This window comes from Eublepharis macularius, chromosome 9, assembly GCF_028583425.1.
Source record: "Eublepharis macularius isolate TG4126 chromosome 9, MPM_Emac_v1.0, whole genome shotgun sequence".
NCBI classification, from domain to species: Eukaryota; Metazoa; Chordata; class Lepidosauria; order Squamata; family Eublepharidae; genus Eublepharis; species Eublepharis macularius.
The window spans coordinates 69,503,502-69,617,541 of NC_072798.1; the positions used below are offsets into that span (position 1 = coordinate 69,503,502).

The window sequence follows — 114,040 nt, forward strand, 5'->3', positions numbered from 1 at the left end:
CTAAAAAAAGGAATGGCTTGACAGGATCTCATTGATGAAAATTCTGGTGTTTGTGAGGTGCTTGATTATTTGGTTTTTAGAGGGGCAAGTGGCAACCTTGAAGTAATAAGGAGAATGCATGAAGTTTGTACGAATGTTTAATTGTGAATGGATTAAAAAGCAGTAAAGGATGTTTTCCAGTTAGTGTACTGGTACATCATCTTACATTCAAAGTATATAAAGAGTCTTTAGAGTGATTTGGTCTGACAATAGCCAGCTGTCATTTCTCCTGAGCAGAGTATCTTATCAATCATCCTTTCACAATTCAGAATTTATGGAGCAATTTTTGTTTTATTTTTGTCTGAAACCTCTTCATAAGAAAACCTTTAAATATGGTTAAATAAGCCTGCAGTTCTGTGAATGTTTACCTGAACGTGAACGCCAAAATAGAAAGTGGAAATACTTCTAAGTAGACATATTATCCAGGAGTGAGCTCTATATGGAAAATGTTTAGTTTCTGCTTCTTGATCGTGGCAGTACTAATCGGTATTTTCAGCACTTCTTCAGCTATAAAGTCTATTTTACTTGAAAATTTACCATTCTAAAGCTTCTGCTTTACCATTCTAAATTTACCATTCTAAAACTTCTGCTTTAGTTTCAAGATTTTGGAACCAATGACGTCCACAGAGAGAAATTAAAAGGTTGGGTTAAATTTGTGCAAATGGAAAGTTGTTACCTCAGAAAGGATGTTCCAGTTACATTCCCAGTGAAGTAGTTACTATGGTAGTGGAATCTGATACAGTTGCTTCTGCAGGGAATAGTAACTTTGAACGCAGCATGTGAAGAAGTAAAGCATAAAAAGTACTGGGACAATATAAAGGCAAACATATTGGGACCTCTGGCCTCACAGGCAGAAGGTCTCTGATTATCAAGTGCTGAGACGAGGACAACAGGAGAGAGCTATTGTTTGCGAGCTCTCCTGTGGCATTACACTTATCATTGCTGGAAACAAGACGCTTAGCTTGACACCAGTCTGTTTCAGTGTGACTCCTTTTTTTAGTAATAATTATATACTATTCTCAATTAAGTTTTAAGGAATCTGACATATTTTTCAATGGGGGGGCAGGTTGAAGGAAAACCCTGCTTTTTTATGTGAGGAGAAAATACCTCAAATTCAGAACAACATAAATTCCTCTCAATTAGAAGAAAATATGATACTTGAGTGTTTTATATGATTTGGAATATTTTAATTTAGAGATTATGCTGAAGCGGTATCTGTATTTTCCATCTGTAAGTGCGCTATGCCATCACTCTATAAATGAGTAACACATATTCATGGCATAAGTCAGGATAACCAATCTTCCTCTTGATGATTTTATATCATGTGATAATGCTAACACAATCATCGGGTTTAATTAGAAAACAGAACTGTTTTCTAAACACAGAATGATCAAGAGCTCTGCTTATTTGTATAATGTTGAAACTCAATACATCACAGAACTGTCACTGACTATTAGAAGCGCATTAGCAACCACAATGGTACCCCAATACGAGCATGAATACACCAACTGCACAGTCCAATGAAATATTGTTTAAAATGAGCATTTGAGTTATTGACAGACTGAAGAACTCTGTATAGGATGGCACTCTTCTTCAAATATATACTTGCCATAGTGAAACACAGCCACTATACTTACTGGCCCCGATCTGTCAGATCCAGAGTAGAAAAATATAAAATAGTGGCTTATTAATTCTTCCAAATATTGACAGGTGTCAGTGTAGCTTGTTGTACAGCAATTATCTATCATATGCTGTACAGCAATTATCTACCATATGTTATGTTACAGATTGTGGGAACAGTCCTAAACATGTCTACTTGGAAGTAAGTCCCCCATTTTATTCAACCGGGCTTATTTCCAGAAAAGTAACTTCCACTGCATTTTTTCAATGAAGGCAAATGCCACTGATATCAGCATTGCTTTATATGTTGTTATCCAGCAATTCAGATTAGCTCTTTTCCTTGTTCATTGGTTTGTAATGAAATTAGTAATCACATGTCACCTGTGGATTTCATTAAACTGTTTTATTATACAACCTAAAAATCAAGACCTCTTATGAGCTGGTATTCGAGAATACTTAGATGATGTATTCAGAGATAATCTTCCACTAACCAGGTTAGACAAGAACCATATATATTAATAGTTTAAATGACTACAGAACTTTGTTGGGTTAAAAATGCTTTTTCAATTGATCTCGTATTCTAACCTATTCCGATTCTTCAGAGGGCACACTAGCACAAAGCCCCAGTGAACCACCCACCACGTTAGCCACTGAACCACGGGACCTCTCCACCTGCGCTATCAATTGGATTAAAAAACACACACAAGGAACGTCGATTACAACCGTGGGAGTATCAATGGAATCTCCTCCCAACAAAGCTGCGTCAAGCGAGGCTCAGCGCTGTTCTTTGCCCAGGCGCTCAGGAATCGCCTCGTGATCTCCTTTTGTGCGGGAAGGGGGAGGTTCCAGAGCGGAACGGTGTCACTGTGGCATTCTACAGGGGAGGAGCCGTCGGACGCGAGCCCGGGGCGGAGCCAGGCCGCGGTGTTGGTATACAAAGAAAAGCTGCTGCACGTTGCCGAGTGGAAGCCGCGCCCTTCCTTCTCTGCCCCGCCTCCTCCGACGTCACAGCATTCCACCCTCAAAAGCAGAGGCGGCGCGAGTCGTTCTCCAGACCTGTCCGCCACGTTCTTCGAGTGTATATTTCTGCTGTGTGTCTTTCAAAGCTAGCCAGGCATCAAAGACACGTACCTCACCCGAGATTTTTTTTTTGGCTTGTTTATTTAATAAGAGAACGATAAATTATTGTTTTATATCGGGTTTTTTTTGTTTAAAAATTGGACTTTTACATTTATTTATTTGTCCACGGAGGCCTTTTTCATTGTTAAACGTCCAAGGAATTTTCGTTGCTGTTTTCTTTCTCTTCGGAGACGCAGTTTAATTACGGTCTTATCAAAGATTCCGAAAGAAGCTCCCGCACGTCTAGATTACGCGCTTCGTTGATTAAGGTAAACATCAGCGGTTGGAATGTTTCTCTGGTTTGGGGAGTAGCTAGGAAGGATTTTCAGGAGGATGGAATTGTTTAAATGTATACGGTTTTGTTATGTAAGATTGTGGAGATTAATGTGTGTGTGGGGGGGGGGGGGGCGGCCAGTTCTGCTGCATCCTAGCAGTGGTTTAAAAAAGACCCACATTGCAGCTGCTGGTGCAGTCCTGTCTTGTGACTGATTTGCATTTTTTGCCATTTCACATTCAGGGATCTGGTTTTGGGAGTGGGAGACAGCAAGGAGTGATGAGGAAAAACTAGAGGAAACAGCAGAGGCTAACCTAAAGACAGGGAATGTGCAACCCTCAACTGGGTTGCATCATATTGAGAATCCGGCAGGGGTGGAGTTGGTGCGTTTTCGAGGTTTCAGGCAGAATAGCCGTGTGTACATACGCAATCTACGTTTCCGTGCAAATTGATTTTCATTACTTCATTTCATTTTCACGCTTTGTGAAGTCAACATCTCCGGTCGGAATTGGTTATCTCTAAAAATGCTAAACGGGCACATGTCTGGATTAGGGGAGGGGGGAAGCCAGGTGATGGTTTTGTGAGGTTGGCTAAAATCCGTTTGGGCAAGTAATGTGGCTTTTGCGGGCTCCGGCCCTTCCCAGGCCGATCTTCGCCTCCCCGGCGGCGTGGGCTCCGGCGCTGTAGCCAGAGCTTATCTTTGTTCTGCTGTCTTGTACTTTTCCTTCCTCCCCCTCCCGCGTCTCCCGCCCTTCGCTGCTAGTACTTTTCCACTCGCCTGGCTGCCGATGAATCAGCCGCCGGTGAACAGCAGCAATAGCAGCGGCGGCGGAGGCTCACGTGATCCCGTTGGGGAGACCACTGCAGTATTGACGCTTCCCTTTTACCTTCGCAGACGAGGCAAGTCAAGCAGCCAAGGACAAAAGATCAAGAGGCAGCCGGGCGCTTCCACAACCCCCGTTAATTGACTTGCCTGTTTGACCTGGTATCAAAGGGGGCATCCTGGATCCCGTCATGACCAAAGCTGAGATGGGCAAGCTCAATACTTCCCCTGATGAAGACAGCAGCAGCTACAGCTCCAACAGCAATGACTTCAACTACCCCTACCCATCCAAACCAGATCCTAAGAGGTCAGAGAGCTTCCCCAGTTTCTTTTGGTTCTAAGTTGCAGTCCACCTCTCCTGCAGACCTCTCAATTCTTTAATCAGAAGTGTATTTCAGCTTTGATTTCTGGCTTTTTAAAGTCTATTTTTAATGTTTACATGCACCATAAACATCAGAAATCGTTTTCAAATCTTTTTATGGCCACACAAATCCTGCAGTTATTCAAAAAAAATATAATCGTTGAATTCATTAGAAGCTGCAACTGAGATAGTGAAAACCAAAATAATTGATATTTTAAAAGTGGAAAACTTGATTATACTTAACCCCCCCCCCCCCCCCCCCCGCTTCTTCTCACAGCCATTATCTAGACATGGATCCAGAGAACCAAAACTTTTTACTTGAATCCAATCCTGGGAAGAAGAAATATGAAACTGAATATGTAAGTATGCATCAGTTTTTTTTAATATAATCACATTTTGCCCCAACTACTTACATGTGACTAAATCAAAGTATTCTTTGTACAAAGGAAAGTGTTTCTCAAATACTCTCTCTCTCCCCCATCCTTTTTCACAGCATCCAGGTACTACTTCCTTTGGAATGTCAGTATTTAACCTCAGCAATGCTATTGTGGGTAGTGGCATCTTGGGGCTGTCCTACGCCATGGCAAACACAGGAATTGCTCTTTTTGTGTAAGTATTACCTATGAAAATTCAAGTATTATGTTGCTGGTATTTGTGCAAGTTAATTCTGAAACCAGTTGCTCTTCTAAAGTAGCATCAAGCCTAAATGATCATTTGGGGAGAGAAAAAAGTAGCTGCAGTTAAAGAAAAAAAACCAAACTTTTTTGAGAACTTGAATACAAACTGGTAATCCCACTGAGATAGAGGGGACTACGGCTTTAATCCTGTACACATTAACTGGAAATAAACTTATCACATTCAGTGGAAATTGTAGCCAGCTCCCATTCATGATTAATCAGAAATAAGTCAATTTTAAACATAAGACATAATTCAGCCAAATTGAAGGGGAGGTTGGCCATGTTTACACTTCTCCCATTGAAATAATGGGGTTCAAATTGTTTAACTTTGGCTGAAACATTCTGCATGAACCTGTTCACATGCAGACTGAATAACTTAAAAATATTATTTGTTCCACTTTCATGTGATCAGAAGCCCAACTCACATACATAGTTATCAGTTGGGAATCATTGTAAATCTTTCAGCATTATAAGTTATGTTTTCCCATTTTAGGAGTGCAGTTCTATGCAATGTTACTGCAGTGGAAATTCACTGATCTCAGTTGGCTTATACTGAAGTAAAACTGCATAAGATTGCACTTTAAATGAAGGAATGTTAACCTGCAGTCATTTTTAAATACCTGCTTTATGCATAGTGTTTGAAAACTACGCATTTAGCATGAAAGTGGTTTTTAAATGTGCCTTTCTGTCTTCTCAGGTCCCTCAGAACGGCTCACTGATGGTCCGTCTGAGATGTCCAACATGCAATATGCTGGTAATGTTACTGCTGCCCCAGAAACAAACTGAAGTGTGAAAGCACATTTTGGTGTATGGCATTTATTCACTTTTTTCAAATAACTTTATATCCATATAAAATATAAATTTTAAAAAAGTAAAAATGTGCCATACAGTTTGAGAGAGGAGAAAATTATTTGGCTTTGTTATGTGCCAGTTCATGCTCCAGGAAAGTTTTGCAGTGGTTACAACATCATCAGCACAATGCATGTTAGCAGTTCTTTAGGAAGGGTGGCACCTGATCCAAAACCCATTTCAGAAAATTGCGGGGTTCCCATTGATTTCAATGTGTTTTACATCTGGCTATTAGTACTGTACTTCACAGAGCTCAGTTGCCTTTCTTTCCTGCAGAAATGCTTCCTATCTGTAATCTGACATATACCTGGGAGAATCTACTTGAACAATGTGAGATTTATATCTCAGTAAAAGTGCATAGGATTAGGATGTTGGGACTCAACATGGCTAAATCTGGTCTAGAGATGATTGTTTAATAATCAGGACTACACAACCTGATGAAGTAAAAGGTTTGAGAGCAGGTTGTTTATGATAAATGCTCACATGCCTTTTAATTTTATAGACCTCCTCCTGTAGCTAGAAATTGGACGTGAATTTCCAATTAAGGCACCAATTCAAGTTAGCTATATACAGGTTGCAAAAAGAGAAGCAACCTTTTATTTGAGTTGGCATAAAATGGCCTAGTTTACTTTCTTAGGTTAGATAGATGATGAAAGAATACTGAAGAATTTAAACTACTGATAGCAATAAACTGCTATCAGTGCAATTCCTATACAGATTTACTCCACTCTAAGCCCGTGGAAATCAGGGGGTTTATACTGGAGTAACTCTGCATAGGATTGTACTGTATGTAAGTGCCATCCCTAACAAATGGCTTCTTCATTAGAACTAGTTTTCCTATTAATTGCAGTCATAAGCCCAAAAAGTAAATGGGTCAGTGTGATCTGATGCACAAACATAATCAACATAATGTTATTCAAACTACTTTACACCTCAGACTTAACGATACTTAGGAATCTCAAATACATATTCCTTCAGTAAGAATTGAGCCAGTTTAATAATTTAAGATTGAAATAAATATTGGATGCAATCCAGCAATCAGTTCTTTATATTTAAATTCCATTTAAATGAGCAAGATTTAAGTTCAGTTTAAATTAGCAAGATTAATGCAATTCAATAACTTTATTATTAAATTGCATTAATGTGGCAGGAAGCCCAATTAATATTCTTCAACTTATCAGCATCAGATGTATTTTATTGGAAGTGTTATCTTCAAACAGTGTGGTGTTCATGTATTTTGGACTGCCAATATTTTGTGGATTATAGCTATAGAGTAACTGTCTATTTCATTCCAAAATATTATAATTCTTATGCCAGCATTGAATCTTTAGAACTGTAGCCATGTTTATATTATTATATTTTAATTTAATATTTAATTTGGGCAAGTTAGCACTGATTTCTGTGGAAAAGCTGATAACATGATTAAACCATTGTTTAAACAAAAAAGAATTAAAAGTGTTTCACTTTGGCAGAATTGAGTCCTGAATGCTAGGTAGTCTTGATGCACTTTATATCTGCATTTATTTCATTTCAATCAAAGTTAAATTTGTAATTTTAATTTTTTTTTTTAGAATTCTTCTAGTCTTTGTGTCAATATTCTCTTTGTATTCCGTTCACCTCCTTTTGAAGACTGCTAACGAAGGAGGTATGATGATACTGCAATTTATAGACCAGATTTTTTTTTCTCTGTCTAACTTCCAAGCTTACCACTATCCTGTTTTCTGGGGTTACAGGATCTCTGTTATATGAACAGTTAGGAATGAAGGCATTTGGCATGGCCGGGAAACTCGCAGCATCTGGCTCAATCACAATGCAGAACATTGGAGGTGAGGGCTTTTGAATGCTGTGTCCTTCTAAAAATTGTTACGAAACCCATTTTTCTCTGTTGTAATGAAACAATGTTGTCACATCAAATGCTTCAATTAATGACGAAATGGTATTAATGAAGCATGTTTTGTGACTCTTCAGCATATATCATATTCTAAATTTATAATGATCTACAATATTATTCACCTGCAGCTATGTCAAGCTACCTCTACATAGTGAAATATGAGTTACCATTGGTCATCAAGGCATTTATGAACATCGAAGAAAACACAGGGTAGGTCTTAGCAGAGAAACTGTTAGTAGAACCAGAAATGGGCATTGTAAATACTGTCTCTGGGGTCCTCTGTTGCAAGTGTAACTTCTTACCGAGAGGAGGAGATCACCAGTAAGCCCCTGTTACACCAGCCAACTTCTTAAGTACTTTATTTGTCCTATGAGCTAGCCTTTACTAGAAAAGGGGTTCGGAAAAAGTCTTTTGCTTTGACAAAATAATGATCAATAGCAAACTGGATAAGTGTTTTTTTCTTTATCAAATCCTACTTTGTTTTGAAAGTTTACTTATGATACACTTCTGTACTCTGGGGTTTGTGTGGTTGTTGGAAGCCAGTACTCATAACATTTTTGCAGATTACCTGTATGCAAAATGTCACTGTAGAAGTAATGATACAACTGTGAATGTGATTCTTGCATCAGACGCTGATATTTGTATTCATGAGTGAACTATATCCTGAATTCTGAAATCATACAGTTGCATAGCATATTAGGACTTGCTCTGTGTGTTACCTTAAGTTTGGTCAGATTTCCACATAGTTCTAGCAATCCAAAGAAAGCAGAACTATGTTGGAACACACTAACTGGAAATAAACTTATCACATTCAGTGGAAATTGTAGCCAGCTCCCATTCATGATTAATCAGAAATAAGTCAATTTTAAACATAAAAGACATAATCCAGCCAAATTGAAGGAGAGGTTGGCCATCAACACCATTGATTTTATTAGTATTTTGAAGACACTTTTCTAGTTTTGCATAACTTTATCAGGATTGTGCTTAGTGAGTTTCATCCAAGAATAAAAATGAGTAGGATTTTTTGATACAGTGGTCCAAATTTCGTAGGAAATGATCATTCCATGTGTGGGATGTATCACCCACATATGATAAGAGTGTCGTCAGGCATTACAGAGTCTTGATTTTCTTACTCCTTCTGTGTGTGGCATGAATACACACACAGGTACTAAATAAGGCATTAATGCAAGTAAGAGGTTGGTGCCTGCTTCCCTTGTACCCATCCATCCCTCCCATCTCTGCTCAGTCCAGGAATGTTAGCTTGCATTGCTTGATTAAACTGAGACGGAGGGCTTAACAGCCTCCTTGTGTGTTTGAGCAATGGGACTGTGCTTCCGGTAGTGTTCAAAGATTGTCCCAGTGCATATGTCCAGTAATTCCTATTAAATGTGACACCAGCTGTAACCCTAAAAACAGTTTCCTGGAAATTTATTATTTATTTATGTCATTTATAGTCCGCCTTTCTCACTTAGACTCAAGGCGGATTACATAGTGTGAGATGTAGCAAGGACAAGGGCAGGCATTTCCATATGGTGTCAAGGACATTTCAATAAACAATGTCATAGGGTAAATGAATACAAGTTTACAAAGACATAGCATTAGCAAGAATCCAATACGGTATTGAAGAATTGCTGAAACAGAACATAATCAATTCTAGAACTGACATTAGACAACATGAAGTACAAGTAGTATATAGGAGTACATATCTAAAGCAACAGATAATATATAAGGCAACATAATGGTGAAGTCTGTGGTTCCTAACTCATTAGCAACACATCTGGGACCCCCTGTTGAATGACATGGGATTTACTTCTGAGTAGACAGGCTTGTTCCCAATGCCTCTTGGCATTGTGTAAATGTATTCTATAGTAGAAAGATTTTTCCCTGATCCCCAAGACCAAAGATTCAATAATTTACTAGCACTGTGATCCTATGCTAGCACTTTGCTCTAAATTCCTTTGAAGTACTTTTAAAATGACTGAAAGAATAGGATTGTTTTGAATTATAAATCCACACCACCTGACCAGAATATTTTTAAGAAACCAGTGATGTGACATGAAACTGCCCCACATTCTTCTTCTGCCTTAGCGTTCTGTAAGTACTAAGGTTGTTCCATATTTCCATATTAGAATATATTAAAACGGCATTTAGGCCATCATCCACAATACAGTTGATATGTTTTTTGGATCCTTCAGTTATGTTGAAAGTGAGTAGTCCTGGCTTCAGCGAAATTTGCTTCCACGACTGTGCATGATTGTATGGACATTAGTTCTGTTTTCTTTAGTGGGGCTTATTTCTCATTAGACTGTGTGCAGGATTACAGCTCTAGGACTGTGGCCTTAAAAATGCAAATGGTGTTCAAAGCCATGTCAAGGATTCTGTTTCAGACAGTCTTTGCATGACCTTTGTATAGTTAATGCCACTTCTACACTTGCTTCCATGCTGGTCCCAGTATAGATGAAGTACAATTGATAGCTTGGCTAGCAGTCTTCCAAGAGCTGGACACTGCTTGCACTATTACTAACCATGAAAGCAGCGGCATTTGACATGGATGGGCAGTGAGAGTAAATGCAGTAGTGGCAACCAGATTGTCGGTTGTGCTGAATGGCCCTTGGCTTTTGACCAAATGCCAAAAAAAATCAATTTAGGGCAAAATGCTGGCTAGAAAGGAAGCTCTATTAAATTCAGTATCACTGCTTTTTGAGTAAATGTGCTTAAGACCTAAAGTGTTACGTCTTCTTTATTGAGAACAACAGAAATGGGCATTGTATGAAATGGGTTTTGAAGAGTGTTAAATAGGAACAAGAACGCTTGTGCATGCAGCACCCCTGAAATTGTTGTGCTAGTCCGGAATACTAGTATGTGATCGCCGTGCAGTGCTTTAACTGTAACTTGTATTTCTTTTCTTACAGACAATGGTATCTGAATGGTGACTACTTGGTCCTGTTGGTATCCTTGGTGCTTATTCTTCCTTTGTCCCTGTTGAAAAATTTAGGTAAGTAGGTATTAATTTTCATGTAAGCTTAACGTTGAGTGAGAATAGTAATCCTCTTTAGTATTCACATGAGATGCCTTTCAAGTAGACGCCATTTCTGCTCCATTGTTTCACCCATGCTGATGTAAACACACAAGTAGTTTTCTGAAGCTCCAATTTGTGTATACCAAAAATGTGTAGTATTCTATTTAAAGTGTTGTTTGGCTACATTGTGAAAGCACAGGATGGAGGGATTTGCACCATGCCCAGCCTAACCAACTATTAAGTCATACCTGTTTCTGTAAATCCAGTTGACTTAACCCACTCTGGTAGTTTTGCAAGCTAGACACCGGAAATGTGATTATTCAAAAGAGCTGTAGGATTCAATCCATTTTGGATTCCTTTCAATGAACAAGCCTCTTATAGTCTTATCTGTTATACAGGAAATAAGTTTAAGTTAAACACAACAGCCTAAAACGTTTTATTGTTATAGGTTATCTGGGTTACACAAGTGGATTTTCCTTACTGTGCATGGTCTTCTTTCTGATCGTTGTAAGTATTGGAGATTTTTATTTTATATTTGTAAAATATTAATGAAATTGAGAATGCAGGACTTCTAAAACCAATTATCCCATGAAAGTAACAGGGTTGTTCTTGCTTGTTCTTTGCTAGGTCATTTGCAAGAAATTTCAGATTGATGTTTGTGGACTGGATTACAGTATGGTTAATGAAACTCTGAATGCCACCTTAGAACATCTTTCAACTGCGGCAAGTTTTCATGGAACAACACACAATATAACTGATGATGACATGTGCACACCAAAATATTTCATCTTCAATTCACAGGTAAGGTTAAGGAACAGCAAAAAATCTGTATGTGCTGATTAGAAGTTTGATCATTTATTTTTCAAAGCCTCATTGAGCATAGGAGTTCTTATACTTTTAGAGGGTTTTTTTTTTACAAGAGCACTGTTCACACTTGAGTCAAAATGTGTTTAAAGCTGACCTTGTTAAATGGGAGCCGATAAAGTCTCATTCTGAGCAGAGTTAAACCCCTCTGAAGCTGTTGCGGTCAGTGTTTACAATGACATTGTTAGACAAGTGAAAGCACTCTTTGAGAGCAGACAGCCTTGGCCAACAGGGCAGCCAATCACTCACAGTGTAGTCCTAAGCAGGGTTACACCCTTCAGTATCAGTTGACGTCAGCAGAGTTAGAGAAGGGTGCGATTCTTCTTAGGATTGTTCTGTGAAGCACGTAGTGGATGTTGCTCATTTTGTTGTTAACTGTTCAGCAAATCACACTTTAAATTTCACTACATCAAACCATGTCGAATAAGCATCATATATGCTTCTGGTTAGGAAATGGATGTTTGAGTAAACTTCATACAAGTACACAGTTGATCATCGGACACAATCCATATCTACTTAGTTATCTGGTCGAGGACTGTAAATAAAATGAATTGAATATCCACTTAGTTTAGTAACAAAGCATTCATTGATTTAAATGAACTATGATTATTTTTCTGACCAGTGACTGAGTAAAGTAGGTCTCCATGGATAGCTAGTTTAATGAAGAGACTGATTTAATTTTTTTAAAGATGCACATTTTGCGTATTATGAAGGTATTCATTAATGCATCTGTTATGTTTTCCAGACTGTCTACGCTGTACCGATCTTAACTTTTTCCTTTGTCTGCCATCCTGCTATTCTTCCCATTTATGAAGAACTGAAAAGGTAAGTTTTACACATTTCACAAGGCATATTTCATAGAAAACAAAAAAGATGTGGCAGCGCATACTTCAGAAATAATAGCATAAATAATAAGTAATGCTTTTATTTCCTTTCAAATACAGCCGAAGCCGTAGAAGAATGATGAAAGTGTCCAACGTTTCATTCTTTGCCATGTTCCTCATGTACCTTTTGGCTGCTCTCTTCGGCTACTTGACATTTTATGGTAAATAGCCTGCTTCTGCATGTTTGTGTTCTTGTAGGCATTTTGGGCATGGCCCAGCTAAAAAAAAAACCTTCTTAATAAAATGTTGATTTCAATTAAATAAATGTGAGATTAATAGTCCCATTAAAAGCAATGAGTCTTAAAAGTGTGTAAAAGTATTAATCGTGTTTCCAGGGAGTTGTGTGACCCACAGCTTGAGAGTAATTTTCATTCTGTGCGGAGTTCTTCTGTAGCAATGCAGGTGTCAGCAGAATTTAGCCCCTGGTTTTTATGTTTAATAAATCCATGTAAAGAAAATTGCATGTTTCCTTTCTTTTGCCTTTTTGATTTTCCTAGACGGGTGGCAGGACAAGAGGGATATAACTTACTAGTGAGAGGAGGCTTTCTGCTGGGCAGCCTCCACTCTGACTTAAGAGCAAGCATCTGTCTCCATTTCTCTTTGAGCAATTGCAAGAGATGTGTAGGGGAAAGATACAAGAGGGTAGACGGCAGTCTTTAGTAGGCTAGTATCATATCAATAGGCTTGTCCTCAAGCACAAACCACTTTAAATTGTATTTATTGAAACCCCAATATGACCATCCAGCTTTCAGTGAGGGCTGAGAGGCGTACATTGTCATGTACCTTCCATATTTAATACTTCACCCGCACAGGATAATGACAAAAGTTACAAAAGTAAAAAATTCCTTCGTAAAACAAAAGTGCTTATCAATATGATTCAGAATGTAGAATTTTGTCTACTTTGGACACTATTAAACAAAATTGAAAAGACTAGAATATGTATAAACTCATTTTTCTAGATTTACAGTGCCATGTTGCAATTTACAATTCTGTTTGGGAAGTAATTGGCATCCATTTAAGTAATTGTGCAGGGATTTTACCAATGTGTTCTTCTCTACTAATGCTGACTACTGTTCACTTAAAATGCAGGGAGTGTTGAGCCGGAGCTACTTCATACATACTCTAAATTGCTGGGATCTGATATTCTTCTCCTTATTGTCCGTTTGGCTGTCCTGATGGCCGTCACCCTTACAGTGCCAGTTGTCATTTTTCCAGTAAGTGGCTTTACTTGGGGAGGGGTGGGGCTTTCCCTGGGGGTTTTTTTTTTGCTTTTTGAGAAAAATCCTACTGTTCAACCTACCATTAAATTATTTTTGTGTTAATCAAAAATACTGTATTCCCTATTAAATTGAAGTATTATTACATTCCAGTTGCTGTTAATTTCTCTTTGAACTGAAGTTACTTCTGAAATCTAGCAGATGGAGTGCTTGTGCGCCAAATACCCTACTTGTTTAAACAGAAAAAAATAAATTTGCATATGTAAAAATAAACATAATTTTTGTGCTCCATTGTAATTAAGAAGCATGAAATTCATTACTTTGGAATATAAGGAGGGGCTGTGGCTCAGTGAAAGAGCCTCTGCATTGAATGCAGAATGTCCAGGTCGAATCCAGCATCTCCCGTTCAAAGGACCAGGTGGAAGATGTTGTAAAAAATCTCTGCCTGAGACCCTAGAGAGCTACTGCCAGTCCGTTCAGGCTGTATTGACCTTGATGGACTGATTCAGACTTGACAGTCTGATTCAATATAAGGCAGTTTCAGATGTGTTCAAACAAATAACACTGACTGTACTATATAACTTTTTCCTCTCTTCTAAGAGAGATATAAAAGTAACCCCCCGGTACACACACGCACAAACATGCACCATTCTGTTTTCTTTCTGCTGTCTCCAATTTATGAATTTTTTTCTTAGATATTTTTATTTAAATGCCCCTTTATGAATGTGTCGTGACTAAATAAAACTTCATGTTTTACAGATCCGCAGCTCCATCACTCAGTTGTTGTGCGCAGGGAAGGAATTCAGTTGGTTGCGACACTGCGCTATCACAGTGGCTCTCTTGATATTTACCAACGTTCTTGTAATCTTCGTTCCCACCATTCGAGATATATTTGGGTTCATTGGTGAGAGTTCTTTTGTTACTAATGTTCTTTATTAAAGCTTTACAAAATAACTGAATAATAAACAAAGGAATGGAATATTTTGATAAAATTCCATTTTTTTTAATACAGGTGCATCTGCTGCTGCCATGCTGATCTTTATCCTGCCATCAGCTTTCTACATTAAACTTGTGAAGAAGGAACCTATGAAATCAGTACAGAAGATTGGGGTAAGCACAGAGGAATGCTCACAGTAATTGACCATCAAGACCATTGCTTCCTAGAAGCACTGCTGACACACACACACCCCTCCCAGACCATCTCCCTTATGATCTCATTTTCCAATGCTGCCTGTGATCATTTGGACAGCTGTTTTTCTGCTTTGATTCCCACTATTAATTTGCTTTATAAGTAATTGGGTATCTGAAATTGCATCTTGCAATCACAGAGCTCTTGATATTAAATTACACTACTATCTTGAATTGCAAACAGGTGCATTTGGAATAGAAGTATGCATGATCACAGACACTTTAATGAATTGTGCTTAACTTCTTTATTTAACTAATAGTTCAACAATGAGGGATGCTTAGCTTCATGCAATCTCTCTAGTGCTTCTGCAGATCTACATACTATGATTGCCTTTACTGTACTGAGCTGTCTGGAATGCTGGAGCAAAGCTCAAACTTTGATCTTCTATGGGTCTGTCCAGTTAGCTTCACTGCAGCCGTCCTTTGTGATTAAGTATTTGTCCTTCATTTGTATTGTCATCAGTCTAACATGGAACTGTATCAAATATATTGTTTCAAAAGTAAGTTCCATGCAAAGGAATGAATTGAAAACAGATCTCAGCTTAACATCCTGATCCATAACATATTACATGGAAGCAATAGCTGTTAAACATCAATGAGATTTATGTCTATGTATTTAGAATGAGGGTTCCAGTTAGTTTAATATCTGATACTCCAGGTTGTCAAGATTGAACCAAAAAACTATGAAAATAATTTTAGGATTCAGTAACCAATCTGAGCTTTGAAGACAGACACCCAAGTATGGCTTCAGTACGAAGGACTTGTTTACTCACAGACACACAAAGCCAGAGTTTTCTTGTATCATTGCACTTCGTGCCCGTTGAAGCAAGATGCCTTGAACTGCAGCAAGGAACATACGAATAACACCCAGCTTTCTGACCATTGCTTAATTTATTTGCATAACAGCCTGCTTCTTCCTAGTGAAAGAATACTTTTGTGTTTTGTCTTTGTAGGCTCTTCTTTTCCTGCTCAGTGGCATGTTTGTGATGACCGGAAGTATGACTTTGATCATTCTGGATTGGACCCACAATGCTTCTTCCAATGGCCATTAACTGTCCCCTTCAGACTCCAGTGCTCATTCAACCATCTCCTGATAGAGAGAACTTCTTACCTTGTTTGTAGTTCTGCTTCCTTTGAAATGCAGATTCTTTGATGCTGGTTCTTCTGACTGCAGAATAGATGGACTTTTCCAGGGGGAAAAAGGAGCTATTCTGTGCAATGGGAATGGACAGTAACATCAAACCACTGAATCTTTGGCTGAGGGAAGTGACTATTTATTCCATTCCAGAGAATGGACAGCTGTCTCTGTAAAATTTTATCAAGCCAGATATTTGGCTTTTGTCATTGTTACTTGGATATTTTATTATTTACTTGAATGTGCCTAATGGAAACAATTGATGTGAGAAATCAGTTAGTTTACAGCAGAGAAGGGCGTAAGCTAACGAATGAAAGTAACAGAGAAAAAAACATAATTATTTTTGTACCAAAAATTTTATGGACCTCAAAAGCACTATTTTGACTTTAAGAAAACGTTTTGTAAGTTGATGATCCAAATAAGGGTAGAAAGAAACCTATAAACTGTCTAATCAGTGTTCTAAATTCAACAAGTGTGCCTTTCTATAAAGGCATAACTTTAAAAAGTATATTTTGGGCCATGAGAAATTATTTTTTAAATCTATTATGCTAAAGGTCACCTAATGTGGAAGTCTTAAAATTGTGACTGAGTTCTGTATGTGACTTGGTTATCCTAAAACTAAAACCAAACAAAAACCCCAATGTTAATTTAGCTAATTCAACCAACATAAACCTTCATATTTTCTTGAAAGGAGATGTTTACTCAAATTACCATGTTGTGAAAGATTTCATACCATCAAAATGGGTTATGTAGCAAACACAGCATCCAGTCAAGGGAGTGCTACAAACAAGCCTTTGAAATTCATGTAAGCTACAGAGGACCAGTATTTGGCAAGTAGCATAATAGGGGAATAGAACAGTAATTAGCATTTCTCCTCTTGAGGTACTCAATAGTGCAATTAGATAAAATGGAAAAATTTTCATTCAGTTGCAGTTATCTACCAAATAATTTGTCATTAGCTGCTATATGAAGTCTCCATCTTCATTGATGGGGAATTCTTATTGGCAGTGCACAATCCAGTAACAATGTTACATATTTTTGCTTTTTTATTTGTTTTGAGGTTATTTGTAACAAGTAAATGTGAGGTCCTGTTATCGTTTACTAGCAGTACAGTATTCTCGAACTGTACAATCTTTTTTTAGCATCAAGTTTTCATCCATTATTGAATTTTAAATTATTTTATTCTGTGCTCCTCTGAACATGTAATATATATATTTTACATTTTACACCAGGCTTTGGTGTAGGCAGCAGAAGTTCTCTTCATACGGCAACTGGGATCCCTAACATGACTGATATTGTACAGTAGCCTTTTTTTAACAGGAAAAAAGATCGTGTCAGACAAGATAGTCATCTCAAGTTTATTTGTTTCTGAAGTAGATGAATGCTGTTGAGACTTAACTAGTTTTCTAAAGAAGCAGGTGCTGTGCAGTGTGTATTAAAAGCACGCTCTTTCCCTGCACATTGATAGATTCCTGCAGGACAAAACAGAACTCTGCTTTCCCCCATCCTTCCTCTGCTCAATGTGCTTGTCCATTATCATTCAGGGGAGATCTGTGCACATCTCCCATATCCCCTCTGATTGGTCAAAGAATGGCCAGTGGAGGGGGTAGACATGATAGAGACACACGCAGACCTTTCAGTCACTGGACTGCACACCATTATGCAGCCTGAGTGCATGTCTCATGATTTTGTGCTGCGGAGAGGGAAAGGAGGACTCTGTTATGTTGCAATGGGATCCTTTTGTGCATAAGCATTGCACACGTGGGGCTCAAGTCTTAAAACGTTTATTGCTACAGCATGTTTGTTGCATCATTTCAGTCTCAGGCTGAAGATAGACGGTACTTGCCTAAGAGCACATTTGACATTGCTTGTTATACACAGATGCTACTGTAAGAATCAAGACAGGCAAGAATTTAAACATGTAGTATTCTGTGGACTGCTTTCATCTATGTTCCTCAGCCATAATAGTTAAGAAACCTAACTGCAGTAGTTGTTGGGTTAGAGGGAGCAAAATATGGCATGTAATTAGCTAATGCATTTTTTAACTGTAGGCCCATTTATAATATTTGGCAGATATCTACCATTGTCTAGATTTTAAAATCTAATAATGCAGATGTTTTGTTTGTATTTCTGCATGGCAACTGCTAGCCTCTAAAGCTGCTGTCCTGATTCCACTGAGATCAGTATCAATAGAAACCTGCCTTACTGAACAGTGACTGTAATTTTTCCTTAACTATTGTGAGTGGCTTGTAGTTTGACTTAAAGCCATCATCCTTGGCTGCACTGTAGTTGATTACCAGCCTGACCTGACCCATCATCTTTATTCTCAGAACCAGGGATCCATCTTCCATGGCTGTACATTTAATAACTTAAAACTTAATTTTGTTCCAAATACCCAAAACAACATTACACGGTTTCAAAGATGACAGGTTCATAAAGCAATTGGTTGGCCATTTTTATTTGTTCTGTGTCTTGGAACTATGATTGGCTTTGATGGGTCAGAATTCTATTATACATACCGAAGAAAATTAATGCTTATCTTTTTCTGCATATTTGACTAGTATAATGGTACTCAACCTTAATGCAGCAGATACTTTTTCCAGCAATGGACTTCATCACATTGCTGGAAGCATGTGTCAAAGTCTCCATTCAAATGGTATCTTTTCTTCCCTACCCATTACTGTGGCATTTTTTTAAAAAAAAAACCTAGCATGCTCAGAATCTTCAAGGAATCATTATGAGGTAGAAAACAAAGGGGCCCCAATTTCAGTATCTGCAAGGGAGCAAATAGCCTTTGAAAATTGCTTTATTGGGTGCTCTCAGCAGCTGGAAGAGTAATAAGTGAAAAATTACATTGTAGTATTTTGTGTCAATACATGAAACTTGGTCATTACTGGGGAAGTGATATCTGGAATGTATACTGTGAAACACAACTTTCTATAATATTTTGTGACTACAAAGTTCCCCAGCTGCTACAACTGAGTACCACTAGGCTAGATGGGCTTCTAGAGTCTGAACCTGTTGCTAATTGAACAGTTTGAAGGTTTCAGAGAATCACCTGAGCTAGCAGTTTCAGTATTATTTAAACCACTGTTTTGTCACCTCATTTTAAAATGACGGTCTTCCATGTTGTTTCATTGATAAAATGTAACATGTTATTTATAGAACAGTAACCTGTTGAAGTTAAAACCTATTTTTCAGTATTTATGGGTAGCCTCTGTACATAAATTATGTCTGTGTGTATATATTGTAAGTATATTGTATATAATGTAGGTTTGGGATTTTGTGTTCCTGTATATAATCTTTCATTATACTTGACAGCTAATGTGTTATGCCTGTGATTCATTCATGTTATACATCCAGGAAAGAGTCCTTAGATGGAAGTTTCCAGAGAAATGGTACTGGTGCATCAATTGAAATTCTGGGTACTCGAGTCGCATAAAGACTGTAACATTAAGATGGTGACAGGTACCCATAAGAACTACTTCAGGCACACCTGATAGTATTTGTAGCCCAAGGAGATTTTTTAAAACTGCATATCCCACATCATATCACAAAATTGCTTATGTAACTTCCCTGTGTTTCAAACGCAGTTTGCCATGTGTCATGAAGGCAGATGCTGCTGTTTGAAGAAAACAAGTTGAAAGTCATTTATTGGTTCACGGAACTAGTTTCATAGTTCTTTGAAGCCGGGCCATTGATTACAAGGGCTGTAATGTATACAGAGCTCCGTGAGCACTTGGGGTTTGCCACGGGGACGTCTTCCCCTTCGTAGGGGATGGCAAGCCTAACTGTGTGGAGCTTCTGATTGTGCCCTCTATTTATTACCAATGTGTACATTGCAATAAACATGTGAATCTTTGGAGTCTATGACGTTCAGGTTTTCAGAGTACAATTTGCCATAGATGATTTCAGTGACTGATTTTAATCTTATATATCAGGCCTTCGTGTACAGGTATAATTCTACTTTGTATATAGTGTGTATGTGTGTGTGTATATATATAAATATAGAAACACTGTATTGTTAGGTCAACAATTTAACCACAATTGTTGAAAGAAAGTGCTACACAGTTTCAATGAAACACTGTATGTTTTAACTAAAATAAAGATTATAATCTTAGATTGTGTGATGTGAACATTATTTCCTTACAGAAAATATATCATGTAGGATGGTGTACTTGAGTGGCTTTAGGATTCCAAAACAAAAATAATCATATAGCATCTTTATAAAGATTTAATATATTTACTGTGGCATAAGCCCTTGTGCAAGTTTATGCTGTGTTTAAGTTAAATTGGCTAGTATTGGGTAAAACCATGTGGGTGGATCAAAGAAGAATGTATTCCATAAGCAGAAATCTATAACTTCAGTTCCAATCCCATAGTTTGATTCAACACTTAAGTCTTCAAGGTGTCACCATGTTCCCTTTTGGTTTAGCAGAAAAGCCACAATCTTTGCCTACGAATAAATCCTTGTAATCCAGTGGGATTTATTCCTGAGTAGATCTGCTTGAGCTAGCTCCCTATGAGTAGTCACAGAGTTACTCCAGTCTAAGGCCACTGACTACAGTGGCACTGCATAGAATTGCACTATAACCTGACTGCTGAAGCATCCAACCCTATTTATAATGGTGGTTGTATTATGAAATACAGCCTTCAAAACCGCTTGTTTGTCATGCAGTAAATTTGTTCATGCTTAATATGGCATCGGCTCCCCATTCCACGTGTGCCATGGAACTATTTTCCAGGGGTGGATCTGGCATGTGTCAATGGATTTTGGTGGGGTTGCTCCAGTGATGGAATTTTGCTGGGATTGTTCACACAAAGAAGTGTGAGGAGAAGGAAAAGTTAACCCTCTGCTATTTAAGAATACTTGGGCTATGATAGCTGAAGAAGTATACCCCCCACCAGCATGTGTGCCTCTAACTCTTCTATCTATTGAAAAAACTCAGCCAATTGCAAGTTTTAAACCACAACCCAGATTGTGACTACTTTCTGATTCTTGAGAGAAACTAGGAAAGATCATCAAGAACTGTATTCAGATAAAATGTCTGTACTAAGTAGATTGCCAGGTACAGGCCTTTCTTTAATACCCTACGTTACTCCCCAATAGAGCCCCAAAGTAGCTAACACTTTATCTTCACAATAAGCCTGTAAGGTAGTTTGTGGTGAGAGGGTGCAACTGGCCCAAGTCACTCAGCAAGCTTGCATGGCAAAGTGGGAATTTGAACTTGAGTGTCCCAGATCCTAGTCTGATGTTCTGACTACCACAGCACACTGGATCTCAGTTTGTTTCTCTAACAGAAGGCTTTTGCTCGAAGTATTGAAGGTGACTAATCATTTTCTGTTACCTAAAATGGTATTGTGATGAAGTTTTAATGCTTGAACATTATCGTTCTTTATTATTGGGGATCTCATAGGAGGCAAGAGCCCCGTGGCACAGAGTGGTAAGCTGCACTACTGCAGCCTAAGCTCTGCTCACGACCTGAGTTCGATCCTGGCGGAAGCTGGGTTCAGGTAGCCGGCTCAAGGTTGACGAAGCCTTCCATCCTTCAGAGGATGGTAAAATGAGTACCCAGTTTCCTGGGGGTAAAGTATAGATGACTAGGGAAGGCAATGGCAACCCCCCCCCTGTAAGAAGTCTGCCAAGAAAACGTGATGCACTGTCCCCCCATGGGTCAGAAATGACTCGGTGTTTACACCTTTTACCATAGGAGGTAGAAAGGGAGCATGTAAATTGTGTGTGTAACATGCCATCAACTTGCAGCTCCATTGGGGTTTTACTTCATAGGGATTTCAAGGCAAGAGACAAAGGTGGTTTGCCGTTGCCTGCCTCTGCATATTGACACTGTACTGCTATAGCATAGTGGTTAAGTGGTTGGGTTGCGAGTCAGCACTCTGCTGGTTTGAATCCAGCTACTACCATGAGCTCAGTAGGTGGCCTTGGGCAGCCACTCCTCTCAGCCCCAGCTCCCCAGCTGTATTATGGGAATAATAACACTGATTTTGTTTGATGCTCTGAGTGTGGCAATCATCTGTACAGAAGGGCAGTATATAATCACGCTTTTGTATTTCTTCCATCGTGATCTCCATTCAAGTGCTACCAGGTCCAACACTGCTTGAGGTGTGATCAGAGTGGGCTTAATCAGGGTAGCTTGTAAATTTCCTAAATAAATAAAATCCCCTAAGGGAATCTTCTAGACTTTTGATACCAGTATGTAAGGGAGGGGTTCGGTAGATGTTGCTGCCTCCACTAACACAATGACATAATGTGCACCATCTTTATGTGTTAAAATTGCAACATGCCCATTCACATTCCAGCACTGGCACCCCAACCTGTGTATAGTGCTTTAGAGAGATGACCATCCATTGCATTCCCTGAATTTTTAGAATACCTGCCTCTTAAAATAAGATTTTTTTTCTTGGCTTCAGTATTATAAGAAGGACCATATTATGGAAAGCAACTTTTAGAAGAGAGGTTCATTCTTTCTCAGTTCTTGATTGCTTAGCTAAGATGGTAAATCAATGAAGTGATGAAGTGTTTGGTGTTTTGGATGCTTCTCTAAATTGGAACAGGGCCACCAACCAGATATAACAATCTGGAACAGAACAGCTTTTTGTCACAAGTCCTTGAGCAACTCAGTTTGCATTTACGTCAGTAGGTTGCACACTTTTCCATGCTGATTTGTGGACTGGTATTGTGGAATTTATTGAATAAACTAAAGATCATCATAACATGTTGCATATAACCCAACACAAGTGTGAGTTTTGTGAAGTATTGCCTTTTTTAAAGAAAAGCAAAAAAGCCTATTTAAACCAGTAGTTAGCCAGATAATTTAACAATACCAGGATAGAAAAGAAAGTACAGGGCACATGTAACTCCAATTCTGCAGCAGCTACAGTGACTCCCTGTGGAGTTCCAGATCAGGTTCAAGGTTTTGGTCTTAATCTATAAAGCCCTAAATGGACTGGGACCAGCATAGCTGAGGAACTGCCTCTCCCCATATGTATACCGGACTTAGATCAGCAAGAAAACACCTACTGGTGGTACCGGGCCCCAGGGAGGTTTGACTGGCCTCAACCAGGGCCTGGACATTTTTGGTCCTGGCCCCAACCTGGTGGAACTGTTGGAGGACACTCGGGCCTGTCAAAACCTGGTGTCCTTTCGGGGGGCCTGCAAAACAGAGCTGTTCCACCAGTTATATGGTTGAGACCAGCATGCAGATCCACTAAATCAGCCTCCCTCCCGATCTCCTATCAGTGATGAGGCCACATAACCATCTACCCCCACATGCGAGCAGTGATTTTGAACATCAACTCACATCTCTCCTTATATATGGGTTACAGGGAAGGGTGAAAGGAACCCTGTCCCGGGATACTAGAAGTTATGTTGTAGAGCTGTTATGCCGCTGAACTTGAATCTGTGAAATTTCTGATTTTATTGTTTTATTTATTGCATTTTACCTTTAATTTATTTATATGCTGTAATCCGCCCTGAGCCCATTTATGGGGAGGGCAGAATATAAATTTAATAAATAATAATAATTAAAAAGTGAGTTCAGATTAAAAGAGTGGCAGTGGAAAATGAGAAGGTTGGGAGATTCCCCACCAACACCACGGCAGGAAAATGGCAGCTCTAGTTACAGGGTCCATAGCACTCCAGTCTTGCTCCACCTATGCTAGCTCTGAACTTGTCTCTGAGCCCAATTCTACATGCTGGAGTTAAACTTTAAAGCCTTATACAGCTTGGGACCAACTTACCTTAAGGGCTGCCCACTCCCATATGAACCTACCCAATCATTGTGGTCTTCTTCGGTGGTCTTTCTTTGGATGCCCTTGCAATCGGAGGCTAGATGAATGAAATAAGCCCTCTTAGTTATGGCACCAAAATTATGGAATTCCCTCCCCAGGGAGATTCATCTATCCTCCTCAATCATTGTCATCTGCCAGCAGGTGAAAACTGTTTCATTTAACAGTCCCTCACTGACTGTCCTTCCTGTTTATGTGTTTTGTGTGTTTTGTTGAATTGTTGTTTTCAATTGTTTTTATAATATGTATTTTAAAAGCTATTTTAGTGGCTTTGATTGTTCACTACCTTGAGGAACCTACACCGGGTGGAAAGGAGACTTTAAGATGTTCTAAAAGGCAACATCAAAACTAGCAGGAATATTTTTGGCTAACAATCAGGGACTCTCTGACTCACTTGGTAATCCAGAACCAGGGGATGAAGACCACTGCTCTAGTCCATCAGCTGTTTTCATTAACCCTGCAATAGCCTGTTCCACCCTTCTTTCAAAATCTATTCACATTTGTTCATTGGGCAAATGATGCTGGCCCCCTCACCTGTCACTTGCATGGCCCCCCACTAACTTCGCCCTCACACGGGTTTATTCAGATTTCTGGCAGGTTTTTGATTGCCTGGAGAGAGCCTACATGCACACAGCTCGTACACATTTGGATTCTAAGTGGCTGAACACTTGATGGTGTGGTACATCTTACTGTATGTTAGGTATATAGTACTAGAGACAAAATAGGACCAATGATTGACCAGAGACCAGAAAATAGAGAGTGTTCCTGGTAAACAGGAACAGTTGGTGTATCGGGTGATGGATGCTTTTTTAGGAAGATGGTGGATAGACTATTCTGTTTCAGGCCAGATTAGTCAGTTCAGTGATATTTGGTAGCTTGTATGGTACAAGGACCAATGAATGTTGTTGCTATCAACATTGTAGAAACTGTTTGTTTGGGCATTTATTTGTTATTTATAGTCCACCTTTCTCACTGAGACTCAAGGCAAATTTTAACCTTCATAATAATAACAACAACATTTGATTTATATACTGCCCTTTAGGACAACTTAAGAAGAGCCCCGTGGCGCAGAGTGGCAAGCTGCAGTACTGCAGTCCAAGTTCTGCTCACAACCTGAGTTCGATCCTGGTGGAAGCCGGGTTCAAGTAGCTGGCTCAAGGTTGACTCAGCCTTCCAGCTTTCCAAGGTTGGTAAAATGAGTACCCAGTTTCCTGAGCATAAAGTGTAGATGACTGGGGAAGGCAATGGCAAACCACCCCGTAAAAAGTCTGCCAAGAAAACATTGTGATGCAACATTCCCCCCATGGGTCAGTAATAACTTGGTGCTTGCACCTTTACCTTTTTAGGACAACTTAACGCCCACTCAGAGCGATTTGCAAAGTATTATTATCCTCATGACAATCACCTTGTGAGGTGCATGGGACTGAGAGAGCTCCAAGAAGCTGAGACTGACCTAAGGTCAGCCAGCTGGCTTCAAGCAAAGGAGTGAGGAATCAGACCTGGTTCTCCATATTAGAGTCCTGCCACTCTTATCCACTACACGGGTCTGAATCCACATTACCTCCGCGTGTCCTGGTGTTGCACTAAATGTTCACTAAACACCCAGAAGTATAGCGTCTTTCTAGCGCGATTCAGAAATCGCGCTTGAAAGACGCTATACTTCCGGGTGTTTAGAGAACATTTAGTGCAACACTGGGATGCGCGGAGGTAATGTGGATTCAGCCCAGGTCTCATGACATGTTACACTCATCAGGTATGTGTATAAAAATTAGAAGTAACACATACCTATTGGAAGTCATGCATCTGACATATTATAAAAGCTAATGCCACAATACATATGTTATTCTTTAAGGGATCCTAAAAGTTTGTTGTTCTGAAGCCAACCCTTTTGTCTGGAAAGTGGTAAGAAAGGATTTAAAAACTACAAACATAAAACCTTTGCCACATGACAACCAAAACCAGCCCTTCCTTTAGGAAAAGAGAAGTGAACCACCTCAGGGAGAAGATTTTGAAGTACCAAATAAAGTCACACAAATATGATTTGGTTTAGTATTACATTTTATTGAGATGGGGTGCACAGTCTGGATTTTTTCCTTGGACACCAAAATTTCTTGAGCCAATTCAAATGCCAAAACTACTGAAATACATGTAAATTAATTGATTTAGTGCCATTAAGGTATACGTTTTGATTTGAAGACTGTGTGTGTCAATGGTTTACATGTCTGGACTTGCTTCCATCACGTGTACTCATAAGCAGGACTGCCTGTGTTTAGACCACAGCCCTACAAGGCTCCCTCAGCCAACCATTGTGAAAGCAGGAATCCAGAACCACAAGGATAGCCACCAGCACCTCATTGCCCCTAGTAGCACTTTGAAAAGCCATTTGGTACTCTCGCGCCTTCATTTTAAGCCACTGGGTAGCCCTATTGGCTTTGGAGCACTTAGCGGGATTTGAATTTAAATCCATCATAAATTACCTGCAGTCAATCAAATACCGGATGTTATATGCTGCTGATGCCACACAAATAATCATGAATGGTCCTTCACATGCATTTCTGAGATTCAGCAGAGAGGAAATAAAAAAGTTCCTCAGCACAGAAAAGATAGACAGCTGACACCTATATCACTAACTTACAATGCACACATTGCATTTTATGTTGTCTTTTAAAAGATATTTAAAGATCTTCCAGGCTACATTAAATCTTGTTGTGTGTCTTATATTTCATTTCAGATCATTACACAACCCCTGAGCTATTTAGTGACATGTTTTCTGCTGCTTTGTTCTGCTTTGATCATGATAAATGCTTTATTGTTCTATTGCATTTTTGTTGTGCTTTTTTAAAAATTAAGTTGGAGCCAGCCAGCTTTCTGCTAGTGAAAAAGGATGGAGGTGTCCCCTTTGACCTCCAAAAAAGCCTGTGTTGGATATTATGTGAACAGCATGTACAAAAGCCATGTAGAATGAGGCTGTAGTAAGGAGGGAAACTGGGCAAAGTTGAGTGGAAAAGCTGGCTGGATCCAACCTCTGGTCGTTAATTGTTTAATTTTTGCTTTTAAAAGTCTTGTTTATTCTCATAGTTGATAGTTTCAGCAGAAAGTCAGGAGAAAAAATTCTTAAATAAGAAATCAATCGATAAATTTCAGGGTGTCTGTAGGATGCATAACTTAAATAAGGAAAGGACATCACATTAGAATAAGCATGAGCAGCATATTAAACGAAGACTTGGGTAACCTGATAACTTTTGAACAAAGTGCTTTTTTGTTTAACTACTTTTTATAAATATTACCAGATATGCCTGTGGAAAAAAAGTCAATTCCTTTGTTAATGATGTCAATTAAGTATTTTACTAATGACTTTATCAAGGCGACTATCTTTTTAAAATACATGTATTTATAGTTTTCTTTGCTCTGAGGACATCAGCTTTGTATCAATAAGCAGTTAGAGGGAATCTTAACATAACTGTGACACTGAGCTGGAATAGAATAGTAGGCCGCCTATTTAGCAAACCAGTATAATAGTTGGTATAATACCAGTATATTGTACTGGTATATTATACTGGTATAAAACCAGTATAATAGCTGGTGCGCTGCTGTGGAGGGAAAGAGAAAAAGCAAGAGGAAGAAAGGGTATGAGGACATTTGATCACCCATGTCTTCACAAGTCTTCCGGTTCTATTACGTGGAAGTGGAAAATAAGCACAGCATTTAAAGTTCTGTTCTGCCTGTTTTCCTCTGCTGCAGGGCTTATTTTCTGGGAAAACAGCACGGAGGGCAATCTAAACTCCCCTCTGTCTGGAGATCAGGGGGCGGGGCCACCAGCCATGTGACCATTTTCAAGAGGTTCCGGAACTGAAACTCCGTTCCACCGCGTTCCAGCTGAAAAAAAGCCCTGCTCTGCTAAAGGAATGCTGGTGTGGATTTTAATTCTTTCTAAGGCTTTCATTCTACAGAGCCAGAATACTAGTATTCATTAGTTACTGAGGGGTTCTGCCTAACGGTCTGAAGATCAGGCAAAGAGAAAGGGTTGTTTGTGTCCAGTGAGTGTAATATGTATGCAGAATTATTCCCATTCTTATGCCAACATGGTGTAGTGATGGAAGTATGGGGCTAGGATCTGGGAAACCCAGTTTCAAAGACCTATTCAGCCAGGGAAACTTGCTGGGTGTCCTCTGGCCAGTCACTCTCTGTTAACCTAACGTATCTCACTAGATTGCTGTGAGCATAAAATGGATGAAGGGAGAACAATGTGGCAAGCCACTATGGGGCTCTATTGCAGAGAAGCATGGTATAAATATGTAAATTCTCTGCTGGCTCTCAGCTTCATTTTCTGGGCCCCATGTGCCTGATAAAGAAGAGCTCGGTTAATTCAAAGTTTTAAGCAGCAAGGGTGGCAGGTTGCAGGCTCTGGAAGGGGATATAGTCCGGCACGACAGAGGTGGCAGAGGACTATGCGAGAATCCATCCCTTCCGGAGCGATCTCTGCTGGCTCTGTCTTTTAAAACTATGCTTCCCAGCTAACATTGCATCTCCCAGCACTTGACCAACATGTGCCCAGGTGTCTTGTGTAGAGAGACTCTGAGATAGTGGGCAGGAGGGGTAGAGAGAAAAGACAACAAAATAGAGGCCTGATGGCAACAAGATAAAAGGCCTACCAACAGCAGCACAGAGGAAGATGGAAGTATTGTAATCTCACATTGCTTTTCTCCTTTTCACTTCCTTCCTACATTGGGGGGAAATTATTTGCTGTCAGCTCAATAGTGAGTATATGACAATTGCCAGTTATATTGATCTGGCTGCATCTGAATAGTCAAAGCAAAGCATAGATGCATCTTGCCTTCCTTTTGTCGTCTTGTCCATCTCCCTTTACTGAAGTGGTTTTTTATGGACTGAATCTCCAGAGATCACATAAGGAAGAAAAGCAACATGAAAATGCATTCTCTAATCTAGACGACTGCATGTAACGTGCCCTAATGTGCACACAGAGCTCACTTATTCACCTCATTAACTTAGTGAGCAGGGGGAAAGGTTGAACCTATAGAGCCTCTTTGTTTGCTGAAGGTGGGGGGGGGGGACCATGGGTTAGAGTGTGGGACATAACTTGGGGAACCCTGGTTCAAATCCCCACTCAGCCATAAAGTTCATAGGGTTAGTGTTAGGATAAAATGGATGGGGAGAGAGAGCCTCACTGAGGCGAAAAGCAGACCAATTTGGGTCTCTAGTGAGGAGAAAATAAATTGTTGATGCCTTCTCACCCAGGAGCTCACTGGTGTACTTGAGGGAGGCACCTGGAATCAGAACCACATGGTAATAATCACACAGTCTTTTATTAAAACAAGCTTGCTTGAGCTTATTACTCTTTAGCCATGTAAGCTTCCCTGAAAAAAATCCTATCATGCTGTGCATTATGATTCTGATAAGTTGCTAAATTTAGATACAATTTTCATTTCCTCGTGACTATTACATTATATAACCTAATAGTACCTTTTTACTATCATTTGTCTCTTATCGTTCTCTGATATATATTTAGGACTAGTTTTCTGATGGCCAGTATTAAGCTTTAAAGAAGATCAAACAAAGTAGATCAAGCCCCCCATTTTTCACGTTTATTAGGCAACACATTAGAGCTATTTTGTTGCTTTTTGTTTCTTGTCAGATTTCTCAGATGAGTTTGACATATGCAGACTGAAGATCATATTTTATGCTTAGATTTATGAATTGGATTAGTGCTGGGTCTTATGGATAGATCGAAATGTCAGATGTGTTCCCCCGCCCTCAACAATTTGATTAAAGATCTGGGAGGCATATTCACAGCTAGAACCATTCTAATGTTTAGAAAAGGGTTTGTTCCCCACTCCCTCAAAGCGCTATTTTCTGGCCAAAGAAATTTTTGAAAAGATCTAATATAGAAATCGATGTATCCTAGTGGATTGGTTATTGAAAAAAATAAAATCCTAGCTATATTAGCAAACATATTTTGGATAAGGCATACTGACTGTTTCATCAGCACATCAGCAGACATCATAGGCAGACATGAACTGGCCTGAATAGAGCTAGAACTATAGGGGAACAATTGCTGGATATGACCAAGAAAGTTATTCAAGACACCTGTGCACACAGAAACAGGGTTAGCCTGGCCCCGTTACTAAACAGGCCACAAAGGAAGCCTAGAGGCCTAGGATAAAATAGCCTTGTAGAGGGGCATAAAACAATAGTGTTACACAGTTGTATTGCCATGTGTGAATTAGAAGAGCTAACTCATACTAATGCATCTTAACATAGTAATGCATACAGTGTACCAAGCCCCAGGTGCAGGGAGTATCTGAGAACAGCCAGAATGTCTAATGTCATAGAAGCTGGCAATATTATGGCATACTGGTGGAGAGCCAAAAGCTATTCAGATGTATGAGAAACTTGTACTCACTAATTCTACACAGACTCTTTTAACACAAAAAGTAGAAACTAGCTATTGTCATACGTTTCAAGAAAATGTATATGGATAATCTTGTTTGGTGTATGAAATCATAAAATAATAAGTTAGCCAAGAATTTGAGTCTCTGAAGCAGCTATTGTTAAGAAGAGGTTCTGAAACCCCATAAATATGACGAGCTAAATTGATAGTGAGCTTCTTCTTTGAAGGGGCTCCTTGCCTGTGATCTTCTTATCTTTGGGTAAGATACCTTTTGGACTCATGTAATTGCTCTCCTTAATGGTCTTTGTATTTGTTATAGTGGATGGTATAATTTTCGGTTGATTGAGTTGTTATTAAGTATATTAAGTAGGCATATTATAAGAATAAAAGAATAAAAAGGAAGCAAAGACTCCATAATTGTATTACTTGTGTACTATACCCAGTAACAAACCAAAGAAGTTATCTGTGGTGTACCTCTGGCCAGGAGTTAAATGATTTGATACAGAAAAGTTGATTGGATACTCAGGTCTTCTGAACTGCATGCCTATATCTGAATCAGGTCTGACCAGAGTCATCCAGAACAGAACTTTGTATGCATAAATGCCCTCAAAATGCCACTTCCATAAGAATAGGATATCCCTGAAGGAAATGAAAGTATCTGTTATATTGAAATATTTGATGGTAGAAGCCCACAGGCTATATCTCTCCTTGACACGAGGCAGAGTTAGACCTGAGAGAACAGAGGCTGTTCAGAATAACAATTGGGGTTGCTTGAAGGACATGGATTTCACAGCATGGAATACAAGATTCCTCTGGCAAGACAGGAATGCAAATGCTGCCAAAGCCATTTAAGACTGAGCAACTGCCTTAATCATTTTTTTAAAAATGTATGGTTAAGGCTCAAAGGTCCTCTATTGATGGGCGCAGGGCTCATTTCGAGGGGGAACGCGCAGGAACGCAGTTCTGGCAGTTCCCCAAAGAGGTCAGATGACAGGCGGCCCCGCCCACCTGACTCAGCCATTTTGGGCCCGTTTCGTCCTGGATTGGGGCCGAAACAGCCCGGATCAGGCCTCTGATGGGCAGTAGATCACTCTCCTGCTCAGCAGCGGCCCGATCCTGACCATTTTGTGCCCTTTTTGGGCCCCTTTTCAACCCCCTTTTGGGCCCCTTTTCAGCCCCTTTTTGCCAGTTTGGGCCCAATTTCAGCCCTGAATGGCCAGGATTGGGTCCAAAACAGCCAGGATAGGCGATGTCAGGGGGTGTGGCATATGCAAATCAGTTATGCTAATGGCACACTTCTGGTGATGTCAAGGGGTGTGGCATATGCTAATGAGTTATGCTAATGAGTTATGCTAATGAGTTCCTCCAGCTCTTTTTCTACAAAATGACCCCTGGATGGGCTACAGAATAATAAGTTCCGATGTGTCAGAAAAGGCTGTAACATGCCATATATATAGGGGAATCATGTAATTAATACCACAATGTAGAGATCCCTATGCATTCGCATGCTATGTTAATTTTTACTTATTAGCGCAGGGGAGCTTTGGCAAATGTAATCCTTCACCTGCAGTATGAAGTGTACCATCCATTCTGGCCATTGCACACAGCCAGCTCATTACCCTTTCATTCTGCCACATGTGTCAGCCAGGCCTAAAGACACAACCAGAAAGCTGTGGGATAAATCTGTCCCACAGCAACTGCTCTCCTCTTTTAACTAGAAGTTATCTCTTTGCTTCGCTAAGCTTGTAAGGATGAAGAAGATATTCAAAAGCAACTGTGTGCTGCCTTTGTCTTTCCAGTCCACAGGAGAGACCAGTCCAGCGACTTTCAAGCAGGCTGCCACAAGTGAACAAGGGGGAGAAAGGAAGTGACTTGGTCCCTTGCTCCTGTTTTCTTCCCTGAACTGGTTAGTGGGGCGAAACTAGTGATCTTGAAATGCTTCTGATAAGGCGTCTGTCTTGTGATAACAACAATAACAACGTTCTATTTATATACTGCCCTTCAGGACAAATTAATGCCCAATCAGAGCAGTTTACAAAGTATGTTATTATTATCCCCACAACAAACACCCTGTGAGGTGGGTGGGGCTGAGAGCGCTCTGGGAAGCAGTGGCTGACTCAAGGTCACCCAGCTGGCTTCAAGTGGAGGAGTGAGAAATCAAACCCAGTTCTGCAGATTAAAGTCCTGCTACTCTTAACCATTGCACCAAACTCGCTAGTTTGCAAGACCATTTTAGCAATCTATTTAAATGTTCCTTTTCCTGGTTGCTCACATTTGATGGGTAAAGCCCAAGACACTAAAATCAATAAGGGATGAGGGGAGGACAGTCTGTAATTATTTCCCTTGGACTTTGTCTAAGACCTTGAATTCTTTTGCCTGGAAAAGGGAGATTAACTTAGCTTGCTGTTAATGGGCTATAGGTAGGGATCTGCTGAAAAAGCATCTTCTCTCCAGACTGATACTGCTTTGTATAAGGATTATTATTATTTTAATTATTAAGTTATTTAGTCCATATTACATATGACCTGATTCAGCAACATTCTCCAGAATGTCTATAGAATGTCATGATATATTCCATGAACTTCATGTTCAATTATAAAATGCTACAAAATCCACAGGAAATGTTTACAGGGATACAGCAAACCTTTGGTCTGAGCATCCTAAAATAATTTGTTACCTAACATTACTTTCAGTTTTTATCAACTTTACACGGCCATGTTGTTCACTGAAACTTTTGTGCCTAGTATCAAATTTATACTGAGAGAAATGCTTTCATATATCCCGTTCACTTTTCATAACTGGTTTTCAAATGATAATTTTAGAGCATTCACATCAAAAACTTAAGACTGTTTTAAATGTCCAGACAATAACTCATGAAAAACAAAATAGTTTCCCCAAACATATAATAATGAGCTACATTAATTGGTGTGTGCACTCTAAATGCTGAAATAAGTAATGGAGGGTTAGTCCCAATAGTTCACTTCTACTGGAAAATATTTCCACTGCATAAAATACTGGTTCTGTTGGAAGGCTGACACTAGCTTTTGCATGTTAAACACACCACAGCTTCATTGAGTATAAGAGATTTGCAACATACACAATAATCATTCAGCTCTAACATAGTGTGAGTGATTGCTGAGCACCAGGGCTTTTTTTCTGGGAAAAGAGGTGGTGGAACTCAGTGGGTTGCCCTAGAAGAAAATGGTCACATGGCTGGTGGCCCCACCCCCTGATCTCCAGACAGAGGGGAGTTTAGATCGCCCTTCGCGCCATGGTGCGGAGGGCGATCTAAACTCTCCTCTGTCTGGAGATCAGGGGGTGGGGCCACCGGCCATGTGACCATTTTGAAGAGGTTTCGGAACTCTGTTCCACCGCGTTCCAGCTGAAAAAAAGCCCTGCTGAGCACAATGCAGAGGAGTCATCATCCCTGAACATCTGGTGAGTCCATCTGGGCTCTGAACTTCTGACCAATCTTCAGGACATCTTCTTCCTTGCCAAACACTGACAGGTGTTTGAGAGGAACATGCCAGATACCTTCTCCCTGGCCCTTGGGTCAAGAACCAGGACAACCACAAGAGACGTACGTGTCCCAGCCCTTCTAGCTTCTAAAGATCTGAAACTATGATCTGAGAGTCTCTCTACACAAGATCCCTCGGTGTGCGTTCGTCAAGTGTAGGCAGATGCAATTTTATCCAGGAAGTGTAGTTTAAAAAGACAGAGCCAGTGGAGATCACTGCTCAAAGGATTTGTTAATTTCACCTCTTCAGTCTAAAACTGTGAGATTGCAACCAGAGGGCGGCAAGGAATGGAAATGGTCTGGAGCTGCCTTCCAGAGCTGGGCTTGGACCTGGAGAGGTTATAATGGGCTGAAGTTTCCCCTCTGGCATTTCACAGCCCCTTCACACAGCTCCAGTGTATAGCAAAGCCTTTGCCCTGCTGCTGGCTCTGTCTTTTTAAACTACCCTTTCTGGCAACCATTGCATCTCCCAAAACGTGCTCTCCACCTGTCAGATATCTCATGTAGAGAAACTTTGGGAAACATCCTCTTCAGGATGCAGGCAGCGTTGCAGTCCCATTTATAGCTCCTCCTGCCCATTCCTAATTGGCCCAATCAAACAGGCCCCGTGCTGACTCTCTCTGTCTCCATGGGCCTCCCAGCAAAGTCATGCAGGGAGGGGCAGGAGCAGAATTGCTGCTTTTAATGACTCAGATCAGATATATGCAATATATTTATATTAAGACCAGCTATTCTTCACAGCAACTGTTCTAAGTCTCACTTTCAAAACTTGACAGTTTCAGTGACAGCTGAATATGTACAACTTGATCTATCTGCATTTTAACATGTTACATACATATAATGTGTCTAAGTAATTTGGACTGAGTATCAAAACGGTTAGAGTGCTACCCTATGAGGTAAAAACCTGAAATTAGATATGTACATCATCCAAGATATTCTAAAAATAAGAAATGAAAATCCTTTGCAATGGTAGGCCTTGTTACAGTATACAACGATTACAGTATTTTCATATTAGCTAGGCAGGTCAAATATCAAATTGCTAAGTTCTTAAGTGAGTAAAGTAAGGTAACCAGTACCTCCATGACTGTCAGCTGAAACCTCACAATAGTTCGAGATAGTATCTCATAATAGATTATCATAATTGGCTTACTTCGTAACAGAGAATGGACAACTCTTCAGCAAACCAAATCAAATGGACAGCACCAGTCTCACAATGGCCACCCTTTCCATCCTTGCGTAGAAGTTGTTGTCTTACCATACACTCTGATCAGTTGTCAACTAAAATGGTACCCTTAGGTCACATAGGGTCTTAGCAGCTAAGAACATTTATCTACGGAATCCTGGCGAGGTATACCAGAGTGTTGGGCTAGGATCTGGGAGAATCCTCACTCAGCCATGAACTTTACTCAGAGATCTTGGGCCGGTCACCCAATCCAACCTGCCTCACAGGGTTGCTGTGAGGGTGGGGAGAACTGTGCATGCTTGTAGAAAAGGCAATAAAAATGCACAAAATAAACAAATACATTTGTAAATGCAAGCTGAAATGGCAGAGAGAGAGAGAGAGAGAGAGAGATTAACTACATATCTACAATCTCATAGCAACCTCTTTTTAAAAATATGTAACAGTGTAATTCAAGGGCCATGGCCCCAAGGGGTGTGACTCCATCAATGTAATTTCCTGGCAATTAATCTCTTTTAATGCCAATTTGAATGTGACTAATATTTAATGTATTGCAGTAATTTTCAACATATTAGGCAGTTCGTACTTATGTCCTGGCTGTTTGGAAATTATTCCCTGTTCCTCCTTAGTCTCTAACTACCACACGTCAGGCTTCAGGCCCATCTAAATCACCACACAGAAAATTATGTTATGTGAGGAACCCACACACCACATTTCATTCCAAATGAAATGGTCAACGAAGGGCCACATGACAGTTCACACACCCCTTTTCTCTACACAAAATTATCTCCATACAGACAGAAAAAGTCCCATTTGTTAAGTAAGAGCTATTACCAGCGTATATTATTTTATACTAAAATGATTTTCTTATAAGTCTCTGGGTTAGGCAGTGATGTTCACTGCAAGTGCAAAAAAACAATAAAATAAAAAATCTGCATTAAGAAAAGCCGTATTTCACAGCCTGCACAAATTAGACAAACTGAACACGTTTCAAACAGTTGCTTGCTTTGCATAATTTCTTCTGCCTCAGCTAGTCACGAGAAGGGACAAGGAGTTACACAGGACAGTGAGCCCCTGCCTTGACCAAGGGCAATCTTGTCTAGTTTCCTTCTCTGCTCAGATACGTTAACACTTCTGTTTACAGCCTTATGGGTTAGAAACATGTACATTTCTCACACGAACACAGAGGTCCTCAGCATTGTTTGTGTGCAATATGCTTTGCCTATGTAGCAGACTTCACTGCTGATAAGACTCCATCCATGCCATTTGCTGGGCTCTAAATATCAGTCATTCTGTGTTTCTCTTGCCCTCTGCTGTTCATAGAAAGTGCCAAGAACGGCAAACCCCTTTCCAAGTGCAGCTGTAAAACAAAAGTAGTGCCATTTATAAAAGATCTAAGTTTGGAAGCTGCCCGTATTTTCACAATTGTCTGGTCAGGTTGAGTTTTGCACATTTACAACACTCTCAAAAGCTGAGTTGAGATAGTCAGCATTTTAAATCTAAGTATTACTTGGCTATTTCGTTCAGTTCTGCATTTATAGGACCTTAGAGGGTTAATGGAGATAATAGTGCAGAAGCAGAAACTGTACAGATTTGAGTCGTTTGACACTGTGTTTGCACCGTATTCAAGAAATTTCAGCCTTTCCCCTTTCTTAAAGAAGTTGTCAGACCAGTTCTGCCCTACATTTGTCAACGTGCCCTGAGGCTGTCAGCAGCGTCTATTTTTCCTAAAGATATTAAGATATGGACTTGAACCAACTTCCTCTGTTGCTTTCAAGATGCTTTAACATGATAAACAGTTTCTTCGACATCAAATCTAAGCCTCACTGGTTATTTGTTGAGCATAACAGAATTAGCTGGCAGCATTTCTGACCATCATTTTGTTGTAAATCTTTTCCTGAATGTAAATGTTTGAGTGAACCTCTTTCCAGAGCATGTTTGTTTAAAAGACAGGACTACTGCTGAAACCAACAAAAAGAGCCACAAAGTTTCAAATTCAGGTTGCCAGAACTTTGACATCATATTTCAACAGTTCAATAAGTGGTGTAATTTTTTTATCTTTGTATGACTATATACATTCCTGAATATATACATACATGCACACACATTATGTATGGAGATGCAAGTCCTGTGTCAAATGTAGCTTATTTTAAACCAAAATGGGACTCGAACCTTCAATAGTTAAGTGTCCTTTAATAGCCCTCTACCAGAGTCACCCATCTCTGACTGCTCTAAGGATTAATTCTAGCCACTTCTTACAAAGCTTCCTCAGTCACCTGCTTCCTTTCCCCAATCACATGACTCTTTTGATGTCATAGTGTGTGATTCCTCTGGCTTCACATAAAGAATTCTAATTCTTCCTCGGAGAACCAATATTCAGGGTCTAGAAGAGCTTTTCATCAGCTGAATTCTGGGCTCCGCAGACTGGAAACCATGAATGCACCATACCTGTGAGTTGCTGGAATGTGGAAAGAATCAGACAATAATATGCAGCCCATAATTTTTACCTTGGCTGCACCTAATTGTAAAGTTATAGTGAGTGTAAAGCTACTTCAGTATTCTATATTTTCAGCAAACATTCCTTAATTACAGGAAACAACGGAAGGATAAAAATTTATGGCAGAGGCATTAGCACTGCAAAGGTACAGTCACGTAACATTGTACTGTGCTTTGCGTTGTTTTCAGTTGTCACAATATCATCTGGATGAAACACATTTCACAAATATTTTCCATTCAAGAAGCATGCTTGTTGAAAGAGGTTCTCTCATGCTAATTTTTATTACCATCTTCACACATTTTTACATTGTCATGAAAATGCTGTGTTAGCATTTGTTTTGCAAACTGATGTGTTTTCTGACTGGGGAATGAAGTACATGTCCAATCACGGATCACAATGTAACCTCTGGAATAGTTCCTGAAAAACCTTCCCCCTGTAAGGATGGGGTGCTAACCAAGATTAAACCAGAATGATCTTTCAGTGCTTCATCTTTTACATGAAAATTTGGACTTCACACCTCTCTAATAAAGCACAGGGCATTCCATTGCCCCAAAGAGAATTCAAAGATTCCTGCACCCAGGCCAGATTCCCGGCAAGCAGAAATGGGCGAGGTCCAATAGGCCAGGCAAGGCACCAGTTGGTAAGTCCAGGATGTAGCCAGAGTATTTTTCCCTCTCTTTAATGCAAACAAAAGAATTACAACAATCACAGCAGGAGAAGGTACTGAAATATCCATGAATATGAAAAGGCAGTAAAACAGGCTTCACGTTTCCCTTTTGCCATACCTCGCTGCCAGGGTCTACCAAAGCAGCGCTTGGCTGCTTTTGCTCCCCCGGAAGAAAGAAGGCGGCTTCTTAAAACCGTTTTCACCTCCATCGGTTATAATCCGGCCTAAACACGGCGGCTGCCTGGCGCGAACAGAACGGGCACGACTTCCTGCCTGCTTTGTTATGCGATCTGGAGTCTCTCCAGCAGACTGGCGGCAGCACCTGGGGGCAGATGCTCAGCTCGCCCATCACCTGCGAGGGAGCGCGCAAACGCCCTCCAGCCGAATGTCCGCGGAACCCTCCGAAGGCGACAGCTTTGCGACGCGGGCGATGAACGGGGCCAACGCGGGCAAGAGCTCAAGACCCGTCGCGCAATCTGCCCAGCGCCGCGAACACAGACGCAGATAGATACTTGCACACGCACACACACACACACACGCAGGAGGAGGCGGAGGCGCTAGCCGGGAACGCGGCGGCAGCAGCAGCTGAAGGTCGTCCTCGCACAACGTCTCATTCATTCAGACTCTTCGCATCACGCCGAGTCGAAAATACATTTTTTGTTTGCCTGCCCGCTTGCTTTATTTGGGGGGAAAATGTTTTAAAATACAGATCTTCGTCCGCTGTGAAGCTGACGAGGGGGCTCCTGCCAGCTGCCGGATCCGCCTGGAAGAGACACCCAGCTCCTGTAACAAAGGACGCAGGCAACAAAAAGCTGAAGGCGGGGCAGCGAAGGCACCTTGGCTCGGGATCCTTGCCGGAGAAAGGGAAAGACAGGGAGGCGAGGCCGCTCTTGGATTAACAGGTAGGCTGGGGGCAGGCCGAGACCGCCCGAAGGGGACGGGGGGGGGGGGCGGCGGCGGCAGGAGAGCCTCGTGGCTGCCTTTGCCCGGGAGACGGGGAGGGGGCTCTTCGGGAAGGGCTGCAGCATCACGCAGTGCCGCGAAATGGAGGGCTGGTTTCGCCGCCCGCTTACTCAGAGGCTAACGTGGCCCTAAGATCCGGCTTCCTCGGGCGGCGTTGAAGGCGCGTGGTTTGCAGACGGGGGGCTGCTTCGCGGCGCCCCCTTCGCCGCCCTCGGCTCTGCGTTGAACGCGAGGGGCCGGCGCCGATTCACTGTGTTGTTCGCGGGCGGGCGGGCGAACGGTTCGCGGTATAAACAGGAGCACGTTTTCCCTCCCTCTCTTTCTCTCTCTCGTTCTCCATGTTGATGAAGCGGGGGAGAGAAAAAGGCGCGGAGGAGGCGAGCGTGTGCCGCGGTGAGTCAAGTTTCCGCTCATTTCCGCCTTCGCGCTCTACGGTTTGTTAAGAAATAAAAAGAGAGAGAAAGATCCGAATGAAACCGTTATTAGAGAACGAGATCGGGGCCCCGCGCTCCTGGGGAGAAGCCCCGGGGCAATTCGCGGGGCTGCTGAGGGGTTGGAAGCGAAAATGCAGGGCGAGGGCGGAGGGGAAGCGACGGATGAAATTCTTCGCCTTCTCTTTTAAAAAGGGCCCACCGAAAAAAAATGCAGCTTCCCTCAGCCTCCAGTTGGATGTTCAGTTTGGTTTCTGAATTCCTAGCAAACCGGGTCACCCTTCCAAGAAGAAGGACGTCCATCGAAGAGAATGAAGGGAGCGGATGAGAGATTTCATGAACCGGGGCGTTTGGGAAGGGAACGTTCTTAAGAAAAAGGGGGGGGGGGGGACTTGCCATGTCTAGGGCAAGAGTATTTAGCGTGGCTGTATTTGTTCGTTGAGAATAGAACACATCTCATTATATATTTTCAACGTGGTTATTAATTGTTCTGTTTTTTAAGGACCAAGAATTCCCCCCTCCCTTTTTTATTTTTAAAGCTCTATTGATAAATTACAATGACACCATTTTTTAAAATATCGTGGGTTGAAGTTAAAACAGGGTTCTGTACGGTGACATTAGGGCATTCTTGGATGCTCAGAAGAAATGGGCTTAGGTTAAAAAAATAAAACGTTCTGCAAGAGACTTGAGCCTTTTTTTCTACAGTAATTTCACTGTGTTTGGGGTATGCCAGGAATGCAGGCCTAGACTAGCATGTATCTATATAGATCTAGCATCTTTGTCTGGATCCTTTGTTTCCACTATAAAAAATATTTTTGTTGTCCTTCCTTTAGAATATAACTATTTCTGGTTTGCAAACCAAGAGTTACAGTGAAACCTGTTGCTACCGTTTATTGCTTTCAAACTTGTAAAAAAAAAGAGTGAAGTTGTACTCAGAAGTCTCTGTGTGTGTGAATGGGAAGGGTAACCTTATGCTTGACAGGTATTTGTTTGATTTGCATCTTATTTATTTATGTCATTTATAGTCCGCCTTTCTCACTGAGACTCCAGGCGGATTACATAGTGTGAGATTAGTACAGTCAATATTAAGGACATTTCAATAAACAATGCCATAGGATAAATAAATGCAAGTTTACAAAGACATAGTAGCGTAAGCAAGAATCCAATACAGAGTTGAAGAAATGTTGAAACAGAGCATAAGCAATTCTAGGACTGACATTAGACAACATATAACTTCCTACTAGAATCATACCTGAAGCACGGGTAGCATATGGAAGCACGTACTTAAGCAACTGATAGGATGTAAGGCAACATAGTGAAGACTATGGTCCCTAACTCATTAGTGAAGTATCTGAGACCCCCTCCCTACAATACAACCCTCCTATCTGAGTAAAAAGCCCTTTTGAATAATTCAGTTTTGCAGTCACCCACTATCACATTATCTGTTTTATTCACATCCCTTATTTCTTTCACCATCTCAAGACCAGTTTCAAGGGATTGATCAGGTAAGCATTAGTACATCCCCGCTTTTAAGTAACCTTTAAGGCCTAGTATTTCTATACATGTCACATCTGTTGGGAGGCTCATTCCTTTATTGTTTTATGATTCCATGCCCCCTTTGCTATACAATGCAAAACCTCCCCTAACATATCCCTCCCTGCCCTGCCTATAGAGATTATACCCAGGGATGACTGTATCTCATTGATTTTCCCCTTCCACCATATTTCTGAGACAACCACTGTCATTTAGAACAAAGCACTCCAGCTCCCCCATCTTGACTCGGAGGTTTCTAGCATTGGCATACAGGTATCTATAAGTGTTTCCCTATCCAACAACCCTTGCCTCGATGGTTGTTGTGGGTTTTCCGGGCTGTATTGCCGTGGTCTTGGCATTGTAGTTCCTGACGTTTCGCCAGCAGCTGTGGCTGGCATCTTCAGAGGTGTAGCACAAAAAGACAGATATCTCTCAGTGTCCCCCATCTTGACTTAGAGGCTTCTAGCATTGGCATACAGGTATCTATAAAGTGTTTCCCTATCCAACAACCCTTGCCCTGTGACACTGAGAGATATCTGTCTTTTGGTGCTACACCTCTGAAGATGCCAGCCACAGCTGCTGGCGAAACGTCAGGAACTACAATGCCAAGACCACGGCAATACAGCCCGGAAAACCCACAACAACCATCGTTCTCCGGCCGTGAAAGCCTTCGACAATACAACCCTTGCCTCCCTTGGCGCCTTATGCATAACCAGACCTACCTCACAAGGTTACTATTATGAGGATAAAATGGAATAGAGGAAAATGGAATAAGACGCATTGGGTCCACATTTAGAAAGTAGGCAACTGAGATAGGGAGGGTGGACAATATCTTCTTTCAAAACAAAGTAGGTGAGAAGATCTTCCCCGAGATATCAGTGTGAGTGTGGTGCATTGGTTATAATGTCACACTAGGATCAAGGAGACCCATGTTCAAATCCCCAATCTGCCATGGAAGGATGAATGGTAACCTTGGGCCAGCAACACGCTCTGTCGTGCTTGTACATGCCAATTATCACTTCCTGCATCCCACCTCTCGACTTCTATCCCTTTTCTTCAAGCCTTTGTTTCTTGTAGGTTTCATTCAGTTTTGGGAGTTGCTGAAGTTATTTACCTTTAATACCTTTAAGCAATCATTTTACCTCTTGACCAAAAAACAGTTCCAGTGTAAAAGATTACAAGACTGTTAGTCTGTTGAAATCAGCATTGTACTTTCAACAGAAATTTGAACTATGGCACTGGGCCAACCTCTTTCTGAAGTTCAGAATTGTTATATCCCCATCAAAACATTTTGAAATGCCCAAGGAAAATAAATTAGGAACAAACACAGCATCACATATTAAAACGTAGAAACCTGCTCTGTCACCTCATTTCCTGCAATGGGTGGTTATTCTAAAATACTGTATTGTGCATGGCACAATGGTTAAGAGCATGAGATATGAGCCACAACACACTAAAGTGCTTTTATGAGCTTCCTTAGGCAAAACCATCAGTCTTAGACTCTACCACCACTATAATAATAATATGGTACTAAGAATATCAGACTTCTTTATATGGTTGTTGTAAACATTGTTGAGTGGAGTGAGCACTTAAGAAGCCTGTCCAAGAATTTATTGGCTTTTAGCCACCAAGATCTGCTAGTGGATCAGAGCTCATTAAATGAGACTTCCCCCTCCCGCTGCAAGCCGATGAGCCCCTCTCAGCTTTGGTCCTGGAGTCAGCAGACCCTCATAAACAGCAGAGGGAGCAAAGTGAGGGTATGTAGTAGGAAAGGGGAATTGCCGGAGATCACTCTCCCCTCCTCTCTTGAGGGCCTTGAAGATACTAGCTACTATTAATAAAACTTCCTATTTCTACATCTTCTAACCAGGCGGAAGTGTGCAGCTGCAAGAGAGGGTGGGCAGGTGGGAGGGGAAGAAGGTCATTTAACCCTTCCTTTCTTCCCCAATCTCCTCTGCAGTTCTTCCCTGGCAGTTTTCAATAGGCTCCTCCGTTTAGCACTTGACCTCTAAAACTAGAAGGATCCCATCTGGAAAAAACAACCTAGAGGGTGCTTGCTGAGGAAAAAGTGGCAGGAGGAGATGAATTTAGTGACCTTTGCCTTGTACCCACCAGTTCTTCCCTATAAGAACCCTTTGCCAAGTGCCCTCAGAACCCCCCAAAGGTTTCCTTTGGGACCAGCCACAAATCACCGAGACCCAATCCAAGCATCAGAAACAAACAGATCATGTGATTCGCCAGTCTCCAGAGGTCTCAGGGTTACCAGAACCCTGGAAAGTACAGATGGCATTCATACGTTACGTAGCACGTACTCATTTTGTTGTCCCCCCTTCCTGCTGTTATCGACCAACTCCATGATGAATGAATGCAGGTGTGGGATGTAACCTTAGTTAATTTTTCCACTACCGAATTGGACTCTTAAGCCTGATTTATCCCTGTTTTAGAATCCCAGCCATGGGTTTGGGCCATTTATTTATTTATTTCATTTAGATCCCACTTTTCTCCGCACTGGGGGCCTAACGTGGTTTACACACTTTTCTGTTTTATCCCTGTGGGGTAGCTTAGGCTAAGTGTGTGTGCCTGGCTCAAGGTCACCCAGCAAGCTTCTATGGCAGAGTGGAAATTTGAATCTGGGTTTCTCAGATCCTAGTTTGACTTTAATCTCTGCACTATAATGGTTCTAAAAAAGTTGTGATGAGGCAAGTGATGGTGATATAAAATCTAGTTCTGCCCTCAAAAAATAGCGGTTTGTCACCTCTTAAGTTCATGGCTGAGCTGAGCTTTGAACTGGGGAGCTCCTCAGCCCACAACTTGAACTTGCGCAGCAATCCTGATCATACTTACTTGCTGAGCTAACTGCACCAAGTTCAGTGGGATTTCTGCTCTAGCAAGTGCACTTGGAATTGTAGCCTTAGCAGTTCTCAGACATTGAAAATGGAATGTAAGAATGAAGCAGTTAATAAAAAGCCTTTCACTGCTAACTTTTCTCAGAACCCTTATTCAGTTGGATACAGCACTTGTCATAAGCTATGCTGCTTCAAAGAGTGTTATCTAATCTTTTAAAAAAAACAGGGACGTGGTGTTATGTAGAAAAAAGAACATACTAATCAACACTGTGGATCCCAGACTCCTCCAAGCTTCTCTCTCGCCTCTCTGTCACAACAGTTTTGTGCTCGGAAATGAGGATGGTGATTATACAGATAAGAACATTTTAGTTTCCCTTTATGTTACTTTAAAATGTCCTTTTCCACATCCCTCCTGTTCAAAAGGTAATGTTTAGGCCTAAATAAGTAGGATTTTTTAAACATACAAATTTGACCAGCAAAAGCTATTTAAAGGGCAAAATAATCTTCAGTTCTGTACTACATGATAGTCTTTCAGATTCAACCCAATGTATTTAATACTGTGAACAAAAAACATCAACCAAATTAATAAGGCCTCTGGTCTATGGAGGCATGTGGTCTAATGCCTTGGGTTTATAGAAGAATTTAAATGTTTTAAATTAAAATAATAACACTACATTTAAAATTACTTAAATACAACACCATTTATTTGAGCTGCAGATATTCTTTATGGTAACTGTTTCCCAAGCCTTTAATCCTATATTAGTCTTCCCTCTTAGAGGGGAAAGTATAATTTTCTATGTTTATTTTAAATACTTTAATATTTTGTCTATCAGCTACTACAGTAACCACTGCTGACTTGCTGGTAGAATATAAATTAAAAATGAATAACATTTACTGTTTTCATTTTTACAGTGTGACTAAAAGAAGTTAAATGGTAGATAACGTTAAATGTGATGAAAAGGACAAATGTTCCCAACATTTTGTACATTTTAAATATTCAATATGGTGTTAATTGTCTTTTTAGCATGTCTCTGCCTCTCTGAAATCTCTTCTACACTTCACTGTTTCACCTAAAGTTTCATGGTGAATTTATTTTTAACATTAAAAACCATTTTCCTGGTGATTAAATACATTGGGGATAGCTGCGTGCTGGCATCTATGTAGTGACAGATGTAGGAATGTACAATCCAGTGAAAGAGGCACAGTTTAAGTTCTTTTCTTTCCTTATCTGGTTGACACAAAGCAGAGGTTGATGACTTTTTGAATTTGTGGGCAGTTTTGGAATGTTCAGAACAGAGCCATTTCCACACACGTTGAATAATGCACTTTCAATGCACTTCCACAATCCTTTAGAAGTGGATTTTTTGTTCCACACATGGAAAATCGGTTTCAAATGTTCACTAAAGAGTATTGAAAGTGGATTATCCAACGTGTGTGGAAGCAGCCTTTGTAGTGGGAGCCACAACAAAATGGCTGCCTTGGGAATGTTGGGACGTTCCACAGAATGTTAGAGTGTTCAGAGTCAGGCATCCTCCTTCAGTTAAGGCAGCTGTTTTTAGATTGGTGTTTTCTGCAGACATAAAGGCAGCATCTCCTGGGCTCTTCTAAAGTACCTGGTATTCTAGTGAAGTGGAAGAAAGCCAATTGACTCTTTGCTTTGGGGAAGAAGAAAGTTGAGGACCAGAAAAGCACATTGGTGGCTACTACAGTAAGGAAAACTGTCTAGGCCTTGAGCAGCAAGCCTGTGCTTGAAACACTACCAAGGAGACACAAAGGAAGGTCATTCTGTTCTCATGGATGCACAGGAGCAAGGGTCCAGTAGAGGTAGTGATGTTGCTACTCCGTTTAGGCTACCAAAAGGCTGCTTCTTGGTTGGACTAACACAGAAGAGGTATTTAGAAGGAAGAAAAACTACCAGCATGTATCACATCTGCATCCTTTGCCATGCCTGGTTACTGAAGTCACAAAGGAGAACTTAAAATGATTTACATTTTCTCCTGAATGATTCATATGATTTTCTCAAAGCTAAGCTCTGAATCAGTGAGAGCAGAACAAAATTTTATTATTCCTGATCTATTTATCCAGCTTGTTTCAGTCAACAAGAGTGGCTGAACTTGTGCAGTGTGATTTTCACTCTTATCACAGCCAGGTTTGTGAAGGCTATTAAAAAAAAAACCTTTCCCAATTCTTTTATTGCTTAAGGGAGAAAGCAGTTGCAATATAGTATATTCCTATATATGTTTCTTTTTCCAGTCTGTATTTCTTTATGCATACGGAAATGATTAATGTGACTTTTAATGAACACATTACTCATATTTTGAATCCACCAGCATCCTAATAGTAGAAACTGTCAGTTCCTTGTAGTACAGGCCTATCACAAAGTTATACATTTTCTAAACTCATTGACTTCAGTGCACTTAGAAGGGTGTAACGCTGTTTAGGATGTGCTGTTGATTTCTAGGAAAACGTCAGTCAGGACTCAGACCTAACCTGGAAACAGCACCCTCCGATCTGGAAGTGCTTCCCATGATGTGTGGAAACTCCCTCTGCTTATTCAGTGGCATGAGAAATGTAGCTTGAGCACATTCAGGGGAACTTTAATATATTTTCGCTTCGTATGTTTTCAAGGTAAAGCTTTAGCATTGAAAACAAGTGCCAGGATGGTTTTCAGATACAAATTACGCTCTGGAAGTACTTTGTTATTTGAAGTGCACTCCTATAGTTAGTTACAAACTCATTATAGAGCCCACCCTGTCCTCTGCAACTTGTATTCTCTTACTCTGAGTTGCTGCATTCGATTGCCGTTCCCTTGGTGGGGACGGGAGACTCCCTGCCCCCTGCCACTGCTCACCTGGCTGGGGGGGGGATGGTGGGGGAACAGGCTATCTGGGTGTGCTCCTGGGGTGGCACGATGACATCACTCCTGGAATTGATGTCAGTGTGCTGCCCCGAGAACGCACCTATGTTTTGCAACAGGCTGATTTGGGCCCCAAATGGACCAAATCAGGTCTGTTTGGGGCCCAAATCAGCTCAGGAATGCATGTGCACTTTGCACACGTGCAAAAAGAAAAAGATGAGTACCAGGTCCCCACCAGGAGGGTAAGGGGACTTGGCAACCTAGCTGCCTAAGTTCTTTCCCAGATACCCTGTAATTTTGAGTTGCTTCCCAGCCAATTCCTTCCCTCACCAGTATACCCATTCCACAAGGATTTATACTTAAGCCCCCCCCCCCCGCATTACACAAGTATCAAGCACGCTGCCACCCTCCCCAAACATTTTGTAAACAAAAGAGGGAAGAGAAAATGGGAATGGTTAGAGAAAGGCACAGACAGGAACAAAGGAGGGTGAAATAACACAGAGAGAAGAAATTAAAAGGTGGGGTGGGGGAGGAAATACCAGAAAATATTGGTGGATGAGAACACTCCCCCTCAATTATTTAGCAGTGATTGTCTCCCTTCTCTAACATCTGGTTGGATACCAAGCCCCCTTCCATTGTAACTGTAGTGACTAAGAATTGTCCTCTCTGACAAAAGGGTTATTGTCCCTGTAATGTACAGTTTTTGTTTATTGTTACAGTAGACTATGAGTTAATGGAGGCTTTTTATAAAACGGCTGCATAAAAATTTGTGTTGTTGTTGCCTATAATAAGGAACTCATGATGACTCATGGAAGTCTTCCTGAAAGTTGCCTCCTGAATAGTGTGTTGAATTACACCTTTCAGTAGTTATGGGATGCAAGTCTTGGGTGGTTATTAAGGACAGGTGAAGAACAAGATATTGGCAAATAGGAACATAGCCCTGAGAATCCTGGGAATTGTAGTATGGCATAACAGAGGCTTAACCTATAATGGTGGCTGCTGTTACAGATGAGAGGAGGAGACGGAAGGCCTTGAGAAAGAAGGCCAAGGAACTGGAAGGAGAGTTGGGCACCTGGCCTGTACTTTGCCAAGCTGCCTGCTGGAAGAAAGAGAACTGTGCTACCACAGCCAAGTTCTGTGAAGAGCTGAGCAGGAAGAAGTCATTACAAGGGCTGCAGGGAACAGTAGCTACCAGATACAAAATGTTGATATGCTTAGTTTAATTAAAGAATCAAAGCCATCTAACCTTTACTGTGTTCATTTTGTAATACAATGTACCCACATAGATTGTTGAAGTTCAATATTTGTCTATAAATGCCTTTGATTACATTGTTAGTCCAATGATAGACTATAGTGTAAGGGTATCGTGATTGATAGGATTCATCTTCATTTTCTGGTTTTTGCTTTTAATTTATTTGTATAAAGCTTTTTTAGTATCCCTATTTGATTTAATCATAGAAGCCCTTTTTAGTTTCATGTGGCACAAATAGTTCTTCCTTTTTTATCTTCCCTGTTTCTCTCATGTGAAGTCCCAGTGTTTCTTAACCTCCAGTAAGTTTTCTGTTCTTGTGCTTGTACCACCTGTAATAACTTCCTCTTTAACATGTGCTTGTCTGAACAGGAAACGTTTAGCTTTGCCACTGAAATCAATATTTTATATTCACAATTCCAGGCTCACTATTTTATTATTAATGTCTTTGGTCTCTTTCTGGTCAAAGCCCTCTTCGATTCAAGGAGTAGCCAGAGGTGAGGGGGGAGGGACGGGGACAAAAGGGACACATATCACATCTCAGTCTTTACATAAAGGAAGCAATTTATGTGAAACTCTAGCTCTAGTTTTGCAGACTTCAGTATAGTGTAAAGAGGAGTTTTAGGCAAGATTATCCTATCTATAAACAGCAAACTGAATCCAATTTCAGCCTGCAAGCAAATGATCTTGAGTTCCATAGCTGAAATGAGCATCTTCTAAAACATAGCTAGAAATCTATCTACAGCCTACTGGTAAAGTACCGTATGCAAAGTAGAGTGGCAGGTTTTAAAATACAGAGCATTGCTAGGCGACTTTCAATTCCTGGCCTACACTTTGTTTTATAGCTGCCAGGTCCCTTCAACATCCCAGCAGGAGGTTGGAGGCCTGGGACTTACCTTTCGTGTTCCTCTTTGTGCCTAGCACGTGCATGCTCCTGACCTGCATGATGACATCACTTCCCGGAAGTGACGTCACCGTGCAGGCCACGTGCCACCTTGGAGCACTCTGGTGCTCCTCAGGGGGTTGAATCGGGCATCTTGGGAGCGTAGGAATGCACCGTCCAGGACCACCCCCCAGGAGGCACGTTCCTCCCTGCCAGCCAGGTAAGCATGGGGTGGGGGCAGGGAATCTCCTGCCCCTGGCAGAGGACTGACAACCTTACTTACCTCAAAGAAAGCCCTTATCTCTGGTTGCAACCTGCTTCATCTTTGAAGGAGGGACACCTAAAAAAGGCTTCAGATGTACTTTAGAAGGTCCATGCTGTCTTCAAGCTCATGTCTTCTAGCTCATGGTCAAACTTGGTAGTCTTTCAGGTGAGGACCAAGTTTAGAACTCTGAGTAGTATAGCCTTTCAGTAAATGATAAGATCAATATATCATGGCCTATACCTAAGAAACTCTTTAAGCTGACTAAGGACTGATAGTTTTGCAAATTTGCTCAAGAAAAGAATTTGCAAAAACTTGTGCAAATTCATCCTCAATCTCCCCTAATCTGTTCAACTTTTGTGTAAAGCCTTTAAAATAGCTAATTTGATGTAGTGATTAAAAGCACCAGGACTCTAATCTGGAGAACCGGGTTTGATTCCCCATTCCTCTGCTAGAAGCCAGCTGGGTGATCTTGGGTCAGTCACAGCTTCTAGGAGCTCTCTCAGCCCCACCCACCTCACAGGGTGATGGTTGTGAGGATAATAACACACTTTGTAAACTACTCTGAGTGGGCATTAAGTTGTCCTGAAGGGCAGTATATAAATCGAATGTTATTATTTATAAATAATTCATACTTCTGGGGTTGGCTGTTATCAATATGCTGACAATGCAGAGGTCCTGAACTGCTGCCTGTCCATTGTAGATAAATGGCTAAAAGTGAACAAATTGAAACTAAATCCCGACAAGACAGAATGATGATTGGGATGGCAGAGATTTTGAAGGACATTGTGCTTTCTACCTTCATTGGGATCAAGCTGGCTCTCACCATTTTGAGCAAGAGCTTAGGGGTTGTACTGGAGCCACTTCACTGCTGGAAAAGCAAGATAATGCAACTGCAAAAAATGCTTTCTACCAACTTAGTTTACTCTGGAAGATGGCCCTGTGCCTTGACTCAGCCAGTCTGATCCCACAGATCCATGCCAGGCTGCTACAATGCACTCTGCCTAGGCCTCCCCTCCAGTTGGTGCAGAATTCTGCAGTTTGGTTATTATCAGGAGCTCAGTGGAGCATATATATTGCACCATTCTGCAGTCACTTCATTTGTTGCCCATTAGACACTGGGTTCAGTTCGTGGTATCGGCTATCGCATACAAAGCCCTTCATGGTCTCGGACTCATATATCTCCAGGGTTGCCTCTCCCCCCAATGCTTTGCCACGGTAGCTTCACTTATCTGATTGGGGCCTTCTGCAGGTGCTGTTATCGGGCGGAGGCTCCTTGCGAAGTAGGGGAAATTAGCAAGCAAGGAGTAGGCTTAGTGAGAGGCGGTAACTAGCAGAATTTCCCACCAACTTTTACAAGGTTCCTCTCCCAAGGAAGCCAATGAGATGAGTGTTTCTCCAAGACAAAAGTAGTTTTTACTGAAGAGGAAAATATCATACATGTATAGATAGATTACTGTAAGTACATGTATCGATCACACAAGAGTCCTAGGAATATAGCTAGAAAGTGGGGAATAGAGTAAGGTTCAGGATAAGTTTACCTATCAGACAAGAAGCAAAGTCCACGGGGAATGACGGGCACCCGTGAAGAGAAGCCCAGGGAAAACCCTAAGGACACAACACTTTGACTGGGTCAGAGCCCAAATATTTATAAAGTGGAATGGTGCTTGGGGAGAAATGGTCCTATGCACGAAGGAGTTTGATAATTTGTCTCCTGGGAGTAATAAGGACTTTGATAATTTTTGATCAACATTCTGGCCGGAGATGAGGGGTGCAATTGCTTATTTTAGGTTCCTGACAATAAAACAATAATTCAACATTTCATTCAGGGACCAGAGGTGCAATTGTTTTTTCAGGTGCCCACCAATAAAACTATAATTCACATCAAGTATCTCTGAAGATTGGTGATACGTTTCCAAGTTTAAGTTAAATCCCCCCCGGGGGGGGAGCAATAAAACCATCTAGGGGTGACTGATGACTCTTGATTGTGGGATAGGATTGCATTGGGGTTTCTCACCAAACAAGCATGAAAGGGGAAGGGATATTATAGGGGTGTTAAAGGGGAGATCTCTCGGGTGTCCTTGTTCAAAGAGCTACAATCTGAGGCATGGGAGGCAGGAGTCCAATAGCGCCTAATTGCTCTGTATTTCCATTTGCTGAGTACGTGCATTCCAGTCTCCCGGGCTGGATCTGGTAACACTTGGTTCTACTGGACATGTGCTTCTGTGTCACGAAACACATCAGATTGAGAGGCTCATGTCTTTCATATCATAAGCAGTTATTGCAGCAGAAGCTAGATGTATCACTCACAGTGCCATCCTGCAAATGGGCAAAATCAAATACTGCCCACCAGTGCCCAAGCATTAATTTTTTGAGACAAACTTGTAAAATGCCCCCCTACACCCCCACAATCCTTTTTTACCTACATACAATTTCATGCACCATGAAAAAAGTTTTAGTTATGAAATTATTGTTACATATGCTACATTTCTGAACTATGTTTTTGCTACTTCTGTTTAATAACAACATCCAATCTGAGAATCTTGTAGGACTCCTATAAGTTTGCTAACTATTTTATAACTTTTTGGTTACTAAAAACAGATTATTCTGTCAATGTCCTTAATTTTTTTTTTGATAGACCAATGTGGCTGCAAATATTAGCTTTATTTTTCTGGCCTTTTTCATTGCAAAATCATGAACTAACCCTCCAAAGTCAATCTGTTTTGCAAGTTCACATTCAATAGACAAGATTTTGCATTGTTTAATATGCCATGTTAATACTTGGGCTTTGTTTCAGTCTTATTCAAGCTTTTCACTTGGTTTTAATTTCCACATCCCAATCATTACATTCCTTAGTAGATTTACCATCCTCTTGACTGCATTGACTCGCACTGTGTAATCCATGTTGAGTCTTAGTTAGAAAGGTAGACAATAAATAAGTTGCTGGATAGAGCTTGGTAGAAATAAAAGAATTTGCCTTTCTGAGCAATTCTCTGAAACAAGAGCTCTGTTACAGCTCTTGGCCTGTAACATAAATTAAACCTGGTTCACTTACTGAGAATGTACTGAGTGTGAAGAATAGAAACTCACTCATTGTTTTCTTTTTAAAAATATGCCTACAGCTGTCCCTGCACAGTACAGCACGTGTTGGATAGGGGTTTATTGGGGGATGAACTTGGTTTCCTATTTCACTCCTCGAAGAACAATGTTCAACTTCTGAGTCAAACTCTGCTTCTTCCTCTTCTTTTTGCTCTCTCTGCTTTGTCTTGGGCAGCTTCCCCGCCCCCGCCCCCCCCCCCCCCCCCGCTCCAGTGCCTTACATGTGTAGCTGAACAGTATTTGTTTGGCATTTTATAGTCTTATGTCAGTTATCTTTAATATTTTTAATCCTCATTTTAATGAGGAATGCTTGAACTAGGAATTCTTGAGCAAGTGTCCAGGGATTCTATTGCCTCTCATCTCATTCTGCCTGATAGAATGGTTACTTTCCTGATCTTTATATACCAGCAGCAATACAGACTGATGAACTTACATTTTGTAGGCCTAAGGAATTTATATATTGTATGCTCCTCTGCCTGTTCCTCTCATTCTGAAACTGATGGAGAAATTTGGGTCTGAAGAAGCTCCCCTGATCTGCAGGGTCCTCCTCAGCTGTCAGGGCCATCAAGCTCCAGCTGGGATTGAAATGTCAATAGCGGATCATGAAAAATCCCAGGATCCCTGGATACTGATGCAAACAATATGTCCAGCCTAGCCATATCTGATTGGTGGGAAGTTGAGTGGCGTCGTTTCCCTAACCTAGCTTGCTTCACTTCTATAGCCCACTAGGCTGTCTTCTAGAACTCATTTTGCTTTACAGTTCTGATGTCATCTGTTAGACCTGTGCTTATTGGTATAGGTGGACAGACACCCTTTGGTTCTTTACCACTGATATACCCCCAGTTCTCTCCTTACTGTCAGAGGAATCCAGTTAAATTAACAGCTGGTTCCCAGATAACCATTCGTTTCCCATTTCAAATAAATTCTCTTGGCCTTCCACAGAGTCTGTTGAGAGTGTATATGATCTTGTTGGCTCCAGTGGCTCTGGCATTCACACTCTGTCTTGTGTCCCTCTATACCATTGTCTTTTAGGTTCCCTTCATTTTAGCTGTGACTTCATCATGCTGAGTTTCAGAACTAGGAGCCTTATAGGCAAGACAGGCCCTTATGTACTTCATTAGGACAGATGGTGCTTGGACCAGACCAATATTCCTACAAGGTTAATTCTGGCTGTAAGATATTTCTTTCTTTATCCCCTTGTAGTGCACCAAGAGAAAAGAGGGACTAATGTGTCAAGAAAGATTCAAAAGCTATTTCTCAGAAGAACAGTTTTGTTAATGAAATGTGGTTTTCTCTTCAGATCCTTCTACCTTTCCTAGATGGTTAATAATGTGGAAGGATGTGAGGAGAAGACCAGATTTCCTAAATGAAACTGGCCAATAAAACCCACAGGACAGCTGGCTGAGCAGACACCAACTGTCAGACAGACAGACACACTGTCAAACACAGTGTGAAAGGAACACAGCCGTTTTAATCTGTAGGACAGCAACTACTGCAGTCCTTTTCACCAATGCCACGGTTAGGAAATTGGGAGAACTGCTACTGGAATGTCTTCATCTACTGTCATTTAATTTAATTAAAATACCTTTTTATTGGCTGTTTGCAGCCTTGGCAGACAGGTCCTCCTACTAGTCTTTCAGGTTAATGTCAAGACCGAGATGGGAGCAATTGCTTATGTTTATTCCATGCTAAGATGCCCTCCTGCACAGAATGTTAAAGGGATTTTGGACTTAACGTGAAGGTTCCTTCTACTCTGAGGAAATGACGGCATTTTACCTCTCCTTGAATTAACAGGGCAACAATTTTGGCTGGCTCTATTTTCCTTATGTTGTTGTTTTATTATCTGCTCTGATCAGAGTTATACAGTATTCGCTTGTCATATGTGCCTCTCCATAGTTTCTCTCTGAGTTTTGGTGGTGGAAATTGCCATCAAGTCACAGCTGATGTTATGGCGACCCCTGCTGGGTTTTTCAAGGCAAGAGACTTACAGAGGTGATTTGCCATTTCCTGCCTCTGCAACCCTGGTCTTCATTGGAGGTCTCCCATCCAATTACTAACCAAGGGCAGCCCTGTTTAGCTTCCAAGAGCTGATGAGATCAGGCTTGCCTGGGCTATCCAGATCAGAACACTCTTGAGTTTTAGGATAAGTTTACTATACGGCTTAGGGAACACTGGAACTGAGGAGCAGGGTGCCCCCCTCCCAACTACTGGAGACAGGAAGTTTGGAATTAAGCCTTTTTCCTCCTTTACTGATTGCTGAGAATCACTCATGTAAAGATACCCTCCCTTCCGCAGAGTAGAAGGAACCCTCATGGCAAGTCCAGCATTCCATTTTCTCTGTCTCGGACAGGAGATTGTACACGTATCCACAGTATATATGTTTGTTTCCATTTAGCTCATTCTTAAAATTATACACATTTGTAGGCACTGCTAGATTTATGCAGACACGTACCAGTTTTTGTTCACTGTTTTGTTTGCTGTGTGAATGTGGGAGGCCTAGGGTTGCCAGCCTCCAGGTAGAACCTGGATTTCTCTTGAAATTCCAACTGATCTCCAGACTACATAGATCAGTTCTCCTGGAGAAAATGGTAACTTTGTAAACTGGATAGTATGACAGCACATCTCTGCTCAGTTCTATTCCCAGACACCACCCCCCCCGCCGCCAAATTGCCAGGAATGTCCCAAGCCAGCAGCCCTAGTGGAGGACCTAAGACTTAAGCATCTTTCCTTCACTTGAACTTAGGTAGCTAATTAGAGATTTCTGCTTTCCTGGCAAACTATAGGGATAGCAAACCAATGTTTATTCCTAGTTTGCAACTCTGGTTTGTAGACCAAGTAGAAATAATAGTGGTTGGATATAACAGCAAACTATGGCTTGTTGTGAAAGTGGAAGCTTCTTATTTTCTGGTTGTGCCCAAGTCAGGTGGGAAGTGGAAGCATCTAAGCCTGAGAATTCCCCTGGCTCATTTTCCTGTGCCTGTGAAACTCAAATTTGCCAAAGGTAAATGTGCCAAACAAAGCTGCATTCTGTGTCCTATAGAAATTAAGCAACCTTGCATGCTTATTTTGCATTGTTTATTCATGAGGAACAGCTAGGAGTGATGTATTGCAGCCCCACATTCCTGAAATCCAGTTTCTAAGATTTCTTTCTAGTTTCTTACCTGGCATAAGCCTTTTCTAAGCCTATCACTTCCAGCCTTGAAGACTGGAAGTTTGCTAATTTTAAAAAGGAAACGCTGTGTTCTTTTATTTGTAGGGATTTCTTCTGCCAAAAGTGACTTGATATATGGGTAGAGATCACTTTTGACCAGATTTGCTCTTATTGTGCTTATTTGTGACGCAGGCCTGATTTATGGATCAGATTTTTTCATTTATTTTGAACCATTTTATCAACTTGTATGCTTAAGTAGAGTAATCATGGATATACAGAGCATCAGGGAAGGTGCAGGATATCCACGAGTAAAACCGTTAGATGCCAATCCAATGGTTGTTTTTTATTTCAGAGGGCTGCACAGCTTCCCCTCTCATGAATGTGGAAGTCAGTGACTGTAGATGTAACTCATTAGAAAGGCACAAAGGCTGGCAGATGCCTCCTCTATATGCACTTTTTAAATAAATGGGGGCCATCAAGATAGTTTTCAGACAAATGGGAGTCTGTACTACATAGAAGCAGAGTTACAGTTTGCTATTTTTACAAAATGAGTCCATTTGCATTCTGTTGTATTTCTGACACATGCAAGAATATAAAGAAGATGGCTTAAAACAGGTAGGATCCATCACAAAAATTCCACTCACGCTAGTGCTTGCAGACGAGTGGAAACACAGGGAAAAGATTATGGTAGCTGCTTTTGCTAATCCACTCTTATTGCATCCCCACTTGCATTTTCACTTTCACAAAAATGCAATTTCTAGGCACTATAATATGTATGGTGGAAAGTGCTAGATTTTGCACAAGATCTTGCTCAAGTGGAACTGCACCAGATTGGTTTATGTTTCTGTTTGTGCATCATTGGATCTAAGCCACAGCCTGGATTTTTTTTTTATAACTTCCATTATAATGTTTTTAATTTGTTAAAATAATTTCCATTATAATTTTATAATTTTAGCTCTGTTGTTGTTGGAGGGCCAACAACAGGACACAGGAGCACAAGCCATTCCTTCTTGGCATTGATATTCAGAAACATTTACTGCCTCTGAAGATTCCCTTTAGTAACCATGTCTAGGGATATTCGCCAAAAAAAAATCCAGAAGGTCTCAAAATCCAAGAAAGATCCTTTGATCCAGTTCAGACAGATCCCAGGTTTATTTGTCCATTATTCCCTACGGGGAAAACTATCAGGGGGCTGGGGTAATTCCTCAAGCAAATTCCACCAAATTTGCAGGGAACCTATTATTGACTGTCCTGTAAAGAACCTCCATGTTTTGGGAAGTTTAGACCCCAAGGTCCAATTCTATGAGCCCCTGAAGAATGTGCCCCCAGCCCCTCCCCATTTTTCCATGTTAGTTCTTGGGGCAAAAACACACAGGGCAAGGATGCTTGTGGCCAGAGCACACTCTCAATGCAAATTCAATCCCGGGAAAGCCCAACAGAACCAAACTGAAACAAGGGAATGGAATCCCCCAGAACCAAAGTGAAACAAGGGACCATCATCACACCGGAGAATCATGTCAATTTCACCCAAGTCAAACTGAAGCAAGGAACACTGTTACAACTTGGCTGAACAGAATCAGCAGCCAGATAGAACCCAGAGCCAGTGGGGGAACACCACAGAACCAAGCAAGTACCCAGCCACAAGCACAAAGCAATGGCAAACTAACACAATTGCTGAATTGTATAAAATGGATCCCGATTGGCTTCAGGTTGAAAGTAAGAGGGAGACACTCAAGTTCTCCTCTCCCACTAGCTCAGGGGAGCCTTGAGCTCCAGAGGGTGTGGCAGCCCTTCATCACTGGCCATCCCTCCTACCCCTGCATTGAGGAAAGTTAACATTAGAACAACACACATCTAACACAACAGCATTCTGTAGCTCTGTTTGGGTGTTTCTGTGTGTTTGCCTCTGCTCTGCGTCACATTCCCTACTTTCCCTAACATCTCTCTCTGAATCTTCTCATCCCAGTGGCAAGAGAACAAGATTTCTGGTGGTGGTTTTCTCAGTTTTATGCACAGATTTGTGCCAATAAGGTCCAAGAGTGTGCTGGCTTGGCTGGTGTTTTGGGGGTGTGCATGGGGTGTGTGTGTGTGTTCCAAATTGGAATGTGAAGAGGTTGAGATTTGAGAGTCCCTTCCATCTTCTCTTCCTTTACTTCCACTGTCCTCTCTTCTTGCCTCATCCTGAAAAGCCGGCTGCTGGCCTCAGAGGCAACTGGTGGTGGGCTCCTCCGTCAGTTTCTCCAGCATTCTCTGGTCCCTGGGGTGAGCCTGAGGGATGGAAAACTCACGTCCTCAAGCACCCCAAAGGACACCTCATGCTGCTGCTCCTTCCCCCGCTGCTGGGTCTTAACAGCTAGAGGAGGGGGAGCCTCAGCAGCAGGCCTCTGCACAGTGCCAGCTCCTGCCTCAGGCACCTGTAGGGTGGGGCTCCTGCAGCCGCCTCAGCGAAGATGGCCTTGCAAGCTCTTTTACTATTATTTTAATTTAATTTATTACATTTATATTCTGCCCTCCCCGCTTCAGCGGCCAGGCCAGTGGATGGCGATTGTGCTGGGGCAGGGCTTCTCCATGCTGCAGCTCTCCCCCTCCCCGTCACACCTCCAGTCTTAGCCCTCACCTTGTCACCAGGGCTTCTCCCCACAGTCCTCTCACTCAGTTTCTTTCCTCTTTAACCCATGCTAACCTGCAAACATTAACCAATCCACCTAAAACACCTAGCCAAAATTCAGGTTTTTTAAAACCTACTTTCCAATACCTTGCTGATTTTAGCAAATCTCTTTTTGATGGACAAATCTCTTTTTAAAAGGCCTTATTTAGTAATGTGGTATTAGCTATCTATACTAGCAAGAAGCTTAATTCCTCTTCAGGAATCAAGCAACTCCCCTGAACCCAGTCCCAGACTACAGGTCATCCTGTACAAACACACTGCTTCCAAAGTTCAAAAGCCAAAGCACCTATGCATCAGGAGAAAACAGAATCACCCCTCAGAAGAACAATAATCAAAAATGAGCAGCAACTGTTTAACAAGCACTGCCCCATACAACCGCAAAAACAGTTTTTAAAAGGTAAAGTTTAAAACCAAACTTGTCCATCGTCCTCACCCTCTCTATTCCAGGCACCAGGCCAACTGCCCTCCCACAAAAGACAAGAAAAACCCAGCGAGTCAAACCAGGTAGAAGTCCTCCTGGCACAGGTCTCCCTTCTCTTCCTCCAGGCACCAGTGCAATAGCAGTAGGCAGGGCAGGCCACAGCAAATCCACTCCAAAAGGCAAAGCAGGCCAGCCGTACTAGAGAGAGCCAGCAGCAGCAGCGGTCTCTCAATCCAAGGCCAAACCACACAAAAAGGAGTCTGCACTGAGGCAAGCCTCCTTATTAACTCTTGCAGGGCAATTTGAAAAAAACTCCTTCTCAGAGAATCCCATTGACCAGAGAATGAGAGCTCCTGCAAGGATTGGCTACTCACTTCTCCTTTCCTGCTCATTTCCCCTCCCTCTTCCTTCTGCCTCACTCCCCTCCTCCCCCTCCCCTCTTTGCAAAAAAAGGCAGAAAATGCTGTTTCAAGGAAACAGAGAAACAGCTGCATTTCCCAAATCTACCCAGATTTATCTGGGTGTCCTGATCCTTGGTACCTGGATTGGGTCTGGGATTTTCTATTGTGATCCAAGAAGGCTGAATTTTGCTGAATCTGCAAAAACCTGGCTTTAAAACCCAGTTCCTGGACCCGAATTGCACACTCTTAACCATGGCTAGTAGCCCCTGATAGACCTATCATGAATCTGTGTAACCCTCTGACACTCCTTGATCATTGAAAATGTTCTAGCATTTTGGGATAGGGAGAAAAAGTTCATGTATTCCACTCTCCCTACCCCATGTCCCCTTTTGCCCTGACCTGGATAGCCCAGATGAGCCTGATCTTGTCATATCTCAGAAGCTAAGCAGGGGCGGTCTTGATTAGGAATTGGATGGGAGACCTCTGAAGATCAAAGTTGCAGAGGCAGGCAATGGCAAACCACCTCTGTTAGTCTCTTACCATGAAAACCCCAGCAGTGAATGCCATAAGTCAGCTATGACTTGAGGGCACTCTCCACCACCACCAGTGTCCCCTTTTAGTCTATGAGTACATTTGGGTCTCCCAGATTCTTGTATCATTTGTAAATATTTAAAGACAATATAACATCTACTTCCTTTGCATTGTTTAAACTAAAGAAAAAAACCAAAGGCAAATGTTGAGGCACTAGTTTTAGCATTCCCAAAGGAAGGAGTGTGCGTGATATGCCTTGGACATGGTTGTCCACTCATCTATTTCTGCAGAATTTAACTTGCTTCCATAGAGGTCACTGGGGCACAAGAGTTTACATTCAGTCTCTGAATCATCATGTGCATTTCTTGTTCATTCTGGATCAGATTGGTGATTGCAATATCTTTTCCACTATGTGAAGGAGGCATATAAGTAAGAATTTTGTTTTATTTCCTTCACAGCTAGTCAGGAGAATTTATAATGATGTTTTTTGTTTGGATTATAATTTGTATGAGTAGTTTAATTTTCTCCCACGCCCTGTTCATGAATCAAGAAAGCATGCGTGTACTTCCACAGTTCCTAGTAAATACTGCAAAAACATTAATTACATCTGAAAACTATCAAGTTTGCTAGACATAGTATTGGTAACGGCATCAATTAATTGCCATTAAATTTATGAAACAACCAATCTTTAGAAATGGAAAATTTTCCACTCTATATCTCTTGGGGGGGGGAGGGGTTTCTAAGTATTACATGATTTTTGATGATGGGATTATAATACAGGTTACACTGTTTACAAAACAGAACATGTTTAAAGAGAAAATACGTGAAAACAAGTTTTCATTTTGGTCTATTTGAAAATCTACCAACACTTCTATACTGATTGCAGAAAGTTATAAATTTAGACCATTAAGTCAGGTAGTTCAAGGTAAGTAAATAATTCCCAAATACTGGTGATGGTAGTGACCTCCAATTTTATTCTGACCCTTTCCATCTCTCGCTTGTCAGATTATCCCTCACTTTGCGGCTGTTGGGAGATCCTCAAGCACCAAGTAAACTTCAAACAAGTTTCTTAAATCAAGATGCCATTCAAAGCAGGACTAGAACTAACTGAGCTGCAGAACATGACAGTCCCAGAGGATGACAACATCAGCAACGATTCCAATGATTTCACAGAAGTAGAAAATGGCCAGATGAATAGGTGAGTACTTTTCCATTGCTCCAGCTTTACTGTGTGAAAACACACTTGTTTAAAAACGGCGTTTCTGACTTGAAACATGACTTGTGAATTATTCATGACTGAGTCATGCCCTATTTGAAGATGTAATTTGGATTTCATACTCATCCTCTGTTGAGCATCAGTGGCTATAGTGCAAGATACAGAGACTACTAATTTAAAAGCCAGTATGCTTAATACGAATGTTTATACATACCACGGAACCAAAAAGTCAGCATTTAAAAATGCCTGATCAGTCAAAAACACAAAGTCAAATCAAATAGTAACATTAGGCATGGAAAATATTTGGACAACAGAAAATTTCCATTGATTTTTAAAAATTTTTTGCCTATTTCCCCCTCCCATGGTGAACCTCTGACTCCTGGTGGTCCCTGTCCTCCCAGGAGCCACATTTCCGGTGACATTTTGTGATGGAGCAAGAGAGAAGAGCTGGAATATCCTTTCTTCATTGGAGAACTTGCACAGGATCCAACCCATTAATGTGATGTAGAGGTTGGACTAGGATCTGGGAGGTCCAGGTTGAATAGCCATTCTACCATGAAAGTGTGCTGGGTGACCTTGGGCCAGTCGCAGTCTCTCTGCCTAACCCATCTCCACAAGGTTGTTGTGAGGATAAAATGGAAGAGTTGACAGTGACATGAGCCACTTTAGATCCCTGTTGGGGAGAAAAGCAGGGTATAAAATAAATTAAAAAAACACAAATCCATGAAGTATCTGAGGATGGAGGGGAAAAGATATTCATAGTTATTTGTCCCCAGGGGGCTGGAGTGTTTGAATACACTGCAGTAAGCAGAATGGAAAGTGTTGGAAAATACAAATCCATCACGCTAGCCAAGATACAGTCTTCCGGCGAAGGCTTTTTGGAAAAGCCTTTTGTATTTGGGAGAGGCCCCTTTGGTCAAAGTAAAGTACCTCTTCTAGTGGAATAATCCATGGGATCCAGCTCCATGTTGCTTCTAAACTTAAAAAGATCCAAAATTACCAGTTTGGTTGTAGTGATTAAGAGTGCGGGACTCTAATCTGGAGAAACGGGTTTGATTCCCAACTCCTCCTCTTGAAGCCAGCTGGGTGACCTTGGGTCAGTCACAGCTTCTAGCTCTCTCAGCCCCACCCGCCTCTCAAGGTATTGTGGGGATAATAATAACATACTTTGTAAACCACTCTGAGTGGGTGTTAAGTTGTCCTGAAGGGCGGTATATAAATTGAATGTTGTTGTCGTTGTTGAGTCCTTTTTCATAGGACTTAACTAGAAAGGACACCAAGAGATTGATGGATGTGTGCTTTTTAAACTGCAGATAGCAGCCATAGGAGTTCAAAATGAAGCAGCTGCATAGAAGGGCTAATCAATTTCCCCTTTCGCCATTTTCAAGCCTCTCTTCCATCCCAGCTTCTGTTTTGACTGATGGAAAAAATATACAGGAGCCATAGGCTTCTTCTGGGCAGTAAGTAGTAGCCAGGGAAGGGGAAATTGAGGCTAAGAATACAGTGCAGGAAAAAAAGGTTAAACTGCTTTGCCTCAACTGCCAGGTTTTCAGTCTGTGGGAGCCCCACAGATGCTCTGTTCACAGATATCCTGTCTGAAGTCTTTCAGTTCAGTGCATATGTAGAAGAAAGTAGCCAGAATTCTTGTTGCGCAGAATTTATTTTTCATTTGTCCCCCCCTCTTCTCCCCAGTGGGGGACACAAACATCATTCTTAACATAATTCTCCTGTCCTCCACTTACCTTCTCAACAACAGTCCTGCGAGGTAAGTTAGTCTAAGAGTGAGCGAGTGGATGAATGTATGGCAGAGCGTGGATTTAAAGCCGAGTCACCCAGATATGAGTCCATAATTGAGACCATACATCACACTGACTTTACCTTGTTAAGCTGATTAACTGAAGTTTTAATACCTTTGGTCAGAAAAAGATTCATTCATTTCTTGCTACACCGAGGTTGCCCCCCTTCACTGCCTGACAGTGAAGGTGACCTTGGGTCAGTCACAGCTTCTAGCTCTCTCAGCCCCACCCGCCTCACAAGGTATTGTGGGGATAATAATAACATACTTTGTAAACCGCTCTGAGTGGGTGTTAAGTTGTCCTGAAGGGCGGTATATAAATTGAATGTTGTTGAGCTCTGCATATTCATCTGTACTACAACAGCAGTACATTAGAACCGCTGTCCATATTCATGAAGAACATATAATATAGCCAGCCTAGGATGGTGCCCCTTATGGCAAGTAAGACCATATAGCTTAGGACTGTCTACTCTGACTGGGACTAACACTCTAAAGTCTCAGGCAGTAATAGCTCTTCCACATATAATTGGTTTAACTTGAGAACTTCTGCACATGCTCTAACTCTGTCACGGTCCCTTCCCTGCTTTACTGGCAGGGGGGCTCCATGTTTGAATGTTCCACTATGGCAAAAATTCTCTTCCTATAAAAAGTTAGGAGTCTAGCAGAAGGGGAGAAAGCCTAGCCCTCTCCTTAATAAGCTAGTTTTCCTCCTATAACCAGGCTATTTAAAAAATAGAGAGAGGGGCATTCAGCATCCATTCGTCCACCTGCATTCTGGAGCAGCCCCAGGAGGTGTCATGCTATTTATTGCATTTGAGTCAAGCAAACTAAAAGCTAAGTAGGTCAAATCTTTATTTGGTTTATTTTGAGTCAGAATAAAAAAAGCCTCTTTTCAGTACAGTTTTATCTGCGTATGCATCTTGTGGTTTTAACGACTTCATTAATTGGAGTTTTTTTGTCTTTTAATTGTTAGAATAAGCTGGTTACTGTAACCTCAGATAGAAAGCATGCAGCTAACATCAACAATATGAATACTTGTGTTTATTTTAGTTGGGTGGGGGTTTGTATGCTTGGAAATGAAAATGTATCTGATGTTGTGGAATATCACAGTTTTAGCAGTCTGAAGAATTCACTGTTTTGAAAAGACTGCATTGGATCTTATCATTGGTTTCTTCTAAGAAGTATCCAGTGACTTCTTTCCATTAAAGCCCTGCACAGATAACCCATCTGCACGTTGACTCAGTATGTGGGGAGAGAGCATGGGCATGCCTGCTTGTGATCGCTGAACATCATTTGCACGGCATGACTGCGTGGAGGAAGTGCCTGTGCGTAGGTCCCCTCCTGGTGGTCAGCAGCGCTGCTTTCCTCGTGTCGCTCATCGTCAGGAAGGGGCATCCATGTGGGTACTTCTCTGCCTATTCATGCTGTGCAGATGGTTGCACAGAGGTGGGAGTGAGGCCAACACACTCGTACCCACTCTCCCTCCCCACACAGTGAGTCAGTACATGGATAGGTTGTCTGCACAGAGTTTAGATCTTTCTTCCATAGAGAAAATCTTAACTCTCCGTCAGCTGAAGCCTTCCTCTGTCGAAGGAAATCAGAGCAAGAATTGGTGGATGAGAATCACAGGACCCAATCCACCGTTTTTCATATTTTGTTTTGCTCTTTCCCACATATTTAACAGCCCAGTTAAAGGTAGTTCTGGCCATGTCCCATTGAAACCAGTGAAATGTTAGCTGTGACTTATGTCTCATTTCTTTCAGTAGAGTCACAGTTGACTCTGGCTGGAGTCACTGTTTTCTCTGGAGTTTGTATTTTGTACTCAAGTTTGTACCCAGACTTAAGATTTGTCCTATTGATTTCAGTGGGAAAGTGTTTAAACTTCCCCCACTAAAATAAAGAAGACTTCTGAGTACTTTGGTTTGTTTTCTCTCACTCTTAACTAGAACATGGGGTTACCCAAAGTGGCTTGGATTGTCACATTCAGAAATTTCTGAGGGAAGCCCTTTCTTGTTGAAGAACTACAATGCGGGAATTAGGTTCTTAGAGTGGTGTATTTGTGAGCTGGTCTCATATACCTATTTCAGACAGTTGTTTGTTTTGAGTTTTGACCACTTCGCTGTAGTCTTTTCTTGGGTGCCATATCCTTCCGCAGCTGCATTATTTACATACATTCATTCTGACTCTCTGTAGTAAAACAATATGCTGCAATATGGAACTAGCTTAAACCTAAACTAAATAACAATTACAGGTCAACAATATCATGAGTGCTTTTTTCTTGCTGTGTATGTTGTCTTGTTATAATAAAAAATCCTGCTGTGGTGTTTTTTTCAGCAAGTTCATTTCAGATCGTGAAAGCAGAAGAAGCTTAACCAACAGCCACCTGGAGAAAAAGAAATGTGATGAATATGTAGGTTCCCTTTTATTTATTTATTCATGACCTGCTTTTTTTCCCTAGTGAGGTCCCAAAGTAACTTACAGAATACAAATTTACAGTCTAAATAGACAGACACAAACAAACAAACAGTACAATACCTCTTGCCCTGGCCTAGTCCTTGACCTGTAGGCCTGGTGCATTCAGGGGCACAGGCAATGGACCAAGAGCCCTTTGTGACTCTTGCCAAAGGCTCACACCTCTGGCCGTCCCTGACTTTAATACTTGCAACAGGAAGGGAAATGGAAGCTCAGCCAGTATCTTATGCAGCTGACATATGTTCTCAAGATTCTCCTTTTTTCCTTCTCACCTTAATCTAGCTTTCATATGGGAGGTGCGAGGCGCTCTTCACAGGCAGCAAACATGTCATTTGCTTCAGTTTGAAGGACAGCTTACTACTAACATTTTCACTGAAGTGAATTTGGTTTGCTTTTGTTTGCTAGTTTGTTTGTACCTGTTCTACCGCTGCTTTTTATTGCCACAAAATAAAACCAAATCAGAGAACAAACAGCAGGGAAAATAACCACCCACGCATCCTATGGAAAATTTGAAGTTACATTTTCCAGGGCTGAGCAGTATAAAGATATATCTTCACCTGTCTCCAAAATTAGGCAAATACAATAGACAAATAGACTTGAGGGAGCGAGGTCTACAGCATTAGGGCAACCACTGAAAAGACCTTGCTCATGGTCACTGAGAATCATATATCTACTTGAGATGACTGAATAAAAAGCATAAAACTTCTTAAAAACCTGTGAGCAGCCTGAAGTCAGGCCAGCAGCAGCACAGAGCCAAAATCTTGTGGAATGGGCAGTAGCAACAAAGAAGGAAGAAGGTAAAAAAGCTGCGGTTAACAGAAGAGCTCCGTGTGTGCAGGAGCTTTTTGTTGTGATTTGCAGAAACTGAATGCCCGTCCATTTAAGTTTAAGAAGAAAGGCTGAAATTCACCTGGAGGACAGCAGAGTCTGTGCCAGTCCTTACAGTGTGTATAGGCTGTTTTCTCCAGTGGAGCCCATTTAGGTTTAGCTTAGTCCTTACAGTGTGGCTGGTATTTTTTTTAGCTAACTGATGCATACAGATTAGTAAATCTGCCGGTGGTCATTGTTATGCTCTTTTTTAAAATATTAGCAAGGGTCTAGAGTTTGTCCGTGGGGAATAAATCTTATTGATGTGTGCTCTTTTCTCTTAGTGTGCAGTCATGTTCGTTACTGCTTTCTTTTTGCTCCTCTTGGTGAACTCCTGGGGGCAAATGATCAAATATCAGACAAAATAGAATTGCAAATTGAGCAAGTGGATGTAAAATAATAATGCTTCCCAAAATGAGAATCAAATATAACACCTGTGACTGAAAATAATATGCTGTAAGCTTATCAGGAAGATGATTTGTATTAAATCTTTACAGATTCCAGGTACAACTTCGTTGGGAATGTCTGTCTTCAATCTCAGCAATGCCATCATGGGCAGTGGGATATTAGGTCTTGCCTTTGCCTTGGCCAACACAGGAATTGTGCTCTTTTTGTAAGTAGTCTATGTGATTGATGCCTCTTTCAGTTTGACAGAAGCCTTGGTCACAAGTTACAGTGAATGGATGTACAATCTGTGTACACTACGTACTTGATTTATGTATTGAGTACTTCTCATGTAACATTCAACATATGTACAGCTGAACATGTGATACACCCCACATTTATCTAGGCACTGTTCCTGGTTTCATTTGTAAATTGAATGCAAGTTAGCTCTTTCATTAAAAAAGATACATGCAGGATGTACATACATTCATTGTAACTTGTGAACAGGGTTATAAACATGATTCATTTGGAGGAGAAGCAAATGTTTACAGTCTATTTTGTTTTAATAAATGATGTAGGCTCTGATTGTGCAACTCAAGAGGTCATTGCTAATGTTCAGTACACTTGTGCAGACAGACAAGTGTACTGAAAGACTACCTTTTTTCTTACAAATGTTTACATAGCAGGTTCTATAGTCCTTTTACAGTTTCATCCTGGCAAAGAACCTCAAGCAATGGGGGATTTTCCCTGCTGTAGTATATCTTCCTATATTTTGATTGCATCAAGCACAACAAGGTATCATCTGTCATCATGACTCTTTGTACACACCTTAATTTTGGATTTTTCAACATTTATCTTTCAGATGTTAAATTACTTTATTAAGAAATTACTTTATTAAGAAGGGTGACAGCTGCCTGTTGAACTAATGGTTAGAAATATGCTATTAAAAGACACATTTCCACTCTAATCCCATGCCCGTCCACTCTTAGGAAATGAGATTCACATGATAATACATTAAAGCACTTCATTTAAAAATAGGTCACTTCAAAGAGTGAAATCCATAAAGGGAATAATCTTATTCTGAGCCAGTATTTGTTTCAGGCTTGTGAATCCTAAGGAAAGTAAGAGCTTGTACTTTTATCTTACTTATAAGAAAGTATGCTTAGGACAGAAGCCTTCAGAATTTACAGCACTGATATATAGAGTTGTCTCCTACTGTGTGTGTAGTGCGTGATGCATTATCTAACCATTGTGTTTGGTAGGACTTACTTATGAAAAGATATGGGCCATTTTCACACTGCTTATCGGCCAAGGAACATTGCGCCAAGCTCCCGGAACTACGGCATCTTCCTAGCACGATTTCACACAAGAACTGAAGTTCTTGCACAAAATCGTGTCAGGAAGACGCTGTCGTTCCGGGAGCTTGGTGCAATGTTCCTTAGCCGGTAAGCAGTGTGAAAACGGCCGTGGTTAATGTCAGCCTATTGAAGATTCCATAGGGTGCATGAAAACTTTCCACTTCCTGAGTTCAGAAGGAGTCCAAACTGAGGGGTTCTCAAATTTTTGTAAGCAGGTTTTGTCATTGTGCAGGACCTACTGGTCAGTAGTCAGTTTGACCAGTAAATTATCTATTGGTTAGCCTTGATTGTTGTATTGTCCTCAGCACCTACTACTGGTATTTTGGTATCCCACCCATAAGAATGCCAGCGGAGATTAGTATATCCCAACGCATTGTTTAAGAATCCCTGTCTAAACTGAAATATGTTGATCCTTCATTAGAGGGCTTCCCTTAGCAGCAGCTAAACAAGCTGAGAAGGTCAAGTTGCATGAAGACAAATTTATGATTACTTTTTTGAGTGTGTTAAAAGCACTGGTTGTTTCAGTCTTTTAGAAGTGCCAAAGAGTGGAAAAGAACATGGCAGTGACTTCACAGTGTTAAAAAAAAAAAACCCTTCTATGAGGCACAGTGTTTTGACCTCCCTGAAAAGGTGGTCTCTCATAAACCAAACATATTTTATAGATTAAAAATGGACCAGTGCCACACATACACACATGCAAAACTGCATAAAAATAGCTGAAACTCCAGAAAGAGGTATTTCATATTTTTTAATGGATGAGATTTTGACAGCTGTTTACATTCCACGGAGAGAGAGAGTCTCTGCAGCCCTCTGCTCATTTATTTCTGCACTTAAGTCTCATTGAATTTGGTAGAACTCACTGCTTAATAAACCTGCATAGGGTGAGACAGTATGGGCACAAACCACATTGAAATGTATCATTGTGTTCTTGGGTAATTTCCATCCAAGCCAGTGGAATATGCAGGAGAAACTTCTGAATCCTGCCTTAGCTACAGTTCATGAGAAGCAAGTTGATCAACTGTACTAGCACAAGCTTGGCCTTGAATGGGATGCTGGATGCATAGATTTGTTGCTAAGTATATAATGAGAACTCGCTGTGTTATGAAGGAACAACTAACTGCTTCTAAGTTAAGGATAATTTTTAACACCCCTATGTATGCTGGGGGCAGGTTGTTTTTGTTTTACACTGTAACTAAAAATCTTTATTCTTCAGTCTACCTGTGGTTAGAGGTGGGCACGAACAGCAATACAAACAAAAAAACCACGAAGAGCCCGATCTGCTGTTCCTGAGCAAGCTGTTCGTGAGGCCCCGTTCCTGGCGAACGTGTTCGTTCCAAGCCCTCTTTGTGGCATTCGTCAGCCCTTAGTAAAGCCAGACAGTTTGGCGCCTTTCCATCAGTTCCCCTGGCAACATAGGCATGGACTGTCTGAACTCCGTCTGGCTTTCCTTCTGGCTTGTAACCCCTCAAAGTAGCTTCCAGCAGACAGTCCAGTTTTTGCCACTCTGAAGAGAAAATGACAGGAAAAGGACATGCCAGTACTCACGATATTCACTACGCTGGAGGCCCAAGTCCATGGGCCAAAAGGGAGGCCAGTGCAGTGGAAAGACGTGCTGGCACACTGCTAGAAAAAAAGCCCTGAATATAATCATTTGCTAATGTCCACACACCAAGGTGCCATTAAAGGCCCAGTTACAGTTGTCAGTTGAAAAGCTGGCATCCCTACAGTGTGCTGCAGAATGAGAAGGGGGAAGTGCAGCTTCCAAATAGTTTTTAAAAAGTTAAAATAGAAGTAAATATTCACAAAACGGTATTCAGCCCAATATTTATTTATTTACTTTATTTATAGCCCATCTTTCTCCTTAATGGGGATCAGAAGTAGCTTATATTGTTCTTCTCTGCTTCATTTTATCCTCACAACAACCCTGTGTTGTAGGTTAGCCTGAGAGTGTGTGACTTGACCAAGGTCACTCAGCAAACTTCCATGGCAGAGAGAGGAGCTAACCTAGGTCTCCCAGAGCTTATGGGCCAACACTGTAACCACTATACAACACTTCCGCTCTCAAGTGAAAATTTTCCAAACATGTCCTCAGGACTTTATGCCATCTACTTCCTGCTCTGATCTTTCCCCACTAATACTTGTCATGCTGCTGAGCTCTTTCATAGGCTCCAAACAAATTATGTAAAACTTCCCATTTCTCACTGAAAGTGAGAGGCATTTGTCTCACAAACATTTTGCATCCACCCAAAATATTTGCAGAACATTTTTTTTGTCTTCAGTGGATTCGCCATGTCGTTCTGAATGCTTGAAGATGAGGATGCTATTTGAGGAAAGTTGGATGTCATGGATAGAATTGCCAACCTCCAGGAAGTGGCTACAGAGATCAGTTCCCCTGGAGAAAACAGTTGCTTTGGAGGGTGGACTTTATGACATTATGCTCTGCTGAGGTCCCTCCCCGTCTCAATCTTTGCTCTTTCCAGGCTCTATCCCCAAAATCTCCAGGAATTTTACAACCTGGACCTAGCAATTCTAGTAGTGGAGCAGTTTGATGGCGCTATCACTGCTGTGCTGTTTCTCTTCCATTCATAATGTAATTAAAAAAATCAGCAAAGGAGAGTTCTGAAACTGGGGGCATAATTTTAAAGATTTTGTGTTTTAATAGTGAATTTTGACTGACGTGCTTTGTTAGCCTAGTTTAATACATGAAACCAGAGAACTCTTTGGGGTGTTCCAGAATTTGCTCTGCTTCTCTGCATATGTTTTGGATTTGCAGAAAGCCAGCGGCGTTAATGTTTTCATACCACTCCATGGGATGGTACTGGCACTAGTCAGTCTGTCTGAGCCACAACCTCTACAACAAGCAGTCTTTTCATGCTGCTTTATTGAAAGGCATGGAAAAAGCCAGGTTTACACCCAGCAACCTCTGAAAGCTTTAAGGGCAGAGAAGGACAGCAGATTAGAAAATCGTTCCTTTTTTTAAACTTCTGCAAGACAATCCATCATTTTTCATCTACAGTTTAACCTACTAGACACTTGGTTCCTATTTCTGTTGCAGAAACTATTAATTGGGGCTGAGTAACAGGCGTCTGTGATTAAATGCCCACCACTGAAGGTTTATTCCTACTCAAACACTGGCTAAAACTGCTGCTGGCTTGAATTGAAGCATGTTCAGCAGCAGGCCTAGCTACATTATTTTAAGAACTGCTATGTGACCCTGCTCAGTTGTTAAGGAGCATCACACAAAGTATTTTGAGATACACAGCAGGATTTGACTCCAGCAGCACCTTAGAGACCAACAAGCTAGACAGTCTGAAAAGGGAGCTGTCGCTCTCAAAAGCTTACACTCTGAAAATCTTGTTAGTCTCTAAGGTGCCACTGGACTCAAATTCTGCTTTTCTACTGCCGACCAACATGACTACCTACCTAACTATCTCCTTGAGATATACAGTATCTCAGTCTCTTCCCTCCCTGCCCCCATGCCAGATTGGTAGCAACTGGGACTAGGTACTCATATGCTCCTCGGTCACATTTTATGCACAGAGGATGTTTTCTTTCTTCAAGGATCCAGAGGAGTTAGCCGTGTTAGTCTGTAGTAGCAAAATCAAAAATCTGTTACCTGTGATAATGTGATAACCATTCATAGTCTCTGAATGGTTATCACATTATCACAGGTAACAGATTTCCTTTACAGCGGCGTGGTCTAGGGGAGCCCAGTGACGCCTGGTGTGGGCTTTCGGGGACCACAGTTCTCTTTGTCAGATGCATCTGGCAGGGAGAGCTGAGGTTATCGAGGGCTTATACTACATAGAAATTGGATGCTTTTACTGCTGCAAACTAACAGGGCAGACTGACTACACACCAAAAGGAGATGTTTACATTTACTAGCAAAGGAATGTTTTGGTTGCCTCCCCCCTAATTGCATCTTGTCCCTCCTCTCCTTCTCTCCCCTCTCCCCCCTCCTCTTCTGTATTTGACCAGTTTGTATCATGCATCTGACGAAGAGAACTTGATTCTCGAAAGCTTATGCTGCAATAAAATTGGTTAGTCTTAAAGGTGCTACTGGACTCTTTTTGATTTTTCTTTCTTCAAGGACTCCCACAGGAATGATGTTTTTCCAAAGAGCTCTCATAACACCTAACAGATGTGTCAGGGACTTTATTAATTTCCTTGTCAAAAATGAAGGACTGTTGATTGAGCAGAGATTGTTATGGCAGCATAGAACTCTTGGCTATATTGAGAGTGCAAAATAGTTTCTTAACAGTCAATGTGTTAGTAATAGACTTTCATACTATATTAATATTTTCAGTAGATTTCCTATGCAAGTGTACACAAAATACTGTATGCCGAGTAGAGTGGTTAATTGATTTCCATCTTAAAACCATACATCATAACAGCAGATTTCATAGAAGTCTCGGGATGTATTCAGCCTTCAGTCCTAAAAGTACAGTACAGAAATCAGGAATCTTGTTTGTTGTTAATTATGCAGGGTTTCAAAACAGAGAGAAATTGTAGAATTTTATCAACCTAAGCAAACAACTGAGATCTGAACATGTTTACTTCAGATTTTATACACTGTTGCAGCAATTTGTCTTGGCCAGACAATTTTTTAAAGTACATGTCAGGGTAAATATCCAGAACAAAAATCTATTCAGCCAAAATCTATTTCTGGAAGGATTTTTATAAAAGGCAATACTGAACATATTGGGCAAACATGAACATTGGCCTATTGAGGCTTTTTTAAAAATGTAACCCAAAGGTTTGTTTTGGAATGTAAATGCTATGCTAAGTAGATAAAATGGGAAGTTCCAAATGTATAATTTGATGACTGACCTTAATAAACCTTTAGCCCAAGAGAAATCACATTTGGGAAAAAATCTCTCTGTCCAGGACAGAGTCTTAAAAACTTTTTTTAGTATCTCAGGTTCAACATTGTTCAGGAGTTATACAGATGTGATCATTTAAAAGCAGAGCTCTGCACAGCTTGTTAATATAACTAATGGGCATCTGTTGAAACTTTAATCAAGTACATCAGGAATGCTTTATGTATCTGGATCTGAATATAAGGAAGCCCAAGTGCAGTTCGTAACTTTGTCGCTTGAGTACCCCTGGCCGGGGGGAGGGGAACTAATTTTATATAACTTGGAAGATTTTCACAGTTCAGCTCCATAGAAAATAAGGGTGATGATTTTCCTATAAAGATTTGGATTTATCAGAACTAGCAAGTGGCTCTTTTGCTATCTTAAAGGTTTAGAATTGCATGAATGCTGCAGGAAAGGTTCTCCATAAACAGAATTACTAGATATTTAAAGTTTTAATTCTGTTCAGTTTTGTGGCCATTTGTACTCTGGAAAAGAATACCGATGTATTTATTGTATCCAAATAACTGACAGGAGGAGGATGGCTCATATGTCAAAAAGTACTGAAAGCTTAGCACCGGAGACAGATGAGAAGGGCAATCTAGAACTTTTTATCTAACCAGCAGTGTTATTTGTATAAAAATTGAAAGGTAAGGTAATCAAGTCACTGTTGGTGGCTGTCCAGTAAAATCCCAGCTACCATAAAGGGTTCATCTGGGATGCCTTTTATGGTAGCTGGGATTTCCATCTGTTATACTATCTAAAGTGATTGACTTTGTCTGCTATACTATCGAAAGTGTTGTTAACAAATAATTGGAGTCTTTTGTCTTTGCTTTGCAATAATTTGACCCACATGTGATTCCCTATACTCCAGATCAATGTCATTAAGTCAAAACAAAAGCCACGAAAATTTACTGCCTTGGGCTTCCTATGTATGCTATTATACAATGCAAAGTAAAACACCAATTGATCATGCATTCCCACTTTTAGAATCCAACTGTTTATTCTGTGATAAATCTGGTATTATTTTCAGTCTTCCAGCTTACCTAATAAAAACCTAGTATATATTTAAAATGCTGCATTGGATAAGATGTTTTCAAAAAAATCAGCCAGGTTTTCTGTCTTTGTTGTGGACTGTAAACCCCACCCTAAAGAGAATAATATGCCAGCACTATATAAATAGTTAGGGCTCAAAAAGGGGACTTGCCATTGAGAACTAGATTTTTTAAGTCCCATTTTTCATCATATCTTTCCTGGCACTTTACTGTTTAGTAAACATTAGCAGTGCCTCCTAAGTGGAGTTACATCCTTCTAAGTGCATTGAAGTCAATGGGCTTAGAAGGATACAACTCTCCATAGAACTATTACAGTGCCATCCTCTGCTGAATTACTCCACTCTAAGCCCTTTGAACCGAATAGATGATCATATACATGGAAATCACTGAATGATCAATACAGAAACCAAATTGATTACATAATCGGAAGCAGAAGATCGAGAAGCACTATTCTCTCTGCTAAAACAAGACCAGAGCTGATTGTGGTACAGACCTTGAATTGTTAATATCAGAAACTAGAATAAAGCTGAACACTAAAAGGATCATAATGTCAAAATATAACCTAAGTAACATTCCTGAAGAATTTAAAGACCATACGAAGAACAGATTTGCATTATTGAGTTTAGTTTATCTGAACCAGAAGAACTGTGGGCTGAAACCAGAGATATTATCAAGGAAGAATGTGTAAAGACTATTCCCGTAGCCAAAAGAATGGACAAGTCCAGATGGATGACACATGAAAACTCTTAAAATTACCTAAGATAGATGAGAAGCAAAAGATGACAGAAATAGAATCAGAATTCTAAATGCAGCTTTTCAATGACTTGCATGCAGAGACAAAGAGATCTATTATAATAACTAGTATAACGTAATGAAAAACAAAAAAAAGAACAAAGAACAAAAAAAAGGAAGAACAAAAAATCTGGTCCACAAAATCCAGGAACTCAAAGGGAAATTCAAACCACAGATAGGGATGCTGAAAAATCAACATGGAAATACAGCATCCGATCAGGACAAAATAAAGAAAAGATTGAAACAATACACTGATCTATACAGACGAGATGTAAAGATGATATATTCCTTCAAAGAAGAGTTTTTTGATGAAGAATCTGAAATCTTAGAAAGTGAAGCTATACTCCAAGCAATTGGAAGAAACAATCAGGAGTAGATGGGATATCAATATAGCTATTTCAACCTACAAAAACTGATTTCATCAAAATTTTAACAAGAATTTGTCAACAAATATGGAAAACAAAACAATGGCCCACAGACTGGAAACACTCAATTTACATTCCACTTCCAAAGAAAGAGGATGTGAAAGAATGCAGCGACTACCAGACCATCATATTAATTTCCCATGCGAGCAAAGTGATGCCATATATGGAATGAGAAATACCAGACATTCAAGCTGGATTTAAAAAGGAAGAGGCGCTAGAGATCACACTACAAATTTACTATGGCTAATGGAGCATACAAGCAAATTTCAGAAGAAAATCAGTTTATGTTTTATATATTACAGCAAAGCTTTTGACTGTGTGGATCATGAAAAGCTATGGATGGTGTTAAATTAAATGGTTGCTACAACATCTAATTGTTTTGATGTGCAACATGTACTCTTAACAAGAGGCTACTGTTAGGACAGAATATGGGGAAATAGAATGGTTTCCAATTGGCAAAGGTGTCAGAAAAGAATGTATATTGTCTCCCTATCTGTTCAGCCTATATGCAAAACATATCATAAGGAAAGATGGATTATATTTAGAAGAAGCTGGAGTGAATATTGATAGAAGGAACATTAACAATTTGACATATGCAAATAACACTACAATACTCGCAGAAAACAAAGACTTGAAACAACTATTGATGAAGGTTAAAGAAGAAAGTGTTAAAGTAGGATGAATATCAAGAAGACAAAAGTAATGACTACTGAGGAATTATACAGTTATAAGGTTGGCATTGAAGAAATTGAAATCGTTAAAGATTTTCTGTTTCTTGGCTCAATCATCAACTAAAAGGGAGACTGCAACCAAGAAATCAGGAAAAGATTGGGGCTTGGAAGGGCAGCCATAAAGGAGCTAGAAAAGATTCTTAAGGATGCGGATGTGTGACTGGGGACGAAGATAACCCACACTATGGTCTTCCCCATAACTATATATGAATGTGAGAGTTCAACGCTGAAGAAAGCTGACAGGAAGAAAGTTGATTCATTTCAAATGTGGTGCTAGAGGAGAGTTTTATGGATACCATGGATGGCCCAAAAGACAAATAAGTGGGTTCTCAATTAAATCAAGCCGAATTCTCCCTAGAAACTAAAATGATGAGACTGAAGCTATCATACATTAGTCATATCATGAGAACACAAGATTCACTGGAAAAGACAATAATGCTAGGAAAAGTGGAAGGTAGTAGGAAAAGAGAAAGGCCCAAAAGACTCAATAAAGGAAGCCACGTCCTCCAACTTGCAAGATCTGAGCAGCGCTGTTAATGATAGGACATTTTGGAGGTCTTTCATTTGTTGGGTTGCCATAAGTTGGAAGCTACTTAATGGCATGCAACACGCACACGCACACATCCTTTGAAATCAGTAGATCTCTGCAGAGGATTGTACTGAAAATCTTATACTGTGGACCATCTTATTGGAAATTGTTAGCCAAATGTTAGTTCACTAAGCACCACTGGAGAATCTTGAAGTCATCATTACTTGGCAATTTCATTTCTTTCTGTAACAGCCAGCTCTTGATCTGACCACAGCCTATGATAAAAACAGTTTTCTTCCTCCCAAGGAGTTTTTAACTTTCTGAACTAAAATGTCCTCATCTCTGTGTGTTACAAACTCTCTTAAGCCTGTTGAATTGGGATACTGGCATTTTTCACTTCTATGTTCTCCATCATACCATTTTCTATAAAATATATTAATGTTGATGGATTTGTTAGGATTTTTTAAAAGTTATAAGTTCACTTTTGGGGGGGTAACGTAGCAGTGGATGCCTTTGAAGTACTGTTTCTTTTCTTAGAAGTTCTGACTATTTATCCTGCAAACTAACATTCCTTGTTCCTTTGACTTTTCAATAATGGAAATCATCTTCCCTTGAGAATGATATTTGGGGGGGTATAGGTGGATGGATGTCTGAAATCCTTTCAATTGTATGGTTGATTTCTCCCCTTAATTTTAGTCATCTCCTCAGACTTTGATACAGAGGTTACAGAAAACAAACTCTCTCTTTTGTCTGGTTAAAAACGTCCTATTTTGATTCGGATGAACGTTGCAAGGGTGACTGATGTTCCAGTGGGTTGGATCCTAACTGCCGTTCCGCCAGCACAATGGGGCATTTCCCTGGTGAAGGACAAAGGAATGTCTGCTGATTCCTCTCTCTTGCTGTAGCTTCTCCCTTAGCCCCTCCTCCCCGATCATGGAGGCCCACTAATCCACATGTGCCCAATTTGAGGGACATGGAAGAATGCAGTGGGTGGGGGGAGTCTGGAAAGTATCGCCTTCATCTTCTTAAGGCAGCTGTCTCGGTCTGCTGCTTCTGGTGGGGCCCACTGCTGCTGACTCCCTACTCACTTATCTCCTCTGATGCCTGCACTCACATCCGTGTCTTGTGAGTGCTTTGCCAGCCTCTGCTCCCAGCTGCATATGCTGCCTAGCACTGCTAGAGAAGGGCGTGTAGGTGGTGAGCAAAGCATCAGCATTCTTGGTGGCCATGACAGTGGCACTCCTAGCTGCTCCCATTACCCAGGACCATCAGGGAAAGGGTATGCAGGCAGTGTGGGCAGCTGTGACTGCAGGTGGTGGGAGAACTCGTAAGTGGGCAAAGGAAAGAAGCATAGGCAGGTGGGGGCACATAGATGAGAGGGTAAGAAGGGGGACCTATTAGTGGGCATGGGGGGCGCAGGGGCCACCCCAAACCTGGAACTAGTCCTGACATGAACTATATGTCTTAACAATAAGAGATTCACAAGTTTCCCTTAAGGACACTGGAGTTCCCTCCATTGGAGTTCACAACCTCAGCTCAAAGGCAGAGAGGATGGGAATCAAGAAGTGGCAAAGAAGGCAAGTCTGAAACAAACACAATATTCATCTTTAGAAAGTGTTTTAGAGTCAGTATCCAAGTTTTAGGATTTTGTTAATGTTCCAGATTTGCTTGTTATAATGATCAGAGGTGTGCTTTTGTTTCGTCTCTCCTTTTTATAGGTTGCTTTTGATTTCAGTGACGCTGCTGTCTATTTATTCAATAAATCTTCTGTTAATATGTGCAAAGGAAACAGGTAATCCAAAAGAACTTTGTGTTCAATCAGTTGCAATGTGATAGGCAGAAATGAAGGATATGGAGAATTAATTCTGAACATTGCCTTCCCAAAACACTATTAATTGGGTAGGGTGGGGTGGACTACAGACAGTGGCCTTAAATCCAAAGGATTCATGGCTTTAAATCCACTTCCTTAACCAGTGTAATTGAAGCTAGATTATAGTTCGTAGCTGTCTGTGAAACAGTAGATAAATGAATCTTGCATCTTTGATTTTGGATGCATGTTAAAGTGAAAATACTGGAAGAAAAGCAACAACAGGTCTTCATGAACTGTTTTCTCAAAGTGTAGTTGTGACAGTCCTCTTTTGGCTTAATCCACACTTTAGTTCAATTGAAATTGGTGTACACGTTAGTCACAAATACCTTAAGCCCCACTGATTTCAAACGCAACTCATTTTAAGCATAACTATTGACTTTAGTGGGGCTGAAGCTCATGCAGAACTGCAACCATAATACATAAAAAATGTAACTCCTTGACTAGTCATCTGTCATAAAACATTTCAGGATTAATTGTAATCATCGTAACATCTAGTTGATTATCAGAAATAAGTACAAATAATGCTTTTAAGTAAAAGGGCCTTTCTATAGTTCTTATGGTTTCCAAGGCCATAGGACTATAGAGCTTCCTTATGTTGCATTGATTCATTTTTAGGGGGGTCTTTGGGCCCATATACATTATCAACTACTAAGGTTGATACTGGCTGCTTCTGTTGTTTTTTTACCAGGTATAAAACTAAATTACATTGTTGGCTATTGCTGGTATTTCAGTAGTAACAACTATTAATATTAATAATACAAGTGGTATACAGTAAGCATAATTTACTGTGTTGATTGTGCCAGTGTGCTTCAGGCCCATAGATCCAGCATCTAGGAAATATATGGAATGTTAATTTCAGAGCTGCAGTACCCACAGGCATGTCCCATTTGTAGTATCTTGGTCTGGTACTGATAATAATTTAATCATAGGCTCAGTTCAGACGTTGCTTGAAACTGTGGTTTAATTAAACTCTGGTTGGTATGACCGAATGTGGGCCATGCCAGTAACTGTTGTTTAGTTAGGGGACATCAGCTCAGGATCTGCAATTGGCTTGTTAATCATAGTAAATCTGAACTATGATGTATGAATGTAGACATTCTGACTTCATCCTGTCTTATTCCCTGGCTAGCCTGTCTTATTCCTAGGCTACAGAGAGAAGGCAAACCAGAATTTGAATGACTGCCTGCTGAGTCTTGGTTTCACAATCTGCAGTTAAAATAAACTATGCTTTTGCTTGATGTCTAAACTGAATCATACAGTGGGAGGAGAACTTATCTAGTCAAATATCCCTCGCAGTACAGGAAATAACAAGCTGGGAGCATCCAGTGCAGTGGATGGGTGGGATGATGGACTTGTCACCTGTAAGTGGCATTGAGGCAGAAGGTTGGCAGCCGTCAAGGCTGTGAATAAGCAAAGCAGGGCAGATGCTGGACAGGCAGGGAAGTAAGTTGGCCAACGAATAACTGTGGTCTTCCAGCAAGCTTGGTCTTCTCTGTATAAGCTAAAGTGATTTTCCTCTGGCCACCTGTACCGGTGGTGCCCAAGCAGAATGGGCAGTAAGCCAATGGCTCCCTCTTCTGGTGAGCTGATGTGTAGCAGTGACACAAGGTGCTGAGGTCCAGTTGCCAGAATCCCCTTTAAAAACCCCATAGTATCCTTTCCATCTCCCTCATCTCCTATACATTAACAAAATACGAGCAGATGTAGAGTAGAAGATACAATGCATTCCCTTGTGTGAAATTGCACTGCATCACTGTAAGGAGAGTAGACATAATAAGTAAGTGCCCATGCTGGAGAGAGGAGCCAGGGCAGTTTGCCTTAGATTTCTCCAGACTGGCCGGCCCCAATTGAGAAGCCTCTTTCCTCTCACACAGGGAAACAGGAGAGAGCACTCCATTTCAGCGCAGAATGCTGCATGTAGACTGAGCTTTCCTGCGTCTCTGCTGTTAAGGAGGCTGGGAACTCAGGATCTGGGCCTGTTTGTATGACTGTGAGGGAAGATGTAATGTCCATGCTATGATCAAGAGCTGCAAACTAGGTTTTACCATTAGTATGCATAAGGTTGTGTCCAAGTCTCAGCTGTTTTAATTACTATTAGCCAAATTTTATTCCTATTAAAGGTGCTATTCTTATGTCAGCATTATAGAAGGCAAGGGGAGGGAGACAAAGCAATAATTAAGCTAAAGAGTTTTGACCCCATAACTTTAAAAATGAGAAAGACTACTGACATTTTGAAAATGCATGAAAAACATTTCCAAATAAACTCATTCAACACCTGATAGTTCTCTGATATGTGATGAGTCAGTTGAGAGATGAAAAAAGAATTACGAGCAGGGGGATTTGGGGAGGGTACAAAACTGCCAATGGTTTAATTTCACTGTTCCTGTTAACGCCACTGTTTCATTTCTGGTTTTTGTTCAAATTGCTGTATTCAGGCTGCATGGTTTACGAGAAGCTTGGTGAGCAAATCTTTGGCACTCCTGGAAAAGTGATTGTTTTTGGATCAACCTCTCTTCAGAACACTGGAGGTAAATAAAGTGTTACAAGAGCAGAGAGAGTCAAACAGGCAACTAATAGATGTAGACCCTTGAATTTCCACCCTCTATACTACTGCTTTTATACTTCAAGTTGAACTAAAGTCTTCTTACACGGTACTAAAATTGTGTCTTCTTGAGAAGTTTTTTTTTCTTCTGTGAATACCTTCTTCTGCTCACTTACCTGGAAGTAAGCATATTGAACATAATAAAACTTACTGCTGAGTAAACAAGCATGCGATTGGGCTGTTGGTATTTGGAGTAATGCCAGTAATGCCCTACCTCATATAGTGCCTTTGGCGCCTCCTCCTGTCAGCCCTAACAAAATGATTGAAATGATTTCCAATACCAGGAAAGACCTGGCAACGGGTTTGGAGGACCTTTTCTTATTATGGCGCCTGTTAATGACATCATGGGGGTGTGTTAGCTCATTTATTTTGTTATTGTAGGCCTACCTTAAGGTCAGGCTTGCTACATGAAATGCAGTCTGAAGGCCACTTCAAATGAAATTCTTTGTGCTTGACTATGATCCCCATATTCAAAATGCAGATGCTGTGTGTCTCAGTTTAAAATGCATGTATTTCTTAGATGCTTATCTTTTTAAAATATACAGAATCAGAGAACAGAACAGGCCAGGCTACTGTTCGCTTGTATCTTAAAGAGACAAGTAGTTAAAAATGTATTATTCAAACTGAGTCGCCCTAGAACTGTTTGCAAGTTACAGTTCAGGGATAGCAAATGAGTAGGGATTGTGCTGGTTGGCCTTGGCTCTGCGCATTCATTATAACTGGTGACTGAGAGCACACACGCATACAAGTGTGCACGTGCAGGCTTTGTCCACGCTATCAGGTGCTAGGGCAAACGGAGGGTCCACCACATGCATAGGTCATACACATACGCAAGTTTACATGTTTAGGCTCTTGTTTATGAGTTAGGGTAAATGCATATCAGAGTTGGATCACCTGTTCCTTTTCTCCATTTGTGTGTCTTCTCTGATCCCAAACAGGAACTTAAAAACTGTGTGTATCTTTTGAAGTGTCCTTAGATATAGTTATAGAAAAAAACAAATATGACACTGTTCACTTTCTAACAAGTCCTCCTTTCCCACAGCAATGCTCAGCTATCTCTTCATAGTGAAAAATGAACTACCTTCTGCCATAAAGTTCCTTATGGGGGAAGAAGAAAAATTTTCGTAAGTGTAATTTGTGTTTCTGCTGACTTCACTTCAAGTTTCTTGCAGATAACACAGGGATGGGAATTTATAAAAAGCGTTCATTGCTAGAAGATTTGTAAGTCACTGTTTTAAGGTGTGCTAGATGAAATTAATTTCTACAATGCCTTATCAATAATGCCTTTTTCCTTTGGTACAAATAAATGGGGAGAGGGAGGTGGCCGAGGCCACATATGCTGCCCTTACCCTCCCCCAACCCTCACATGTTCACCATTTGCACGTTTTGTACAGCCAGTACATTCTGTCCAAAACAAATGTGTGTGGAGGTCAGAGCTAGCAGTTGCAATCGTAGTGAGAAGTGCTGCTGGATTAGACCAGTGATACATCTGGTCCAGCAATCTGTTTCACACAGTGGCCAACACATGGCATAGAAGCAAAGACCTTGTCCTGAGAGCCAGTTTGGTGTAGTGGTTAAGAGCATGGGAGATGGGACTCTAATCTGGAGAGCCAGGATTGATTCCCCACTCCTCCACTTGAAGCCAGCTGGGTGACCTTGGGCTAGTCACGGCTCTCTGGAGCTCTCTCAGCCCCACCCACCTCACAGGGTCTTTTGTTGTGGGGATAATAATGACATACTTTGTAAATCACTCTGAGTGGGTGTTAAGTCATCCTGAAGGGCGGTATATGAATCTTTTGTTGTTGTTGTTGTTGTTGTTGTTGTTGTTGTTGTTGTTGTTGTTGTAAGGGTGGTCAACCTCCAAGTGGGGCCTGAAGATCTCCCAGAATGACAACTGATCTCTATATGACAGAAATCAGTTCCCCCCATTAAAAATGGCTGCTCTGAGGGTGAACTCCATGGCATGACAGCTTGCTGAGTGCCTCCACAAAGTCAGCGTCTCCAGGCTCCACCCCAAATCTCCAAGAATTTCTCAAACCAATTTGGCCACCCAACGTGATGTTGCCTTCTGGAGCTACTGCCTCTGAACATTACCCCCCCCCCCCCCGCCCCCGCCCAACACATACACATCCATTTGTGTGAAATCCAGCAGAGGGCTTTAAAGCAGATGTGACAACCCCCTTCCTGAGAATGCTTTTCATACATAAGATTGAAGCAGTGTTTTTTTATCTTACTGGTCTGTGGAATGATGCAGAATCTGCTACTACTGAATAAGAAGCTTTCTTCTCTCTTCTGCTCAAGTGTTGAATCAGTCTCTGCTCCTCTCAGCAGAGAGGCATTGAACCAGAATGGGAATGAGAGGGCAAATGGAGAGCAACTGCATTCACCCCGGCTGTGAAAGTGAAGCCTTCATCCCCCCCACCCCCACCCCCATTTTATAGCAACAACAAGCTGCTCAGTCATTGCTTTAGGGAACAAAATGGGGACATCTTTTGATATGTTATGCTTTGGATGGTATTTTTATGTCTTTTATGCCAGTAATTTGAATATACAGGAATTCTGCAACTCGCATTTATTATGTAAATTAAAGATTTTGCATAATGTCTTTTAGGTTGCCAACTTTATTCTGCCACTTTTAATTGTTTGTTGAATTTATCACGGTTTTGCTAGTAACGGGCATGCCCCAGTGTGCCGCTTGGTTCCTTGTTCATGCTTGTAATTAGCAACACCAGAGTAATTTTGCAGTACAGTTGAAAAAGGTTCTCTTTGCTTTCTGATCAACATTACAAGCATTTACACAGGAGCATAAATCACATGAGAGAAACTCAAATAATATTTACTGTCATATGTGCCAGTAAGAACCAGTAAGCCAGGCTCTTTCCTGTACAGCCTGTACATGCTCCTCCTTAGGAGAGGCTCAGAATGTGCAGGCATGCTGTGGTGTGGCCGTATACACTCTGCATCAGTTTTCAGCCCAGAAGTCGCTGGCTAGAGGCCTTGGTCTGCAGAAAAAGCATGGCTGGGAACTAGTGCTGTAATCGGTAAATTCCCTGTAACATTAAATACATTTCTTTGTTAAATGTAGCTCATATCTCCAGCAGCACTTCATATTAAGTATATGCAGGGCTTTTTTTCTGGGAAAAGAGGTGGTGGAACTCAGTGGGTTGCCCTCAGAGAAAATGGTCACATGGCTGGTGGCCCCGCCCCCTGATCTCCAGACAGAGGGGAGTTTCGATTGCCCTCCGCGCCGCTCAGCGGCGCGGAGGGCAATCAAAACTCCCCTCTGTCTGGAGATCAGGGGGTGGGGCCACCAGCCATGTGACCATTTTCAAGAGGTTCCGGAACTCCGTTCCCCTGCGTTCCCCCTAAAAAAAGCCCTGAGTATAAGTACACTTAATATGTGTGGATATGCTGTCAGCTGGCCAGTCAAGGAAATCACTGTCTGCCTCACACTTTGTACTGCAATAACCGTCTTCCTGGTTAAGCAATCCTTTCCTGTGTTGACAGCCCAAGTTGTGACTAATGCCAACTGGCATGTGTTTGCCCTCCACCCCTGGCACTCGGGTAACACTTTTCCTAGGAACTTTTTGAAAACATGATGTTTCCACACTCCTGTGGCTGGGACACAACAGAGAGCTGCAGTCTATATAATTTTATGAAACACAGGAGATATAGCGAAATAGTAAATATGGAGGACAACCCATTTGAAAAATTATATAGTATAAAGGATGTCAATAAGAAGGGTATGGCAAGGAAATTATATTATTTAATGAATAAGGATAGAGAATATATGATCAGGTTGATAAAATCTAAATGGGAGAAAGAGCTAAAATTAACAGATCAGAAGATAGATAAATTAATGAAAGATATAAGGGTAATAAAAATGGAAAAACTTAAAGAACTGGAGATGAAAGTACTATTGAAATGGTATAGGACTCCCTCCCAATTATCCTATATGATCAAGAGAATGAAATCATATTGTTGGCATTGTAATAGAATAAAAGGCTATTATGCTCATTTATGATGGGAATGCTCTAAAGTAACACTCTTCTGGCAAATGATACTGGGAAAGGTGAATGAGCTTTGCAATGTTGAGATAAATTTAAATGGGGAGATCCTATTTATGGGCATCTGGGGGAATAATAAAGTACAGGAAAATAGACAGCACTTGTTAAAAGCCATGATTATAGCTGCCCGTGCTGTAATAGCGTATGGATGGAAAGATGCCTCTAAATGGACTTCGGAAAGGTGGAATTGGTATTTATATGAATGGATCCAATCAGACATTTTATCGATACTAAAACAGGATAAGACATGGGAAAATAAGATGTTAATGATAAGGAAGAAATGGTCTAGATATATAAGATGGGTAAGAGGAGGAGAGACCAACCAAATTATATTCACAAAACTCCGAAGAGTGTGCTCATGGTTAAAGATATAAAGCAGATGATTCTTATGGTCGTTCCTCTTGGGGAGGGCGGGGGAGAAAAGGGAGAAAACAAGCGTGTATTGGATGCACGGATAGCTAAATTTATTCTATATGTATATGTACATGAAGTATAGATTGTATGTGGAGGCAATATTAATGCATACATCAGTACAATAAAAAGGAGAAAACAACAAGAACAGAGAGCTGCATTTAAGTGACATTTAAGGCTTCAATCCTACCAGCTGAAATAGATAGGAGAGTCCCCTTTGACCACAGAAAAGGCCATGCTAGGGATCATAGGACCCACATGGATTCAAGCCAAGAGGGACAGGGGCTGCAACGAAGAGGGGAATGGGGCAACATTGAGTGGAATAGGTGATAGTAGCCAAACCTGAGTCTTTTGACTGTGCCATCTAATACATGCCCAGATGAATTCCACAGGATGTATAGTCTCTGGAAACCTACAGTGCAGTTCTAAGAACACTTCCCTGGAAGTAAACCTCATAGAATAGACCTGAATAGGATTATGAGTAGACCTTCTTAGGATTGCTCTATTACAATGCCATCCTTAACTGGTCTATTTAGTGAGGCTTACTTCCAGAAAAGCATAATTAGGATTGAATCCTAATTTAAAACATATTTTATAGTATATGTGTGGTGGTAATTCAGTATTGGAACATTATGTTACATCTGTACATTTTAAAATGTTTTCCAGAGCCTGGTACGTTGATGGGAGAATTCTTGTCGTAACAGTGACGTTCTGTATCATTCTTCCCTTATGTCTTCTTAAGAATTTAGGTAAGGATACAGTTTACTTTTTTTTAAAGGATGATTTTTAGACACCTGTGGTACAACATTCCAAGAGTGGTATGCCAGATTCTGATTCATACACCCTTGTTGGCCTCGGAATCTTGGAATAAACTTTGTATATGGAACCGTATAATAACAAAGCCTACCTTACAATTTGGTACAGTCTGAATACAGTTGGTTGCCTGAACCTGAAACAAAATGCAGTCTTTATTTGTTTTTTTTTCTATTTTGGAACCTGAATTATGGCCAACAAGATGTCTGCTCTCTGTGTAAATAGAGTAGGCTGTTTTCTAAAAAAAAAAAAAACACTTATGTAACTTGTATTCCAAAACTAAAGATAATATTTGTTCAAAATCAGGAAAAAATGTGAAAATTTCTACTTAAACCTCAGACTAGCAAACTCCTCAGGAATGTTTATACTTAAGATGTTTTTTAATTGATGCAAGACTACTCCTTAGCCCCAGAATTCTCTTGCCACCCAATCCCCCTACCCCTTCTCTTATTGTCCAGATCCATGGCTTGTATCCCACTAGCTGTCAGCCATGTCTAGCATTTAGCTACCAAATCCTGTCAGTCCTTCACACTGGCTTTATTCTTGAAAAGGCAAATTGTCTAATGGTCTTTCCTTTCTCATTGTATGCATGTCCTTTGGTAGGAGTTCTCTGTTCAGTGAAAACTCTCACTGTTCGTTTGAAGCTAGGATAAGACAGTAATAATAAAATTGTCTTTTACAGTCAAGTACCATCTTTGAAGCTTATTCTTGCATGCACAACTTGGGTAACCTGCCCTCTCTCCCCACCCAACCTTAAGTTTTGATCAAGGATTCATTGTATATGCGTGCGTGCCTGTGTGCGTGCGCGCACATGCTGTGTGTGGGCTGTCTGTCTGATTTTATACACACATAGAGCTGTCATCGCTACTGGTAGTATTCCAATTTTAGCATGAAGAAGACTAGATATCGTTGCCTTTCATGATCCTAAAATGAGGCAGAAAATCTAAAAGACACCCTCTTAACAATGGCCCTTTCCACATATCCTGTCCCTGAGGAAGGTCACATCAATTCTGCTCTGGGTTATATTATCATAAATCAACCAGAACAAACCTCATAAGAATATGACCACTTTGGTCTCCACTGGAGAGAAATATGATGTATAAATGAAGTAAATAAAATAAAATATAAAGTGTCTGCTAGATCAGATCAGTGATTCCTAAAGTGTCCCATCAGATGTTTCCAGCAGGACTACGGGCAGCAAATGGAGGCCTAAACTCCTGTTGCCTGCTCCTCAACTTGTATACAAAGTCACACTGCTTCTGAAGCTGGAAGTGCCATTTCATCTTTTTCTGAAATCCCATTACTTACATTTATTTTTAAAAGGCAGATATGTACATTCCATGTACATGTCCTGGAATGTGGCCCATATTCTTTAATCATAGTTCTGTTAAATAAATAATTGTGGCTGCTGAATGGATTGCTGAACAATGTCTCCTTTTACCTTTTCTCAGGGTATCTTGGCTACACTAGTGGTTTTTCATTGACCTGCATGGTATTTTTTCTCATAGTGGTAAGTGTTGGTTGCTTGAAGGTTCACTTTGGTTTCCATTAAGTTTTGAAGTAATGCCTTTTGATGGAATATTTACAATTGTGGCTCTTTGTTCCAGGTTATCTACAAGAAATTTCAACTCCCCTGTCCCTCACAGGGAACAAATGCAACTGCCTTTTCAAACTCTAGCTCTCTCTATGAGGAGATGTGCCAACCAAAGTATGTTACCATTAATTCCAAGGTATGCTTCATTTCACGTATGTCATTATACTCATAGGCAGTCACAGACTTTGTTGTATTGCTCATTTAGAGGTTTCTTTTCCTGTGTGCCCAGAAAACAAAGAGTTTTCCAGGCAGAAGAAATTACTTTTTTCTGATTTCCAAGATTGTTCAAAGAATTGAAGATTTTTCTCAAGTATTCTGATAGCAGAGTTCAAAATGATAGGGACATAGCAAAATTGAAACTAGAAAAAGGCAGTAGGGCCATGAGACAGTCTTAAGGAACAAAGTAGTATATATTTTAAATTGTGGTGATTTTCACACTGGGAGGGGCTTTGTGTTGTTTGTCCATTGCTGGTGTGGTTGCTGACAAAGAGCAGAAGTAGCAGGCTTCCACATGGCAATTTTCCCTGCCCCCTTCTCCCAGCAGTGGCCACTGGGTCTTTTGTGATTTTTTAAAAACTCTGTGATTTTAAAAATCATTGTGAAGGTATGCCTTTTTCCTTATATCTCCACAAAGGAAGGGGCTAGAAACTTACTCTTTTTTAAAAAATAAAAGCTGATAATTCAGAGAAACTGCTACACTTGTTATTACAATGGTATATCAATATAACATATTCTAGTTACAGTGTTTTAAAAAATAAAAAGCCTCCCATTGGTGGGGTGAGAAAATGTCGCTGAAGGGACAGTGTCAGGGAAAATGGCTGCTGTATGGGTGAGAAAATACGAATTTTCCCACCTACACAGCAGCCATCCAGGCTTTACTGCAGTCTTTCCCAAAACTTCTGAACAAGTTTAAGAAAGATCAGAGGTGCACAAATGCACCACAATGCTGTGCAGAAGCAGGAAAAAAACCTTCTCAACAGCATTGAACCTGGGGCAGATAACCCATGCAGAAATGGACTATGTAAAAAATTAAGGACTATATATCTTTCCTAACTCTCCATTTATTCTTCCCCCTGAAAACAGACTGTGTACGCTTTGCCCACCATTGCATTTGCGTTTGTGTGCCACCCTTCGGTGCTTCCAATCTACTGCGAACTTAAAGAGTAAGAGCGTATTTTTTCATTTCACCACTTCGTCTGAAGAAGGTCTGTACCAAATTTCCCTCTGTGCTCCTCCCTCTCCTCAGAGGAGGGGAACTTTAATTTGAAGAAGCAGCAGGACCTTCCTGTCAGCAAGAAAGGGCCGGCTCACCCAGGGTGCTGTTGGAGGAGGTATCATAACAACCGTGGGGCTTTCTTCAGATCTGCACAGCAATTACAGGGACACAAACAGTGTCTAACTACCGTTTGGCTGGAGGGGATTTATACTGCAGCTAATAACCACTGTCTGGCTCAGCTAAATGTGACAGAGCCGCAGAATGTGTTGTTTTATCTGTAAGCTTTCAAAGTACAGGTGTTTTACCTTAGGTGCCATCTCCAAAATACCTTTTTTAACAGGAGCCATTGTAAGCACTAAGTAGAAGTAGCTATGTACTACTAACAAAAACATTGGAAAGGCAGAGTTAGTTGAATTCTGAATCCCTTTTTGCTTTGCATGAGTTACATAAACATCTTAATTTTGCAGCATTGGGAAGTAGCCAAGTCCTGTATTGTTGACTAAGATCCGTCTACACTGAAGCCAAGTCAATGGATTTTTATACAGATTTTATTATATATAAAATCAATGCTAGCTCATGACCCATGCTTATCACAGGGTGACACTTTAGTCCACTGGCTTCTCAGTTACCCCCTCTTACCCTTCCTAACTAGTTGGCTAGCCATTCTTCCTCCCTCTTTCAGCTATCATTGAAAAATTGCAGGTGGATTCCACTATCTTCAGAAAGGAAGGGGTGGAGCATTCCAAAGTAGGCCAAGTTCCTCTCCAAGTATGACCAAGGAGGAGAAGAGGAAGAAACAAAGAGGAGACAAGAACAGGTGCCTGGAAGCAGCCAGAATGGGAGACTTCTTTTAGCTTGGCTGCTCCCAGCTGTTATAATAATAACAATAACAACAACAACGTTCAATTTATGTACCGCCCTTCAGGACAACTTAATGCCCACCCAGAGCATTACAAAGTTATTATTATCCCCACAACAAACACTCTGTGAGGTGGGTGGGGCTGAGAGAGCTCCAGAGAGCTGTGACTAGCCCAAGGTCACCCAGCTGGCTTCAGGTGGAGGAGTGGGGAATCAAACCCGGCTCTCCAGATTAGAGTCCCGCGCTCTTAATCACTACACCAAACTGGTTGTTCTGTTTCCCTCCCCTGTAGTCAGGCAGTCTGCTTTTGCGTGATCAATTCCACGTTGACATTGGGGCATTAGCAAATGAATGAAGGGACTGTTGCTGACTGCCATGACAGTAAATTGATATTATTATTCTCATACTTTGGGAATGGAGGACAGTTAAGGCTGGAAGAGTACAAGGGCATTTGAGTAGCTTTGTGGCAGTACTGAGATCTAAGGCTTCTCTGTAAAATTGTAGGTCTAGAAACTTGGGGGAAAAGAGATCCTCGTAACTGTATTGGGAATGTCTTGGTTGTAAAAACTGATTGTGAGCCTTGGAGATATTCAGGAGACACTGCGCTTGCTTATTTGCCAGGGGTTTTGAGGCAACTTTTAAAGGCTGGGGAGGAAGAGATTTTATCTTAGTTTTAGTTTGGAAAATTTGTAATCATTTTGTAAGCCACCTGGAACTATGTGGAAAGACAGGGTATAAATGCTTTAATAAATAAATGAATCATGGTATTCATTTTTTAAAAACAAATGAATAAAATAAACACAAACTACTGCAATGCCACAGTTGCATAAGAAATATTAGCATTATCTTGGCTGTACATGGACACTTGTAGCAATTGCCCCAGTCATTGAAATTACAGGACCTGTAGAGGCTGTACCTGTTTGTAATTCAGAATCACACTAGCATTTCCTCAACATGATTCTGGAGTGGCTAAGGAGAGGCCATATTGGCTTACATACAGTGGAAGTTGTCTGTGTGAACCAGCCCTCAATGATTAAGATCTGGAGGAGGGATGGAAGTAACTTACGTTTCTTGCTGATATTATCTCTCTTAGGAGGCTAAAAGCAGATGATATAAGGTACCACTCTGGCCACCTCCTTACCAGTCCTCTGTACCAACTCATACTGGCTTACTTTCACACTTAATCTAGAGACACTGAGAATAGAACTGTGTGTTATGTGTAATTCTGTTAGCCTGTAGACAGACCATTTTTCTTTCACCAAATGCAGTTATAGGGACTGCAGTTGCAAGATGGCACAAGGGAAGATGGCATCCTTTCCCCGGTGCTGTTTGCTTGCCAAAATCCTCCAACACTGTCCAACTGCTGAATAAAACCTACCAAATGCCGGTATGTTTCTCATAGTGGACGGGTAAAAGTTGCTTAAGAACTGACTTTTTTGGTGGGAAAATAGCATGGTAGGAAGGACAATAAAGCTCTTCTCTCATTCACGCCTGTCTTTATTTTAAAATGGCAGTCATAGTGGGTACACTTTTGGTGAAAGAAAAATAAGTTTGTTAAAAGGACTGTGGAACTGATACAATTACTTCCACGCTGAAAAGCAGGCAAAGGAATTGGATTTATTCTGTCATCCCTCCTCTGAGGGATCACAACAATCTTTTCAGACTTACACAGCCAAATACTGTATTCTGTGTATGGAAATATGATACAAGCATTCATTAACTTTTGCTGATTTGTTTTGCAGTCGTTCACAGAAAAGAATGCAGATGGTTTCAAATATCTCCTTTTTTGCTATGTTCGTCATGTATTTCTTGACAGCCATTTTTGGCTATTTGACATTTTATGGTACGTAACCAATTTTCACCAGCGTATATGAAATTTTAGGGTTTTATTGTGGTTTCTAAACAAGAAAATTAAAAACAGAGGGATTTTGGTGTGAGGGTGGTTGTTTAAAATTCCCACAATGGTATATCGATATAGAATTCCCATCTGCCTTATGATTTTTGTTAAATGGACAGAGTATTTCCATCTCTCTTTCTGCCTCTATCTCTCTCTGTCTCATACACCATCCATAGAAAGTAATATCCAAAGGCCAACCTTTGCATTCAATCTCACCCAGCTCTTTTACATACTATATCACCCCCTCTCCCACATGGCTTTTCTTCGTGCAGGAGCCATGATTTTCAGCATAGGCTTTTTGAGGGGTCTTTTCTCTTTCACTAGCAGAAAAGCTGACTGGATCCCACTGTAGGAGATCCTGAGGTTATCTGAGCATGGTGTTTTCCTTATCCTTGATAGTGTACTTGATGTGTCTAAATGTGTGAACAAACAAGTGGGGAGGAAGTATATGCTCTAGAAGACTACCCCAGTCACAGCATACACTGCTAGGAAGGCTTCTATGAATGTTATCTAGGGAAGGTTTCTGTGTGCTTGCTTGTGAGATTCTGTGACACCCACCCTAAGAACTGACTCACCCATGTCAGGCAAAGTATATTAAAACCAGAAGTCCACAGTATCTGCTGAAAGATAGTTCATGAAGGACATCTCCCAGGTAGTGCCTGCTTGAAGCCCATTCAAGGCCCTGTGATGCCTTTGGGCCTGACAATATTTTTCAGGTGGCAAGTTTGGTAACAAGGATATCAGAGATGGGGAAGCAATAGTACAGGCCCATAGATGATTATGTGACATTAACAGGAGTGGCCCAGTCTTCACCTCTCTCCAAAGTTGTATTCATACTGCACAGCAACGGTGGGCAACAAAGTCTTCAGCATTAGTACAGATCTGTGTCTCTGCCATAACGTTTATGTATTGATTGATTCATTCGTTTGTATCCTCCACTTCCTCCAAGGAACTCAGAACAGCATGCTCTAGGGGAACTCTCATCCAGGTGCTGTTGGGATGGCCATTTTTGAAAAGGCCTCTTGCGGAAGAGGAAAGGGTAACCAGAACTTTATGGTTCAAGAATAGATTTTTCCCCCTTCTTACTATTTGGGTTTCATTGTTTAGAATAAATGACCTTCTTATAATTTAGAATATAATCAGGAAAATATATGTTATGCTGTGTGATTTTAAATTATTAAAGAATCCAAAATGATAATCGCTTTATAGATTTATTTTTTAAATGTCAGTATTCCTATACTGTTTGTCGGTGACCCGTTGGGTTTAATTGGAACGGATGCTCTTATTTGGAATTTCGTTCCCGATTCTGAGCCAAACAGATAAGCAGTTCATTCCTAGACAGGTTTCCTCAGAAGTAAGCACCACTAAATTCAGTGAGACTTGGTTCCAACTAACAGTGCAATCCTCAGCAGTGTTATACTCTTCTAAGTTCATTGAAGTCAATGGGATTAGAAGAATGTAACTCTGCTTAGGGGCTAACACTGGTCAAGCACATCACATTTTCCCCTTGAATATGAAGGGTCACTAGAGCCAGGTTTAAAATGTTGTTTTTGACCCACCTTCTTTCATCACCAACTCTAAGTGATTTAATCCCTTGTTGTATGCGATGTTGCTTGCTCAGTGGCAATGTCCATAAATTTAGCCTAGCAGCTGGAGCAACTCTCTGTTTGTCTTCCCTGCAGAAAATGTGCAGTCGGATCTGCTCCACAAGTACCAGAGCAAAGATGACATCCTCGTCCTGACAGTCCGCGTGGCTGTCATCGTTGCAGTCATCCTCACAGTCCCAGTATTGTTTTTCACTGTAAGTTGGAGTCTCTTTTCCATTTGGAAACTGAAAATATATTTCCAGTTCCTAGGTTCCAATACCAACGGTCTATTTACTTACGAGCTGTGGCAGTCATATTTGTCACATAATGTCTCCAACATAAAATTCCAGATTTGTCCATTATAGTAAATCATGCTTATCTACATATACTCCCTCCCCCAAAGTACATATTATTGTTATAGCAGTGCTTAAATTTGCAGGAGTGGGGGGGCTCAAGTCCACAAAATAACAGAAAAGATTAAAATATCCAATATGAACTTGAAGTGCTCAACTATGTCAAACTACTGGTACAGCAGACATAATTTTTGTTCAGACATCATGTATAACTGCTATTCAGGAATCTGGGTTAAAAGTTAACGTTTGTTACTCGTGTGAATACAGGCATGAGCCTGGTTAAGCAGACTTAATCCTTTCTCCATCACTAAGTCTAAGCCAATGTTCAGTTGAGGTTTTGAATCCTGGTTAGTGGGGAGGGGGAATAACTCCAGTCAAATTGTATGCCTATATTTATATGGCACAGGTAAACGGGATTTTCCAGCAAGAAAGAAGAGAAGCATGAGGTTTATGAACCTGGTGACATGATGACAAATTATGGTTTGCCATTGCATGAACAAGTATGGAGAGGGTCTTTGGAATCTTGCACTCTCTCCTTCCCTCATGGTCCAAGGATCTCCCTTGTGTGTTCGCATAATTAATCTGTACATTGAATTAAGCCACTCACCCCTAATAGTGATTCTCCAGAAGGTGTTCAGAGAGCCAGCCATTGGTTTCCTTAGTCTTTTGACCAAGAGACTGTTCTCCTCCTCTTAGACTGATGCCTGTCCATTGCTCTTTCCCCCAACTGCAGATCAAGTTGTGGATGAGCTCAGCAAGAACGAAGTCTTGAGGAGCAAGAGCAACAGCTATATGGAGTTTCCTCCATCACACTGTTGAGCTCCCAACTTTTTACGTTTCCTTATTAAGGCTATGGTACTGAGGGAAATACTCTTAAATCCTCATCCAGGCCTATTGAGTACAAAAATTCTGGGTTGGAATGGAGGTGAACAACAGTGAGTTCCTCAGATGAAATGCTGGAACTACAGTGCCATCCTAAGGAGAACTACACCCAACCCATTAATTTTAATGGACTAGGAAGGGTGTAAGTCTGCTTGGGATGGCATTGTATGCTTCTATGCATTCTTAGCTAATTACACTCATCAGAGGCCTCATTTCAAGCTGCTGTATGGGTTGGAATCAAACAGAAAAGTTGCATATTTGGGTGCAGGAAAGTCACCCCCCCCCTTCCTGTTTGATTCATCATAGAGATTCTGACTTGCTAAGCTCTTTGAAAGAAAGGATGAATTTTAGCCTAGTGGGAGTAATTAATTCAGACAGTAGAGCAAACAATAATAATAAAATGCCTGCAGCTGAAGTAAAAAGCATCTGGAGGAAATGCAGAGCGGGGGGGGGGGGTGGAGGGTTTGCAAGGGTACGGCAGGACAAAAAGAAAAAGAAAAAAGGTGGCTGCTCATACAGATTTCACCTGACAGCAATTTATTTTTTTCTTTCTTTTACAGGTTCGCTCCTCTTTATTTGAGCTAGCTAGAAAAACCAAATTTCACTTATGCCGTCACATTGTGGTCACTTTGGTCCTCCTGGTGATCATCAACCTGTTAGTTATTTTCATACCCTCCATGAAGGATATTTTTGGAGTTGTAGGTACAGTATTCTAATTACATTTGATTAAGAAGCATCTTCTCTTGTGATCATGCTTGAATTGTCAGTGTTAACTCCTGAATTTGGTCTACGCAGGGGTAACTTCTGCCAATATGCTGATTTTTATTCTTCCATCATCACTGTATTTAAAAATCACACACCAGGACGGATCAAAACTGACTCAGAGGATTTGGGTAAGTTTTATCACAAATCAAAGGAATTTTTTGGCTCAGTAATCCTTCCTGGACAAATAGTGCAATCCTAAAGAGCCAGTGTGCTTGCAAGGGAGTAACCATGCATAGGCTTGCACTGTTTAAAAATCTGGGAGCTCCCAAAGTGTAACAAAGGCTACACACAGATTTTCACCCTTTGAAGAACTCTGTTTGTTTGTGTTGAACTGTTTCCAACTCGGCCTTCCTTAAGTAATATTAAAACCATCAAACAGCAACAGTGCAAACACCCGTTGTTCCATGTGTGTTTTGATACACAGATGGAACTGCTATGGCAGCACAGGGGCTTCCTTATTTGTTCCTTGGAAGGCAAGGGGGCACATCCATGCATAAAAGAGAATGTGCACCCTAGTATCTGTGCACTGCTATAGCTGATATCACTGATATCAGAGGGTGCTTATACTACCACTTACTTCAGTTGCAGGAAGTATCCTCCGCTCACGTCATGTAGTTTGGAAAACTGATGGCTGGTCATGAGAAGCTTTATTGGTTGATCAGAAATGGAAATAAGATTGGCTAAGGCTGCATTCAGACATCATGGACACTTGTCTAGATTCAAGAGAAGACCTAGGAACTGCTTTTAGAGTCTTGATAGTTGTTTCCTTAAGCCAGTTGCTTGGGATTTATGTTTGCAAGTATCTTCAGCTAAAGAGTGTATTTGATAGGCAAGGCAGCCAGTCACTCAGTCTGGCTCTAAGGGCTTTCCATCTGGCCCTCAGCAAAATTTCTGTTCCTGAAGAACCTCTTTATGATTCCATTCCCCCCACCACCCAATAAGCCAAGGGCTCTTGGTCCCAGTCCTTCCTGTTGGCAGTCCAGAAGGATGCCACGATCAATGGTACTGAAAGCCCCTGAGAAGTCCAGGAGCATCAAGAGTCATACTCCCTCTGCCCATCTACTGGTGCAGGTCAGCCACCCCGGGTGACCAAGGATGTTTCAGTCCCATGAGCAGACCTAAGATCAGACTGGAAAAGAGAGAAGGATATAGGAGGGAAAGTGAAATGTGATTAGAGACTTTAAAAAAAATTAATGTGGGAATTCAGAGAACCAGTTACACAGATTGTTATAATCAGGGGTTATTTTGTAGAAAAAGAGCTGGAGGAACTCATTAGCATAACTCATTAGCATATGCCATGTCCCTTGCCATCACCGGAAGTGTGTCATTAGCATAACTGATTTGCATATGACACGCCTCCTGACATCACCTATCCTGGCTGTTTTGGACCCAATCCTGGCCATTCAGGGCCAAAATTGGGCCCAAAATGGCAAAAGGGCTGAAAATGGCTGAAAAGGGGCTCAAAATGGTCAGGATCAGACTGCTGCTGCTGAGTGAGAGAGTGATCCACCACCTGTCAGAGGCCCAATCTAGGCCATTTCGGCCCCAATCCAGGCTGAAACGGGCCCAAAATGGCCAAGAGTCAGGTGGGCGGGGCCACCTGACATGTGACCTCTGTGGGGAACTACCAGAACTGTGTTCCTGTGCATTCCCCCTCAAAATGAGCCCTGGTTATAATCAGGGCTCATTTTGAGGGAGAACGCACAGGAACACAGTTCCAGTAGTTCTCCAAAGAGGTCATATGTCAGGTGGCCCCGCCCACCTGATTTTCAGCCATTTTGGGCCCATTGTGGCCTGGATTGGGGCCGAAACAGCCAGGATAGGTGATGTCAAGGGGTGTGGCATATGCTAATGAGTTATGCTAATGAGTGCCTGCAGCTCTTTTTCTATGACACGGCCCCTGGTTATAATAATAATTCAATTGCGGATTTAATCAAAAGCAGAAAAGCCCTGGTGGAATGGGTGGGGAGAGTGCCCACTGCCAGGGGGCTAGGGCAGGAAAAGTATGAGAAATCGGACATGGGGAAGCCCCGTTGCTGCTGTGTTGTATTGGAAGCTGCAGCAGCTACCGAGAAACCACCCCACTTGTCCCTGTGTGTAAATCACTGGAGTCTCTATTGTTCAGTTCAAAATACAGCTCACCTTTAAGAACTAGTTGCCAACTAAGGTTTTGAAATGTAATATGAGATGCAACTCTCCTTAAATAACTGACAAACTTTGTTAGTGAATAATGCAGCGGTTGGGGTTTTTTCCTTTGTGTCTTTGTGTTGAGTGTTGAGACCCATTATTGATGGATTAATCTCTTTGAGGAAGTGAATTCTATCAGCTTTAAGTCTTTCCCCATTTTGGTTGCAGGCGTCTCTCTTTTTGGCACTGGGAATCTTGTTTTCATTGGTGAGCATCCCTCTAGTCATCTACGACTGGGTGCACTCGGAAGGCCACTGAGGTCAGTGGGACATTGAGAAGAACCCATCTCCGTTTTGCTACTCACCAAAATCACCATTTGGTCAGCGTGTCCCATTCTTCATGAGTTTCACACATTTAATCCAAGTAACAAAATACCCATTGGATGTATTTTGCTGCGGAAGACAGTGATTTTACTTTTTAAAAAAGTGTTATTTTCCACATCCCTACAAGCTATTACATCAGTATTAAGTTTATGATGATGGTCTGAATTGACCACTGGCTGTAGATATTCTGTATGTGGTAACTGACACTAAAATAACTGAAGGATAGTCTGTTCTTGGGTAAGATACTTGCAAGTTAATATACCAATTGCTCTTTAGTATTTACTCAAAAAGAAGGTAACCCCAAATGTAAGATGACTCCCCTTAAAAATATTACTTTTTTTTTTACTGGGCATAACTGTAGCTTGTATATGAATGTAAAGCAACCCTCTCTCTTTTTAAGGGCATACCTGGAAAGAAGCCTTGCATTGGAGTAAATACCGTAAGACGGGTTAACCAACCTTGATCATACTTATCTCTCCTTCTCAAGAGATAATTTTGCATCTACTTGGCTGTGCTGATGTGTCAGTGTGACTAACACACAGCCTAGGCCTGACTCACAGAATACAATCCCAAGCAGAGTTCCAGCCTTCTAAGCCAACTGACTTCAGTGGACTTAGAAGGGTCTAACTTCACTGCAGATCTGTGAGTTCTTTGGAATCGGTAAACAAAACTCATACAAGATTCAGCCTCAGTAGCTGTCTACATCAGAATTTGTATTTATTTATTTCATTTGGTCCCCTTGTTTCTCCCCAGCGGGGGCCCAAGGTGGTTTACATAATTTCCCTCTCCCCTATTTTCTCTTCATGACAACCCTGTGAGGTAGGTTAGGCTGGCCTTGTATGACTGGCCCAAGGTCACCCAGCAAGCTTTCATGGCAGACTGGGGATTTGAACTTGGTTCTCCCAGTTCCTACACTTTTACACACTGGCTGCAATTCTCTTTGTAAATTCAATGTTATGTTGTCATAACTCCTGGCAGTTTCATACATATACTTTTAAAATTAGATTGACCCTGAGGAATTGAAAGGAAGTGAAAGGGTAGATTCCTTGCAATTACGCAATTGTGATCCCCCAACCTGTAGCTGCAGAGTTGATGACAGCATTGGAAGGCCTCAGCCTGCTAAGCAGTTGGAAGAACATACTAGGAAAGATGATTGCCTAGACATTAGTCACCACAGTGAAAAAGCAGAATGCCATCCCCATCACAAATGATTACAGAACTGTACAAGCACAGAAGAAATGTGGTACTTGTCTCAGCCAGAAAAGAAGACCAGGGTAGTTCTGAAGATACTTTCTGCTTGTTTCACACCTCCCCCCCTCCCAGAGCTGTGCAGAAACTCTTGAAAATCAGCCTCAGGCCTGTCTGAAAAGCGGAGCCTGCCTGTTTCCTCAGGAAGGTGCAGTTTGTTAGGTCAGTCTTAGAAGATACGAAGCAACCTTGCAGAAGTAACAAAGAGAGGTATCATAGATACCATTCCCTTGATGCCATTTCCAAAACATATAAGCATTTTTATGCTGAAATTATTGTCCATTTGTGTTTGTGACGTTTGTGTAAACCATGTAACCCTGCTGTTGTGAAATATAGTGCACAAGCTTCATAGAGTTTTAAAATTCACTAGTCTATGCCTCATTTTGTGCCTGAGAGTAGGGGCAAGGAGAAAGAAACCTTGCAAGACAAGAGAACATAGAACTCTCAGGAAGGGAGAAGGGCTACAGTGGAGGAAAACAACTAAGTTTCATGATGGGTTATAGCTCTGAACTAAGACCTAAACAAGGAGTCACTTACCAGATGGTGATTTAGCACAGTTTGCCTATCACTGCATGGTAAGCATGTTGTCTGTGTCATCTTGGTAGGGAGAATAGTGCCATCCATCAAATACAGACATGGATTAGGATGTGTGCTAACTTCCCCCCTCTGTCAGCTTCCATTTTGATGCTAGACCCATTGGAACCTAGATGACTACATGAGATTGTCCTTGAAGAAAGTCCAGAAACATCAAGTGGTACAGGATATCATTATCCAGATATTGATTGGATAATGTGAATGTAAATACCAATATATCTAAATTTTATGTCCTAATAACCACAGGAAGTGTCTTCTTCCCACCTCCCTCAGGAACTGAGGTCTACAGATAAAGACCTGTTCTAGGCTCTGTCCATTCTGGATCCTAAGCTATCTTCTGTAGAGGACCTCAGGATGAAATTCACTGATAACATTATCTGTACATTCTGTCATTTTCAGCGGCTGGTGGAGATGTTTTTACTTCACCAAACCTGGGGATGGGGTCTTGGGTAGACATTTTAAAGGCGAGCCTTGTGCTGCCACTTTTGTTTAAGCTTAATTCTACAGAAAGATTGCTATGGGTTTTTTATTTGTGGATAACAGTTTTAAATGCCTTGAAAAAATTTTCAAAGCTAAAAATGATATACATAAATATAATAATTAAATGGGGAGAGAATTTAGAATGGGACCATTTTCATTGGCCAGGAAGCAAGTAGCTCCAACACAAGAGTCCAGGCTGAGTTATAAGAGTATCTCAATACCTTGACTCAGGGCTTTTTTTCTGGGAAAAGAGGTGGTGGAACTCGGTGGGTTGCCCTCGGAGAAAATGGTCACATGGCTGGTGGCCCTGCCCCCTGATCTCCAGACAGAGCGGAGTTTAGATTGTCCTGCATGCCGCTTGGCAATCTAAACTCCCCTTTGTCTGGAGATCGGGATGGGGCCACCAGCCATGTGACCATTTTCAAGAGGTTCTGGAACTCCATTCCACCGTGTTCCAGCTGAAAAAAAGCCCTGCGTTGACCAGGAGCACGGCAATGCATATGGAGCTTGTTTCTATATCTAGTTGGTGTTGCAGCGCTGTAGTCATTGTTTCTTTAGACTCCCCATCATCATTTATTTATTTAGTACATTTTTATCCCACCATTCCTCCAAGGATCTTGGGACAGTATACATCAGTCTCCTCTCCTTCATTTTAAGCTCACAACAACTCTGTGACATCGGTTAGGCTGAGAAAGGCTCACCCAGTAAACTTCCATGACAGAGAGGAGATTTGAACCTGTATCTCTGAGGTCCTAATCGACCACTACACCTTGCATTTCCAACACAGAAATATATTGAACTCTCTGATTTTGTTTACAGTCTAGTGTATTATCCCTTTTCATTACATATCCTTGAAGTCCCTTGTATGATGTTGATGTCTGTTTCCATTGCAGTGTCCTCCATCTTACTTTATATATAAGAGATAAACTCTTTATAGATTTTCAAGCTTAATTTCTAGGGAATCGCATCCAGCATCCCATACTCCACAAAAGTATCCTTGAAGGGAAACACTGAGGCTCCAAGATAAAAGAAACCCAAGTCCAGTCTTGATGTGTGAAGCAGATAAATTAGTGCCAAGATGACAGCTGTAAATACAAGTTTTCATTTGATCTAGTGTTGTGGACATCTCCTAAGAGGATCTCTACCTCAAACCTTTGAATGACAATGGTTTTAAAATGATCAAAAGAACACAAAAGAAATGGCAAAACAAGGACAGATTTTGTTAGGCATGGGCAGATTACCCAGCAGAAGAGTTAACAAACCAACCCAAACCAGTTTTAATTCCCATCTGAGCACCATGCCAGAAAACTCTCTTCAAATGTTATCTAGAGCAAATGATAATACAGAATATGATAATACAGAAGTGGGAGGAGCATCAGTCTATATCAAGTGTCCATGTTGCAGAGAATGGAACTGCAACAAATAAAAAGAAAGTTCTAACTGTATTGAGGCTGCAGTCCAAAGGATTGTGGGATAACCTCTGTACATGCACAAGCTTTCTGATAACCGCCTCCCCACCTCCGGCATTGGTCAAGTCGCTCCCACAAGACACCAGCTTCCAATGCAGCGGAAGAGTCTATGTTCCATTCAAAAGTGGAGGCAGGACTCTGGTACATGTTTGAAAGCACTTGTTTGTGCTCTCTGGGTTGTATCCTGAGTTATTTCAGTGCCTGCTATCAAGTATAGAAGTCTATATTTGATTATTTTTAATTATCCTCCTTACATTGTTTTGTGAGGAGAATTTGTGAACCACAATCCTTTGCCCTAAGGATCAACCAGTGTTTGTTTTATCCAGTTTAACTTCTGGAGCAGTTGTCCTACTGATATTCAGACACCTGTATATTTTTTAACCAAAACTCAAATGATAAAATTGTACATACGTAACCTATATTGTTTTCATAATGGCTTTTGTAAATCTTTTGCCTCTTACTAGAATATGTAAAACTTTAAAATATCATTTATCACTTCTGTAGCTTTGCAAGTATTCTTGTTCATCTTCACAACCATGTGATGTAGGTCAATAACCGTCCCATTGTAGAGATTGGGGAAATGAGACCAAGAGAAAGAATGTATTGTTCTTAGCCGAACAAGGATTTGAATGTGGGTCTCCAGTCCAAAAGCAACATTTTGTCCACCAGACCATTTTGAAGAGTAGTATGAAAAATTATTTATTCCTGTACCTGAATTAAATTAGGAAACTTAGTACTAGATTCCTGTCTTTTAAAAATAACAAAACCTGACAATCATATAGGTCAGTGATGGCAGGTGCTATCTTGGGATAAAATTGGCATGTATCCAACTTTATCTTATCCCTGTCTAAGGAGTCTTCTTCCAATTCAAGATACTCTTCCTTTGGAGAAAGAGCCACTTATGTTGCAGGAAAGCTCCTTAGGCTGGAAGAAGTCTTCAAACGTTGCTCAGTGGAGTAATAGGAGACGTGCCATTGTAGTATGCTTGCAAGTAAATTGCTAATCAATGCAAGGAACTAGAATAGAGCAACCATGGGATCCTAAGATGCGACTGAAGAAGAAAACTGATGATTGATCCCCTTGGTTTGGAAATTACTATTTTATTTTAAAAAATAAAACTTCACACTATTGGACCAAGGTACTGCATTGACTTAATTACTTTTGAAAACTTAATTAAAATTACAGAAAGATTTAAAAGAAAATAAGTTAGAATCCCAACTTTATAATACCAGCTTCATAACTTCCCTCCTCCTGCACCCCCTGCCATGTATATTTTGATATTGGCTAGAATCTAGGTTCCTATTGGCTTAAATAGCTTTAACAGAGGAATAGATAAATTCATGGAGATGGATTGTTCAGTGGTCGTTTGCCGTGATTTGCAACGAACTCTCCGTGTTCAGAATTAGTGTCACATTGCTGCAATTATGGGAATGGGCTTTTAGAACCCTCTAGCTAGCCTCTGTATGCTAAACTAGATTCAGAAGGGCTCTTGTGGTGTAGAACCGTGAATGTGAAGACCTTTACCAACAATTAACCTGTCAGCACAACTTGAAGTCTTTTTTTCATCTATCTTGTCTGTTACAGGAAAAGTGTATTTTCCTAGTATTCATGCCACAATACATTGTCCCTGGGAAAAGGGAGGGAGAGGAAAAAGCAAAACTCCCCATTCTTACATATCGATTGTATATTGCACTATTGCTTGAAAACAATCTGGATGAAATGGGGAAAAATTCTAATTTTTCTTGACTTGGTCTCATAAACCCTGTTCTTAGTGTAATTTTGACAAAATTGCAACAGAATGTATTCATTTTTCCCTGATGAAATTGGGGGTGGGGTGTCAGATCTCTGACCAGTGACCGCCAATCACATTCAGAAATGAGCATTTTTGAGAGTGCTTGGCATCAGGAAAATAATTTTTGATATTTAGTTTCTTAGCTGAATGTGTCCATTGTTTCTCAGTGTGAGGCCTTCTGTTATCAAATGTGAAGAGGATAACAATGAATGACTTTGTCAAATACCAGGCTGGTAGGACCTTGAATATTCTGACATGCTGTACACATCCCTGTGTCTGATTTCTTTCTTTTTTAAAAAGAAGAATCTATGCAGTTGTGTTGTATTGTAGGAAATGTTTCAGTTACGTATGTATATATATATTGTAAATAAATAGGATGCTTTCTATTTTTGCAGTCATGTACTCCATAAAATTAAAGTGTTAAGGTAGTCCATCCATATGAATATAAAAGTGTTTGTAACCAAATCTGAATAGTAGTAGCAAAGCCTTAGCTTATCACTTGGCTAACTTTACCCCTTCCAGTCGGTCTTATCTCATTTTACCCAGTAACTAAGTTGCCTAAAGCAAATCTTGTATAATTGCTTTCTTTACTGTTGCACATTTCTAAGAGCACAATCCAGTGAATTGCCAGAGTTTATTCCTTATTGCTGTATATTTCTTTCTGTGATCTCAATTTTTTTTTTAAAAGGAAAACGTAATAATTTTGAAGAGTCCATTGAGGTTTGATGCTGTGATCCACAGCTTTCTATGTAGCTCGGAAATACAGAAGAACAGTGACCCTTCTTATACAATCAGACCAGTGGCTCACGTAACCAAGTGCTGTCCAGAATCTTATGTTGGGCTCTTTTCATGGGAGGTACTGTGGATTGAACCTGGGACTTTGTCCTCCCATCAGAAAGTTATCGTCCTCCCCACCTGTATAGTGTAGCTATATGTGTGCTGTGGGCCTGAGCCTCCAGCAGATCTCCAGGTCAGGATGCTTGAGTGCCATTCACTAAGTGCTGGTGGTGTCCAGAATTCATTTTGAAGGGGGTTTACCCTAGAATCCTGGGTCTGTGCCACTGAAACGAATAGCAGAAATACAATACCTTTACTAGAGGAGCTGCATCTCTGTGACAGTGAGAAGTTGGGAATGTAATGGAGAAACAGAACCAAATGTTGCATGGGCACAGGACCAGCTCCATTATCTATGTGGCACTGCCAATAGGGCCACTAGAGATCTAGTATTTTTAAATGCCGTTTCAAAGTCTTAAGATCTTAAGAGTCTCTATAGACGAGACATCTTACATGAGGATGCTCGAGAGAAGAGAGGCACAATGTTAGCTGGGAAACATAGAAGACAGAGCAGAAGGCTTCGTCACTTCCACCTCTCTACAAAGAGCTGGGGGGGAGGGTTGCTCCTCGGAGGGTTTGTTAGTTTCTCCTTCCCCCTTCTCCTCCCTGAAGGCTATGTTAATTTCCTGGTGGGGGGGGGAGAAGAAATAAACCCTCAGACCCCCTGCTCTTTGTAGAGAGGTGAAAGTGACGCCTTCTGCTCTGTCTCCTACGTTTCCCAGCTAACATTGTGTCTGTCTTCATTCGAGCATCCTCTTGTAAGATGTCTCTATACAGACTCTAATATGCTGCATGGAAACATGAACCCACCACCCCTTTTCCCCATCTATTTTCTATATGCTCACAGGTAGTAGTTGGCTTATGGCCTTTCCCCCCCTTCTATCAGTAAGATGTGGGGAATTAAGTGCTCCATTCTCTTGAAAGAATGCTCCATCTATACAATAGAATTGTCTGCATGGACTGTTACCCCAAACCAAAAGAAGACCTTCTGTGCTGGCCCAGGCTCCTGGAGTCTGGTGGAGCTTTGATCACAGCCAATAACAGAGATGGTATCCATTCCTTACTGCCAAAAAAATAGTTCTGTATATAGGGCCCAAGAATATGCTATCATTTAAAAAAACAAAAAACAAACCTAATAGGCAATTTGCTAACCATTTTGATTGTTTGGATTGTTAAGATGTAATCTACAATTTAGATGGAACTGGATTGAGTTTTTAATAGTACAGAAAGCATCTTGCTATACTCTCAGCACAGAGATGAATCCGAATTTATCCTTCAGTTTTCAAGAAGTGGTCACGAATATCTTATATAACATACTTAAAAACCTGTGGATATGTTGTTATTCAGTATTTCAGTGTCATCCTTGTTTTGCAGGAACAAATGAGGGTAGGCCTTTACAGTTTTAAACATGGGCACAGCTTTCAATGGAAAGATTTCTAAGTGGCTGCATTTCAAAATACTGGGTCTCTTTTACCCTTTGGCACTGCAGATACTCAAACAGAATCTCCTTAGGAAAAGAAAGTATTTTTCCACAAAAATTGAATTTAGATTGTTTACATTAGATCTGCTTTCTGAAGTCCAAAACTATGTTTGGTTTTGAATGATATCTAGTAAGGTTATTAAGATGTACTGATAGTATCATTTTTGCTCTGGCCTGTGTCATTGTCCTCTGTATTGTTCATATTTAATAATGTCCATGTAAATTATGCTGTGTGTAAATAAAATAATGTAATAAATTCTGAAATCTCTGTTATACCATTTCTAAACATGAACATTGTTTTTTAAGTATTAAAAGGCTTAAAATAATACAAAAGTTGATTAAGTTCAGGTAAGATTAAACTTAGATGTGTTTTATCACATGCTTTAGTGGCAAAAGTGAAGTAGGAAACAACCCAGTCAGGTTCCATTGATCCCTCGAGCCCAAGGGATGGACAGATTCATTCAAAAGCCCAATGTTTTATTTTTACCCTCACAACAACAACAATATGGTCGTGATTGACATGAGAGGGAGTGGCCAGCCAAAGGTCACCCGGTTAGCTTTAAGGCTGTGTGGGGATTTGAAACCAGGCTTTCCCCTACTACCCCTTTTTATTGTAACACTCTAACTCCTATATCACACAAGAATTCAAAGGTCCACCCCCCCCCCCCCAAAAAAACAGCGGGGTATAACATTGGCCTCTAGCACCACGTATCTATACTATTCAAGAGGTACATACCTGTGTGTATTAGACTGACCAGAAAATGGAAGCAGGACCAGAACTGCACCTCTTGCTCCTGTCCACACATACACAAAAATGGTGGAGGACAGAAATGGCTACTGTTAGCATGGAGCTGGAATTACTACTAGCGACTGCCCTTCAAAATACTCTGCCTTGTAGTCTAAGAACCCTTGTAAGTAGTTATTAAATAATTTTTAATTGATTAATTCACTGTTTAGTAACTACATAATGTAGGAATCTAGTATTTGTCCTCTTTCCAAATTGCTGTTCCCTGTATACTGAACAGTTGGCTCAGCAGAAAACTTTTGAATCATGTGGTACATGCCCTGAGAAAGAGGGGGAGCGTGTGGGAAATGAATGCTGCATGTTTTCTATGCACTGACCTCCTGCAGCCAGTGGTGGCATAGATAGATAGGGCTCAGCAGCCCTCTTCACAAGTTACATTGTACATACACACTATGAGTGCAGTGTGCACTTGATTTTTCTTTATAATTCTCAAGTTATATTCAACACACGTGCAGCTGAACATGTGACCCCTGGATTCAATTGTAAAGTGAATGCATGTTGTTTCTAACAAACAGATGTATGCACCTTGAGTATGAGTACAGTTTGTTCGCTTTCATGTAACCAGTATCATTGGAATAACTCTAGATGTGTCATCAAACATTTCAGACTATATCTTTTAATTTCCATTAATTAATGGTAGCACAAACACCAGGTTAGAAATGTCAATTTCATAAGAACAAGAATCTCTTCAGCCAAAAACAGAAAGCGTCTTTCTGTCAGGTGTTTCTTATATGTATTCTTCAGAGGGCTTTAACAGCATTTTGGCAAAATATTACTACACCATATAAATGTATTGGTTAGAAGATTATTAAAGAACTAGCCAGAACAGACACTTGAAATATCACAGAACAGCAAATTCACCAATGCTGGTTTTATCCATGTAGAAGCCGGGTGATGAAATGTTTATAACTTGGCATTCAGTTTAATAGTATGTACAACAATTACAATAAAAAGGCAAAAGAATAGAGTTGCTGGTGTCTTGGCTGAATTTTGTTCTTGAACTAAACTACTAACAAAAGTTTACAGTGAAATAAGAAAATGGCAAGTGAAGTGATAGAGTTCATTCTTGGAGCGTCTGCAAAGATGAGTTCCTTGTGTAGAGAGATTTTGAGGAATAGGTTTGCAGTAAATTTGGATGCCCAATTTTTGCATATCAATGAAATAATGTAATGCCAGGGCCATAACAAACTACCCTGCAAGCCTGGGGGCTGCTGGGGATTTCAGAGACGTTTTGCAGTTGTTGTAGAGTAATTGTGGAATACTTAGCATTTGCCATGTAATGTACACTCAAGACACTGCTTAAATTCAAGGAGAATTTCCCCCTGCTTTTTGTATAGCACAGAATCATCCAATTAAGTTATTTATGAAGGTTCACTACACACAGCAAAGCACTCCTTGACCAGAAATATGTGATAATGGCCACTCACTTTGATGGCAATGTCTTGCTAGGGTGGTGAGTGGTACCTTTTGTTGGAGCAGTTATTCATGCTTAAAGTTAGGCTGTGATCACTGGGTTCCTTTTAAACGCCCTTTCCCCTTCGCAAACCTTAACAGCTGTGGCTGGGGTTTTTTTGTTCCCAGGCATGAGGGCTGCTGAGGATCTGGTGCCTAGAAAAATTAAAGGGACTGATCTATCTAGGGTAAACCAACACAAGATCCCACACGGTTGTTTCCCCACCCCCACCCTCCGCCATTTCTCAGAGGCTGCGGGAGGGGAGCATTATTCTCTCTCTGGGAATCCAGCATGTGCAAGTATTCAGTCCATGTGCTGGATCCCTATGGGTAAATAACACCCCCACAGTCCCAATGCTGTTTCAGCCACCGCCAATGGAAACAATACAGAGGAGAAGGCACTCCCAATCTGAATCAGGCCCTTCTGTGCATTTACTCATGAGTTGCTACTGGGAAGTAGCACCTGCACTATAGCTGTAAGCAGGGCTCATTTCAAGGGGGAACGTGCTAGAAGTTCCAGCAGTTCCCCAAAGAGGTCACATGTCAGGTAGCCCTGCCCACCTGACTCTCGGCCATTTGTGGCCCATTTTGTCCTGGATTGGAGCCGAAACAGCCCAGATCAGGCCTCTGACAGGTCACTTTCTTGTTCAGCAGATCACTCTCTTGTTCAGCAGTGGCCTGATTCTGACCATTTTGTGCCCCTTTTCAGCCGTTTTCATCCCCTTTTTCCCATTTTGGGCCCAATTTCAGTCCTGAATGGCCAGGATTGGGTCCAAAACAGCCAGGATAGGTGATGTCAGGGGGTGTGACATATGCAAATCAGTTACACTAATCAAAAAGAGTCCAGTAGCACCTTTAAGACTAACCAATTTTATTGTAGCATAAGCTTTCGAGAATCAAGTTCTCTTCGTCAGATGCATGGTACATAAACTGGTCAAATATAGAAGAGGAGGGGAGGAGAGAGAAGAGAGAAGATGCAGTTAGGGGGAGAGAGAGGGAGGGTGCAATCAAAACATTCCTTTGCTAGTAAATGTAAACATCTCCTTTTGGTGTCCTTTTGGGGTCAGTTGGCTTGAGTGAGGCTTCAAGGGAGTTTGCCCTGTTAGTTTGCAGCAGTAAAATAGCTAGACCATCCAATTACTATGTAGTATAAGCCCCCAACCTTAAACGACTTCTCACCCATAATCATGAATTGGCCAGCAGAGTCACCAGCACAGGTACCAGGCCCTGCAACAGACCCAGATGCCAGCTCTGCCCCTATATCTACCCAGGGAATACAATTACAGGACCCAATGGCATCAACTACACTGTCTCTGGCTCTTACAGCTGCTCATCCTCCAATCTGATATATGCCCTCATGTGCCAACAATGTCCTTCTGCTCTGTACATTGGACAAACCAGCCAACCTCTACGCAAAAGAATAAATGGACACAAATTTGACATTAGAAATGGAAACGTCCAAAAACCAGTGGGAGAACACTTCAATCTACCAGGACATTCCATCAAAGACTTAAAGGTCGCTGTAGTTCAACAGAAACCTTTCAAAAACAAAATCCAACGGGAGGCTGCTGAACTGGAATTCATATGCAAATTTGACTCTGTCAAGCTGGGACTGAATAGGGACTATTTATTTATTCAATTTATATACCGCCCATCCCCAGGGGCGGTATATAAATTGAATGGTTGATGAATGATGAATGGTTATCACATTATCACAGGTAACAGATTTCCTTTACAGAGGCAGGGTCCAGGGGAGCCCAGTGGCGCCTGGCGTGGGCTTTCGGGGACCACAGTTCTCTTTGTCAGATGCATCTGACGGGGAGAGCTGTGGTTATCGAAGGCTTATACTACATAGGAATTGGATGGTCTAGCTATTTTACTGCTGCAAACTAACAGGGCAAACTCCCTTGAAGCCTCACTCAAGCCAACTGACCCCAAAAGGACACCAAAAGGAGATGTTTACATTTACTAGCAAAGGAATGTTTTGATTGCACCCTCCCTCTCTCCCCCCCTAACTGCATCTTCTCTCTTCTTTCTTCTCTCTCCTTCCCTCCTCTTCTATATTTGACCAGTTTATGTACCATGCATCTGACGAAGAGAACTTGATTCTCAAAAGCTTATGCTACAATAAAATTGGTTAGTCTTAAAGGTGCTACTGGACTCTTTTTGATTTTGCTACTACAGACTAACACGGCTAACTCCTCTGGATCAGTTACACTAATGACATTTCTGATGATATCAAGGGGCATGGCCTATGCTAATTAGCTATGCTAATGAGTTCCTCCAGCTCTTTTTCTATGAAATGACCCCTGGCTGTAAGTCTTTGTAGTGAATTCATGCAGTTCACACATACCCGTAAGCCTCCAGAAGATAGTGCGAAACTCATGGCACAAAGCGTCTTCCTAGCACAATTTCCTGGTACGATCCCCTTTAATGGTGTGATGATGTCAGAAATCGTGCCATTAAATGGGATTGTGCCAGGAAATCACGCTAGGAAGACACTTTGTGCTGTGAGTTTCGCACAATCTTCTGGAGGCTTTGGGCGTGTGAAAACGGCCATTATTCACTTTGCACAAGCAGACAACAACAATCTCTTCATCCTGTAGTGAATGTCATGGGTGCAGGTCATCCTTTTCTGTGGTTGCCAAACCTGCCTTTGTTTGAATGTAGACCCACCCACTTCCTGTGGCAGTCCCCACCCAGCCACGTTTTGTAGCGCAGTGACATCACATAAAGGATTCATTACAAGTTAATACTAAAGAAATGCCCATATGAAAAGCCTGGAGAGAAACCTTGTATGACGTTGACCATTTTTTGCAATGTGGATCTGGAAAATGTTTTCAAGGAACAGAGTTTCCTAGGGCATTTTGAAAAAACTATAGGTAGAAGGATACTGAACTTCTTTCTAGGGAGTCTAGTATCAGAAGTAAGTGAAATTGTAGGTTTAAAAGCACAATGGCCCTGCAGGAAGAACCACAGCAATTCTGCTTCACTTGTCTGATTGGAGACCTGGGATGGCATGGTGGCTGCCATAAGTGTGAAGTGAAGGTCCTGGTTCAAAAACCACCTGCAATGTAAGCCCAGAAGGTGGTCTTAGACAAATCTAAGGGCATCTAAGAATGGTGCAAGCTAGACTGCAAAGAGTTTCAAGTGAGTCTCTTCAAATTGAATGAGTGAACCAACAATATAACAAATTAACTCCAATGTAAGGCAAAATGTACGTTAGGGATTTGTAAGAAAAGGGATTGATAATAACACAGCTAGCGTTATAATGCCCTTTGTAGAACAATGGTGTGTTTGGAATGCTGGCTGCCTCACTTCTCAAAGAATATCATAAAGCTGAAGAAGTGCAGAAGAAGGCAATCAAAATGATCAAGGGAGCAGGACACCTTCCCTACAAAGAGCTAAATAATGTTGAACATTTCTATTTTTTTCAAAAAACCACTAAGGAGGGCATTCTAGAGGTTTTAAAATTATAATGTCTATCAGTTGTGATTAGCCATGATGATAGATTGGGACTTCCACATTCGGAGTCACTATACCTGTTAATTACAGTTCCTTGGAGGGTCCCAGCAGCCAGGGAAGACGGCCCTTTTTGGTCCATATATGGGCTTTCCGCATCATCTGGCTGGCCACTGTATGCAAAAAGGATTAGATGAACCATTAGTCTAATCCACGAAGGGTCTTTTTAATGTTCTTATACCTTGGTTCTCTCAGACCTCATATCATATTAAACATTTTTACCACCTGTTTGTTACATGCTGTGGACATAAATGCTCCTTTCCTCCTTCAATGTTTTAAATAAGTTTACATAGCCAGAAAAGTTAAATGTATGAGTATCTGTGGTGGTGGAAAAATCAAAAAGAGTCCAGTAGCACCTTTAAGACTAACCAATTTTATTTTATCATAAGCTTTCGAGAATCAAGTTCTCTTCGTCAGATGCCTGTGGTGGTGGAAAGTGCCAACAAGTTGCAGCCAATTTATGACAACCTCATAGGTTTTTCAAGGCAAGAGACATTCTGAGGTGGTCTGCCATAGCCTGCCTCTGTGTAGAGTGACCCTGGACTTCCTTGGTGGTCTGGTCTCGACTGACCCTGTTTCGCTTTCAAGAACAGATGAGATATCCAGTGACAAAGGAATCATGTAAATTGGCTCAACTATTCAAAAAGGAAGCCAAACCAAGAGGTGACAATAGGCAATGATGTGAGATAACTCACCATGTGGTGATTTATGCTAACAACTGGAATGTGTCAGCTCTTTCTCAGAAGACCAAAGAAGTTCAGGGCTTGAACTGACAATAAATAATACTGCAATAGTTTATTAACACGTTTTTCAAAAGCAATACACATATCAGTGCTCATATATTGTCAATGATTTCTAAAACTAACAGCCACAAGGTGATTAAATCATAAAATCAGTCCACACACCCACTCAACATGTTTCAATTATTTGCTACCCTGAACAGCTTGTGTGGAACGTTGCAAGTCCAATTATAGAACATATTTTGGAATCTTCCCTGGCACAAAACCAGCACCATTCAGAGTACTGAATCTAAATAGGGTTTGGACATTTACAGGGGATTTTCTGAAGGGATGTTTACATGACTCCCCTGCCCCGCACCCAAACAAGAAGTATTTTTAAAAATAACCTTCCGGCGAAGTCTACATGTAAGACAACTTTGGAAACTACAGTCATTTGGACCAGTGTCATGTACGTGTTAGGAAGTACATTATTTTGAACGAGAAGTTGTTTAAGGTTAGAAGGTTATCCATTGCCAAGAAAAAGTTTAACTTGTATGAATCATCTTTTTATTTTTGAGTGTTTATACCCTGTCTTTCTCCCCAAAGAGACCCAACACAATATATGACAGATCCCGCCCCATGTAAATAAACCAGTAAATAACCAACAACCAACCCACATTTAACAGTGGGATATAATTTATTAATGCATGATGTACTGCCATCTTGTGGAAACATTGTTAAATCGTATACTCTGCAACATAAAAATCATACGAGGAATTTCATTGAACCAGGACCATTAAAATATGAGAATGTATATCAATAGCAAAATTCTGAAACCATCAGTATTAATTGCAAATGTCCAATTGATTTCATTGGAGGCACAATATTCTGCAGAGTGCTAAAAAATGACATGATTATTTTTATTCTCACAGGCACATTTTTATCACATTCACACCTTTTTTCCTAGGGTTGCTATATTAGCTCAAAGAGTTTAAGATGATGTTGTGACTGAGCTAATTAACACTCAATAATATGAGTCATTTTATAATTAGGAAAATTAATGTTATGACACAGTCTCATCTTTTCTGTTTTGTTCATTTAGTGGTATTATATCATGGATTTTCTTTCTCCCATATATATCATTCCAAGGAACGTGGGCTTCGTCCTTTTGACACCATCAGAGTATTTCCTAACCTCCTCCAACCATATCCTGTTCTTCCGTTGAAACACATTCTATTATGTCTTTGATATCCTGAATTGTCCTGCCAGTTACCATATTCAAATTCAGCAGAAGGAAGAATGAACTTACCTTTCAACCTTCCTATCTTTATTTTATTTTATTTATTTTTGATTTATATTCAGCCCTCTCCACCATGGCCAGCAGGGTGGCGGGGAAGGCTGCAGCCGGTTCCCTTGGCAGTAGACAACATAGTGTATTGAAGTGCATGTCATAGTGACATAATAAATTCATGGTACAGCTCAGCAAGTAGTATATTAAGATGATAAACTCATCAATAACTACGAATGCCAGTTTGCTAGACATTCAAATAGGTTTCCCCATTTGATTCTGCAAGCGATTGCCATGGAAGGAAAAGGTAGAAGGTTGGACAGCACAGCTGTGTTTGTCCACTGATGACCAGCAATATGAACCAATGGGTTGGAGACATCAGCTTTTCCATTCACCAGAAAAGGAGAAGATGTTCTCTTTTGTCCACCAAAAGGACTATGCTGGGAATCAGAGGAGCTGCATAGGTGAAAGACATGTGCCACAGGAGCTGGAGGAAGGAGGGGAATTAGAGGAAACTGAATGAAATGGTTGGCTGAATCCACCCCCCCCCAAGATGTTGGGGAATCTCAGCCTTGTATGGCTGTGGGGCACACTTGCACCACTGACTTGTTGCTTTTCTTGCATGTTTATAGTAATCTGGGAGCTGTAGAACTTTGTTTGCTTCATCATCGCCCCCCTCCCCGCAAGCCCAACAAATTACCATTTCAGCACCAGGCAAAAGCTCTTCCAAAAAATTTCAAGCTTTTTGTTGATTGGGAGGGTGGGGGCTTCTATCACTGGTAAGTTTATTTGAAGATGTTTGAGCTCTCTAGTCTCAATTGAATGGCTGACTACTCATTTTAGCTTAACTCAATTTTATTGCTACTGTTTTTGTGCTGCTCAAATCTAAAGTTTTCATCTGGACACTTACAGTTTAATTTTAGTACTTTTTTGTTTTTTGTTTTTACTTTGGTTCAACAGCGCCTCAGTGGGCAGGGGCACTCATCATACAGATAGATCAAGATGGGTAGCCATGTTAGTCTGTCCGTAGCAGCAGAAAAGAGCAAGAGCCCAGAGGTACCTATAAAACTGACAAAATTTGTGGTAAAGTTTGAGCTTTTGTGAGTATCTAAAGAAGGGAG

At 41.0% G+C, this 114,040-nt stretch overlaps 2 protein-coding genes across 2 annotated transcripts; both read left to right on the forward strand.

Annotated features, from left to right (window-relative positions):
* Positions 1-2,728: 2,728 nt before the first annotated feature.
* On the forward strand, positions 2,729-20,080 carry SLC38A2 (solute carrier family 38 member 2). The gene is made up of 16 exons (XM_054989204.1): positions 2,729-3,047; positions 3,948-4,182; positions 4,514-4,595; positions 4,730-4,845; positions 7,334-7,407; positions 7,496-7,588; positions 7,782-7,863; positions 10,566-10,648; positions 11,121-11,179; positions 11,300-11,473; positions 12,282-12,361; positions 12,481-12,581; positions 13,510-13,634; positions 14,397-14,541; positions 14,650-14,747; positions 15,779-20,080. The coding sequence occupies exons 2-16, from the start codon at positions 4,067-4,069 to the stop codon at positions 15,875-15,877; spliced, it is 1,527 nt and encodes a 508-aa protein (XP_054845179.1). The 5' UTR covers positions 2,729-3,047; positions 3,948-4,066; the 3' UTR covers positions 15,878-20,080.
* An 18,545-nt stretch (positions 20,081-38,625) lies between these two features.
* On the forward strand, positions 38,626-99,778 carry SLC38A1 (solute carrier family 38 member 1). The gene is made up of 16 exons (XM_054989205.1): positions 38,626-38,938; positions 60,337-60,529; positions 64,677-64,752; positions 66,179-66,294; positions 77,530-77,603; positions 80,117-80,209; positions 81,326-81,407; positions 85,428-85,510; positions 87,026-87,084; positions 87,182-87,304; positions 88,252-88,331; positions 90,986-91,086; positions 92,823-92,941; positions 94,522-94,663; positions 94,757-94,854; positions 97,082-99,778. Exons 2-16 carry the CDS (start codon positions 60,411-60,413, stop codon positions 97,169-97,171), a joined length of 1,455 nt encoding a protein of 484 aa, XP_054845180.1. The 5' UTR covers positions 38,626-38,938; positions 60,337-60,410; the 3' UTR covers positions 97,172-99,778.
* The last annotated feature ends 14,262 nt before the right edge of the window (positions 99,779-114,040 follow it).

Coding starts and splice junctions, on each gene's coding strand:
- SLC38A2 (XM_054989204.1), top strand. CDS start 4,067: ATGACCAAAGCTGAGATGGGCAAGCTCAATACTTCCCCTGATGAAGAC. Junction 7,589..7,781: donor CACAATGCAGAACATTGGAG/GTGAGGGCTTTT, acceptor ATTCACCTGCAG/CTATGTCAAGCTACCTCTAC. Junction 7,864..10,565: donor AACATCGAAGAAAACACAGG/GTAGGTCTTAGC, acceptor CTTTTCTTACAG/ACAATGGTATCTGAATGGTG.
- SLC38A1 (XM_054989205.1), top strand. CDS start 60,411: ATGCCATTCAAAGCAGGACTAGAACTAACTGAGCTGCAGAACATGACA. Junction 87,305..88,251: donor ATGTTACCATTAATTCCAAG/GTATGCTTCATT, acceptor CCCTGAAAACAG/ACTGTGTACGCTTTGCCCAC. Junction 92,942..94,521: donor TCCCAGTATTGTTTTTCACT/GTAAGTTGGAGT, acceptor TTTCTTTTACAG/GTTCGCTCCTCTTTATTTGA.